At 36.6% G+C, this 144,179-nt stretch overlaps 9 protein-coding genes across 12 annotated transcripts in view; 8 read left to right on the plus strand and 1 right to left on the minus strand.

The window, feature by feature from the left end:
• The first annotated feature begins 267 nt into the window (after window positions 1-267).
• Window positions 268-59,090, plus strand: LOC306862419 (rab proteins geranylgeranyltransferase component A 2-like). The gene is made up of 15 exons (XM_079405217.1): window positions 268-346; window positions 12,332-12,398; window positions 12,533-12,605; window positions 12,772-12,902; window positions 13,834-14,188; window positions 15,007-15,123; window positions 15,698-15,818; window positions 17,055-17,277; window positions 27,837-27,914; window positions 39,313-39,417; window positions 42,273-42,336; window positions 44,452-44,548; window positions 49,603-49,713; window positions 57,133-57,290; window positions 57,395-59,090. Exons 1-15 carry the CDS (start codon window positions 295-297, stop codon window positions 57,662-57,664), a joined length of 2,022 nt encoding a protein of 673 aa, XP_079261343.1. The 5' UTR covers window positions 268-294; the 3' UTR covers window positions 57,665-59,090.
• A 4,140-nt stretch (window positions 59,091-63,230) lies between these two features.
• On the plus strand, window positions 63,231-85,202 carry LOC306862002 (cation channel sperm-associated auxiliary subunit gamma-like). Of its 3 annotated transcripts, XM_079404569.1 has the most exons (29): window positions 63,231-63,436; window positions 64,139-64,314; window positions 64,455-64,502; window positions 64,723-64,870; window positions 64,966-65,092; window positions 65,194-65,266; window positions 65,441-65,596; window positions 65,683-65,848; window positions 66,300-66,437; window positions 66,562-66,660; window positions 66,862-66,981; window positions 68,161-68,220; window positions 68,390-68,501; window positions 68,583-68,697; window positions 68,819-68,962; window positions 69,096-69,166; window positions 69,319-69,526; window positions 69,779-69,838; window positions 70,040-70,202; window positions 70,591-70,703; window positions 70,815-70,895; window positions 71,024-71,080; window positions 71,175-71,331; window positions 77,407-77,470; window positions 77,588-77,686; window positions 77,966-78,079; window positions 78,500-78,595; window positions 79,178-79,271; window positions 84,956-85,202. In XM_079404569.1, the coding sequence occupies exons 2-29, from the start codon at window positions 64,141-64,143 to the stop codon at window positions 85,007-85,009; spliced, it is 3,111 nt and encodes a 1,036-aa protein (XP_079260695.1). In that variant the 5' UTR covers window positions 63,231-63,436; window positions 64,139-64,140; the 3' UTR covers window positions 85,010-85,202. The 3 variants fall into 3 exon arrangements, with proteins under 3 accessions (XP_079260695.1, XP_079260696.1, XP_079260697.1); XM_079404570.1 differs by lacking the exon at window positions 77,966-78,079 and having other exon boundaries at window positions 63,367-63,436; XM_079404571.1 differs by lacking the exon at window positions 79,178-79,271 and having other exon boundaries at window positions 63,369-63,436; window positions 84,956-85,179.
• Window positions 85,203-90,677: 5,475 nt separating this feature from the next.
• Window positions 90,678-94,038, minus strand: mrm3b (mitochondrial rRNA methyltransferase 3b). The gene is made up of 4 exons (XM_079405187.1): window positions 93,642-94,038; window positions 93,187-93,431; window positions 92,941-93,108; window positions 90,678-91,976 (listed from the first exon to the last, which is right to left on the minus strand). Exons 1-4 carry the CDS (start codon window positions 94,013-94,015, stop codon window positions 91,438-91,440), a joined length of 1,326 nt encoding a protein of 441 aa, XP_079261313.1. The 5' UTR covers window positions 94,016-94,038; the 3' UTR covers window positions 90,678-91,437.
• Window positions 94,039-96,637: 2,599 nt separating this feature from the next.
• On the plus strand, window positions 96,638-105,887 carry rskrb (ribosomal protein S6 kinase related b). Its single transcript, XM_079405188.1, has 12 exons — window positions 96,638-96,871; window positions 97,940-98,218; window positions 98,338-98,421; window positions 98,963-99,031; window positions 99,319-99,388; window positions 101,535-101,642; window positions 102,839-102,879; window positions 102,983-103,010; window positions 103,351-103,440; window positions 103,637-103,725; window positions 103,858-103,968; window positions 104,630-105,887. The coding sequence occupies exons 1-12, from the start codon at window positions 96,842-96,844 to the stop codon at window positions 104,966-104,968; spliced, it is 1,338 nt and encodes a 445-aa protein (XP_079261314.1). The 5' UTR covers window positions 96,638-96,841; the 3' UTR covers window positions 104,969-105,887.
• A 477-nt stretch (window positions 105,888-106,364) lies between these two features.
• Window positions 106,365-118,229, plus strand: aldocb (aldolase C, fructose-bisphosphate, b). The gene is made up of 9 exons (XM_079405900.1): window positions 106,365-106,469; window positions 111,591-111,721; window positions 111,870-112,081; window positions 112,836-112,890; window positions 112,976-113,136; window positions 113,627-113,710; window positions 113,813-113,987; window positions 114,171-114,370; window positions 117,284-118,229. The coding sequence occupies exons 2-9, from the start codon at window positions 111,610-111,612 to the stop codon at window positions 117,374-117,376; spliced, it is 1,092 nt and encodes a 363-aa protein (XP_079262026.1). The 5' UTR covers window positions 106,365-106,469; window positions 111,591-111,609; the 3' UTR covers window positions 117,377-118,229.
• Window positions 118,230-119,657: 1,428 nt separating this feature from the next.
• On the plus strand, window positions 119,658-127,143 carry LOC306862424 (GPI transamidase component PIG-S-like). Its single transcript, XM_079405225.1, has 12 exons — window positions 119,658-119,729; window positions 120,015-120,154; window positions 120,242-120,353; window positions 120,469-120,558; window positions 121,197-121,288; window positions 121,364-121,601; window positions 121,684-121,826; window positions 123,063-123,177; window positions 123,267-123,412; window positions 125,814-125,914; window positions 126,002-126,212; window positions 126,328-127,143. The coding sequence occupies exons 1-12, from the start codon at window positions 119,711-119,713 to the stop codon at window positions 126,604-126,606; spliced, it is 1,686 nt and encodes a 561-aa protein (XP_079261351.1). The 5' UTR covers window positions 119,658-119,710; the 3' UTR covers window positions 126,607-127,143.
• Window positions 127,144-127,638: 495 nt separating this feature from the next.
• Window positions 127,639-131,725, plus strand: srsf1b (serine and arginine rich splicing factor 1b). 2 transcript variants are annotated; one of them, XR_013783609.1, is made up of 5 exons: window positions 127,641-128,040; window positions 128,489-128,673; window positions 129,543-129,715; window positions 130,032-130,846; window positions 131,506-131,725. XR_013783609.1 is itself a non-coding variant. In XM_079405872.1 (4 exons), exons 1-4 carry the CDS (start codon window positions 127,850-127,852, stop codon window positions 130,218-130,220), a joined length of 738 nt encoding a protein of 245 aa, XP_079261998.1. In that variant the 5' UTR covers window positions 127,639-127,849; the 3' UTR covers window positions 130,221-131,725. The 2 variants fall into 2 exon arrangements, 1 of the variants encoding a protein (XP_079261998.1); XM_079405872.1 differs by having other exon boundaries at window positions 127,639-128,040; window positions 130,032-131,725.
• A 908-nt stretch (window positions 131,726-132,633) lies between these two features.
• On the plus strand, window positions 132,634-136,778 carry dynll2b (dynein, light chain, LC8-type 2b). The gene is made up of 3 exons (XM_079405873.1): window positions 132,634-132,766; window positions 134,955-135,091; window positions 136,252-136,778. Exons 2-3 carry the CDS (start codon window positions 134,960-134,962, stop codon window positions 136,387-136,389), a joined length of 270 nt encoding a protein of 89 aa, XP_079261999.1. The 5' UTR covers window positions 132,634-132,766; window positions 134,955-134,959; the 3' UTR covers window positions 136,390-136,778.
• Window positions 136,779-139,632: 2,854 nt separating this feature from the next.
• LOC306862011 (HEAT repeat-containing protein 6-like) overlaps window positions 139,633-144,179 on the plus strand; it is a 16,352-nt gene continuing 11,805 nt past the window's right edge. Inside the window, exons 1-8 of the mRNA XM_079404586.1 lie at window positions 139,633-139,957; window positions 141,112-141,219; window positions 141,303-141,443; window positions 141,523-141,638; window positions 142,296-142,410; window positions 143,190-143,291; window positions 143,416-143,559; window positions 143,675-143,949. Coding sequence (XP_079260712.1) covers window positions 139,664-139,957; window positions 141,112-141,219; window positions 141,303-141,443; window positions 141,523-141,638; window positions 142,296-142,410; window positions 143,190-143,291; window positions 143,416-143,559; window positions 143,675-143,949 — 1,295 coding nt within the window. The 5' untranslated portion in view covers window positions 139,633-139,663. The remainder of the gene's footprint in view (window positions 139,958-141,111; window positions 141,220-141,302; window positions 141,444-141,522; window positions 141,639-142,295; window positions 142,411-143,189; window positions 143,292-143,415; window positions 143,560-143,674; window positions 143,950-144,179) is intronic.

A 144,179-nucleotide genomic window follows, 5' to 3' on the forward strand; every position in this document is an offset into this window, starting at 1 on the left:
CATCGTATTTCTAATAACTGTAAAAAAAAAAAAAAAAAAAAAACAGAGGGTTTTAGCCAATTTAGGAACACAGGAAATCAAAGAATAGCCTATGAGACGTGTGGAAAATGTCAACAAAAAGCCTGAATAATTTTTAATGATTTTTTCCCTTCTTTCTTTTCAAATATGCAGTATTCCAGTTCTGAAAAGATATTGTGTACATTTTTGCTACTGTGTGTTTAAATCTGCATGTTTTAGGTTATAAAAAGTGTACGTCACGCTATAGCGTGTCACGTGACAGTGTGTAGTTTCAAGATGGCTGCGGAGAATCTCCCGTCTCAATTTGATGTTGTCATTCTCGGAACAGGTATGAAATATCAACATAAACGTGATAATTTTGAATGGTTTGCGCTACAGAGGTGTTTTCTGTGCCCTGCATTACTGTGGGAAATGAGTGTAACATGACACTCTCTGTGTTTTGCCACAGACACAGCGACATATGAATGCTAAAGCTAATGGGGCTGTCTGTTTTTGACATGTATGATGAAGAATAGCATTTATATATTTGTTTTGATAGTCATTTGACTGCTGAATTGTGTAATAGGAGCGAATCTGTTAGAAAGTGCAAAATAAATCCGAGAATAACGTGTGACATAGGCTGGTCCTAGTGGAGGAGGAACACTGACTTTAATGTTCTTTCACTGTGTTTGTGTGTTGAACTAAATAATTTATTATTATAAAGACGAATTTACAGTAGCTATTAACATGAATAACACATTGTGTTTATTATTTTACTGTTTTATTAATTACTGTCTATTGTCTTACTGTATAAAAACATGAAATTCTTCAAATCTGATATATCTGGCAAATAATAATAATTATTAACACTTAATATGTCCAACAATTCATAATTATTATTTATTAACAACATCTTGTTTATTGTTTGTATTAAACAAATCTAAAGCATGTGGGTAATATAACAATAATAATAATACATTTTATTGTTAACACTTACTATTTACAAATTATATTACCAAAAATAATAATTGTAATAACTTAATAATTTTGTTATCTAATTTGTTAATTGTTTGTTGTCTGTATAAAGCAAAATCATATGGGTAATAACAACAATAATAATATAATTATAATAAATTATTGCTTTCATTATTATGAACCCATTATTTACAATAATTAACTATATTAATAACAGCTTTATTGTGTCTTGTTTATTGTCTTTGTTTAATGTATTTTATTATTATTATTATTATGAACACTTGCTATTAACAATTATTATTAAAATGTATTAATATTAATAAAAACAAAAATTCAACTTTGCATCTTTATTGTCTTTACTACTACTACTACTACTAATAATAATATTAATACAATGTTTTTGTATAATATTAGTTTTGTTAATAATAATAATTTGATAATTTAACAGAATATTGCTACAAGCTACAAAAACAGATCTAATCATTTCTGATAACTAAAGTCAAAGTCAGTTTTTATATTAAGTAATATTTCATATTAAGTAAGTTTTATCCAAAGCAACTTGCAGTACACTTATTATAGAAATATCTCCCTTGTGGTAATCTGGGGTTAGGATTCTAGGGCACAGCGGTGATGGCTTGGACTTCTGACTAAAATCCAAGAATGCAAAGTGAGTTTTACAGTGGACAGTTCTAGTTTAACAATCCCTGGCCTTGTCTAGAGTTTAGCCCTACTTTATTGAGTGCATCAGTGCTCTAAAGTAGTGCACATAAACCAGTTTGTCATTTAACAGAACTGGAGCTGACCCTGACTCTGTGACCTGCTTCAAACCCAGCAGTGAATTGTAGGTTTGTGCTGCAGACCCTCTGGAGGGTGGATACTTTACTGGACCTCGTGGTGCAGAGCGAGACTCTTGGAACCATACTGTCCTCGTTCTCTCTAGTGTCCTCATTCAAAGCGCAGAAGTGTGTTTATATGCAGGCCAGATCCTCAGGACAGTGCTGAAGCCAGCAGGAGATGAAGTTACTCCCTGGTGCAGGGCATTGTTCTTCACAACAGGGAGGAGAGGTAGATGGGTAAAAAAAGAAAAGAGGGGTTAGTGCGATGGCTAAGAGCAACGTTCTCGTGCTGTGATTGATGGTGTACAAATGAATATATCTGGCCCACTTCTGGTTCCACTCATGCAAAACCACCAGAGCCAGTTGGTCCCAAGGCAACCAGTGACACGGGGACACTCACAGCTTGGACTATTTCTGCTCAGACTCCGTTCCGTGTCAAGGTTGCTCAGACAAGCGTGCTTGTCCCAGACTCCCTAGTTACCCCCGTTTTTGCTGCTGGTTACGGACACAAATGAGGATATGGACAGGGAGCAGTTGTTAATGAATACTGCGGCCTCCATAATGATGCCTGCTAGACCCTGTGACTGTGTGAAGGACTGCGTTCCCGTCGGTCGCGGCCCGTCAGCTGGTGAACTCACACCTGACCCGACTGTCCCCAGAGAGCCCATGCTCAGGGTCTGCTGAGGTGGGAGCAGATGCCTGTGGACCTTTTCATTTTTTATATTGTTTGGCTCAGAGGCCTATAGTGAAATAGAATAATCAAGAACAAAACAGCAAACTGAAATTGCCTCGGGCTTCAGGTTATTTTCCTGCAGTTGGTGTTGTGCGGTGTATGGAGCTAATCGGGTTCAATGGATGACTTCCAGAATCAGCTCCTGTAGAAAGCTAGAGCATATCTCAAGATCTCATGAACGATATGAAACTTTCATATGTCTGATATCTACAGAATAAGTATCTTTCAAATATATGTTTTTCATATCTCTCCCCTAAAATAAACTCAAACAATGCAGCGATACGAAATTCTCAATATATTTTAAACAAAGCTAAAACAGAGTGAGAAGATAGGCCTACTTAAAAAAAAAAAAAAAACGCATATAATTAAAAGTTAACACAAAGTTCTGTTCTTTAAAGGAATCGTTCCCAAAAAAAACTTCCTCTCAGGCCAGCCAAGATGTAGATGAGTGTGTTTCTTCATTGAAACAGATTTGGAGAAATTCAGCATTGCATCACTTGCTCACCAGTGGAACATTTGCAGTGAATGGGTGCCGTCAGAATTAGAGTCCAGCTGATAAAAACATCACAGTAATTGACACGACTCCAGTCCATCAGTTCCTTTGTTATTCTTATAAATGTGATATTGCATCAGGTGTGGACTTGAATAGGTTTGAAATTGGTCCATGCAAAGGAAAATATTGACAACATAATAGAAATGCAGCGGCCATTTGCGCTAAGTGCAAAAGATGCTATTCACTCTAAGTGAACATAGCAGTATTTTCTTACTATTTAAGTGCATATAACAATAGATTCTATTTAGAGTATAGTGCAATATAATGTAAATTGTAGTTGAATGCTGTTTAGTGCAAATAGTGGCAGATATTTGCATCTCTGTATGGTAGAACGTTATAAAACAGTATGAAATGAAACACATTGAGTGTAAATTTTCATATGTATTAAAATTATTAAATAAATGCTGCCTTATAGGGATAATAAAGCCCTCCCCATGCTTACCCCTTAACCTATTTTATTTTTGGACCCCCCCCCCCCCCTTGTCAATACAATGGAAGTCAGTGGTAACCAAAGTTGTTTGGTTACCAACATTCCTCAAAATATCTTCTTTTGTGTTCAACAGAATAAAGAAAGTCATACAGGTTTGGAATGACATGAGGGTGAGTGAATGGTAACAGAATTTTCATTTTTGTGTGAATTATCCCTTTACTAGACTATAATGTCAGAATGACCTAGTGAATGTAACGGACAAATTTGGACAGTATAGTTCTGCTTTGTGATAATGTGATAATCAATACCCTGTTGCAGAAAATAGGAAGTAAAATGGATCAAATCTGTTTTAAATGTGAAAAATAATGCTAAAAAATCATTTGCATGTACAATATAAACTATTAAAATACCGTAATTAAGAAAAGGTTTAGATGTGTCCCAAGTTGTATGTAATGGTATATGTTATGTATGCTATAGTACAGGGATCCTCAAATCTGGACCACTCCTGCAGAGTTTAGCTCTAACCCTAATCAAACACACCTGAGCATGCTAATCAGAGTCTTCAGGATCATTTGAAAATCACAGGTAGGTGAGTTTGATCAGGGCTGGAGCTAAACTCTGCAGCAGATTTGACCTCCAGGGAAAGATTTAAGGAACTCTGCTATAGTATATTAAGTTATTTACCCTGATAGACTGCCTGCAAATCAACACTTACACTCATCACTGTAGAAAGAATGGAAGATGGTGCCATGAATGAAAAATCTGTGTATAATTGTAATTGTATAAAGAGCACAAATAAACCTTATATCATGTCCTGCTTCCTCTGAAATGGAAAACCAGTATTGCCAGGAATCAGGAATCATTTTCAGAAAAAAATGTACATGGTGGCCAATTTCAGGCTGAAATTGTTTGGCATGTTGGTAACCAGTTAAACTGGGCTTTGGCCTATAAATTATTTTCTTACAGTCTTTCTAAATGTTTGATTTTCTGACAAAATTTTGGAAAGCACATTTTGGGACATTCACCTTCTCAGCTATAATGTAAAAGACCTGCTGCAACCTGTTCATACAAAGCTTGAGGCCATAACTGTCCCATACTCTTGGGTCTAAAATCAACTTTTTCCACATGGCAATGACCAGAGATGAGAATTTGCCAATTGTAAATAATATTTCTTCCTGGCCATAAAACCATTTTGTTAAATCTCTTAAAACCAATGTAGAACTTCTCTCTGTCATATTTCACCACAGTCTCAAAAAATGAAATTATGATTTGCTCAAAGAAAATTAAGCCTGTTTTAAGACCATTAGGATTTGTTGCACTATGTGTGATGACATTTTTCATTTTACAAATAAGCCCATTTTCCCCCTTTAATTTTTATTATTGTAATGCAAAAATTATCTGTATTGTAATTTTTTTAACAATATGGTAACATATTGTAAAACATGTTTTAATTATAAAAATTAAGCTATTCACACTGAGATCTAAAGTTTTTGTTTCAGTGAGCATGTTAAAAAGGTTTTTCCTCATCCTGCAATTAAACACTTGCCAACAAATAAGAGATAAGCTCTTGTCTGGAATTGCTGCTACCCACGCTAATGCGCTGACAGCTATTCTGCCAACTGCTAAAAGTCCAAACAGTAACTGTATTTAGCAGTATTTCATGATGAATGTATACTGAAGCTCAGCAGGTGTAGAGGCTAAAGGATGCAGAGAATGTGAAGGTACAAGACTCTTTACTGAAGAGTATCGTTACAAGCTCAGCTATCATTGGCTGACAGGCCTGACTGAGATGCACGTTTAGTTCATCTCATATCAGAGCTGTTCCCTCACCTGCCGCTAATAGAGCAGCAATGAAGAAAACAAGCCAGCCATTTCACCGGCCCGCACTTTGAGCCTGGGTTAATGCAACTATTCATCTTGCTTGGACCCCATGTGCCTTTAGCTTGAATAGCCTCTATTAGCAGTCATGTGATTACAGAACACCTTCACAGATATCCCTGTGCTCTTTTCAAGTGATTGATTTCTCATGGCCCTTGAGCATTAGTGTGGAATTGATTGTTAGCAGGACCTCCAATGGGTGTCAAAAGCCCTATTCGCACGGGATTACTATTATCTGGGGACCATGTGTGATTTTGACACCCCCCCCCCCCCCCCCCCCCCACACACACACACACACACACACATCGGAATTTTGTGTGGTGCATTCGCACGGGATATGCGAAGCCTGTGATTTTACTCGAAATTACTGACTTATCTCCCGGATACCCGAATGTCAAGGCTTTGAAAGTCCCGTTTTATGGTCCAATTAGATGGATTTAAAAAAAAAAAGAAACTAATATAGTTTTGTGCCCCGTGTCATTTACATTTCACCAGGTTAAAATAATATCTCAAGCTTTATGCTTGATTTATTTGTAATACATTAAACCTTTTCAGCTTTCTCTTTCTGCAAATTGTATGGTGTAGCGATATGGCAGCACCCAAAATACTATCAAACACGCCATCGCAGCTCCATTCTTCGCGAAAGATGGATAAAAAGGCGCACAGGAAACAAAAACCTTGAAATATTATATACGACCCGCCAAATGCTGGCCAAATCACAGAGATGCCAATTCGCACCAGACTAAAATTATCACAGGACCTCGGTGGGAATTTTTACTTTACAAATTACAGACATGGCCGATTCGCACGGGATTAAGATCACAAACAACCTCTGAACCTCTATTACTCTGAAACTTAATGTTTTTCTGATAGACATCTGCATCTAGATTTCATTTAGGCCAACGCTGACACTAGGGGTGGGCGTTATGGCAAAAATATATCACAATTTTTTTTTAGAAATATCACGATTTTATCACGATTCTTTGTCATGTTGGTTTTACTATTTTGTCTGAGCAGTACAGCCAAACTAATTTCCCTATTATAAAGACAAAGCCTTTCAAGGTAACAAAATATAAAAAACAACGGTGGATATTTAGGCCAAAGTGGGCGAAGATGAAAATCTTTGTCATTATTTTATATTTGTTATTAAAAAAAAAGAACAAAGATACACATAATATACAAATAAAACAAACAGTGTTTAATTTTCAGGTACAATAGGCATATTTGGCAGGAGCATTCAAGAAATTGAATGAACAAATATAACAATAAAACACTATATAGATTGATTCCTATTAAAGCAACTGTATTTTTTTTTCAGTCAAGAGTAGAGTTTTTTTCTGTTTGTGTTTTGTTGTTTTAACATTTAAAGAATACAAATTCTGTTATCTGTCTGTCGATTCTGTCATAGTGTTTTATATTTATACCATCATTTACTCAAAATTAAGGTCTTAAACCTTAAGTTCCTTTCTTCTGCTGAACATACATGCTATTTTGAAGAGTGTGGAAAACCAAACAGTTGCTGGTCCACAGTGACTTCCATAGTATTTTTTTCCTACCATCAAATTCATTCTGTTTGGTTACACATGTTCTTCATAATATCTTCTTTTGTGTTCAGCACATGAAAGAAATAAATACAGGTTTGGGACAACGTGAGTGACTAAATAATGACGAATTACATTTTTGGGTGAACTATCCCTTTAATGACAGTCGGCAGCATGTTTAGTTCTGTCCCTTTAAGACCTGCAAGCATCTAATATACAGGCACGCATCTGTTTCTCTCAGCTGTTTACTTTCATTTTAGACATAACCAACTGAGTCTATATGTAAACCTTGTGTGTTCTGACAGTATTAGCTCAAAAGATAACTTAGTTGAGTAATCAGGCATTTTAGTTTGCGCGCTTCAGGTGTACGGGCTCAGAAAGAAGCGCACGTCAGACCAGCGCACGAATGAAAAGCTTAACCTGCAAGGCTTTAAATCACATGCAAATGATATACTTTTGTGATTGTGAATAAGTGCAGTGTTCTGTGAGTGTAACTACTGCAGAGTTAACACTAATGCGAATGCATGTTGCGCTGTACAGTATATTGATACAGCGGCGCCAGAAATGTAACTGATAGAATGTGCGCTGTAGCGCGATACTACGATATTTCTTCAAAAGCAGATCGGGGAGACATTTTTATCGTCCACCATCAAAAACCGTCATATTGCACACCCCTAGCTGACACTCGCTTCATTTGAAGGGTTATGAATTTATACAGATTTTTTTTCTTTGCAGCTTAAGTTTGCAGATTGGTTTGTGGGTCACTGACATGATATTAATTCATTAAAAATACACAAGTAATGCAATTCATACATACCTCTTCTATGATGAACATGGTTTTAATTTCTTTTTTTAAATGAGATCATAATGTTGGGGAAAAAAGCCTTATTAAAAGGATTCAATTGAAGTAGATTGTAAAGTTTTATACTCATACAACCTCCCAAAAACATAATGATATTTATGAATAAATCATTAATAATACCATTAAAAATACTTAATATTCTGTAGGGTTGTTCCAGTAGATGGTAGTGTTGTGTATCGACGATAGTCAGAGATATCGCCTATGGCTGATGTCTTTGACAATTATTATTATTATTATCAGGCTAGTAATACTACCTAATTAATAGGGACTAATTGATGTAATAAAATAATGAATATGTTTTGATTTAATGGTCAGAAGCAATAGCTTAAATGAAAAAAAATCACAAACATGACACTTGTAAATTAAATAATTTATTATATACTGATTTATTCATTAATGTGTAATGTTTTATTTTTTAAACAAATCATAAACTCATCTACAATAAACCATCTACAAATGTTAAATCTTAAAATAAAATGTTAGGGTTAACACTGCATCTTTCTGGGGAAAATGCAGCGATTGATATCGTTTATTTATACTTATTTTCAGAGTTTCAATGTACTGTCAAAAACCTTTATTATTTTTTATTTAATTCTAATAAGTGAAAAATATTTTGCTTATAAATTCTGCACAGGAGAGACTTGGTGTTGTTTCCAAACAAAAGGAAATATATCGGTATCGGCCAAAAGTAGATGAAAAATATCGGCATATCGGATATCGGCAAAAATCCAATATCGTGCATCCCTAAAAGCAACTGCATTGAACATACCTGTCTGAGGATTTCAAAGGAATTAAAAAGATTTTAAAAGAACCATAAAAGTAGTGCAAGTTGTGCACTTTTTTTCTAAATTTTCTAAAGCCATATAGCTAGGACTGGGAAATATGGCAAAAATAAAATCTTGATTTTTCCAGAACCTTTGACCGATGTCCATAGTCAACTTGAAAACATAACTCTAACGTGATTATTTAGGCATTCTGTTTATTAACCATCCAGTTGAAGAACATTCTGTTCTAAGTGCAGCACAGATGAAGTTGTCAACATAAAACAAATGACTTGTTAAATATCTTTTGAAGAAAAGATGCATGAAATACTATGCCACAAACTTGTCAACAGAAGCTGTTAATCAGGTATGCCGTTATATGATCAGCCAGTTATATGATCTTAACTGTTATAATTGACTTACTGTCAATGTATCTAATTGTAACGTTTACTAGTATTTTTATTCAAAATCAAGATTCCTCGATTTAAAAAAAATAATATTGTGGAAAAACATGACTTCCAATATAATGAATAAAATTTGAAAAATTGCACTGCCCTACATATAGTCGAGATGCATCAGTGATGCCACATAGTTTTGGTTTGTTGTGGGTCTTACAACCAGTCAAGTTGTAGCTAGTTTGAATATGCTGAAATACCAATGAGATTTGAGAGCTATGGGGAGCGATTAATCTTAAAATTAACTCTCTTCCTCACACAGAGCATCGTATGACTTTAGAAGACTTGGAATATAGAGCAAACGCTGTATGAACCACTTTTATGGTGCTTTTCCCTCATTTATTAAAAGGAATAGCAGCTCTGAGTTTCTTCCTTTGTGTTTTTCTGGCAGAAGAAAGTCATACAGGTTCAGAACGAGGAGGCTGAGTAAATGATGACAGAATTTTCATTTATGGTTGAACTCTTCCTTTACACTTTCCACAGATGTGAAGGAAAATATACAACAGCATGATGTATGTGTGTGTGTGTGTGAGAGAGAGAGAGAAATAGAGAGAGATAGATAGATAGAGGGGATGGGTGACATAAATGGGTGGAGTGTAAGAGAAGTGACCTGCCCTCTCTCTCTCTCTCTCTCTCTCTCTCTCTCTCTCTCTCTCTCTCTCTCTCTCTCTCACACAGTCCCTCCCTCGCTCCCTCAGCCTCGACTATAAATAACCGAAAAATGACTTTCAAGGTGCAGAGATAGAATCCATTTGGAATGTTCTCTAAAATGAAGAGTGATTTATGATTTCATACAACTCCTGCTGAAAGCATTTCGGGCTTTGCCCGGTCATCAAAGTCCTGCCAGCTCAAATCTATTATTTATCGCCTAGCATGTCTATGTGGCATCAGAACTTTATGGCAGGTAATGTTTGTCTTTAGCAAACATGATGTGGAAAAATCAATACCGGATAGGATAAATGGCATTAAAAGATGGCGGCCAGAGGTTATTTACACTTTTTAAAAACATCTTCAGTATTATCTGGACAGATATATTGAGGCTCCTCGCACCGTCGCTGCTGTGGTTGGGGTGTTATTGAGATGCATCTGTTTTAAACAGGCCAAGTGAATTAATGTAATACTTTTCCATAAATATAATTAGGTTTCTTCAGTTCAGGTGATTTTATAAAATGATGTCACTGTAATGCACATAAGGATGCATTATTATTTGTTATTTCATAGTAAATGTTTTAAGCTCTTTTTTTGACATTTGACACAGGATTGTGAGACTAGATCAGGAATTTATTGGATTGTAAAAAATGGGTGTTAAGTTTTTACATTTTTTACATTGAATCAACACAATACATTCATTGTTAAATTTATGAGGGTAAATTTTGACATCATGCCGTTGAATTTGGATGATATGCCATTAAATTTGGATGATTTCACAATCCAGTTACAAACATTGTGGGACCAGATTTTATCCATCAAAATTTACATTATACACAGGAATATAGAGAACAGGAGGGGTTGAAAGTTGTTTTTGGTTGTTTTCACACTGATTTTTTAAATAAAAGATTGCAAAGACAAACTGTTTATTTTACAATAATGTGCTATGATAAATCAGCACAATAAAATCAGGAATTATGAAAGTCAACAGGGTGAAATTCTGTGTCCTGCCGTTATTTTTGGACAAAGGTTTTTGGTCACAGGAGAGCATGTGGGTGTCTAGAATCCCAGGATTCTTCATCAGTGAAATAGCCAGTGCTAGGAAAGATACGACGGACCTGCTCGGAATAAATCACTTTTCCATTGTGTGTGTGAGATGGGGCTGTGCAAGGCCAGATGAAGAAGAAGAAAGATGGAGGGACAGGGACGCTTCAGCGGCTTAATGGAGTTGTTTTCAGCCTCGGTGCTGCTCAATCTTGCTCTCAGAGACCCCACACGTTCCGTCTGCGGCTTTGCAAAGTATGTAAACCTCAGCTCAAGCAGTATGTATGCTAGTAAATATTCCAAATGAATCCATTGATATTTTGGCTTGTGAGCTAGAGTTTGTACGAGTCAGTAGTCAGTGAGTTATCCAGGAAATGTTTACCTTATGTAAATGACTGTCCAAATGCTGTGCAGCATCAGCATTGCCAAATTCATTCTGCTTGCAGTTTCATAAACTGTGCAAAAACAGTCATATGCCACTTGCTTATACAGTTACTATATATTCTTCTGTTTCATGGCGTTTTTGTGGTTTGTATGATGTGAATGCTCCAGATGAATTGGGGTCCAGATGAGAAATTCATAAATCAATTAAGAAATGGCTAAATCAACTGAGAAAGTTATTGTAGTGTTTAGTTTAATTTTTAGTCATTTGTGCATTTGCCATTTTCATGATTTTTTTTTTTCATTTCAATTTTTGATTTCCATTAAGTACATTTAGTGCTTCAACTTTTTTCAACAAGGCAATGTTTTTAACTTTGTTTCTTTTTATTTATAATGTATTTATTTTATTTCAGGCTTATTTCAAGCAACATAAATGTTTTTAATAGTGTTAGTTTTAGTTAATAATACACCTGCTGAGAAATCAATCAATTAATTGAAAAATCGATAAAAACAATCACTGAATTTTGGAATGGAATTTGATCATCTTAAATAATCAAATATAAAGAAGATAAATAAACAAATTAAATGCAATCTATCATATATTAATATACAAATAATTATGAAAATTAACTTTTTTTTTATTGATATCATTATTTATAGCAATTGGTAAAGTTAATTTTAATTAAGTTTTTTAAGTGATCATTGTTGATCAACTCCCAATGAATTATTTAATTCATCCATTTTTCAATGCAGTTTCCAATTTATCAGTTAATTTCTTAATTGATTTTTTTTTTTTTTTTTTTGAAATAATTTTTGAGTGTCACGTTTGTGTCGCTATACAAATGACCACACACCATTTCAGTTGTCTGAAGCACCATTGTGGTTCACTGGCAACATATTTGTGGCAGAGCGAATGCTAAAATCTAGGGACTTACTTTATTAGAAATGGGAGATGAAAGATTGAATGAAACACAATATTGTTAGCTGTGTCATTGTCCTTATGCTGAGTTGCTGTTTCTAACTGGATGTCTCCGCAGCAGTTAAAGTGAATAAGCCTCCAGCGAGCCTTAATCCTTTTTGCGTCATTGTTATTGTAAAAGCAGTTGGACTGCTTTGCCATTTCAGCGATGTGTGCATGAAATGGTATGCATTTCGCAAATTGAGTGAAACTTTCAATTCAGAGAGAGATCGCAATGGTGGTCGGTGACAATACTTTCTGTCTGTGTTCATTCCCCAGGCCTCACCGAGTCTGTCATTGCGGCGGCCTGCTCCAGAGTCGGACAGAACGTTCTGCATTTGGACAGGTAGCCTATAATATGATATATACGTAAACATTTATGTTTATGCATTTAGCAGACGCTTTTATCCAAACTGACAAAAGAGGAACAAAAATCACTTGCATGATGCTGAATAAATTATTCCTTTTTTTGTTTTACAGGAGGAACTATTACGCTGGAAACTGGGCAAGCTTCACATTCAATGGCCTGCTGTCATGGATTGAGGAATATAAGGTCATTATTTTATCATTTTCACTCAGATGCAAGTTTATGTGAAGTTTATAGGTAACTGGATAACATTTTTTAAAACTGATACTACATTTTAGCGGTTTTTAAGCTGTAGGTCACCTTGTGGTTTTGTAGTCAACGGTTGATTTTGGTTTATATTGTGTGTTCTCAGAATCAGCAGGAGGCACAGATCACAGAGTCGGAGCAAGTATGGAGGAGCTTGATTGATGAGGGAGAGGATGTGGTGCCTCTCAGCTCTGTGGATTCCTCTATTTCCAACTTAGAAGTTTTCTGTTATGCCAGGTTGGCATTAATTTCACTAACACAGTCTTAAATTAGTCCTTAACAAATTTATGAAGACAGAGCTTATGTGTTTTGTCTCTTGAATGCACATTTGCTTTGCGTTTTACTACATTTTAAAATATGTTAGGGTAATTGTGCGATATGTCAGAATAATAAACATGCTGCATAACAAACTAACTGAATTGACTACTTGGATAATTTAAATGTTACTTATATTTTAAAGTAAAAAGCTCTAAAAAAGACAGATAATTAATAATACACAATAGAGTAATTCATTAATAAATAATAATAATAAACGTTACACAGTGTTGCACTTCTATGCAATTCCTCATAAAATCCAAACAATTTTGACAGGTCAAATTTTTTTATCTAACAATTGTGAATTATATTTTGATAACTAAAAAATTAAAAACCTTAACAAATGAAGAACTGATTTGTATACAAACATTTAAATTGCACATACTGTGGTTTTTATAAAAATAAAATTTTACTTATATAATTAGCATTCTACTCCAGCTATTTTTAGGAAATCTAACCATTTAAATTGTGGCTTTAATAAAAACATCATGATATTATTCAAACATACATTAAATACTGAAGAACATATTATTAAGAACACGTAATATAGTGCATTAATTTAGCATTGGATGCAAAGGACATTGAATGTCTTTCCTGAGGTAAATGTAACATGATTTTTCCAAGCTATTTTATTGACTTCTTTCTGCAGCTGAAACATTGATTGAGAGATTACATGAGACTCCGTTTCTTTCAACATGCCTTCTCATTTTCATTTATGCTTATTTGGTGCTGTAAATAGTAGTAAAGAGGAAGACATGATTGGTTCACGTGCTGCTTGAACTGATGTGGCTAAAGCGATCTGTCTCACAACATTAAAGAGCATCAAAAGGTATTTATTATTTGTCCTTTATAGTGAAGAAGAAGAGAAAGAAGAGGAAACGAAGGCCCCGTTAACAAGCTGTCAGCCAGTGAATGCTGAAGCTGTATCAGAAGAGACCAACGGTGACTCTACAGAGGCTCAAGACACGGTTACAGGTGATGACGCCACAGCATCCGATGCTAAGACACAGAAAGAGGAGCACAAAGCCTCTGAGCCTAAGGAGGAGCAGAATATATCTGACATTTCAGAACCCAGCCAATCACAGGAAGAGAAAGAGTCACAGCTGATCAGCAGCCCAGCAGTTCCACCTGTAGAGGTGGAAAAGAAGATAACATATCAAAAGTTGGTAAAAGAGGGACGCAGATTCAACATCGACCTTGTCTCCAAGGTTTGTATTGTTTAAATAAATATGATACTCAAAATATTAGATATAATATAATGTATAAAATCAACTTAATGGTTATGTAATCTCAACTTAAATATTTTTAGTAGTGGAAACTTATCTAGCTATAACTAGTTAATACGGTAAATGCTAACATGCTAATTGGTAACACAATTATTTGATTAGCATAGCAATTGCTAAATGAGTAAGGCAATATAGACCATTTAGAAAATATAGACCAAACTAAGCTCAAAATTAGCACTGCAAAACATCAAACTACTAAATCACTCACTTAGCATTAATCTTGCACAATATATTTATATATGTAACACTTGATTTTAATATATGTAACACTCTAAATTAGAGCTTCTCTAAATTAAAGAAACAATTTTCTTCAATTCAAAACAATAAAACACTTCAGAGTACTTGAAATGTATCAGTTTAATGAAGAAAAAGAACATTCTAAATACTCATAAAAGTTAATTAATGTAGGTTTGCCTTACTCAAACCAATTGATTATCGTGAGTTTTTTACAATGTACTGTTTTATTGTTGTGTTTTTAAGAATAATAATGAATCCACCTTTTTCAAGCATTCGTTTTGCTCAAAGGAAGGGAAAAATATCTTGTAAAATGTGTGGTGTAATCGGTAATTTTGATGTTTATTAATCAGTGGGAAAATTTCCTCACCATGGCATCCCTTGCTTCAAACAATTAAAATGACTTTCTGAAACCATGTAGTGATCACAGTCTGGCATCTAGCTTTAAATGAACTTAGACTGCAATGAAATGAAATTTATAGTGTTCTCTTTGACCCTCTTTAAAGTTGATGTATTCACGTGGTGCTCTGGTGGATCTGCTCATCAAATCTAATGTGAGCCGTTACGCAGAGTTCAAGAACATCGGCCGCATCCTCACCTGCAGAAATGGAAAAGTGGAACAAGTATGGAGCTGATCTTTTTCAATAAATCCTATTTACAGAATAAAATAAATGTAAAAATGATCAAAACGACAATTGATATTTAAAAATAAAGTAGTAATGCAACCATTTTTCCAAACTGCTTGTTTTATGTAGGGTTGCTATGATTATTATTTCATTTCATGTCTTTATTTTTCCTTCCCAATCCAAAATTCTGTGTACTGCTTGCTTTCCTCATGACTGCATTACATTTTAGATCTAATATGAAGCATCCTGATTCAAATTATTAGAGCAGTTCAGCTAAGATAAAATGATTAAATTGATTTGCTGCTTGATTTATCCATTTCTATTTACTAATGTATCTGATAAGAGCATTGACGCAAAAGGTGTTTCTCATTTCACTAAAAATATTAAATGCAGCATTGTAATGCAAAATCCATCTGTGTGAGTAATTCAGGGCTAAAGGTAAGCCGTTTTCTCATAATTATTACATCCTCCTCTTTACTGAGAGTGTGTAATATGTGTATTTGTGTATGCATATATACACATACATGTCACTACTTTAACCTGCTCCGTCCTGTTTCTTCCTCCCCTGAAGGTCCCGTGTTCACGGGCAGATGTGTTTGCCAGTAAGCAGCTGACTGTGGTGGAGAAACGCATGCTGATGAAGTTTCTTACCTTCTGTCTGGACTTTGAGCAGCACCCAGAGGAGTACCAGGGTATGACCCCTTGTGTGTTGTTTCCCTTCAGCTCTCTGATTCTCATCAGAGATCTACCACAGACGTTTACTGTAGATTTCAGGTCAGATTAGATATCTCTGTGAACTAAAAGTCAACATGAAATCAAAATTTTACTTTTTCGCTTTCTTAATGAATGTTGTTTTGTCTTAATATGCACAATTAATCAGTGCATGCTATTTAAAGAAAAAATATTTCAAATAATAATATAATATCAACCAATAATATCATAGCCTAACATTCACAATCCAATCAAATGGCAGTGCATTACATTAAGCCCCACCCTACATTATTTCCCTCTAAATATTAATCACAATGTCACACAAATTAAATGAATAATTATAGGTTATAGATAATATACAGTTTCAGAAAAGTGGTTTAGAAAACTACGAAAAAATAAAACATTGAAAATCCCCTTTGACCTAAACTTTTGTTAATTAAAAAAGATCATTTAAATGTTATGTAAATTGAAGGGGAAAAAATCAAGAAAACATATTTCAAGCAAAACTCAGGCTGTGATAAGAGTTTTCTTCAATTTATGCACTCTCTTTTACCCAATTTTATGTTTTGGATGGCCTACCATGCAATATCAAAGACCTTTTTGCAAATATATAATCAACAATAAATTTAAATGAGCCCAATCACAATAGCAACAGTACTCAAATGTATGCCCGTTGAAAAATGTTTAGTTTTTCAATCTGTGTCAATAGTATTTTTAGTATTAGAGCAAGTGTGGACATTTGTAACTTGAAAGTGTGAGGCTTCTGGTATCATTATTTTAACTGTCGGTGATATTGCAAACTGGTATTTCTAATCATATTATTTTCAATTATTATTGTAATCATGAATTCATTGCTAGCACAGGTAATTTTACTGACTACTGTGCATTGTTATTCTTCTAGTTATTTACCTAATCCAGTAAACGAATCAGAAGTTTCACACATTAACAGAAAATAGCTTACTTCCGAATTGCAAACTAAGGTGGATATTGCCCACTGAACTGATTGCCGTTTCAAGTTGTCTTTAAAACTATAGCTGTATTGATTCAAAGTCACACTGACATGAGCTAAATTGCAGCTTTTATGTTATAACAATGTTATTTAACATGCAATAATAACCAATTTGGAAATAAAAGAGCCTTTTTATTCATTAGTGACAGGCTTAGTGGGAGGTCATATTTTTTTACACTATAAACATTTGAAATTGTTCTTATTGTAGACTATACCGAGAAACCATTCAGAGAGTTCCTGAAGAACAAGAAGCTCACTGAGAACCTGCAAGACTTTGTTCTGCACTCCATCGCTATTGTGACGCAGCAGACCCTTACGGAGGAAGGACTAAAGGCCACGCAGCATTTCCTGCGATGCCTGGGACGCTACGGCAACACTCCCTTCCTGTTCCCTCTGTATGGCCTAGGAGAAATCCCACAGTGCTTTTGCAGGTAAACTATACAGAATACTGTTACAGAATAGAGCAGAAGACTGTCTGGTCATTTCACATTAGGTTTATTATACTTAACCAAAACGAAAACCATAAAAATATTTTGAAAATATATATATATATATTTTTTAATAGTCTGTAATAAAAAAAAAAAAAATTTTTTTTAAAACTTGAACAATTTTTTTTTTTTGATTAATTTCTCAATTTAATTTTACTTGGTTTACTAAAATAACAATTAATGAAAACTCTATAGACTTGACAAAAATGACAAAATCACACAACAAAATTATTTAAATTAAAATAAAAATTATATATATATATATATATATATATATATATATATATATATATATATATATATATATATATACAAAAAAAATATATATTTAAATGTTAGTCAAATCTAATGGTATCTCACTGATACTAAAATAACACCTTTCAAATGCAATCAGGTCATCTAAACACTTTCCCCAACATTGACGGAATTTTCCAGATTTCCATGTTTTCACTGTTATACAGCGCTATTATGCATCTTCTACAAGAGTACAGAATCTCTGGATCAAACATAGGCAAAGAAGTAGCAGAAACAAACAATAGCATATGTAAAATAATGAGATCATCCAACATTAAACAGCATATAAATTAAAACTGCTTTTAGGATGCTTTTGGGGGTGTTGATGGAAGTGATCTACTCCATCTATATTTCTGATCATCATTCTGAATCCGATCTGGACGTAGTCTTTGACAAAAACGTAATTTTCTCTTTTTTGTTGTTCAAAATGTTCCTTTTTAATGAAATTTACCCACATTCAAGTGTTTAATTTTTTATTTTTTTTAAAGCAGAAGTTATGTTCTTTCTTTTGACATATTGCATGTTCAGATATTCATACAACTAAATATTCTGGGGGCCATGAAAGTTTTGTGAAAATGGTCAAAAATGCTGGCAGTGACTGGCAACTTTTTTTTTTTTTTTTGCTTTTGCGTTTGGGAAGTTAATGGCACAGCAACAAAACATGGCTGTTTAAGTATTTAAGAAAAAATAATGACATTTTGGCAAAAGAAAAGTGGAACTCGGTCAGAAAACATGATATATCCCCCTTAATATTAAACTCTAGGGTCTTTACAACTCAGTTTTAGCTCACATCCTCTCAGCTCTGAGGGGGAAGGGAGGAAGCAGGCCGTTAGGAGGAGGGACAGAGCTCTGCAGGACCGTGAGTGTTTGCTTTTAGCACTTTGAGTCTGCTGGGAGCAGTGCTGTGAAACGGTGGCACTTAGAGACGAGCAGGCTTCAGCCGTGTGCCGCTGAGAGGAATCATCATCACAGAAACCATGAGCTGGCGTCAGGCCAGGTTACAGAGAACATCTCCCCAAAGACAAGCAGAGCAGTCGAGTGTTTATCTAAAATGCACATATGACTCCAATCTCTGCTTTGAGCTCTGCTCTTAGAAAAAGTTAATTTTACGTACACATTATATCAATAAGCTTGTATAGCTGATGCGCTAAAATGGATCACGCCAATAATATCAGAGCAATTGGCAAATATCGCTTACAATGTAAACACGTCAGGTGGACAGATGTTTGCGTTTGATTGTGTCGGCTGAAGTTTCTGAACGGTTTTTGCTGTTATGTAATCATGTTCTGTGATACAATTTGATCATAATTCCACATAAAGGCAACTTAACCCTCCACCTCACAATTTAAGCTTAACGTATCTCGTCTGAGAGACCTGCGAATTTTAATGCGCCTCCACGTCTGTGAGGCAGATTAATTAGCATTTTTGATTTCCATAGTTTTCCACTAATCACCCTTGCTGACATTCAGATAAGCACGCTAGCGCACTGAGGCATGAACCCACCTGCAAGCTGTCCATCAGAGGGAACGCAAGAAACAGTTGTCGCCGCTGACTTTATTTTTCTCCATGACTTCATTTTAAAATTGAGCGCTGAGTATTTATTTTTAATCATCAGTGACGGTTTACAAAATGGATGTTTTGCATCCCCAAAAAAGGAAGAAAGACCATGTTTGCTAAAGAAATAAAGAAATAGTTCACCTACAAATGCCAATGTAATCACCATCATGTCATTCCAAACCTTTTGGACTTTCTTGCATAGAACACAAAAGGAGATTCTTTGATGAATGTCCTGGCTGCTCTTTTCCATATAGAGAAAGGAATTCGGGTCACGACAAGAAATCATCATGAAAGTAGCCTAGAAATCTAAAGCTATTTGAGTGGCTCCAGGAGACAAAACAGTGTGCAATATTGACCCAGGTCCCTGTGGTTCTTGAATTCAGTCTTATCAAATTTAAGTGCATAAAAATTCAGAAATATCTTATATGTATATAACACAAGTCTTAATCATAATTTTAACCCTGTAAAACCAACGGGAGCGCCCACGCTCCGGTTTGCATGTCTCTGTTTAAAAGCCAATAGAAACTGAAACCAAAATGGTAGCGCAATAATTCTTTTTGCATACAAAATCAGAGAAGTTACACATTCAAATCAAGCCTACAACATGCTCCTGTTGCGTTGTTTTCACCCTCTAACGAGTCTGCGCAAATTGCATAAAATGCGTTTTCAACAAAAACATTGCACGTTTTTGCACACGTTATATAGATCTGAGGTTGCTAGTTACCTTTTCCTACGACTACTATGACGTAATCACGTTCTGTGCACTATGACCCCAAGGTTTGCCGCATGTGGTGACATCACAAGCCGCGACATTTGACTTTCATTTCTGTATATACTATTCTATGTGTTCTATTCGTCACTCTCTCTCCCCCTTATCATTGCAATCTGTTGCTTCATCTTTTCTTTTTCACGCATACACACAAATGCACCTTTACAAATGCAAGCACAATCACACACTCGCATGCATAATGTTTTGACTGCATGAAAAAATAAGTACATGGACGTAGAGGTTTTGGTGCTACTAACGTTACTCGCGTTCGACGATGAGGAACTCTCCCACTGCTCATCTGCTCCAGATTCTGTTTCTAGTGGGGTTTCATTTTTGTTTATATATGTTTTATGTATTTATTTATTTATTTTTTACACAAGATTAACTGAGATGGTCTATTTATTTTTCAATCAACATTACAACATTTTTATATATATCAATATATATATATATATATATATATAAAAAAACAGATATACTCTGGCGGAATTGTTCTATGCCAGGTCTTAAAGGGTTAATAGATCTTAAATATGGGCAGGGATAAACGGAAATCATGATGTTGTCTGTTGTCATTGTTAAACTGCATGTTCACGGTTAAAACACACCTTATAAATATAATACAGATACATATTGCTTTTTATTATTGGTGTCTTGGTAACACAATAAGATGTGTGGCATTTAATTCAATCGAGGAAAGGAAAGAACAATAGGACAATACTTTCTCTTCTGTGTCAGTCGTCGATGTGCGTTATCAAGAATACAGCGTCGTGAACGTGCATCAAAGACTGAAATGGAAGAGAAGAAATTGTTGAATAAATTAGTTATTTTTGTTTAAAATGTATGTTTGTTGACTATTTTATCTTACTACTTTGCCTTGAACGTGTGTCAGTTGTGTTGCTGTTTATGCAAAGGCAGAAAGCTATCATCAAAAATACCTTAATTTGTTTTCTGAAGATGAATGAAGGTCTTACGGGTTTGGAACAACATGAGGGGGATTAATTAATGACAGAATTTTAATTTTGGGTGAACTAACCCTGTAAGTCTTTTACATGTTCGGTCACCCTGTTTTGCTGCCTGTTTAATCTGAGATAAATTATTTCTTTTGAGACTATATAGGTTTGTTCTGTATGGACATACCCTGAGACCACTTTAAAAATATATCAAATAAAATAAAGTTTTGGAGCTCAGTAGTTAAGTTTCTTTAAATGGTAAAGAGCAGCTTGGACTTAATCAAAATATCTCCATTTGTGTTCCATTAAGAAAGTCAGTCAAACAGGTTTGGAACAACATGAGGTTGAATAAATGTTTACAAAATTATCATTTTTCCACGAACTGTTCCTTTATGTTGCAATGAAACTAAAGTAGGCTGAAAAAATTAGGTGTCCATTTGTCACAATTGTTTGTGTTACATCTGAAGTAAAAAGACTAAAGTACTTTCTTTTAAAACATACTCCAGTAATCTGTTTTATTTACGACTTTGTGAAATCATTTTTCACATTGTAGCGGCAGATTTTTTTCTTTCATATTGATAAGTAAATCCGAGTGTAATAGATTATCAAAAAAGAAAAAATGTAGGTCGGAGACACAGTTGCACTCAAAAATGGAGATCGATTAATGCTTGCACAAGCTTGCAGATTAAATGATTGGAAAAGTCTTGCATACGTCACCAGAAAGAAGGCTGTTGTCCATTTAAAACATTATGATTAAAAATCAAAGCATTAAAAAAAGTACAGATTGTTCATTTTATATATATATATATATATATATATATATATATATATATATATATATATATATATATATATTAGAGCAGACCTGTGAGTCTACTAGAGAATTAAAAGACTTAAAGCACTACAGATAGAGGTGACAGGAGGAAAAAGAGATCAAAGAGATGGACTTCAGAGGGGATAAAAGCGAGGGATGGAGAGACAAAAGTCAGAAGGAGAGAGCAAGCGAGGGAGGCGGGTTCATTCATCACGCTGATACCTGCTTGCAGGTGATAGATGGATAGATGGAGGTGCAAACTCAATAATGCTCACTCTCTCAGTTATTCACAGATCAGCGAGCAGCTCCGCTAATATAGTGATGAAATGCTTTACCGTCCTCACCCGCATTATCCCTCAAGTTTTGACAGCAGAGACTTTTTAATTTCTAAATAACCTTTGGCAGTCTGACTGCCATCTTTCGTCTTCTGCGCTCCGTTCCGGTTCCCCCGTCTCGGTCGCCGGGATGTTTTTGGAGCTGGCGTGATCCATTCAGCCCGGTAAACACATTTGGCCGTGACAGGTTATGATTTGCACCTGCGATCACGGCGCTCCAATCAGACAACAGTCAAACAGAAACAGATTGAGAGGACGGGGAAATGCATTAATTAGAGCCCATGATTGTCTTCGCAGCATTCCCTCATACATCGCATTTCCTCTCTGTCATTCGTTTTCCTCCCCCTTTACCGTGTGTTCTCAGGGAGCAATAAACATTTAATTTATTCAGATCCAAACAGGATTTAATTTTCGCAGAGAAAGGCCTGCCAGCCAGCATGGCGCTTTGTTTTCTTTTAATTATTGGCCAACCATTAGCCCCCCACTCGGCTTCCAGCACCCTAGATTACAAGCGAATTTGCAGGCAATGAACCTGACAGGTAAGTGGTCTTTGCTGCGTGTGGTAATTTTGTTTGTTTAGCATCTCCTGCACGGTAAGGGGATTTATTGTCGACGCTCACAGAACGCTAATAAAACCTTCTCTTTTTTGGGGGGGCCTCCCATGGGCGCTCCTTTTTTTTCTTTTTCTTTTTTTCCCTCCCAAACCTGGCTTGGCTTTTGAAGAGGAGCAGCATGTCCAAATGTGGCATCAGTGTTTTTGCTGTTGTTGTGTTGTGTTGCTTTAATCAAGTGAGTCAAGCTTTTCTTCCTTTTGTTTAATAGACTGAGATCTAACAGGTCACAAGGGATGCATTCAAGATTTTTTAGATTAATGGCTTCAATTCCGGCCCATTATTGACTATCTGCTGGGAAATTGTGCAGTATGTTTTGCTCTTTTGTTTAAAGAGGGTGAGCTGTAATTTTTGGGTTCTCATCAAACAAACATAAATAGTCAAAAGGCCCTTTTAATTATTGATTTTATTTTTTGTAACTTTATTTCAATTTATTTTTGTACAGTGGCATAAGTATGTGAACCCATTGAAATTGGTTGTTGTTGTTTTTTTTTGCATTAAATGGTCAAAAAATGTCATAGTTTATCATGTATAGACAAACACAGTGTGCTTAAGATAACAACACACAAAGTTATAATCGTTCATGTTTTTATCGAACACATCCCATTAAACATTTTCAGTGCTGTTGGAACAGTAAGTAAGCTTTACCTTGTTGCCATTACTTCGATGATGCACAATTTTTTTTTTTTTTTTTTTTTTGTGATAAGTTTCCCAAGTTGTTTGTGAGTTCCTTGTCTGTCCAGAGCAGTTAAACGGACCACTGTTCTTTAGAAAAATCCTCCAGGTCCTGCTCATGCTTTGGTTTTCCAGCATATTCTTCATATCTAAACCATTTACAACAATGACTGTGATTTTGAGATCAAATTTTTCACACTGCGAACAATTGAGGCACTCACACAGGGTGAAAACACAGAATTATCTAATTGTTTCTGCCTGTTTTAAGATTTAGACATATTAAGGGTTCATACAAGGTACTTGAAGTACTTGAATTTTGCTTTTTGAAATTTAATCCTGGAAAACTCTTAAAAACAGCCATATTTATGAAAAGGTACTTGAATTTTTAAAAGACAGTATAGTATATGAAATTAGTTTGAATAAGGAAATATAACTAAAATAAGCAATAACTTTGCCATAGTATCCTGTCAAATGTTAAAGTTGACACATTCAATGCATGCTTTGCATGTGCTGCACTTTTTGCACTATTTTGCTTTGTTTATTTATTGGAATTTGAAAGATATTAATGATATTGTTTGATAAGTGAGATCTCTGATTTTAGTCTTTGAAAACTAAAATAAAAAAAAAAAACAAGTCCTGATAGTCCTGGAATTTAATTTAGCTTTATCAGTACAAACCCTGATAGTGCTTATTTAAAGGCTTAGTCTAATTAACCTGAAGGAGTGAGTTGGTGTTTGCGCATTTGTGCATAAAATGGGGTTAAATCTAAATTTATCTTTAATTTAGTTTATCTTTAGTTAAATAGTTTAGTTAGTTTTGTTTAATTATCTTTAATTTCACTCAAAAAAAGGTGCTTCACGATGCCATAGAAGAACATTTTTGTCTGAATGGTTCCATAAAGAACCTTAAAAATCTGAAGAACCTTTCTGTTTCACAAAAGGTTCTTTGTGGCGAAGGAAGGTTCTTTAGATTATTAAAAGGTAAGAAAGAGGTGGTTCTTCTATGGCATTGCTGTGAAGAACATTTTAAGCACCTTTATTTTTAAGAGTGTTGTCTTTCAAAATTATTATTGTGGCGGGAGGAGCAAACGACAGACACAGTGGGTGTGGCGTCAAGCCTCGGAGAGGTTTTTATTAAACAATAAAAAGGGAAAATAAAGTGTCCAAAGGGGAAAAGTGTCCAAATAAACGGGGAATCTGGTGTCCTCGTTGTGCTGCGGGGCTTGTGCAGGAGGGTAGTGTTCAGAAGGGACGGGTCCAGGGAAGGGGCGGAGTCCGGTGGCCACACGCGCTCCCCTCTCGGGGCCGGGAGCGAGTGGCGGCGGCGTCTCTTGCGCGGCTTCGTCCATCTCCTGGGTTCCCGGCGCTTCTGGGGAATTCGACGGCCCGGCATCCTGGCCCGTCAGCCGCCTAACGGGTGCGGCAGTCCTCCTCGACGCTCCCTTCCTGGACCCACGAGGACACCAGCGTGCATGCACGGGGTTGAGACCGGTCTCTCGAGGAGAGGCGCGCTCGGCGTTTAAACAGCGGCGGTGATGAGGCTCTATTCACATCAGGTGCGCCTCATCACACGCCGCCAGCCCTGGGTGTTCAGCGCCCCTCCTCTCTCACACACCCACTCCCGTCGGGAGCCTGGTGAAGGGCGGCGAATACGGGACGGGGTGGTGATGATAGAGAGGGGGGAGGCAGCCGACTCGTCACATTATCTTATTTATTTGTTCTATGCTTAGTTATAATATATTTCAAATTTTTTTTGGAAAGAAACGATTTCTTCTATTCAGCAAGGTTGAGTTAAATTGATCAAAAAGTGAAAGTAAAGACCTTCACATTGTTACAAAAACATTCTGTTCTTTTGAACTTTCTATTCCTCTAAGATTCCTGGAAAAATTGTATCACGGTTTGCACAAAAATATTAAGCAATGACACTCTTGTTCACCAAATCAGCATGTTAGATTTCATTTCTGAATATTATCTGAATAAGAATATTTCGCAATCTTACTGTTTTTGCTGTATTTTTGACCAAATAATTGGTGAGCATAAGAGACTACTTGCAAAAACATTAAATTCTTATTGACTCTTGAACGGTAGTGAACTTTTAAACAGTAGTGTATGTTTAATATTTGCGCACAAACTGAAGCTTATAGTACCAAGTAGCTTTAAGAATGTCCTTTTTTTAAATTTACCTTAATATCCTTTTTATAGATCAATATCAGTAACACAAAGTAGAGCATCTTAACTCTCAAAGTGAAATTCGTTATGGATTGCAGCCTTCAGCTATCTCAACCTGTTATCTCTGAAAACGCTAGGATATCATACCATTGCGTTTCCTGCGGCATGAAAAAAGCCTCCGTCCTTACAAGACTCTGTTCAATTTATTTGAAGCTCTGCCGTGATGTTGCCATTAGAGCCCGAAGCTTGTTTGTGCTTCTTGTTACATTACTTTTTAATTACAGAAATAACTAGTTGGAGGCAGTTGTTTTGTGGGGATGTCGGCGGGGTGAAGGGGGGGTAGGGTGTTAGGTGACGAGAAAGAGGGAGTTGTCGAAGATTTATTTTGGATGTGACCTTCTCCACACTCGCTGCAGCTGTAATCAGTGGAATTAATAGCATAATCAAATTATACACAAACTCATAAATCATCGGTGAGCGCGCTGTCACGGCGTTGGGCTATTAATGGCCTCCATTGTTTTGCTACCGTATTAAAAAATCACGTCCCCTGATTCCCGTCTTGATAGGAACTGAAATGCCATTTAGAGGCTATAAAGAGCAGGGGCTTGTGGGGGTACTGGATTTTCACAACTGTTAATTTAGCCGTGATGGCGAGTGATGTCGCCAAGGCGAGTGCTGGGGTCTGGAGAGGGAAAGGCAGTGCCCACGCACTCCACCCGACTGCATCATTGCGGCCGACAGCGGGCAGTTAATTAGAGTAATATCATCTTAAACGTCTGTCAGTTAGGGTTAATGACATCAAAGGGTTTCCCCGCTGCCTCTATTGGGTTCTGTGGAGGACAGGAGATGGGCCCAGATGATTGCTGGCAGATTTAGCCTCTCTGTTTTTTTTTTTTTTTTTTTTATCTTTGCACTTTATTAAGATGCCATGTCTCAATATTAATCTGGGTAGACAAGGCCAGAAGTTTTTTCCCTCTCCCCTGTTTCTTCCTGATTGAACGGCAAAATCTCACCATCTGTGTCTTTTAGACATGTTTATGTGGCCTAATACCTAACCTCTGACCTTCTTGCCTGTTACATACAAGGTGGCGGCTGTGTACCCTCAGGATTTATTTTGGTGTATATTTATGCCCTATTAATGAAAAAATATGTTAATAGGGGTTATTTGAATATATGTGTGTATGCATATATTCTCTACCAGTCAAAATATTGATTTTTTAAATGCTTTTTTAAGGCTCACCAAGGCTGTATTTATTTAATCAGAAATACAGTAAAAACAATAATATTGTGAAATATTATTACAGCTTCAAAAATTGTTTTCTATCTGAATATTTTTAAAATCTAATTCTAGTAATTAATTCCTGTAATTTATTCCAATGTTGATGATAATAATAACATAATCACCATATTAGAATGATTTCTGAAGGATCTTGTGACACTAAAGACTGATGTAATGATGCTGAAATTTTAAATATATTCAAATAGAAAACATTTGTAATTGTAGTAATATTTCACAATTTCTATGTATATTTTTACTGTATTTTTGATTAAATAAATGTACCCTTGGTAAGCATATGAGAATCCTTTCAAAAACAATTAAAAAATATTACAGCTTGTTTCTTACAACATAAATCATGAAAAATAAATTTATCAGTAATAGTAATAAATCATCTTTACGTATGTATTAATTAATTTATTTATCCATTCATTCATTTATTTATTTTAAATATATTTTATTGAAATAACCCATGAGAGAGTGTGCAGTACACTAATTTTACTATGGTTAAGGGTGTAATCATGTTAAAGTCTCTAATGGCTTATGTTTCCTTTGTAAAACTGCAAAAATATATTAGACACCAAGTTACTTTTATTATTATGTTATTCTTATTATAAATAATTAATCTGTGTGCAATCACACAAAGTTGGCTATTATATCACAGTTTCTGTCGGGCTGTCCATTCATCTTTTTGTTGTGATCTTTTTGTTCTTGGTCTGTCCAAGTTTGTCTCCCAGCTTTTTAAGCATATTTTGAATCACTTCGTCCTTGTTTATAGTTGAATTAAGCTGCTATACTTTATCACCACAAGATCGCGAGACTACATGACAAAAAGCTTTACTTGTGAAGTTAACACATTTCAAGATCTTGGTGACATTGTTGCCTTGTCAAATGAATTGGATTTTGTCCTTTTCGTGTGGACAAGGTGTGATCAGCCCTTTTAATGTCATGCCATCAGCTGCTATTACAGCTGTTTAGCGGGTCCATACAGATTGGATGTCATATAAATAAATGCAAGTGTATCTAAGGTGTTACTTTTTTGTCTCCCTGCAGAATGTGTGCCGTATTTGGAGGAATTTATTGTCTGCGACACTCAGTGCAGTGCCTGGTTGTAGACAAGGCGTCTAACAAGTAAGTAGTTCACCACTCATTCAGTTCTTACACATTAACAACACATATTTCAACACAAATAAACAACAGCTCATAAGACATCGAAATTCAATTAGGTAAGTAGATCTACTTCCTCCTTTGGTTGATTCATGCCACTTCAGCATCCCAAGGCTGATCAGAGCTCATTTGTGTACAGGGTACTCAAAAACAAGGCCAAGAGATGGCGCACACGAGTGAATGGGGGGGATATTCGGAATATAGATATGAAATTAATTTTCAGGGAGACAGCGGTACCAGCCCCCCTTAAGCAGCCGAGCTCGGAAGACAAATCACAGACTCTGCCACTTGGGCCGGCGATGAGTGATGCCGCTTTTTCCTCGTGGCCTTACCTCCACTAATTGATTTTCATCTGAAGACAAAAAAGCCCTCTGTTGCTGCCTCTTAAAAAATGAGAGTTCATCTCCCGTCTCCCTTGATTAATCTGTGCTGATAATGTGCGTCAGGCCGCACCAGAAAGGCCTTTAATGAGTTTCAAAGGTGGATTGTTGTCATAAACTAGGTTAGATAGGGTTTTTTTTTCCCTCTCTTTATTCCTCTCTCATTCTTTGGCCTTCTCTTTGGCAATATATTGAGTTTCTTTCATCTTGCTGGTGAATGACCCGGGGGCTTGGATTCCACTGGATGTAGCGCACGGACACTTACACATGTGATAGCATTAGCTTACTAGTGTAAAGGCTATGGCATGTCATGCCAGCGTAGCGACGCTCAAATTAGATGTATTTTCTTGTCGTTTATCAAAAAAATCTTAAATTTCTCATAAACTTATAATCCTTCTCTGATTATTTGCGATCTCAGTTCTTAAAATTACAAAAACCTTCTTATACTCAGCAGCAGCACATCTGTTACTGAATCTACCAGTCCACGGCAAAATTCGTAATTTTCCCTGGGTCCAAATTGAATTTTAATGGCATATGTGGAAATCTATTGAGTTAATATACAGAGTAAACAGTGTAGTTTGATTCATGAACAAATGACTCTCATGAGCCAGTTCTTTTTAGTGAATCAAAAAATGTTCAACCAGTGTAGTCTGAACAAATGTCAATGTATAATAATTTTAACATTGTTATAATAACAGTTTTACATCAAATCTTTTTAATTAGGGGTCAACTGATGTATTGGTTTTGCCGATTAATCGGCACCGATATTTGATTGGTGGAACGATAGTTTTTCAGGCTTCGTCCATTGCAGGAGCTGCTGAGAAGGGTTGGCTGTTATTATACAGTGCTAGAACGGCCTCTAGAAGCAGAAATCACTGACACCTCATGTTGTTTGTTTTGCTGACAGTGCGGGGCACTTCAGATGCGGATTTAAATGCAGCCAACGGAAATTCCTGCCGCTCCACAATGCGCCATTCACATAGTTTTCCATTAAATTGTATTATATTTGTCCCAAATCCTTGTTATTGCACATAATGACCTCACCCTAGGATGTAAAATTGTGTATTGTGCATTTTTTCAGCAAAATGTTTGTTTTTCTATGGCTCTAATAAAGTATGCCTCCTTTATTGAGCTATAAGTTAGATTGCGCTTTCTCTTTCCACTTGGTCAGTTTTTTTAAAGCGATCATATGACTTCGCTAAACAGAACATTATTTTGTGTATTTGGTGTAATGCAATGTGTTTATGTGGTTTAAGGTTCAAAAACATTATTTTCCAAATACTGTACATTATGATTGGTCCTCTATGCTCTGCCTTTCTGAAATGCGACGATTTCAGCTCATTGTTCTGAGAAACGAGGTGTGCTCTGATTGGCCAGCTATCCATAGCGTTGTGATTGGCCAAATACCACAAGCATGTGACGGAAATGTTATGCCCCTTTCTGTATTGTGATGCCGGACGAGACTAAAATAATAAAACCCATTATAAACGAGGCATTTGTTGTATCCAGTTGGGACATAATTACTGATTACAATGCAACTTTGCAAACCTAAACCTTGTTGCCATGCTTTTTTAAATAGAAGCCTTCCAAACATGCCATACTTGTCCCATATTTTTGTAACTGTACTGTCATGAACTTTATATTTTAACATGTTAACTGAGGCCTGTAGAGTCTGCAGTGAAGTTCTAGGGTTGTCTACCATTTCTCTGAGCGTTACACGGTCTGATCTTGGGGTGAATTTCCTGGGATGTTCACTCCTGGGGAGGATTGGTGTCTGTTTTGAATGTCTTCCACTTGTGAATAATCTTCCTCACTGTAGAATTATGGACTTCAAATTATTTGGAAATGGCCGTATTACTCTTCCTAGATTGATGGCAGCAACAATTGCTTCTTTAAGATCATTGCTGATTCCTTACCTCCTTGGCATTGTGTTAACACACCCGAAGGCTCCAGACCAGCAAACTGCCAAAACGTCTGATTTTATAGAGGTGCTCACACTTGCTGATGATCAGTTAATCAAATGCTTTTGAATAGCAGTGCCGGACTGCTACTTACCTCTTAATTCTTATGTTAACAGTAAGGGTAATCCTAATTTTGTCACCCATGGCTTTTCCATTTTGGCTTTATTTTTGTTAAAGAAACAATGACACGGTGCAATATGTCATGTGTTGTTGGTCATCTGAGGTTTTATGGAAAAGTATGATAAGGACATGGAAAACCATCATAACTCCTGATAAGGAAAACCATGGAATTCAATAGGGTGTCCTAACTTTTTCACATGACTGTGTATATATGTGTGTGTGTGTGTGTGTGTGTGTGTGTGTGTGTATATATATACAGTGCCATGCGAAAGTATTCATACCCCTTAATTTTTTTCATGTTTTATGTTGCTGCTTTGTTAAACTGCTTTAAATAACCTTTTTCCCACATCAATCTACACTCCACACACTATAATGGTAAAGCAAAAAAAAAAGGTTTTTAACATCTTTGCAAATTTATGAAAAAATAAAAAACTTAAATGATTGCATTGCGTAAGTACTCATGCCCTTTTCTGGGACAGTTGGAATTTAGCTCAGGAGCATTCATATTGCTTGTAGGTGTTACTAGATTTTGAGTGAAGGTAACCTGTGGCAAATTCAATTGAATGGGTATGATTTGGAAAGGCACACACGTCTTAATAAAAGGTCCAACAGCTGATAAAGCATATCAAAGCAAAAAACAAGCCCTGGGGTCAAAAGAACTGTCTGTAGAGCTCAGAAACGAGTTTGTGTCAAGCCACACATCTGGGGAAGATTTCAGAAAAAAATTCTGCTTCATTGAAGGCTCACAGAAGCATGTAGTCTCTGTTACCCTTAATGGAAAAAGTTTGAAACAACCAGGATTCTTCTTAGAGCTGGCCTCTTGGCCAAACTGAGCAATTGATGGAGAAGGGCTTTGGTTAGAGTGGTGACGAAGAACCTGATGGTCACTCTAGTTGATCTCCATGATCATATGTGGAGATAGGAGAAACGTAAAGAAGGACAAACATCACTGCAGCGCTCCACTGATCTGGGCTTTATGGTGGTGTGGCCAAACTCAATCCTCTCCTCAGTGAAGACAAAAGAAAACACTTGGAATTTACAAAAAAGCACCTAAAGGAGCCTCAGACTCTGAGAAACAAGATTCTCTGGTCTGAATAACCTCAATTCTAAGCATCATGTTTGAAGGGAACCAGCTCTGCTCATCACCTGCAGAGTACCGTCCCAAAAGTAAAGTGTGCTGGTAGCAGCCTCAAGCTGTGGGGCTGTTTTTCAGCGACAGGAATTGAGGGACTCATCAGAATAGAAGAAAAGTTAAATTCACCAAAATATATCTCAATAATTGGATGGAAAAAGTTAAGAGACATCAACTCAAAAGTATATCAGATCAGTATAATCTTACACAAATGATCCTTGGCCCAACTAGGGTTACTCAATCAATACAAACTCAGATAGATTTAATTTTTAGTAATAAACCTGAAAGAATTACAAAATGTTATAATTTGGCAACTGGTATGTCAGACCACAATTTGACCTTAATTGTAAGAAAATTGACAAAACAACAATTTTTATATAAACTAGAGGGCAAAAGCTTTTTTAATATTATACCAAAATCACTAGTCGGTCAACTTGGAGAAATTAAAGCACCTGGACTGGAATGATGTTTTACAGTCTGGGGATATAGAGGAAGCATTTAATACTATGATGGATAGATTAATAAAACTAAAAATGAATTTTGTAAAAATGTTTTTTACTCAAAATATGTTTGCCATGGTTAAATGAACATCTCTGGAAGCTAATGAAGCAGAGAGACTTGGCATTAAAAGCTGCTCTTAAATCTAAATTACCACATGATAAGAGAAAATTCCAGGATCTGCGAAATAAAGTAGTAAAAGAATTAAGGCAGGCCAAAGCTGATTATTTTATTAAATTAAATAATGATTCTAAAGGAAATAGTAAATTAATATGGAAAAATATTGATAAAATTACAAAGAAGGAGAATAAAGCAGTTCAAAATTGGGCTATAAAGGACCAATCAAAATTAATAGAAGATAAAGAACAAATAGCTAAAAATGAATTCTGCACAGTGTCTGGCCAGGAAATTTGGTGTTAGATCAGGAGTACTAGAACCTATAAACAATGAAACTCCTGTCTTCACAATTGAAAATGTTTCAGAATCTACTGTAATGAAATTACATTATTATATATTATATATTATACGCCTATATTATATATTATATATTGTGTATTTCTTTTTTTTTTTTGCTGCTTGTACATTGGTCATTGGCTATTTCCTGTTATTTTGTTTCATTACCTGTGTCCTGTCCTGTTACTGTCCTTCTGTTGCACTGTGGAGCTTCTGTCACTACAACAAATTCCTTGTATGTGTAAACATACTTGGCCAATAAAGCTCATTCTGATTCTGATTCTGATTCTGATTCTGAAAATATTTGATAATTTAAAAGGCTCTAGGTCTAAAGATGCTTATGATATTGACGCACAATTTTTTAAAACTTATAAATCATCTCTCTGCAAACCTCTAACACATCTGATAAATCTGTCAATAACAAACTCCTATTTTCCATCCTGCTGGAAGGCGGCAATAGTGATACCTATCTTTAAAGCAGGTGATAGGACTTTTCCATCCAATTATAGACCCATAAGTATCCTTCCAATAGCATCGAAAATTGCAGAAAGGGTAGTTAGGGATCAATTAGTTTCTCATTTAAATGAAAGCGAAGTAAATTTACATCCAATGCAATTTGGGTTTCGAAAGAACCATTCTACAGAAACGGCTAATTGTTTTTTGTCAAACAAATTAGAAGTCAACTTGACAAAGGTGGTGTTGTTGGTGCTGTGTTTTTAGATCTTGCAAAGGCATTTGACACCGTTAATCATAACTGTTTAATTTCCAAACTTCAGAATTTTAATTTATCTGCTACTGCCTTGACCTGGATGAGATCATATTTGACTAAGAGGAAACAATGTACAAGAGTGGTTGATAAGTGTTCTTCTTTTGCTAGCTGTCCTATAGGGATGGGCGATATATCGCATCTGGTAAACTAGACAAGCTACGCAATATCGCTTTCATTTTTGCAGATATATCGCCTTCGACAATGAACGCAAATTGCGTAGCTTGTCAGTGAACTACGGCTCCGTGTATTAAATGCCGCTCCATTTGAAAACAGGTGATGGAGATTTAGCGCTAATCAAGGAACCGGCTTTACTGACGAGATGCGCATGCATATCGCATGCGATATATCGCCCATCCCTACTGTCCTATAGGGGTTCCTCAAGGGTCTATTTTAGGACCCATTTTATTTAGTATTTATATTAATGATCTCCCTCAAGTATGTCCAGGTGTTAACGTTCTAATGTATGCAGATGATACTGTGCTTTTTGTTCATGCAAGAACTAAAGAACTTGGTTAAATAAGTCTTGCTTGTCCCTAAATGTAAGCAAGACAGTTTGCATGTATTTTACTGCACGAAAAAATAACTCTGTGAATCCTGATATCGTACTCAATGGTGAAGCAATCAAATGTGTGACACATGTCAAATATTTAGGAATAATAATTGACCAACACCTGTCTTTTAAAAAACAAGAAGGGTTATAAATAATGTTAAATTCAATTTAAATAATTTTTAAAACATCAAAAGTAAACAGCACATACTTAGATTTTTCCTCATTTGTCATATTGTATAACAACCTGGTCACAGGCAGGTGCGACCACACTTAAGCCTGTGTACTCTCTTTATAAACAAATTTTGAAAGTGCTAGACAAAAAACCAAGGGATTACCGTTATTGTACTATTTTGAAAAAGTTTCATTTTTAAAATCTGGATAATTTTGTATTTTACAGTGATGTATGCCTGATGTACAAAATTATCCATAATCTTGCTCCCCCTCCTCTTAGGGGATGCCTGGCCCATAACGGCAGTGCCGGTAGGACAAGAGCATCTGCTAGGGAAGATTTAGTACCGCAGTATAGAAAAACTGCCTTTGGTCAAACAGCGTTCTCGGTTAGAGTAGTGAGGTTATGGAATTCTTTACCTACAAACATTCGAAGCATTGACAGATACACAGTTTTTAAAACTAATCTTAAGCACTGGATACTATCAGAACAAATTTGCAACCACCAATGACTGTGTTGTAAGTCTTGTTTTTTTTTTTTTATATATATTGTTTTTTTACTTTTGTGGATATATGTATTGTGATGTTCTATGTGGTGCATATGTAATATTGTATGTTATTTAATTTGTTTACCTGCCCAGGGACAGCAGATGTAAATTAGCTATTCGCTAACTCTGGTGCAATTACTTTTAATTGTGCATTGTCCCTGTAAAAATAAACAATAAAGTAAAGTAAAATGTGAAAAAAAATGAAGGGGAATGAATATATTCGCAAGGCACTGTGTGTGTGTATGTATGTATGTATATATATATATACTGTATATATATATATATATATATATATATACACACACACACACATAGTTATTATATTAACATATTAAATAGTAACCTTTATTCTTGAACCAACCGGATAACTTTAAGAATTTGTTCTCCCAACATACTTTTCAGATGTTTATTCACTCTTTTAGTAGGTCATTTGACGGAGGTCAGTTTTGATATGTGGCATCTGTCCCTGATGCCGTCCCTACTGTCAGTTCTACTTGAGCGGCCCAGCAAGAAGTGTTCCTCAAAACTTAACGTAGCATACGAAAAACAACCAAGATGACCTTAATTGTTAATTTACTGTACCTTCTTCCTGATCGCCACTGATGCCCTGAAATACAAGAACCCCAATATAACTGGAGCACTTAGAAGTTTCAAGGCAAATTCTTTCATCCATATTGGATTGGAGCCAGACTCAGTTCACCAGGGCTGGGGAGGGAGCTGGCAGAGCTCCAAACCAAGGTGTCCATCAGACCCTGAGCTCAGTCTATAAAGCATCGCCTAGAGTGTATCGCGGACCGTCCGTGCCCTCCACTAGTGGCGCCCCATGTGGAGTCAGCCCTGCGCTGGAGGTTAGCGTCATACATCATCGATGGAAAAAGTTTCATGAAGGTGAAGAAAAAAAGCTGGCAAGGTGTCTGGCAGGCTGAACAATGATTTTAATTTCCCTGGCATCATAAATTACCGCCCTATGTCTGCTCTTATTACAGACATAAAGCTGAAAAGGGTAGAGCCAGATTAATAATGCAGCAGAGGATTACAGACCCTCAAATCCCACCTGCCACTCCATGCGGAGGACGGTCCAGCACTGTCCGGGTTGTTACCGCCTCGACTGGCAACTTAATCACGTGTCCGAATTCATTTGTCCGAGTTAATTTCACACGTCAACAGAACTCAACTCTTTGAGTGGCCTGTGATGATTTCTTGTGTCACTCGTGGCGGCCCGTTGTTAAAATCCCTTTTTTAGGGTTATATTGATGAAAGCACCCAACCCATATGCTATGTTGACTATCCAAGTTGTAAATAAAAATTCCCTTTTGAACGTGGGTTAATGTGTACGCCGATTCTTTCGGTGATTTAAAACAATGGCATACTATTTTATGCAATATTTGCCAAGACAAATAAGCTTCTTGCTTGTAATATCCGTCATGGTGTCATTCAGCATATGATCTGTTTAGCCTACACACAACCACATTTGCAGAGAAGTATATAAAATTCAAATGAGTTTGAACGCATGCATCGTTGGGTGCAAGGTTATCACGCTGATTGGTTCAGAGGCCACTGACTTGGTTTATGAAGGCGATTTATGAATGCTTATGATGATCTACAAAGCCATCGCTGGCCTTGGTTGCAAGTGAAACGGAATCATTAGCACTATTTCAGTGTTTTATGCTCCCTGACAGAAGAAACTTATGCACTTGTATGTAAAACTCCTTACATGGAGTACTGAGAACACTGCAGATAATTGCAAAGCATATTGTTAAAAATTTTTTTTGAATAAAATTAAATCCAGGACACACACAAAGTTTTTTGCTTGCCCAAGTAATTCCATCTTTTTTTTATACTGTTATGATATTTGTATCAAAATCTTTTGTATGCATAAAAATTTGTTTATATTTTGTAAAAAAAAATAAAAAATTATTGGGTTCATATTCCATTAGGATTAAATTAATTTAATGGAAATTAAAAACCTGAATTATTCGAAGTTAGGATTTTTGTGAAGACAAAAAATTATATTTTTATTATTATATATAATTTTTCTTTACAAAAATAATTCTCACTACATGAACTGTATACATTGTATAATTTATGTAAATAATTCGTTAGGTTTTTAATTTGCTGTTAGACATTTAAAAGGGTTTTTACAGTAGCAAACTGTACTGTTTTACAGTCAATTACTGTAAAAATCCAATTCATTAGTATACTACCGTAATCCATTCATTTTTATATAGATTTCATAATCTTTATATAGAATTAATTTTATTTTTACTCTACTTTTTATGCTACTACTAGCATTCAATTAAAACAGACACAATAATTACAAAATATCAAATTCTTTATTAAAGACATTGCATGTATAACACCTGATTCCATCTGAACACCTCTGGTGTGACTTTAAATGCAGACCTTGAGCCAAAAACTCATCACCAAACACCAATGACTTGTATAGACACTATAAGGACAAAAGTGTTGGGACACCCCCTTCTTTAGAACAGAAAAAGGCACTAAGGAAACTGAGGCAACAAAGATGGAAACATAATTCATGTATTTAAAAATTGTATTTCCATCTCTGTTGCAACAGTTTTGGACGTGTCTAAAATGACAGTACCCTTATGTACAAGTCATAGGTGTTTGGTGATGAGTTTTTGGCTCAAGGTCTGCATATGAAGTCACACCAGAGGTGTTCAGCTGGGATCAAGACTTGGCTTTGCAGACCAGTCAAGTTCTTCCACACTGACTGAATCAATCATGTCTTTTTGAACCGTGCCTTATACACAGAGGCACTGTCATGTTAGAATAGAAAAGGGTCCTGTCCAAACTGTTGCTATAAAATTAGAAGCACACAATTCACTAGAATAGCGTTATATGCTTAAACATTAAGATTTGTACTCATAGAAATTACTAAAGTAGTCAAACATGTTCATTAGAAGGGGGTGACCCAATACTTTTGGCAATATAGTGTACGATTTCATTTTCTCAATAGTCTACTGGCCAACATTAACTACTAACACCTGAAAAAAAATTAACATTGGTTAACCTAATGTTAATATATGATAAGCATTGCTTGTTAAATATAATTTTAATGTAAAGTTTGTTACCGCCATGTTGACGAGAAAATGTTACATGGTCAATCTGGTGTGTAAAAAAATCTGATACAAACACACAGACAAACGTACATATATTTTTACCTTGCTTGCTGGTCCTATTCTCTCGTAAGGTGCATCGACACACAAGCGCAGATGTTCTCCGGAGCTCTTCCACTCTCGCGGGTTCATCCCCATGACTCGACTCGACAAAAGACAATATAGAACCCATTATATATGCTATCTACAGTGGAAGCGGACAGTAAAGTGATGTCCCAGTATATTTCTGATGTACAGATGTACTTCAAGTGCTCGGGCTGTGTCTGACATGAAGGAAACTGATTTTTCCAGTCATTACAAGCGATGTAACACATCCAGTGTAGTCAGTCCCAAGCTGTTGTGGTGTTGTAGGCAAATCGTGTCAATTCAAATGTAAGAAATTAGAACAACCTCAATAGAATGGTGCCAAAGAGGCCATTAAAGCAAATACAGTAGTATACAGCAATTTTAAAAACTACAGTAAGTCTCTGTATGTGGGGTCTGACGTCACAGAAAATTTCCATGATGCAAACGGTATTACAGAAATCTACTGTAGGAATTTGCAGTATTATACTGGGTGATATACAGTGAATAGCTGTAGAAATTACAGAAATATCTAACAGTGTACAATTGAAACTGAAATCACATAATTAACAATATCAACTTTCAATACTCATTGGAGTTAAAGGATAAATATTTGTACATCATAGAATGAAAGATTGACCTGAAACACTTTTAGACATGACGTATTGTTAAGCCCTGCAGTCATTTACGTAAATAAGTTGGTTCGCTTGAAGCAGCTTCCTGTGAGCAAAAGCGACCTGCTACGGATGCCCTCAGGTGTGTTAGGTTTGTGAAATGTGTCCTTTATTGCTTTCTTTCACCCCATTGGCTGACGATTGATTGGAAGCCCTCCACTTCCTCTGCTAGTTCCTCCGAGTAAATAAATCTTAATTTACATAAACAGATCTGTCCTGCAGTCAATCTGGGCATTGGGGGGAGGATTATTCCGATGCCTGACTTTTCGTCAGGGGAGGGAGACGCTCTCTTGCCCCTTTATTGTGTTGTGAAAGTCCATTTCAAGGATGTCACCCCCAGCCCATTAGTTTGGATAATGAGCCCTATAAAGCACATTTATAACTCTTGACATAACAAGCCAACAGATTCTCCTCTGTTCCTCCTTTTTCTCTCTCGCTCGCTCTTTTCCTTCTCGGTTGCAGAGCTTAAAGGAAGAAAGGTCAAACCTGTGCCCTAAGCCAGTGGATCATGTCTGGTTTTGTTTTGGGATCCAAATTTTACATTTTGATATTAAGTGGCAAGCTGACATGCAAGCAAAAATTGCTTAAAATCTGATTTATTCCAACAATGCTAAATTATGACATTTTGATTTATTGGAAAAAAATGCCAAAGCACCACTTATTCCTATAGTTATGCATATGCAATGGCAGGCCACTTCTCTTTATAAAAAGAGTTTTTAGAAGTAACCACCTGACCCATGAAGGATGAGACAGCTAATATATGATGCTCTAGTCTTTTAATATTTTATCTTCAAATCATAATCTGACCATCTCTTGACACTTTTGTGATTAAAGCTGTTTTTTGGGCAAAGAAAGGCTTGCAGTTTTTCCTTGTCCTGATGCATCTTCTGTATTCATACGTCATAGAGTTAAAGCTGTGATTGATACACGTGGTCAGAAGATCAGCTGCAGTCATTTTGTGGTTGAAGATTCGTACATTAGAGATGAACAAAGACAGAGCACATCTTACAGGTAAGTCCACTAAAGTGAAATTAGTGTTCATTACTGTAATTACTGACAAACTGTCATTTCTACCATGAACAACAGATATTGATCGTCCCATCCAGGTGTTATAATGAAGAGCAGGGCTCTACAGTGTTGACATTTCACTTGCACTTTCCTATGTATTTAATAGTATCAAAATAAAAACTCACCATAAAAGCACCATAAAATCTAGGAATGCACGATATTTATCGGACCGATAAATTATCGACCGATATGAGAGAAAATTACGTCATTTTTATTGCTCCGAAAAAATACATTAAATCCGATAAAGTATGCTTGCTGGTAAATCAATCAATCAGTCTGATTTATCTGAGATTCATCTTCTTTCCGAGTGCAAGTGATTGCAGCTTTAAACTGCAGTGACTCTCAGCATGTGTTGTGCTCATTACGTCATCATTTGCGAACATGTCTTCGCCGGTCTGGAAGTTTTTCTCGGTGGCAGAGGAGGACAATGCCATTGCTATTTCCAATGCATGTTCAGCAAGGATTCCGAAAGGAGGAATAAAGACAGTGAAGAAATTTTCCCACTGGTTAATCGACGTGTGTCAACACCTTACCGGTATCACCTCGGTGGATGGGGGGGTGGACGTCGTTTGAGTCTTCTCTCTTTTCCTCGTTTTCCTTTGGTTTTAAATAGCTTGTAAGCTCTGTGCGCGTTTTTTAAATTAGTGGCAATTCGAAGCAGTTTGTTTTTAGTTCGCTTGAGTTTTCTCACTTTCCTTTGCTTAAATAGCTTTTAAAAGCACCGTGCGTATTTTATTTTCACTTTTAAATTAACGGCAATTGGGCATCAATTGCTTGAATTCAATTCAAGCAACAACAAAATACAACATAGAACATATAGCTAACTTTTATTAACAAAATGAATAAAAATGCACCATGCTATATACCTAATATAAAATAACAGATAACTTACAAATTTTAAATATGCATGGTAGGCCTATACAAAACTGAAAATCAGTAAAGACTGAGGAACAAATAATTATAAAACGTAGAGCGTTTATTAGTGAGATGGAAAGTTTTGAGGCACGGACTGCATACACGATGTAAAATAATGGGAAAAATATCACAGTTTAAATGAAATAAAAATCAGCAAATACTGTGGAACCAAATAGGCTAAATGAGAAATGAATGTTTAAAAAATAAATAAATAAATAGACCTTCCAATATCACCTTAGATGAATGGCAGGTCAACAGGCTTTTCAAAATCCAAAAATATTTTTAAAACAGGCACTTTTACATTTCGTTTTGAAACTCTTCTGCCATCATTTTGTCTTTTTCACCTCACTCTTGTCAGTCAGCTCGACTCACTCTCCTCAGGTGATAAATTAAATCTGATCTGTGATGCGCGACTGTCGTTCGTTCACAAAAATGAACTGAAATGCATGCCTCACAGACATGATAAATATATCTAAAGAAAGCTTTAAATTGCTACTTAATGAAAAAAAAAAAAAAAAACTAAACTATTTAAACTAAAGAAAACAAACTATTTAATACAATCATTATCCGTGAAGATTCACTTCTCTCTAAAGGCACGTCTAAGGAGGAGATGACGAATCCTTACTATTTCCCCCAGACACATTCATGGTAATTACTTTTGCTGGGGCTTTTGCTTTATTGCGTGTATTTCAACGTAGAACTCTTCAGCTGCGCTGACGGCTCGCTGCTGCTGCGGGACACTAAACACCGTCAAGTCGCTCTTGACAGTCGCGGCAACACGGACTCATGTTGTTTCCACCAGCGCGGCCATTTTTTTTCTTCAATAATTGATGGATGTCTAAAATATAAAGATAAGGAGAAGCCTAAAACAGGCCCGAGGCCCGGCCCGCGTCTGAACGATGACGTGAATATTGGCCCTAGGGACATAAAAAAGTAGGAGCCCGACTTTAAATTAAATTTAAAATAATAATAATAATAATTGGGGGCTAAAAGTGTGTTGTAATAACGTTGAATAGATACATTTCTTTATGCATGAAATGTTTGAATATAAATTTGTTGTTAATGAGTTGTTAATTGCAGATAAACCATAGTTCTGTCATAATTCTGTTAAACCATTTCTGTTACAAAGTATTGTGGTGCCTTACACAAAAAATAAAAAACATTTGAAGAGTCAGGACTGATGTTTGCTATAGTTAGGCCAGAGCTACTAAAATATCAGTTTAATCAGTGAATCTTAGATTTTGTATTCTCCTGGGTGCACAAACTGCAGATTATATGAAAATTATAATATAAAAATATGAACTTATGAGAAGGACTTAATTATCGGTTATCGGTATCGGTTAAAATTTTTCATATCGTGCATCCCTAATTAAATCCATATAAAAGTGGTCCATATATATATATATTCTTAGTTGTCATTGTGTGACAGAACCTAAGTCACACTTGCCTTTTCAATTCTCGTTTTTCTAAACCCGTCTGACTTTTTCCTCTGTGGAACATAAAAGCAGATGTATGGACACATTGTGCCAAGTTTGAATATACTAAAGCCAAGATTTGAAAGCTCAACATCCACTGGTCAGTCTATAATTTCATTGTATTGAAAGAGCAACAACAACATTTTTTGAAACATCTTTTGTTCTTTCCAATGAAAGAAAGTCATATGCGTTCAGAAATGACAATAAAGCTGAGTAAATGATGACAGAATTTTCATTTTTGGGTGAACTATTCATTGCAATTAAAGTATATTGAAAAGGCAAAATGTGATTTAGGGTCATTTTGAATTTTCTATTTTCTGATAATCTCCTTCATAATATATGTTCTTTTCTTTTTCCTTGTCTTTTTAAAGTTTATTTTATTCTAATTTTCTTTCTCCATCTTTACAGGCAGATATCTCGAGCAGTGCTCATCACAGACAGATCTGTACTACCTTCAGAATCTGATCAGCAGGTATAAAGCTTTCTTTCGTTCATTTCTTTCATTTGTCTGTGCATTCTTTCAGTTTGTACTTTCATTTGCTCTTTTATTTCATTTTGTATGTTCTTTTGTTTGCTAATTCTTATGGTGGTTCATACTTTTATTTGTTTTTCTACTTTTTCTGTTGTATGTCCTTTAATTTTTTTTCGTTTCTTTTGTTTATACTTTTGTTTGATAATTCTTTCGTGCTTTTATTGGTTCTGTTTGTTTTTCCTCTTTTCATGGTTCGTACAAGGTGCTTGAAATACTTGAATTAGAATTTTTGAAATTTAAGTTCTGGAAAACCCTTCAAAACAGACATATTTTTGAAAAGGTACTTGAAAAGTACTTAAATTTTTAAAAGGCAGTATATATGAAATTAGTGTTATTTTGTTTCGATAAAACAGTCTCTTGACTTTTAGACTTAGGTCTATTTGTACTCAGTTGTCAAAATAATCAGTAGATTACTTGATTACCAAAATAATTAGTTACAGCTCTAGATTAGTTACAAAATACTACTGCGTTGTTTTTCTTAGTGTGATTAAAAGACAAATAAAAATAAAACCAATTCTTAAAAATAGTATTAAAATATTGTCTCGTTCTAGTCAACCAAGTATCTGTATTTTGTCTCATCTCGTGAGCTAAGTGTATTGTCACGCCCCTATTGTCGATAATCGGTGATATAGCTCATAATTTTCCAAGTGTATGATATAGCTTTCATTCTTCAGGTCAATCATATATTCATAAAAAAAAAACAGTTTGAAAAAGGAAGCGATAACTTTGCCATAGTATCCTTTCAAATGTAAAAGTTGCCACAGTCATTGCATGCATTTGTGCTGCACTTTATTTGTACCAATTTGTTTTATTAGTTTGTTAGAATCTGAAAGATAATAATGATATTGTTTGATAAGGGAGAGCTCCGATTTTAGTCCTTGAAAACCAAAATAGTAATGCTTAAAGTCTTTGAAAGTCCTGGAATTTCATTTTGCAGTTTCTGTTCGAAGCCTGTCTTTTCTTTCATTAGTTATTATTTGTTCTTTTGCTTCTTTCTTTTCTCCTTTTTTTTTTTTTTTGCATATTCACATGCACGTTTAAAGGGCATTGACCCATCTCTGCTGTGTGTGTGTTTTGGAAGCACGTTTCTTGCCTGCCTTGCACTTTTGCTTTTCAACTTGTATTGCATTACATCTTTTTTATGCTGCATATCACATTTGGATGGATTCTTGGGTCACATCCAAGATCCAGCAGGCATAGATGCAACAAAACATCAGAGCCGATTTGTGGGATCGTTACAATAGTTTTGACGTCCCGTTCTGGAGCATAGCATTCTAAAGTGAATTATGAGAGGAAAAAATAACCAGTTCAATGAAAGGACAGTAATTCTGTTTGCTGTTACTGGTTTAGAATTGGATAAATAAATCTTTCGGATGCGAGAGTGGATGGTGACATGCAAGCATCCTCTTAGGCTAATTTGAGTGCTGTCCACCAGAGTCCAGGAAAAGAAGCGGAGTGGTCGGCTTACCTTCTGAATCTCAGCCCAATTTGCTCTCCATCAGGAATTCATGCTTGAATATTCAAAGCAGATCAGGAGAGGAAGGAAAAGTGGGTGTAATTTATGCTCATTAGCCTCGGCGAACAGAAATTAATATCAGTGTCTTGACACAGTGTGGAAATGGAATATTACATGACTGTGTGTGACAAAACGTAATTAAATATTCAGGCTGGTTTTAATTAGCCGTTCATCCTTTGGAATGACAGTCGCCAAACGAGCATTCGGTCAACGCTTTCTCTTCCTCTTTCACACTTTTTTTTGGTGGTATAGTTGTCGTAGTTGGACTTGATTTTAGTTTTAACAGTTTAACCCAAGGACTGTATGAAAACATAACCGGATTATATAGATCCTGTTACACAGTCTAGCTCTCGGTTTAGCTCTGCCTTGTTTGCATTTTCATCTAACTCAAACTTACAACACGGGCAAAATAAAATTAGTTTGTGATTTCGCTGGAGATTCTGCACTATGTTTGTAGTGCCAGGGAGAATTGACATGTCAGTCAAATGTTTTATGTAAACTATAAGATGTAAGTAGTTTCTTTCCTGTTTTAATGGCAGATCTCATTGGTGACGATTCCTCCTCTGGAACCTTCTGCACCAGCTGTGAGTATGGTGGAGCTCTGTTCCTCCTCCATGACCTGCATGCCTGGCACCTGTGAGTTACACATCCACCACAATACATACATGCCATGATCACACATCAGTTACCGTAATCATATGGTAAATGCATGGTGCTTTGTCAAGCATAACAATGATTTCCAAACAATTAGCAATTCCTCCTTTTGCCAGAACAACCTAGATAATGGATAGTGTTCCAATTTTTAAAGTTGAAGTCTACTGGGCCAAAATATGTACTTGTGTATTTCTGCTCACCAAAGCTGCATTGATCAAAAATATGGTAAAAACAAACAAATTGTGAGATATTATTACTATTTAAAATCTTTAACTGTAAAACCAGTTTTCTATTTGAATATATTTTAAAATGTAATTTATTCCAGTGGTCAAAGCTGAATTTTCAGCATCATTACTCCAGTCTTCAGTGTCACGTGATCCTTCAGAAATCATTCTAATATGCTGCTGATTTGCTCGATTTCTTATTATTATCAATGTTAAAAACTGTTTTTGTCATGACAGACTACCATTTAAAAGGTAAATAAGAAATCAGTACTTTTATTCAGCAGGGGTGCATTAAAATTATAATTTAAAACAAAAGATTTCTATTTCAATTAAATGCTGTTCTTTTTTGCTGTTCATCAAAGAATCCTGGAGAAATTTACTACGGTTTACACAAAATTATTAAGCAGCAAAAACTGTTAATTTCTGTTAATTTTTAAACGAGTTAATTTCAAGTTTCAGCAAGTCATCATATTAGAATGATTTCTGAAGGATCACGTGACACTGAAGACTGGAGTGAATAGTTATTTTAAACTGTGGTAATATTTCATAATATTACTGTTCTTACTGTATTTTGATCAAGTAAATGCAGCCTTGGTAAGCGTGAGCGGAACTGTTTTCAAAACATTTATACACCTTTGACCGGTAGTGCATATACATGCTTCTGTTGCGTATTAATTTACAAAATGCAGAGTTCAAACTATCAGTGATCTTCCAAAAATGATAACTGTGATACACATTGATAGTCTGAGAGCACAGCCAAATGTCAAAACTGTCCTTCAAAACACTCAGTTCACCGCCCACCTCAGCGATGACTCCATCATTAACTCCATTGTTATTTATGAAAGTTATTTAGTTTGTTACACTGGCCCTATTTTGCTATCAATCATCGTGAAGGGGTAGATCAGGTGGAGATGGTGGAGCGGTCTTGGCGCGGGCCCCAGTGACTGACTCCGTCCTCATGGGGGAATGAAAAGCTTAATCAGCGGAACTCCTCTTCCTCTCTCTGGGAATTGAGTTCAGGGGAAATGATAGGAAGCTTTGCTTTGCTATAGCCCGGTCCCACAGGGAGATGGATCGTAGTCGTTCCTCTTTAAGTAATGCTCTTCTACCTGAGAGCATCCCTCGCAATCAGCGGATGATGATGACCGTGACAGACATGCGTTCACAGGAGAAGATGGTCTTTATTTATCATTAACCACTTATGACAAGACTGTTTTAGTTACGCTGCTGGGGATGTTAGATGTGCTCTCGAGGGCTCCAAGCAACACCACGACTATTGATTATAGACTTTGAGGGTGAAGTGTGTGATTTTGGGCCACTGGCAGCAGCAAACAGAATTGCAAAAATTATATCTGTTATTGGTCGAATAAGTTCAACTATGCATCTTAATAAATCACTTTTCAAATTGACAGTAGATATTTATAACTGTATATACAATTTAGTCTTAATGAAGTTAAATATTAATATAAAAATTGAGCAAGTACAATAATCATGAATGTGTAATTGGTGTTTTGAGAAGTGTATTATTTCAAAAGGTATGATTGTTTAATGATGAAAAGCTCATTTTAAATGCTTTATAAAAGTGCAATGTTCCATTTTTATGTTACTTTTCTACACTTTTAAGCATTAATTTAAAAGCAATTTTAAATATCTGTATTTATTTATTTACATTTTTGATTTCTGAGTGAATACATTAATTTATTTATATTAATTAATTAATGAATTACTTGATTTAATGATCTCATTTAATTTTTAAGTGACTCCTTGTCTTTTATATTTAAAGTGTTTGGTCTTATTGAATCATCTATATTGACTTCACTTTAAAATATATCACGCTACAGAAAATGTTATGCCCGTAACTGGATATACTATGAAGCCACCTGTACTGCAAAAGTGTTCACTTTGAACTATCCAGGACTTTTCAGCCCTGGAGTGTCTCTGGCTGTGGCGAGAATCTTTTTCAAAACTCTGCAGTGTCCCGTGTGTCTTTAGAGCCTTTAGCGAAGCTGCACCTCCTGTCCCACTGGAGATGCCTGCATATGTGCACCTCTCCACGGTGTGACATGGAGCCTGTGTGCCACCCTGAGCTGCCTGCACTGGAATTGTTCTCTTTGATCCTCACAGTGTTGTACCACAGACCACAGGAAGAAACAATGGAGAAGTAATGATAAGCCTGGAAGTGGTGTGTGAACTCTTGGGATTACCCAGGACATTTCCACAGATCCCACTAGTAGAACTTCTCAGACCTTTATGAGGATTGAGATTTGTTGTTTTGAGTTTTGGTGCCCGTTTCTTCTTTGCCCCTCTGTATCACTTTAAAGGCTACTTTTTCATGGAAAGTCAGAGCCTTACTGTAGTTCTTGTCAGATTGTTGGCCAAGTTTGTCATACTTATTTAAACAAATTTTTGTCAGTAAAGTAAGCATGCTTTGAAACGTTGCCTAGTGCAGCTTATATGCAGCAGCTTGAGATTTGATCTTATGGAAGATAGAAAAAAAAAGGTAATTGTGACTTCTAACAATTCAGATTTTTTTCCTACCTCACAAATCTGGCTTTTTTAAATTGAGCGAGTAAAACAGAGTTGTGAGATTCAAACATTTTTAACCTTTTTTCTCAGACTTACAAGTAATTTTAGTATGTTTTGGGTACACAGGATCATATGTAGGATATCAGAGACCGAATCAGACAAATTTAAGATGCGATCAGAACATTGAAACCTGAGGAGCCGAAATTCCAGAGAAGCCCAACAGGACGTCATAAATCTGTCCAGATCCTAGCACCAACTAGTCTGAAGAAAGCCTAACCAGCAAGCCTCTTTCACAAAACAGCTTGCAGCATTGAGACAAAAGAACACTTTGATAATTCCAATTCAGGAAAAAGACTGTAATCAAGATTGAAGTTCAAAGAGATGGCCAGCACATATAAATCTGTGATAGAAATCACGAGCTACAGACTCTCTTGGGTGGGTCTTCCCCCACCCAAGACAAAGAACCAGACTGAAATTTCTTCCAAACCCCTTTTGACCTTTTTGTTCTCCATAGAACTACACAGAAACTATCTTTTCCATATGGACCAAAAATCATCTTAAAAGGACTTATGAATTATTTCTATGCAGAGCTCCATATTATGTTTGTAACCAACACATTAGACTATCATGTTTTAAGCATTCTTTTTAATAACTATTGAATTAAGGGTTATTCGTGTTTGGTATGTATGAGTTTGACAATTCTAGCTTGAAACGTTTCTTCCAATTGATTCTTTGTCAAATGTATCATATTCTGGTTATAGAAATCACATCCAAAAGTATACTTTGCAAGAGTGTGTAAAATTCAGACCATGTGACTGATAACATGCTGATTTATGATGGAAGGAACACCCCTAGCTAAGATAATAGCCTATCTAATTGGTCAAGACACCAGATGGGATGTTTTGTGCTTACAAGTTAGCTTACAAGTTAATGTCTTAATCTGCCGATCTTGTTACTGTGCTATTAAATAGTGTTTTCACTATATTTTGGATTTTAATATCCAGTGCAGAGTTGATGTTACGGCTCGTCCACTGAATCGCTGCTGACTCAGTGATCAGCTGTAAAACAGTGATTTGTCAGAACCCTCTCGGGCACAAGGAGCGCGGAGACAAGGAGATTCCAATTAGTAATCTTTATTGAGATCCACATACAGATGAGGAGCTTGGGGAGAGACGAACATTGATGACGTTCAGACTGGACACAGAGGCAGGGAAACACAGGGCTTATGAACACAGGGAAATCAACGAGGAAGAACAGAAACAGGTGCGGGGCAATTAAACGCAGGGCTGGGAACAAATTAACTCATGATGACAGGGAACGAGGACAGGAACAGGAAGGCCAAATATGGACACGAGAGGAGGGGGAAACAAGACACAGGACTGACATGATTCTGTTCAAATTCCCTATAAAATCATAAATGATTCCCTTTGAGCTTAATTAAACGGTTTCCCTTTAAATTACATATTTCATTTACGTTACATATGGAGGCTTGTTTCTGGAGTAATGAATAAAAAAGATAACACAATTCAGAGCTATTTTTGTCAGAATTGTGAGGGATAGACTCAGAATTACAATTTTGATTATATATTAATTTTTTTTTTAAAAAGGACACAACTTTTTCTCACAATTCAGACCTTTACTTCCACAGTTCTGAGACTATATCTCACATCAGAATTGTGAGATATAGACTCAGAACTATGAGAAAAAAGGTCTGAATTGTTAGATAAAAAGCCTTTTTAAATGAATTTGCCTTTTTTTTTTTTTTTTCAATGCAGGAATCCAAAAACACATGCAATTCATACATACAGTGACTTGAATACATCCCTTTTATGATGAACATGAATGAAGATTCAGTTTGATATGGTTTATATAAAGTGTCCTGCATTGTAATGAAGAAAAAAAAATTGTCATGTGGCTAACACGAAGGAAAACAACAAAAAAACTGAAAATTATATTATACAGAGAAACCCTGCAAACTCCCAGGTTGTAAAATGTCATGTGGCGTGACTCTCAAATTTAATGACATTTTTGAATTAATATTTCATGGTATATCTAAAAAAAAAAAAAGATTTATTGTGTATGTATATTTTTTTTTATATATTTTTGCATTTATTTAATTAATAATGGTTACAGTGTTATTGCTTTTTACGACATAGCATTCGTATACATTTTAGAGTATTTAAACTTTTCTCAGAAATGGTATAAAAGTGAACCATATGAAATAAAAAATATGTACACTTGGTTGCCCTAAATGATCTTTTGTGATCTTTTTTTTTTTTTTATCAGATTTGGTGCACTTGACCTGTTCATCATCTGGTACGGCCCAGGAAGATCTTGCTCCAGTTGTATCTCAGTTGTTTCACGTTTCCACCATTCCTGGAGAGGAACCTTCAGAAGGTAAGACCTGACCCAGCTCCTTCACTTCCAGTTAAAACTCCCCATCATTTAAACCCATTAACATTTTCAGTCCTTCTGTGCATCGACCTCCAATTGCACATCCAGAACCGCTATACATCCTGCTAACAGTACTTAACTAACCTTGCCGCTCGTGTCAAAGAGAGATCATCTCTTCCTCTCTTTAAAGAAGAAAGATCTGGTATTGCTGTGACATTCAGCGAAGGGCTTACACAGAGACGTTATTGGCGATAACAGTGATTGATATTGATGGTGGTGTGGCAGGCAGGGGCCAGGCACTGCTCCCATTGATTCCCATTATGCTTTGTCAGGGTCTGCTTGGCTCCTCCAGAGTGAGTCTGAGCACGACCTGTCACATATGACCTCACATTACCTTCAGATCATAAGGGTGAATTCATATAGTGAGTTTGGATTTCAAAGATTGACATTAAAAAGAGATTAGTTGTACTTGGTGGTAAAATGTTAGTGTAGTAACAAAGTAGCAGTAGGTTTTCTAGAATTAATATTCTTGATTCCTGTCTGTCTGTGTGTGTATGTTTGTGTGTGTGTGTGTGTGTGTGTGTGTGTGTGTGTGTGTGTGTGTGTGTGTGTGTGTGTGTGATAAAAGCATAAATACCACAAGTACACATTAAATGAAATAATATAAACATAAAAAACTTGTTTCAATTAGTTGCCAACGTAATTTCTTATTTTCATTTAATTGATTGTCCTAAAGCAACTAAAACTGAAGTAAAATTACAAAAATGCACAAAAAAGAAATTAAAAGAAAAACATAAAATATAAAATTAGATTTAAAAATATTAATTAACAATAGTATCTCAGTTATACTAAAACAACACTGGTTTTCAAGAAAATACTTTTTTCAGATATGCAGTGGTGTAGCCTGTCAAACCACTGTAAAATTAAGTGCACAGCTTTACAGCTGAGTGAGCTATGATGATATTCATGCTTTTCCTAGAATGCCCTCTCACTCCGTTTATTGAAGTGATGTTAAGAAGTACCATTAAAAGTACCATTCATTCAGACATTTAATTTCAATAAATAGGTAAAAAAAAAAAAACACGTGTTCAAACGTAATTTGTACACATCCACCCTATGATGATAAAAATCCAGTGTTTTTTTTGTGTGTTTTCTTTATCCGTATAAATAATATCCTCTTGCTTAGATCAAGTCGTTCTCAGATTCTTGGCTGTGTGACATCACACAGACCCAGGCCCCTCCCACAATTGTTGATTGACACTGGTGTTTTACCTTGGACCCACCCTGAGTAAGCTGTAGACAGTCCGCCATTGTTTCGACGCCGGAGCAGAATGTCTCTGATTAAGCGATTGTGGTGTTTTGTTGTTGGATGTAATAATGAACAAAGCAGTCGTCATTTACTCCCGACATCTGAAGACGCAGTGGATTACATTTGATTTGAAGGGAATGCGCCCCCGATCTATGTTCGCGCTAATCATTAGTGATCCAGCTTCACCTACAGAAGAAGTGAGTATAAGGTTCTTTTATGAATCTTTGCAAATTGCCTTTCCTAATTATGTGGTAGTTAGCAAGTTCCGCAGCTAAATGCAGCTAAAGTAAACAGTCTCATGAGAACAGCTGGTCACCCTACGGAAGAGAGGGGCGGGGTCAGCAGAGCTCATTAGCATTTAAAGAGACATGCAACAAAACGGGTTGCTGTGAACAGAGCTGTTATTGTTATTGATTATTATTATTATTGCTAAAAATATTAAACAATTTAAGAAATATTGCTTTTGTAATATTTCAATGTAAAATAAAAAATGTGTATTTAGGAAAGATAATAATTATTGATGTTATGCAGAGATGAGTTTGTGAGGAGCAGCATTTACTGATAAAACTGTGGACATAAAACTGTCCATGCTTCACTCTGAAACATGCAGCGAATATATTTATTTAATTAAACTGCAGTCTTTGTTATTTGATAATCGTACTAGCCATATAATAATTTCATTTTGACTGGTTTAGCTACTTTAAATTGTGAATAGTTTGAAGCTTGACTTGATTTAATTTCCTGATACTGATCCTTTCCAACAGCTTCATGTCATAGTTGACAATTCCTAAAATGTACCACTTTATCATAATTTGAGTAATAACTGTGTCTTGACTCCAGATGAGTGTGATGTTGGGATGACTGTCTTGTTTGATTGCAGTAAGATCAAGGTCATCTAGGCCACGGCATCCTCGACTCTCCTCACTCCATCCAACAAACTCAATCTCCCTCTATCAGCTGGCATCTCAACACAACTTTATCACTCTTCCATCATGCACATACTCTCCTTTGAAGCATTACCTTTTTCTATTGATTCTTGTTGTGAATTTAAGTACTTCTGTAGTTCAAGAAAATAGAAATGTTATTGTGTGTGTGTGTGTGTGTGTGAGAGAGAGAGAGCTTGTGTGCTCAGGTGCGTGGCCGGCACAGCGGAGGGTGTGGGATGTGGGGCCCCGCTGGGCGACACACAGCCTTTTTATCACAGGAATGAGCTAGTACTATTTTAATTAAAATGTCAGAACAAATACTGGCAGAGGTCTTGAGGATGAATCGCTAGATAAGAAGAGCAGTGGGCCAGAACAGGTCAGAGAGACAAAGTCACCTGGGTAGATCTTCATTCATTCCCATGGTCAAAGCGCTGTGTGTGTGTGTGTGTAAGAGAGAGAGAGTGTCTGTTTGGATCATGATGGAGCCAAATGGAACAAATAAACAACTACTAGTGCAGATTTCCTAAGGGATTTTAAACCCTTCAGAAAGATCAAGGCTTATATATGACTGCATGTAGACTAGATGAAAGGAAACAGATTGCTTTGCTATTACATCTTGTATTCAGGGTTAGTGACTTGAACAACCCATAACACTCAGAACACATCTCAAAACCCCTTAGTGACCAACAGCATAAACCTCTGATACCTTAGCTACCGCATAGTCTGCTAAAAAAAAAAACTCTGAATACCTCAGCATCACATAGTAGCAGGCTAAAAGAACAACACTCAGCTGTGCTGATTAGTAAAGTGTTTTATCCATTCATTTTCTCATTGGGATTTTAAAAGTGTGTTTTCCAACTACGAGAACAGTCACATCCAGAGAGTACCTGAAAACCATATTTGAGTAAAAGTACAGATACCTTACAGTGAAAATTACTCCACTACAATTTACAAGTCACCAATTCCAAAACAACTTGAGTAAAAGTATTAGAGTATCTGATTTTAACAGTACTTAAGTATTTTACTTATACTAAATATAGGCTCAAAGATGCACAAATCAAAGAGACATGCCAGTCAAAAACTGTAACGTTGTGGAGAAGCTGGGGAAAACAGGCAGACAAGGATCTGTGTGCAGATATTTCATGTAAAAGCTTGAACAAATAATAAGCCAAAAACCAAAGGGAACAAAGAACAGAATGATGGGCAAACAGACAACCATTACATTCAACAACTAAGTACAGTAAGTACAGTAATTAGTTACATTTACTCAAGTACTTTACACCTCTGGTCACATCATTAACAATCTTTGGTTTGAAGAAAAAAGTGTGTGTGTGTGTGTGTGTGTGTACCTACTTAACCATATTTTAGGGACAAATTTGATCTCCAAAAACCTTCATTTGGGGATATAAAACTGGTATAAATATTTTTTTATGCAGAAAGTTTTCTGTGAGGGTTAGGGTGTGGGTTGGGATCGTCTTTTAAAGTCTATAACTATCTGTATATAAAACAATAGAAGTCTGTGTAATGTCCTCATTTAGATAGCGTGTGTGTGCCAGTGTGTGTTAGAGGGTGATTGTGGTTTGGGAGGTTTGCAGCTGCAGGCATGTGTTAGCCGCCATCAGGAGTGCTGCTGTATGCTAATCTGACATTTGTCACATCTGTGTGTGTGTGTGTGTGTTTATGTGGTTTATGAGGACACAAATTTATATAATGACATGGGTATGACAGAGGTATTACAATATGAAGGTGGTTTATGAGGACACTGCCTATGTCCCCGTAATTCAAAAGGCTTAAAAACATACTAAATGGTGTTTTTTTGAAAATCTAAAAATGCACAAAGTCTCCTGTGAGGGCTAAGTTTAGGTGTAGGGTTGGTGTAGGACAATAGCACACAGAGTTTGTTCAGTATAAAAACCATTACGCCTATGGAGAGTCCCCATAAACCACAAAAAACAACACGTGTGTGTGTGTGTGTGTGTGTGTGTGTTTCGATAGACTTTTTAAACTTAAGATATTAGATTAAACATAAATTTATACAAAGTAGTTAATTTTATACAAAAGTTAGTCTTTGAATTAAAAAAAAAATGAAAAATAGATAGTTATATATAATGTTTTATTGTTTTATATTATTCATGTGTAAAAATTTGTCTCTTCTGCTCACCAATGCAATTTTTTTTTGATGAAAAATACTATAAAAACAGTAAAGTTGTGAAATATTACAATTTAAAATAACGTTTTTTTCTGTTTTAACAACTTTTAAAAATGTAATTTATTTACATTAGTAAATAAGTTTTCATTATAATTACATTAGTTTTCAGCATCATTACTCAGTGTGTTCAGTGTCACATGATCCTTCAGGAATCATTTTAATGTGATCATCAAAATGTTTCTCATTATTATCATTGTTGAAAATAACTGTGCTGCTTAACATTTTTGTGGAAACAAAGATACATGCCCCCCCCCCCCCCCCCCCCCCAGGATTCTTTGATGAATTTATTTTGTAACATAAATGTCTTTACTGTCACTTTAGTTTAATTTAAATGTGCCTTTGATGAAAGAAAGTATTATTTTCTTTTAAAAACATCTTACTGATCCTCAATCCTTTGAGTGGTGGTGTATATGTTTTATTTTATAACATATAATTATGAATATACTAATAAAATCAAACCGATATCAATATATTATAAACAACTTTATATATCAAAACATACAGTATAAAATTGCTTCTCTTGTATGTTCATGGCTTTCTTCTTCTGATAGAAGAGACTCTTTGGCTGTGTGTGTTTAGTTAAAGGCTTGAGCGTTTTGTGAATCGGTGACCTGGCAGCATTCAGAGGGAAGGATGGGTGGTATATTTGAAACGGCGTTAAACATTGATGCCGCCACACCTCTCCCCCTCTCCAAATTAAGCAAATCACCGGCCACTCCGGGCAGGAAAAGGAACACGCGTCATAATTGTGTGACATTTGGGTAATGACCGTTCTGACATTTCAGACTGACACCTTCTCCCTCTCACTTTTACTAGCCTTTCTTTTCCCACCTTTTTGCGGCAGAGGCTCATGTATTTAAAGGGTAATGATACAGACTGACAGCTTTAAGCTTTAAACGAACCAGTGACACACACACGAGCACACACACTCTTGAGATTCTTCTCTTCTGTTTGACTATAGAGCCCGTCTCGCCTAAGATGTCATCAAAGGAGAGAAAAATATTAGGTGACCTACGTCATGCAGCCGCTAACAAAATAACAGTGACTTATATCATGATAAATCAACATAGATCTTTTGAAACTGCCATAGGTGGTGTTGCTAAGAACACACATTCACTAAGAGTTTTCCCTCAAAAAAAGTTATGTTTAGGTATTGGATGGGGTTAAGGGATCTGGAATATGGTCATGCAGAATAAGATATTAATTTGTGCTTTATAAATGCTAATGAACAGCCTGTATGCTAGTAATATACATGCTAATAATAAGCAACTAGTTAATAGTGAATAGTGTTCCCTAACCTAAAGTTTTACCAGAAGAAGAGTGGAGTTTCTATACTACTTCCATTTTTGTCTGAATGGCCTAACTAAAGCAGAAATAAACTGAGCATGTTGCTTTACATGTTGGTCTGTTGGTCTCTTCCTTGTTTAAGTGGGCGTTTCTTGCCCGGAATAATCTGCAAAGTGGTCAAGACTGTAATGCCGCAAGTCAAAAAGTCTGTCTGTGGTCTTCCCATCAACTCATGCTTTCTGCTGTCCTTGGTGCTGAAATTCTCTCTGGTTTACATCTAAAAAAATATCCAACACCAACATGTCATCTTACTACATTTACATTTAGTCATTTGGCAGACGCTTTTATCCAAAGCGACTTACAATTGGGGAATACAAAAAGCGATTAATCTTGAAGAGGCAATCAGACAGAGGAAGTGCTCGTAACACCAAGTCTCAGTCATTAGTTGTTGCTTACTGTCATTTGTTGCATCACAAACATACTCTTCTTTTATGGAAGCACCTCACGTTTATGCAAGGCTGTAAACTCCCTCAGTATCATACAATTTAGGTTCTAATGGTTCTGTGCACAATTTCAAAGACTTTCCACAGCCTTAAATTTATTTTATTGTATTTTTGTATTTGTTTTTTGATTGTATTGTTTACAGTTGTTGTTGTTTTTTTTAAACAAGTCTCTTCTGCTCACCCAGGCTGCGTTTATTAGATCAAAAATACTGTAAAAAAAAAACAGTAATATTGTGAAATATATTTAAAATTTAAAATAACAGTTTTCTTTTTTAGTATATTTTTTAAAATGCAATTTATTCCAGTGATGCAAAGCATCATTACTCCAGTTTTCAGTGGTACATGCTCCTTTAATAATCGTTATAATATATTGAATTGCTGGTCAGTCATTACTGTTATCATTTATTATTTGTGCTCAGTCATTATTGATGGTTCTTTATAGTGGTTTTTGCTGAATAGAAAGTTCAGTGTTTAATGTTGTATTTTAGTGTGAAATACATATCTTTTGTAGTATAATGTTTTAATATAGTGCGCCCTTGCTGAATGAGTATTCCTTTCCTTTTTTTAAATGCTAGTATTTTACAGTTTTACATAATTTTAGGCAGCAAAAACTTTTTCAGCATTGATGATAATCAGAAATGATTTTTTTTAGCAGCAAATCAGCATATATTAGATTTATTTCTGAAGTTTGTGTAACACTGAAGACTGGAGTAATGATGCTGATAATTCAACTTTGCATCACAGGAATAAATTACATTTTAAAATATATTCTGCTAGAAAACACATTTTTCAATTGTAATAATCTTTATAATGTTTTTTTTTTACTGTATTGTGATCAAATAAATGCAGCAGGTGAGCAGAAGAGACTTCTTTCAAAAACATTAAATAATCACCATCCATTAAAAAAGCATAATTATTAACAAACATTTGACTGGTTTATATTAATAATGAAATTATAATCCATTACCAACATAACTTTTTTCTTTTCTTTTTTTTTCTCAAAATCAGTGCAGAAAAGAGGAAAAAATTCTATCTAGGCCTGGTCATGACCTTTAATACAGACAACTGGCCCAGATTTGGCTTAATATTTTTCAGAATTGTCAAGAGTAAGACATCTGAAATGCAAAGCCGCCTTATGTCAAGACATTAAAGACAGAAAAGAAATAACTGTTTAAACATCACATGCAGGTGCAGAGGAGAGAAGCAAGCCGGCAGTGCTGTGGGTCATGTACTTCAGCATGAGGGACACATCAACCCTGGACAGCAGCAGCTACAGCCTGCCGAGCAACGTTCATGTGTGCACCGGTCCCGATGGCAGCCTGGGCTGCGACTACTCCATTAAACTGGTGAGTCCAGCAGAGGGAGGCAGACACTGCATTCATTGGATCAGATATTGTTTATAGGCTTGTTGGTTTACGCAGACTATGATTGTTTCTGTGTTCATTTCCAGGCTGAATCCGTGTTTCATCATATCCTCCCTGATGAAGAGTTCTGTCCTCCTGCGCCCAACCCAGAGGACATCATCTACGACGGTGACGGTCCCCAGGCCGAAGGGCCCGGCTTTGACGAGAGTGCTACCACAGAAGCAGATAAAAGCCAGGCAGAGGAAGAAGGTGCCGCCCATGAGAGGAGTCCATCGACTGAGAGCTCTGAACCTGCAGAGATGGACAGTGTTACCCAGCAGGCACCATCAGACACGACCCCATCCTCTGAAGAATAACCCCTTTAGAGAAGCTTGTTCATTTCACCACACTCACTGAGCATATGGAATCCAAAATACATCATGTTCATCTCAAAGTGGGCAAAACCGAAGTTCTCAATCCTGTTAGGTTCATCAACCCTTTTTATACATTTTATGTGCCTTTCTTTTGCATTTTCACAAGTGATGCCTGTTTTATTTTGACCGGTTACTGTAAGATGTTTGTTTAATTTTTAAAAACCAAAATGCTTTTTGTTTCAGAATGTATTCACAATTTTGCATGGTTCGAGCAAGGTGTCTATCATATTTTCTGAAGTTATTCAAATGACTGAGATTAAATGATTTTAATCACATGCTGGACAAATACTCTTAATTTTGGCAAGAGGCTTCTGCTTCAAACCCTGTATTTCTATTTGAATGCTGTCTGTCTTTTCATTTCGCCATATGTCTATTTTGTGTCTTCACATACAAATGTACGCTATAATGGTTGCTGGCATTAAATATTTAATTGAAGAGGTATTTTAGTTCATTATTCCTAGCCACACTGCAGTATTCAGCTTCACATTGCCTGTCACTGATACAAACTGATTTCAACTCCAATGTAAACTGTGACGCCGAGCATTAGTGATGCTCTACGAGTGCGGTTTACCTGCCATGAAGCTGCGAGGTGAGGAAGCGCGAGGGAAGGAGCACAGTTTGATGACATTTGGTTTGCACTGCCATGGCTGAACAGATGGCTCATTATGGCTGCGAGTGTGCAGTCGTCCCTCACAGCGCTTGCTGTCTTTGTTTCCCTGGAATTTGATATGAGCTCTGCCGAGGGTATTTACCCGTTCTGGAGGGGAAGAATTACTGTTGAACACATGGCCCAGGTTAGTCCCAGACCAGAGGAAGTGTGCTGATTCTTTCCGACGGCTGGGAGTAAGCACACCCCTGACAGCACTGACGAGTGTTTAGAGTCAAGTCAAGAGTGATGTGTGTCACATATAACCCAGTCTTCGGTTTTATTCACTCATTTTGTAGGATGTGTGGTTTTGCATGTTGTGTAGGCTTAGAATGCAGATTGTGACTGGTTTTAAAGTGATTATGGGGATTTTCTAAGAAAATTTCTCCCAAAACTTTCAGGATTATTTTATTCGAAAATGAACCAGGGCTGTAACCTCTATAGAACACTATCTAACACTTGACAGCTGCTCTATCAATTCTTCTTCATCAGTTAGGAACCCAGGTGTGCTGTTTGATAGCAATCTTTCATTTGAAAGCCATGTTTCTAGCATCTGGAAAACTGCGTTTTTCCATCTCAAAACTTCTAAATTGCGACCTATGCTCTCAACGTCAAATGCAGAAATGCTAATTCATGCGTTTATGACCTCAAGGTTAGACTGTTGTGATGCTTTATTGTATTGTTAAAAGCGCTATATAAATAAAGGTGACTACAGTGCCCTCCAAAAGTATTGGAACAGTAAATCATATTTGCTTTTAATCATATTTGCAAATATCTCGACTCCACAGCCAACAGAGCAATTTTGTCTTTACTGTTCCAGTACTTATGGAGGGGACTGTACATGTTTCAGTGATAAAGATGTCAGTGCAAAAATGTCTCACAATAGCCTCAGCTAACAAATATCATTGCACCATGCCATATTATTCACTGCTATGTTCGGGTGATAAAAAAAAAAAAAAAGGTGTTTATGAGATAATAGAGTTGAATAAGGGGCAACATTTTTTTTCTTCATTTCAAAATATTATGACCAGATGAATTCTACATTTCCTCCCATTTTTTTATAAAAAAAAACAAAACTGTCAGATCATGAAAGCATGATATTTAATAAAAGTTCAATCTATTTCCAATAAAGGAAATACCTTCCCACAAATGTATTATTTGCCTCTGCTGCAGTTAAATCTCTCAGATAATGCAAGTTCACTATATCCTGTTAATTTATGTGAGGACACACAAATGACATCATAATGTGTGAATGACCTATGATATTTTCCCTCAGCAGAGACATGAGAACTTGAGGTCTCAAACATGGCCTTATTTAGGTTTAAACCTATTGAGTGTCCATATATCTGCTTCATGCTCTGTGATCGATTTCCTCAATTTTCGTAATTTCATGACAATCCTTTATCTCCAGCATTTTGGTTTCATCTCATTGTTTTGGGGGACATGAGATTATTTTTCTTCTCTCTTGAGTGACCTGCCTGCTCAATAGCATCATTGGGAATCAATTTTCTGCATGGAGAGTCTTGACATTCAAACGCAAAAGGGTAAAATGTGCCACAGGCAAGACACCTAGCAGGGCCATGTTTCTCCGGCACCATGGGGTGCGTTCAGTGAGGAATCTTTAGGGAATTATTCCGAGGAGTTGTAAAATGTTTCTCAACAAATTAAGGATTGACAAATATTTTTACTTAGCAGATGCCTCTGGCTACATCTGATTTTATCTTTAAAAAGCCGCTTAACAAGGTGCTGTCTAAGTGATGTAATGTGAGTAAAAGCAGTTGATATTTCATTCTAAAATGACTCCATCACAGAATGCTATTAAATACAATTCATCAAGCAATCATTTAATAATTATTGATTTATTTAAAGATATAAACATGTAGAAATGGAAAAATGTTGTTTTCTAAGCCCATAGCGCCAAAAGTCCCCAAAACTGAAGATACGCACACACACTGTACATCTGCCACTTCTAGTTGCTTTAATGTGTTTTTACTGACATCTAGTGGCTACATTATGTCAATACATGAGCTGAATGCGCGTGCTTTTCGGAGTTTTAGTTCTGCTAATTGAATCGAATTTATTTATTTATTTTCTTGTCCATACAACAAAATGTATTATTTTTCACAATGAAAAAAAAATATATATATAATACTTAAATACTTTAACTATAAATAATGTCCTTTGTAATAACTAATAAATTAATAACTATTTAAAAAATAAATATTTTCATTTATTATCATGTATAGCTGCATTTCAAGGTTTGTCATGTACATTTTTTTTTTTTTGCCAGTGCAACAACAAACAAAGGTCATAATTAAGGAATTTTGTCCAATTACAGTTTACAGTTTATTTTTTTAAATAGTTTGGTACTATTTTCATAAGGTGTACATTTCCAAAACACTGTAAACTGATCACACTTGTAACACCACTAGTCATTCTTTCAAAAACCTGATCTCATGATTTCATCGTAGTTTCACATATTTTCATTCCACATAATCAATGATTCAGAACACAAGATCAATGTGATATGTATTGAAAACATTTGGCTTAATCACAGAAACACAACATTAAGATCTTCTTTCAACATTCAATTAATTCAAGAGCAAAGAATGCAAGATACATGTTTCAAATCACCTTTGTTGCTGAAATAATTACAATAATAGAGGCAATAACTGTCATGTTAGAAAATACACTTACATTACCTAGCTTGCATAACTCGCATAATGTTTGTAAAAGTATTTATACAGTGTGTTACTGGATCAAAATGTGTGATGAAGATATGACATGGCCATAAGGTTTGGTGCTAGACAGAGTTTACTGTCAGTGCAGTATGACATATGACTGAATCTACACTGTAACTTTTCAGATGAGTTATATTAATGTGCAGTTTCTACCATGGTAATGCCTCAGTATCACATGGCGTAATGTAATGTAAAATGCTGTATTTGATGCCATCCCTCTCCCTTCTTCTGATACATCTCTGATCATTTCCTCTCCCTTGTATCCTGCTGTATGTTCACAAATTGCAAACTTACAAATGAGGAGGTCCTCAAAGGGTGTGTGTGTGTGTGTGTGTGTGTGTGTGTGTGCGATTTTGTCAGGTTTTGCTCACTTCTGGGCCTATTACTACCAATTTGTCCCCAAAATATGGATAAGTAGGTACACACACACACACACACACACACACACACACACACACACACAGGTATTCCTATCATTATGATGACATTTCACAGGAGTAATGGGTTTTATAGCATACTGTACAAACTGTATATTCTACCCCCTTAAACTAACCCTACTCCTAAACCTACCCTTACAAAAAAAAAAAATTCATGGAAAAAAAGTCTCCCACAAGGAAAAGGATTTCAGATATTGCCATCTTCGAGGAACATTTTGTTCCCATAACATAGGGTTTACCCAAACCACACACACACATATACAAAACAGTGGTTATCATCTAAGATAAATCACTTATACTGCAAATAATAATAATAATAATAATAAATTCATTACATTTGATTGCCCCTAAATTGCAAACAAGTTCTTTAGAAACTATATCTATTGAATATAGCTGTACCAAATGATTCACTGATTAATAATTAAGATGAGTTAGATTAATTAATAGACAAATGTATATATATAACACACACACATATTTTCAGAAAAAAAATTTATATTTATATATTAAATGTTTATTTATAATATAAATTATATGAATATAAATATAGACATGTAAATATATGTAAACATTGTCAGAAAAACATACTGTATGTGTGTGTATTTATATATACATAATACATATATTATGCAAACAAAAACTTTGACAGCACTAATATATATATATATATATATATATATATATATATATATATATATGTGTGTGTGTGTGTGTGCGTGTACATATGTATGTGTGTGTGTGTACATATGTATGTGTATGTATGTGTGTGTGTGTGTGTGTGTGTATGTGTGTGTGTACATATGTATGTGTATGTGTGTGTGTGTGTGTGTGTGTGTGTACATATGTATGTGTGTGTGTGTGTGTGTGTGTGTGTGTGTGTGTGTGTGTGTGTGTGTGTGTGTGTGTGTGGAAATACATGTAAAAATGACTTTATAATATATATATATATATATATATATATGTGTGTAATAAATATATTTTTAATTATATTTTTTCTTTATATTTTTTACTATATTTTTATTTTTTATACTTTATAAAAAATGAACTTTCCAGGACTTACGATGCTGACGACTGTCATCACAGTCTGTGCAAGGGGACTATGGCAGAAAGTAAACATTTAATGTGTTGCATTCACCTGCAGAAAAATATACAGCAAGATGCAATGACATATTTTAGTGTAGGCTATTTTATTTATATAGGTATATTATCATTAATTACTAAATCATAACATTTCCGTAAAATACTAAATTATTTTTTACACCTATTGGTACACCCATTATCATTTAATTTTGCTCATATTTGCTTTTGTTATAAATTAGTTGTTAATAGCCATATGTCACGCTGCTCAGGGAGCAAGGAGCGAGGAGACACGGAGAATATTCTATGAACAAGGTTTATTGAGCCAACACTCGGAACGTGGAAATCGGGGAGTAGACAAACAATACAGGACATGGGAGACAAGGAGACACAGGAATTAAGAACACTGGGAAATCAACGAGAGAGAACAGAAACAGGTGAGGAGTAATTAAAGCACAGGGCTGGGGACTGATGAACTAGTAACTACAGAGAACGAGGACAGGAACGCCAAATATGGGCACGAGAGGAGGGGAAACACAAGACACATGCTGACACCATATTGATGTGATTTCTCTTAAAGTGTTTTTTTTTTTTTTCTAAAAATTAACATTATTTTGAAAAAATCGCATACCTATGTAAGAAATCACAAGTGTCGGTATAGATAAATTTTAACAAAAAGTATCGGTTTCCAATCGAATTTAAAAAATAAAAATAAAGTTTGGTAACGCCCATCATGCTTCAAGCCTGCGTGCGCGTGTGATGTCGTCAGACTGTAAGGATTCATCTCGTCTGGTCAGATTTTGACATTTCTGAGGTAATTCTTAAATTAGACTACATTTTTAAATTAGTGAAGTTCTTCAAAACTGTGGTGAATTAGCTAATTGTTAATAAATTGTTGTTCATTTCATCATCAGTGTTGCAATCGATAAGTTACCCTGTACAAAATGATAAACGGTTTTAACGGCCGACTAACGTTAGTCACCTCAAACCATACTACGAATAACGTTATAAAAATACCGTTGTAAAAAGTAAATGTCTTTATTTCAAAGGCTTTAAGTCTTAAATAGTAACGTAAACGAAGATGTATGTAGTTTAAAGAGCTAAGCTACATATTCATGACCCTGGGTGAGAAGCAGCCACATTTTTGCACTAAAACGTTAAACTTCAAACGCTTTCTCTGTAAAATTGGCGGTTATGAATTATGCCTGAAATAAGTATCAAATAATTATTTACGTTGATCAGCCATCGAAAACTTACATCGTGAACTGACATGCCGAAAACAGTGATCAGTGATTTGTCTTTTATTTTCATCCCTTTTGCTTGTATGTCAACTGCACTAGGATTACTAGGTTTTAGTTTTTTGACTGTCAGACACATTCACTGCATTTTAAGCTATGTGCCATGAAGCAAGATTAGCAATGTCTGAATATAGTTCTTCTAAAATGGTCAGTAAGGCAGGTGTTGATTTAGATTTCACGACTCAATTCACTCTTAAATCAATTCCTGTCTGTTTCAGAAATGGCTTTGATTGTGATTGTGCTGCTTGCACTATCAGTGCTTGGTTTTACACCATCTAGCACTGAACAGTGTGAGTGGGACCTGAGGCTGTGTAAAACCAAACCTGTTTCCACCGGAATGTGCAGGACTGGTGGCATGGAGCTGCAAGATCTGGAACCTATGGAAATGCAGAATGTAAGCTCACACTCTTGATATCATCTAAAACATACAGTATGTCCATTAACAAAAAATAAATCGTAATTTTAATACGTATTCATTGTGCAGTGAATGTTGTGTGTGCATTAGGTTTCATAATATTCTGTTGTGTCTCACAGATGGGATTTCCATATTACCTGAAGCTGGACCTGCTGTGTGGCTTTAAGGTAGTAAAATCCACTCCTATTTAGAGGTCAGATAGCATTTGTAGATCTTTTTCGGACTGTTAGGTATCTGTAGGAATGAAAGGCAAACGTTAGAAGCACACATCAAGCAAGAAAAATAAGTTCAAATGTGGAAAATACAAAAATTAGGACTTTTTTTTTTTCAATGATCCAAACCGCAGCAGTTTATATTACTATTGTTGCATTTATTGGGTGCCTCTAGGAGTCTTCAAGGAGAGTCGTGCTGGAGGACTCAGTGACCGGGTTGACTCCAAAAGCAGTTGTTACATTCCAAGAGCCCACACACCCCACTCACTTCAAACCACAGAGACTTGAGGTGGAGCTGTCAGTTGCTTCACTATCGGACAATGGTGTGTGTGTAACATTTCAGCACTTAGTAATGGTTGTGAATATAAAGACATTTATTTGTGTTGGTGGTTTTGCTGGTGTGTGTGTGTTTGTTTAGCTACCTGTGGAAGTGAGATGTGCAAGTTTAGCTGGTACGCCCCAATGCCCATCATCAATGGGTCAGTGGTGCAACGGGTGAAGGTAAAATCCATTGAAATGGGTTCTCAGCATCTACCTGAGAAAAGGTGGGTGTATATTTACATCTATATCTATTATTTACATATATATCTGTTTGTTTTCTTACATTATTGTCTCCATACAATGTGATGGTGAAACCTGTGGGCAGTTTTGCCCTAAATGTGAATGGCTACATAGTCACTACAGAGAAAGGAGAGACTGAAGCATCGTTTGGCGCTGAGGTGAGGTCAAAGAGCAGATGCAGTGCCAGATACTTTACATTCACTATGACCTGTTTAAGTGAATGTCATTTACAATATGAAGAGCAAGTGGTATAACAGAAAATATGATTTGAAGAGTTTAAAAAACAAAAAATTGCCATTGTTTATTTGTATGTGGCTTTTATTTGTGAATAGATACGGGCTATAGAAGACGTGCTGAGAGTTGGTAGTCCATCCCGTCCACTCTGGTCTGTAGTGGACCATGCTCCTGTTCTCTTGTTGCCAGGAATATCAGGCTTGAAAGCTGTGCTCATGACTGCTACTGAATTCCAGTATACATCCCTCATAGAGGTTGTCCATAAACTGGCACTGCATCCATGATATTTGCATATAGAGCCAGTGCCAATCTTTGAATTAATGTAAATGTGCATGTATAGGTGACTATAAAGAGCTCATCAGGATCTTCAGAGTGTCTACAGGTGGAGTCTTCTATGATTCGAGAAACTTTATCTACAGAGAGCTCACTATTTGTCATACACAATCAAGAGCTATACCGTTTCCTAGGAAACTATTCTCTTCTTCCCCTCAGAGTGCCACCATCAGGTACAACAGAATTTATGTGGGTGATCTACATCTTTTTAATCATTTTAGAGCACTGGTAATATATTTGTATGTATAAATCTGTATATACTCTTATGAGAGTTCAGCAAAGACCAGATTTTAAGTTTTTAATGGAGGTTGAATACATGCAATAATAGCATTTATGTTCTGTAACATGATGGATTTCAGAGCAAAAACTGAGTATTCAATTGCAAATAATGTGGAGTGGGAAATTGTATATTGTGAAGAGTAGGCTCTTGTTTTCTTTGTGATTTTTGTTGATTATTGTATAGTAGAATAATCTGGTTATTACATATTGAATGAAATAGTCTGAAAATATTTTTTATTCTTTTAGAATAATAGAGATGATGCACAATATCGTAAGGGATATTTATTAAAAGGTTAATTTTGTTTTCATGTCTTCAATGACTCTAAAATATCTCTCTTTCAATAGATGCATGGGAAAAGGTATTAAGTGCAGTCTGTGTGTCTGGTTTGGTGCCAGTGAGTATTCCTCATCATGGTAGAGAGTACTTCTATGTTCTGGGGGGAGGCTTGCAGAGTGGAAGCCTGTACCGTGCAGAGGTTTACGGTCAGATACTGAACTACTCCATTCACTCTGATACAACTCTTTCCCTCCAATATAATTTTGATTAGATATCAAATGATATGCCTCATCCTGCCTACATTCATAGGCATCTTTTTTTCTCCACTAGATGGTGATGTTACATTTACAGAGTTGGTGGATTCTTTTGGCTTTACCGCATGCGAGTTTGTGACATTTCACAAAAACCTGAAAAGAAGCATTGTGAACAGTGAGTGGATTGTAATGAAATACACTAACCTGAATCTCTACGTACATTACTTTTTCTTTTCTGGTTGATTGATTTTCATATAGATCAGATAAAATAGTTAATATATTAAATAGTTAACACATCAGGCCAATGATGTGTTCCTGATGTGTTAACTATTTAATTATAAAGATGTAATTATACTGATGTGGTCTTCTTCTCCAGACCCCAGTTGCCAGGTGCTCTCAGCGGCCCAGAATGCCCAGACCGATGTAACTGACATCATACTAGTAGAGCTGCTTTTCCATGAAGATCAAGAGCGTTCTTACACACTGCTCACTTTCGGTAACACACTGCTGTACATTACATACAAACGGGAATTGGTAGCCTAATGATTTTCCGTCTTTGGTGAGCGTTTAAAGAACATCACAGTAATATAATATATGCCGTTTTCTTAGCCTTAACCCTGCAATGACCCGAGGGATTTCGTCATTACCTTTAACATACTGTAAGATATGGTTTCTGCTTATACAATTATAATATTATACTTGTTTACTGTAAGCAGTTTGAAGAGAAATGATCGAACTTCCTACTCAAAGCAGAAGACTGTTAGAACAAGCGGAGGCTGCTTACATTTACATTTAGTCATTTGGCAGACGCTTTTATCCAAAAAGCGATTCATCTTGAAGAGGCAATCAGACAGAGGAAGTGCTTGTAACACCAAGTCTCAGTCATTGTTCAAATAAGTACAAGCTAGTCTGAGCTTGTCTGAGGAGGCCGTGTTTTAGCTACTGGAAATCATGTTTATCCATGCTCAGCTCTGGGAAGGGACATAATTCATTTTTTTGGAAGGCTCACAGATAATTTTGCTCAATTTCTGCTCATTTGCAGAATGCTCCTTGCTTGTATAGATATACATCCCAAAATGGCATTACTTAAGCACAGTATGGTAACAGTGAAAGATGGCCCCTGGGGCAAGATGGTCCACCTCAGGTTTTTCTTTCAATCCTAAATAGCACAAAATCTCATCTCAACACATTTGATGAATGGCTTCCCTCTGCGTAATTTAGTCGTTTCTTCTGAACATCAGCATTTGTAAGATTTAGTCAGTTGAAACTGTTTTGAAGTTAATTAATCAAAGTTTTTTTTGTCTATTTGTTAATGAGGGATTTGTTAATGACACTAGTCCATATTGCGACTTGATTTAACTGTACTGACCTAATTTAGATTTATTCATCCACAATTTGACAAATGTAACTTACATCATACTAGTAGAACTGCTTTCCCATCAAGATTGAGAGCGTTCTTACACACTGTCTGTGGCATTCCACATTATACAGTAAACTCCATTTTTATTAATGGATTCTGCCTGTATTTTCCACATCATGGAAACCATAGATAGAGCCATGAATTTATTCAAATAAAAGTAAATGCATGTTGTTTTTAAGGAAGGCATCTTCCCCTATTATTGAGAAATCACAAATCTGTCACAATCAGGAATTGATTTGTTTTGTTTCCTCACAGATGGTGATTTCCACATGGGTGAGATTTTACCTGGGTTCATTGTTTATAGTCAGACGCAATGTAAGCACATACACATTTTTATGTATCTGACCTAGTGTGCATGTGTAGATTCAGTGATGTGAATGTTTTGTGTGTGTGTGTTCAAATTAGACTGTTTGTATGTATTGCAGGTATTTTATCATAATAATAAAATGTGTTTACAGTATTCGTGTGTGTGTGTGTGTAACAGGGCACCAAGAGGGAAGTTCTTTGAATCTGAAATTCAATGGAATGACGCTTAACCCCAGCTCTGGAATTCTATACATATGGGGAAACTCACTCATCTTCTCGTATATTCTTACGTATGTGCACACATTGTGCATTAACACTGAAACATGCATTTACATGATTATGTTAACATGTTTTTGTGTGTGTTTGTTCAGTTGGGAGGATGGGCAGAGTTTTTGGCACGACAGCGGATTTCCTAGTGACCAGATGATAAAATATTTCACTCTTTCTTATGATGGATCATTTGTCTTTGTTACTGAACAGGAGGAGGTGTGTATATTATTATATTATATTTTGAAACAAGAATCTATCTATCTTTCTATATCAAGAAACAAAAGCAAAAAACAAGTTCTTAATGACAAATTTTCTTTTCTTGTATTTCTCGCTGAAGCTGTGGTGGGGTCAAGAAAGAACAGATTCTGTGTTTCGTTTGCGACCATCTCAGGGCTGGAATGAGTTGTCCCATCTGCAAGCTTTTTCTGGTGATCACAGCACACTCACAGTGTTTTATGATGGAGATAAAGAGTTACAAGAGGTGTGCGCAAGCACACTCACAAACAGGAAATATGCCCTGGAACTGGGCAACAACATGAAAAAGTTCATGAATAATAACACTATGACTATGCGTACATTTATATATGTGTGTGTTTGTCTGTATGTGTGTGCAGGTGCTGTACACAGTAGACTTGGGTGGGAAAGGTTCTGTTGTGAAGAGGAAAGTCCCAGTGGTCGAGATTTTGTATGACAGTCATTTTGTTCAACTTGTTTTTGAGTGAATGTGCATTTGTTTTTTAGTGTTTGTTCTTGTTGTTGTTTTGAATAATATTGTAATTTTTTATTTTGATTTTCTAACCAGTTCATCTGATGCATCTCTCTCTCTTTCCCACATAGGTCATTTAGTCATCTGCCATTCCTGTCCACATGTCCCTTTGACCTAGAGTACAGTGTCCCTCATATAGAGCGCTTTAACCGATTGCAGCGGTACTCTGTCAACCCCCAACTAGTGACATCCTCCTCTCAATTACATACCACACTTTCATTGGCTCTGTACCAGGGCCTCGTCTATCACCTGCTGCAGTTGCATGCACAATACCTCATGGTATTATACCATGTCCAGTCACTATAAATCGGGCATATATTTATACACTGTATTTACATAAATTGTCATTGTAGATACACTGCCTGTCAAGGCTGGTGCTCATTTCAAAATAATGACTTATATTTTAACATTCTCCTGTGGACATCACTTTCTGCTGCAGAGAAGATTTTAAAAGACAAATCTTCATATACATATGCTGACCTTATGTAGTTACATTTTAGTGGAGTTTTATATTACTCCTTCCTTTTTTAGGTCGTTGGAGATCCTAAAGAGAGCCCCATCTCACGCATGTGCAATGGTGTCCCCTATAAGGTGACAGATTTCACTTTTTAATTCTATTGTAAATAAACAGTTTTCCATTATACAGTTTAAAAATGTAAACAAAAATGCAAGTTAGAACAAAAATATATGTGAAGAGTTCAGATGTAAGTTATATCTTTCAGGCAATTGAGTATTTTTGGTGGCAAAGCTAATAGAAGTGTCATTTTACCATGTGTTCTTGTTGTGTTTCAGGACTTTTGTTTGTACCTGTCATATAATAATGTGTCGGGTGTTACCACAGACAGCCATGGACACATAACAGCCAGACTTCCAGATAGAGTTTACCTGGACAGAACAGCCTCATTCTCATTCTCTCTGTTCATAAGAGCCCATCAGCTCACTCTAGAGTCCATTGGTTAGGAATTCACGTATACACTTAATCTAATGCTGAATGATTTTTTTTGTACATTTGTAATTAAATTTAAAAAATTTTGTTTAGACAGTCACTCATTTTATGCATTCACAATTGTGCCAATATATAAGAAGCAGAATGCTGTGAACATCAGGTTGTCAACTTATGCAGGAACACTACTTTACTATCTTTGCTTTTGGTGATAACATTATAATACCTATACAATGTCACTGAAAGACTAAGTTTGCTGTTTGTATTTGCTAACATTAAACTGTATTTTATTTTTCAAAATTTGAAATCATAATAATAATCATTTTTTGAAGTACAAAAAAGGTGATTATTATTAGTTTTGTGTATTTACTGGCCTGCTAATAATATGTGTTTGTTCCAGGAGAGCGTGCTGTAAATGACATCAGAATGTTTGCAACGGTCCCTAATTCTAAATATCTAAGGGTGACTCTCCAGAGATACGTGAAATTGAACTATGGAGGAGTCCTTTATAAGGCACTTTACTCTACCCCACATAAACACCTAGCTACATCAGTTTATACTGTAATATATTTCCTGATTGTTTGTTCATCTGTGGTTACTCAAATCTTCTACTCCGTTATCTAGGTGACGGTGACTGACAAAGGAATGGTTGAAGGTCAGAAGTTTCCAGGAGAGAAACTTTTGCCTTTCAGCGTGTTGTTTAGGGTCAGTGTTAAAATATCACTGAAGAATATTTACTGATTTAAACATTGCAAAGATTAATGATTGGCAATCAGATTTGATAATGATATTGTAGATGTATTTGTATGATTTGTTTATTTGTTAATTTTCAGATTGGCATTTCACCAAGACAGTGTTTTCAGCAGACTGACCGTGGGATGGTTCTCAGTGTAATGCTCATACATCTTTACTCTTTTACTCTGTTGTTCTCCTCTCCCTTTCTCACACTTTGAGGCTCATTTTATCATATTCGCTCTCTCTTAGGGTCTGCAGAATTTGCCTGTCTATATTGGTTGCCCTCCTGGTAACCGATTGGTGTTTGATGCCAGTACCACTCTGCTGGAGGCTATACGGCTCAATAGAAGGAACTTCAGCTGTATGAATCCTGACCCAGTTACACCCTGTTTCTACTATAAAAACTGTAAGAACCCGCTGCCTGTCACACTTTCACTCCACATGTACCCCTTTTCCACCAAGGCAGTTCCATTGCTGGTTCGGAGCCAGAGCCTAGTTTCAAACCGGTTCTTTGTTTTTCAACACCCAAAGCTGCAAAGCACCAGCTCCGAACCAGGAAAAGCGGTTCGTAAGTAGCACCAAAACATTGCTGGGCTAGAAGGAAGAACCGCTTGCGTCAGGAGCTGGGGGAGGGGTTACCGTGACCAACAAGACTAACAGAAACTTGGACCGCCATATTTGAAATAGCAGCTAAATGCTAACACGTTTGATTCGCCGTGTTTGGATGCCGATGTAGGTTCGCAAAGCCATGAACATCAATAGCAACGCAACGTCCGCCATTGCTGATAGTTTGTTTAAGCTTGTTCGGGATGGATCGGCGCTGCACGGACTGGTCGGTGCAAGGCATCGGGGTGCTGCGGGAGTGACTGGAAAGCAGACTGCTCTTTATGCTTTTGGATCGCTCTCGCGGTGCTTTAGTGTGTTGTGTACCGATCGATCGATCTGCGTGGTGCTCATGCACCTCGAACAAGCCTGTTGTGCCGCGCTAGTGAACCAAAACATGAAACGTATTCAGTGACGTAAGACCTGGCTCTGTATTGGCTCTCTAGCCTGTGGAAAAGCAACCGGTTCTTAAAGGGCTCGCCAGTCGAACTAACTAAGAACCGACTATAGCACTGACTCTGAACTAGCACCTGGAACTGCTTTGGTGGAAAAGGGGTAATGGACTTTTCAGTCAGCACCGTTTCCCTTAGTTTGTTATTATAGACACTCATTAGATTCAGCTGTGCACTAGAACCTCATTTGTTCATGTATTTAAGTTCCAGTTTTAGTTCTTGTTTGTCGGGTCTCATGTCTACTATGTGTTGTGATGCTTGCTTCTCTGTTGGATTTTCTGTCTTTGATTTATTAAAGACTGCCTATTAGTTTGATTCTTCTTCTTCAAGTTTGTTTATTCCACCCGAGCATGACAGAAGACCCAACCTAGAATAGATAAGCAGCGTTTTTGTGGTAGTGTTTTGGTTGGTTTCTGCACAATGCACTTAGCAGCCGTTTTAAATTGTTATGCCTTGAGCAGAAGGACCACTACCTCCCACTTCTGATTACTTTGTATGTTTCCTGAGTGTTTGAATGAATGATGCATTTATATAGCGCTTTATTTTGTATTGTTGTATACCCAAAGCGCTTTACAATCATGTGGGGGGTCTCTCCTCAACCACCACCAGTGTGCAGCATCCACCTGGATGATGCAACTGCAGCCACAGTGTGCCGGTGCGCTCACCACACACCAGTTACAGGTGGAGAGGAGGGAGAGTGATAGAACCAATTCAGTGTATGGGGATTATTAGAAGCCATGATTGACAAGGGCCAGGGGCAGCAATTTGGCCAGGACACTGGGGTTACACCCCTATTCTTTACGAGAAGTGCCATGGGATTTTTAATGACCACAGTGTCAGGACCTCGGTTTAATGTCTCATCTGAAAGACGGTGCTTTTTGACAGCATAGTGTCCCCGTCAATATACTGGGGCATTAGGACCCACACATACCACAGAGTGAGCACCTCCTGCTGGCCTCAGTAACACCTCTTGCAACAGCGGCCTAGTTTTCCCAGGAGGTCTCCCATCCAGGTACTGACCAGGCTCAATCCTGCTTAGCTTCAGTGGGCAACCAGTCTTGGGCTGCAGGGTATGGCTGTGTTTTTCCCTGCAGTCTCTTGTCCAGTCCCCAGCCATTCCTGCCATCCAGTCATCATCACCTCCTATTATACCCTTAGTGCGTCTTCTCAGTGGTGTGACTCTGGACTACTGGGAGCCACCTCCTCTTGGGTGTGATGAGCCCTTGGCTTCCACGCCTGTTCTCCTTCCTCCCTCGACTCCAGCAGTTTCCAGGGTCATCGCTATGGCTCGATCATGGCCGCCAGGGTCTTCAGTGTCACTTCACTATTTTGGCTCTTTGTCTGCATGATGGGTTCTATCCATAGACTGTAAAAAACATGGACGTAGTGTCCGTGACATCACCCGTGGGATTCTGAGGAGCATTTTTAAAGCCTAAAGTGTGCGGAGCCGGTCAGCGCCATCTTAGCAGCGTGTCACTCCCAGATAATCGAAAATGGGCAAAAAGGCAGGACGTGGGTGAAGCTGAGCTGAAACCACGCCCGTCTATAGTGACAGCAGTGCTGCCATGCAAAGACAAAACACCATAACTTCGTTTTTGGTCGAAAATTAGTTAATGATCTTTTTGGGACATTAATGACTTCCTTTATCATGTGCTTAAGTATCATGGAGAAAAGCCCTGGAGAAACCAAGGCAGAACACAGTATAACATCAGTTACCGCTCTTTGACTTGCTCAATGCTCAAAGTAAGCTACGGTGCTTTGCATTCGTTTGTCAATACTGTGCCAGCCTGAAGTTATACGGTATTCTGCCTTTGTTTTACTGTGCATTAAAGTCTGCCACGTTTAAATTACGGTGTGACTTGTGTACTTTTATTCATCTGTCGGCACTTCATTAGACAAACAAATTAGATAGATCGCGATCTAACAAACTGCTCCATATAACAAAGCACTGTAAGCAAGCAATGACTAGATAACTTGGCAACAATAATTAATCTTTAAAGTGTTTTTTTATAATGCAATTATTCACTCAGTGCCAGCTGTCAGTCTGAGGCTGCACACTTCTGTACGTGAGGACTCAAATATCGTGACAGCGTATCACACATAAAATCAATAACTGTTCGCAATTAAATCCGTTTCCTTCCTTTTCTTGTAAGTCGATAAAATGCATTTCAATGAACGCCATTGGAGTTGTTTAATTCACAATCATTCGGAGCATTATTATTCCTGCTGGCGTTGACATCAGCCTATTGTTTTTCGATGTAAAAATAGGCTAAGTATGTCTTGCATCCTTTAATGTTAGCGAACATTGAAAATAAATTGGTTGCAAAACGGTATCCACTCACATTTAACTTTTTTCTGGTTGTTACGGTCAGAAAAAAAAAACTGAATCACATTACTAGATGTTATAGTCTAGCCAATGATCACTAGATATTATACAGGTGTTACTATAATGATTCTGTAAATGGTGATCAGCACCCTATATAATGTGGAAGTTACTGCCTTTTGCCTTGGGGTGACATCTCACTTTTTGCAGACAGTGCAAAAGCAGAGTACAATATCAGTATAGCGGTAAAAATCAAGTTTGAGATCATTTTCATTAAAACATCTAATTGCCAGATTTCCAGTGTCCTACCTATAATATTTTTTTCTGTACAAATAAAAATCTTTAAAGCCAGTTTTCAAAGTTTCACACTCAATCCACCTGTAAGGAAAGTGGCCACGCACTTAATTATGCAGAACTTTAAGGCTTAATATAATTTAAACGGATGAGTTATAAAAAAAAAATTCACCCCCCCTCACAGTTGTCACAAAGGGCAAAATTAGCTATATAGACCAAAATATTTTTTTGAACCAGGCTGTAAACATGTTTTTTTCTGCTGTAAAGTTGGGCATTTTAACATGGGGAGTCTATGGGATTGACTCCCTTTTTCAGCCAGCCTCTAGCGGCCAGTTGATGAATTGCAGTTTTAGTCACTTCCGTGTTGGCTTCATGAGAGAGAGCGGGAGGTTGCCGCTTAGTTCTATCTCCAACGTCGCTATCGCCTCCATTCATCCATGGGGCACAGTCTTGACTGTGGGCTGGATCAGCTGCCACCATCTTCTGCTCAAGGCTGTTCACTTCCATCATCACCACCCTGGATTTCTTGGTTCTGCCTCCTCCTGGTCATCCGTCCTCCTCCAGAGCCTCCTCCTGCATCTCTCCTGCTTCTATGTGCAATCCCTTTGCCAGCCTCTTTCACCATTCGCCTGCTTCTGTTCACAATCCTTGTGCCACTCTCATCCTCCTTGCTTCTTTTTCTTCACAGCACAAGGACACGTCTTCCAGGAGGGGACATTCTTTCACACTTTCACTCCTCATGGACCTTTGTTTTCAGTCAGCACCATTTCTCTCACTCTTTCAGCTCTCATCAATCATCTCATCAACTCATTTGTTCATAAACTGCCTTTGTTTTTTTATTTTGTACTGTTCTTTAAGGTCTGCTTATGATATTAATACCAAAAAAATGTTTGGTCTTAATAAAAAAAAGCTTTTTTCTGTCCTGTTTTTAATCACCTTCATTAGAACGCTCTGTTTGTATAGGCGTGATGGATTGTAGACTCCGAAGTAAACGCACACTGCTATAATTGACTAAAAGTTGTGTATGTTGACATCTTAAGTCCTTCACAGATGAACACAGCAATGATTTAGGTTAAAAACACATAGGCCAAATACTCATATCAAATGATCTGTTTACCAGACAAAGAAATAGTGATCACCATAATAAAAATAGTTACTCACACTTGTGTGTTTCGACATTACTGTCGGGTCCAATATAGTCGGTACAACATCGTCTTTCAGTTTCAATCTTTCTGAAAATGCAGCGTAGAATTGTGCCTTGTTTGTGTACAAATCCATGGTAAAATGAAGTGAACAAAAGACTAAGTTCTTACTGATGTGGTCCGGAACTTCATTCAAAATAAACTTCATCCACTCTTTCCTAACGTTGGGATCAGAAGGAAGGCAATGCAACTTCATACTGCACAGTGTCTTGCTGTCTTTGGAGCCATCTTTATCGTTTGGTTTCTGTGTAGACCTGCGTTCCTCTTTCTTATTATTCACACTACATGTGTGAATCGGTGGGCGGGGCTAAACAGGCAGCGATGTAGAAGCAGACATTGCTCTTCTGCAGAGGCTGTGTTTAGCCACAGTATTAGCCAGGTAGAGTGGCACATTCCACAAGCTGTCATTTTAGCAGACTGGCTTCAATATAATATATTTTTGACTCCTGAGAAAGTTTTGAATTCAGAAAATTACAGGATGTTTTTATAGTACAACGATCTCTTATATGTCACAAGATCAAGGGAATTTTGGTTTCTCAGTTCATGACCCCTTTAGGTTCCACAGTTTCAGCTGGTTTGTTGGGTCTCGCATCTACTACATGTTGTGGTGCTTACTTCTCTGTTGGATTTACCCTGTTTGGATTATTAAAGACTGCCTATTAGTTTGATTCTTCTTCTTTGTGTTTGTATATTCCTCCCAAGTGACACTGCCAATAATGATTCAAGACAAATAACTTAATCCGGATCTTTACATGACTCTTCATGGGATGTGATTTTTTTACATACTTTTTCCAAAAAGTTTAATGTAATGTCATTTTCACTTAAGTGGGAAACTGCAAGTTACAAAATGCTGTAAAGCCTAAACATTCTGGATTTCTGTATTGTCTATATGATATCCATTAAAGCAACATTGTAGCCTGTATGTGGCCCTGGACCACAAAACCAGTCATAAGGGTCAGAGATTTACATCATCTGAAAGCTGAATAAATAAGATTTCCATTGATGTATGGTTTGTTAGGATAGGACAATATTTGGATGAGATACAACTATTTGACAATCTGGAATCTGAGGGTGCAAAAAAATCTAAATATTGAGAAAATCGCCTTTAAAGTTGTCCAAATGAAGTTCTTTCCTATTACTAATCAAAAATTAAGTTTTGATATATTTACGGTAGGAAATTTATAAAATATCTTCATGGAACAGGATCTTTACTTCATATCCTAATGATTTTTGGCGTAAAAGAAAAATAAATAATTTTGACCCATACAATGTATTGTTGGCTTTTGCTACAGATATACCCGTGCTACTTATGACTGGTTTTGTGGTCCTGGGTCATATATATAGACTGAAATTTAGACAGCATTCTACAGTTTTTATACATATAAATTATTGCTGAGCTGAAGGGATGCCAGTTGTTAATTTCATATTTATTTCATATTCATATTTAATTAATCATATTTGACATCAACATAAGACAGCTTTACACAAAGTATGAACCTATTTGATTAAACATTGTTTAGGTGTGTTAAATATTTATTTCAAGGTATTATTTTTATATAGTAATTCTGAATGGTTTAAAGAGTCTCTCTATCTCTCTCTCTCGGTAGTGTTCTTTCCCTTCCTCCTCATTCAGGATGTGGTCCTAGGAGAGTCTAGGAAGTTTCTTGGCAGGTAAAGCTCCTTGTGATTTATATGAACAGTCTCAGAAAGCATATTTCATGGTGAATTTTCTTTTCCCCAGATATCATGAAGTGTTTAGGTATTACAAGTCTGTGTGTATGTTTTTAGCTTCACTTTTAAGGTAGTTGGTGGTGGTCCTCACTCAAGGAAGAACATTCGTCTGTACAGCCCTGAGGAGGTTATGAGGTATAACAGCCTCAATTACAGGTACAAACAGCAGCATGACAAATTTCAGTCATTTTATTTAGTACAGCATCACTTTCCCACAACTCCAGCAATATATTAAACATGTATGGTATCACAAATTATATGTTCTGCAAGAAGCAGACACTCTGCTTCTTTCTTGCATAGTTTTAGAGCAAGTCATCTTCCTTGAGTGCGTGTATACCCATTTCAGTTTTTTGGTTAATTTTCCAAAAATGCACAAGTAACCGTAAAACAAATGGATTGTCCTCATTTAGATTAACACGTTTGTCTGTGTATCAGTTCAGAAAAAGCACGTATATGGGATATAAAGGACTGTGAGAAGGACAGAACCTCTTGCAACGTCACCAAGGAAGGGTTTTTTATCTTTAATGGCGCCAGAAACTATGGAATCAGGTGACACCCGCTTTATATTTTAGGGTCTTGAGCAGTCAGTTATTATTAGATCTCAAACCATTTTTATGTCATTGTCTCTCTCACAATAAAAAATGTCAAATGAAAACATATGCCCTTGTACATTAGTAATGCTTATTCTAATAGATTTGCAATGTCAGTACCCTTTGAGCTACCTGAACACTTATGATAAGGGTGTCCCTGCTCTATTTATCCACTGACTAAGGGCTGCTAAATCAATTATAAAAGGATTTGTCTAATTTGAATCCAGAAAGTAAGACTGATTACCCCTTGACTAACTGCTAGTTGGACAGACTAGTTATTAAGACACAGTTTTAGCATAGTGGAAATGTTCACACAACCAGCCCCTGCTGTTCTGTGGCATCATTTAAGTCAAGCTTACTGTTGAAACTGTATGTGTAGGTGGCTTTGCCAGCCTAACGCTCCCTGTGGTGATGTGCTATCCAAGAACCCTGCAGTATTTCCACGTTTCTTCTTCATCATTGAGGTCTCAAACAGGTGAATGAAGTTTCTCTATACCTTTTCATATTTCTGATTTAAAGGTGCTGTATGTAGGATTGACACCTAGCGGTTGAATTAGGTATGCAGTCCAAATTAAAAATATTTGAGAGGGGTTTTTTTTACTGGGCCCCTCCTCCTCAGAATTGACACACATGCAAATTGCCAGATTAATGACACCAACAGGAACGAGTGCACATGACGATGAATGACATGAAATACGCTGTGTTTTCCACCAACTGGCAACCCGGGGTGCTGAAATACAATTGAGTAAACTAGCAGTGGGCGGGTTTCACAAACCAAAACAGAGACCGACATTACGGCCTGGAATGCACATTTTCAAACCAGAATATCTGACTGTAGCATTTTTTTTTCTTTCAAATAAACAAGTATGTTAACTTAAATATTAAATATCTGCAAACATGTTATGGTATTTGTATGCTTTAGTAGTCAAAAACGTACATATAGCACCTTTAATGTATGTCTGGTGTAATTTCTCAGTATCAAAAACAGTTTCCACCTTAACACTAAATGTTGAAAATATTTTGCATCTTGAGAATTTATACCAGATTATGTGTGTAGGGATATGGAGACATACTGCAGTCACACTGTCCGTTTTGATATACTTGTCCATGACTTCCCCATGAGCTCAAGTAGGAAGTGCTACATCGTCCTGGTGAGCTTCTAACATATATACCCTCATCTGAGTGTAGCATAATCTGTTTAAACATTTTTGGTATCATGTCAGTTACCACAGAAAATTATTTACATGTCTTTTTTATTAGAATACTAATAAACAATAATATTGAATGTGTTAAATATATTTTGGGAATAAGACTTGAGTGAAAAAATTTATTACTGGCCAAGTGTAAGATAGATAGATAAATTAATAAATAGATATATATATTATGTTATTAATTATTATGTAATTGTTTTAAAAAAAATGCCAGCCCTAGAATGAAGTAATCTGCTTTCTAATGAGAACTCATCTACAGTATGCTGAGTGGAAACTCCTGAGCTGTACTAAGTAGAACACAGAAGTAGTTGTGCAAGTAGTTAATTACATCATTAATAGAAGTTCATTACAGAAGTTCACTAATGATTTTTGGCATAAAAGAAAAATCGATGGTCACACTTTAGAATGGGGAACACTTATTCACTATTAACTATGACTTTTCCCTCAATAAATTCCTAATTTGCTGCTTATTAATAGTTAGTAAAGTAGTTGTTAAATGTAGGTATTGTGTAGGATTAGGGATGTAGAATAAGGCATTAATATGTGCTTAATTAGTACTGATAAATGGCTAACATTCTAGTTATATGCATGCTAATAAGCAGCTAGTTAAGAGACCCTAAATTAAAGTGTTACCAAATCGATAGTTTTGACCCATACAATGTATTTTTGGCTATTGCTACGAATATACCTGATTGTATATAAACAAATATAAATGATACCGCATTTTGCGACCATTTTTTCTGCCAGTGCAACTAATTTTTATGAGTGGTCGCACTAGCGCACTAGCGCGACCACCGCGTTGTTCAACTCATAAGCGCTGACATTTCGGTAGCATATGAGAAACATCAAACGGCAAACGAAACGAAAGTGAAACTAAACCACGCTACGTTTCAGCTGCTCAGCGCAGACCGTTTATCAGCTCGGACCGTGATGCAAACAAACTTGTCTGAGCTCAGAACAGCTTTATTCCGGAGCCAAAATTGATTTTCGCAACAGTATTGCAAGATCCAGTAAGAAGCGTTTGAATTCGCCGCACAATGACTATGGTTGCTGCGAGATATAGTGAGAATCATTCAAACTCTGCACAGAATTCTCTGTTATAAACAGCACTGACGTACATCAGAAAACCAGAAGTATTAATGCAAACTATAACCATGGTGTTGTGGTAGAAATAGATAAATGCATTACATAATTCATTTCAGGGTTTGTACAGCCTTTTGAGAGAGAAATTGAAGCACTTTTCAATAACTTTCAAGCATTTCACACAACTATTTCCAGCACTTTAAAGCTCTAAAATGATACAATTTGAATGTTATTGGTAATGGGAAGACCAAAATATACTTTGTGGTAAACAAATACTTATGTAAAATAAAATAAAAAATACATCAAATCACAATTATAACCAGTAGACGGCAGCAGAGGATCACTTATTGGCTTATTAGTCATTAATTTCCACTTTTTCTCTATATTTTGAAAATCACTATTATAAAATATAATCATGAAATCATCAATAAATCAGATTTTGTCAGAATTTTACACTTTTTTGTGTATAAAGTAAGAAAAGTCAAAAAACTTTTTTTCCATTGGCAACTAAATCACACATAATCACTGAAGTTGATCAGTTCCATATAATACTATAAAAAATAATAACGGCACGTGGAATATATAAATTTTCTATAAAAAAAAAATTCGATTTTGCATGTTACTGTTGTCAATAAAAGTAAATTTTGTATGCATCCCAACTCTTTACTGTCAAATCTGTATAAACAAGAAATGAGCATGTAATATTATTAGTAACTGCACTTAAGTTCACCCTCAATACCACGACTGAGATGCCCTTGAGCAAGGCACCGAACCCCCAACTGCTCCCCGGGCGCCGCAGCAAATATGGCTGCCCACTGCTCCGGGTGTGTGTTCACGGTGTGTGTGTGTTCACTGCTGTGTGTGTGCACTTTGGATGGGTAAATGCAGAGCATGAATTCCAAGTATCGGTCACCATACTTGGCCGTTTATCACTTCACTTTCACTTATTAATGCAAAACAATAGTCATTTTATGATTAAATAATCTATATTTTAATACTCCCACACACCACGCCTAGTGCTACCAAATCTGCTCCTGGCTCCACCATCTGTAGAACTTAGTGGCGCTCGTGCCACTGCTCTCAAATGTTAGTCTGGAGCCCTGCTCGTGCTACTTATGGCTGGTTTTGTGGTACAGGGTCACATTTGTGAATACATTTTTTCCCCACCCCTAATATATAATGTTTCTATCAAACTTCATGCATATTTGAGATTCAAAAACTACAGGAATGGGGTCTTCCGGTAATGTACAAACATTGATGGCTGTGTGAGAGAACTGCTCTCCTGACAAATACTCCTAAAAGCCCCTAATCATTTGAATATTGAACCAATTTTGACATAGAACATTGCAATTGAATGCAGGGCAGGGATGGAAACTAGGGCAAGACAAAAAAAATCTCAGGTCGCCAAGATAGCTCTGCGTTCACTCTAGCAGTGACTTTGTCGCTGCATGTTGCCAGGGGCTGGCGGTGAGGTTGCTAGTGGGCGTTCTTACTACTGGTTGCCTTTACAGCGAATTAGGTTTCTTGCTGCTACATACAAACATTTTTGAGGCAAAATACTAAATATAATATAAATATGAATTAAGTCTGTACATATAAACAAAAAATGAATGAGAAACAGAGCCTACTTTTTTTCCTTTGGGTATGTTTATCTACGGCTGAGAGGAGAATGATCACATGAGCTCAACCGTCTTCTTTCCTATTGGCTCTCGCTCCTGAAAGTGGCTCTTCATTTGCATGAAGTTGAAGGATTCTGAACTTTGTGGCGTCGCTGGACACGCCCCATCCGGTCACCAACGGCCTGCTGTCACGCTTGTTGCCAGAAATCGCCAGCTCTCCATTGAAATGAATGGGATCGTGTCGCTTGTAGTGTGAACGGGACTTAAGACAGAAGATGGAGAAGAAATGGGTGAAACGCAGCCAAACTAGACGACATGTTAATTCTGAGGGGAAATTAATTTGGAGAAGATACTCAAAGAGCTGAGAACACAAAGGAAGTAAAACAAAACTAGCAGATATCAAGGAAGATTTGAACAGCACAAATTAAAATTTGGGATGCAGAGGAACAAATACAACAGATGGGAGAAGCACTAATTGAACTGCTAAATTTCAGACCCAGATAGAGGTTAAAATGACCGATCAAGAGAGCAGGTCTAGACAGGATAACATTTGAATATAAGGAGTACCAGAGGGTGTTGAAAATGGCTAATCAAGTTCATTGAAGAATTGCTGAAGATGAGCTGGATCTCAATCCATCGATGAACACTGCAGAAGAGGCAACAAAATATATTAAATCATGGGGTCTACATGGGGATGTCATCCGGTCATAGCAGACACTGCTCAAACACCTTCAGCGCCGAACTCAGACAATGAAAAGAGGACAAGGCAGCCCAGTGGAAACTACCTGAACACCAGACTTTGTGGAGTGACTGAAACTCCAGTATACACAGGTTTGAGGTTTTTCCCTCAGAGCCAAATCACCATGCAGGCTTGAGAACGATCCATAGATTGGGGATCTCGTTTGTGTTTGTCTTGGTGTTAAAAAAGCTTTTATTCATTTTGTTGTTGAATGTTCTTGTACATAGTTTGATGTTTGGGTGTTCTGGTTTATATAAGTGTTGATATACATTGCATAGTACATGGTTGGCTGAGACTATACCTTTAGTTACAGTCCACAATCCCATTAAGAGAACTAAGATTGTGTCAATTTATTTATTTTTTGTTCATTGCATGTACCTGGCAGGAGGGGAATAGCTATTTTAATATAAAACAACCTTAGGCACAGAGTTGGGTAGATTACTTAGAAATCGTAATCCCTTACTGATTCCAAATTATATGACATAAATTGCAGTCAGTAACGTAGTCCATTACATTAGACATTTTAGGCAATGTAATCAGACTACTTTTTGATTACTTTTGTCCTAACTAGTTTGATATAAATAGGATCATCTTGTACCATAATGATGTAAAAATACAAAGAGTAAGAAAATATATTCCATTCATTGCAATTAACAACATGAAGTGTATTAAACATTATATTACATCAATTTTTCCCAAACTGGGGTTCGTAACTGAACTGCAGGGGGTTTGTGAATTTAATGAAAAGCTAACAATTAAATCATAAATCATGTACAATTACAATAATCTCCAAATAACAAATCAAATTAAAACACTTGCTAAAAAACTGACTAATTTGTGTTTACTTGCATCCCATATGATCATTAACCAATTTCAGAGAACTGTGAATATGCAAATGTGACACTTAATTAAAATATTTATTTTAAAATCTCAGGGGTACTCAAAGGGGTCCTTGATGATGATTTCACTTTTTTAACTTTAGTTAATGTGTACTGTTCCTGTTTGAGCATCAACAACATCTGCAAAGGGAGATATTCTCTTTTACAGAATTTGCTTTCTAAGGCCTAAATGGCTAGTAGGGACTACAACGAGCTGCTTCTTTGATTTGTGATTTCAAAAACCCTAAAGTTTACATATACCTTGCCCCCGGGAGGACACAATCACAACACACTGGGCCAGCTAACCAATCTGAACCCATTGCGTATTTCTGTGGAAGGGGCTTCATAGAACCAGGAAGTCAATAGACCGTTTTTAGGAGAACGGAAACAGTGGTAAAATATATGAAAAATAATGCAATTTTCGGTCACACTTTATATTAGGTGGCCTTAACTACTATGTACTTACATCAAAAAAGAAGTACAATATACTTATTGTGGTCATATTGTATTTCAAAACACTTTTGCTGCTATTGAGGTGGGATACAGGTAAGGTTAACTCAACACTAAATAGTTTAACAACACTAATACATATGAATGATAAGTCACATGTAATTCAAACATGCATAACCTCAAGAGTTTACATTATATAAAACAATGCCAAATAAATAAACTTACAAAGTCAGGAACACACCAACTCTACAAAAAGCTCTCTTTGAGGAGAAGGAAAAGGAACTTCAGCTGCATAATCTAAATAATCAGTGCACCTGTGGTCGCTTGGCTCCCCCCATGGCTCGTCGTGGGGAAGTCGTGGCCTAATGGTTAGAGATTCGGACTCGTAATCCAAAAGTTGCGGGTTCGAGTCTCGGGCCAGCAGGGATTGTAGGTGGTGGGAGTGAATGTCCAGCGCTCTCTTCACCCTCAATACCACGACTGAGGTGCCCTTGAGCAAGACACCAAACCCCCAACTGCTCCCCGGGCGCCGCAGCATAAATGGCTGCCCACTGCTCCGGGTGTGTGTTCACGGTGTGTGTGTGTTCACTGCTGTGTGTGTGCACGTTGGATGGGTTAAATGCAGAGCACAAATTCCGAGTATGGGTCACCATACTTGGCAGTATGTCACTTCACTTCACTTATGGCTGGCTACATCATGTGACCACATCAGAATTCTCAACACTTACCTTTTCATTAAAATAAAAAAAAAACTTACCCTGCTGGTTTGTTCATCTTCCTTTTTCCTTTTTTATTTTCTCTCTATGGTAATTCATTCTTCCTGAAATGTTTTTCTATTTCATGTTTCTATTTCAGGTGACTGTGGCATGCTTTGTTGGTGTGATGGTATCATCTCGTTCTTTTCTTTAGCTATTTCATTTGTTTTAGTATGTCATGGTTCATTTTTGTTTTTGTTTAAATGTCTGTATAAAGTTTAATTTGTACAGCTATGTTTTGCTGTCCAGTGTTCCCACATTTTTTTGTATTTCAAGAAGTAGTTGCAGTAATGCTACTGATTAAAAATAATAAAATGGTAAATCAAAAATATACATAATGCTCATCTGAACTGTCCCTTTTCATTCTTTTTGGATCAAGATTTGAGATATGGGTCAGGACATGCTGTGCAGCTGAGAAACATGGTTTAAGAGAAAAGTATGGGCAAGGCCCATCTGAGCTGGGGATGACCTAGTCAGTGCAAGACAGCTCTGAAATAACCCAGGCTAAAAATGTACTGGATGGCCTGTTGTGACTCAAGAAACAGCTGTACGTCGACTGGCATAATCAGAGTTGTATATCTCATCATGTTCATGGAAAGGAGGAGCCTCTTGTAAGGTGATTAATTAATAAGGTTTAGTTAGTTTAGTTTAGTTTTATTGATTTATATAGCACGTTTAATAATGGCAGTGTTGACCAAAGTGCTGTACAAAATTAAAAGAATACATACACAAAACAACTAACCATATAAAACAAATCACAAATAATGACAAAGATAACATCACGCATTATCAAATATTTAACAGCATTTACTCCAGACAAAAATCTGAGTCTTTAGTGAAGACTTAAAAACTTGAAAAGAGGAGGCTGATCTTATATACAATGGTAAATTGCTCCACAGCTTAGGTGCTGCCACAGGAAAAGCACGTCATGGGTACCGATAACAAAAAAGAATGACCTTAAAGGCCTGTTAGTCACTTGGTACAAGAGGAGATCAGATAGGTAAGATGGTGACAAACCTGTCATAGATTTATACACAAACAGCAGTACCTTAAACTGAATTGAAAACTCGATAGGAAGCCAATGCAAACTAATCAAAACTGGAGTACTTTCTCTCTTTTTGGTCCCTGTTAAAAGTCTGGCCGCAGCATTTTGGACCATCTGAAGACGAGATAAACAAGACTGAGTAATTCCTAAATACAATGAATTACAATAATCCAATCTTGGTGAAATAAATGCATGAATAACAGTCTCCAGATCCTTAAAAGAAAGAAAAGATTTAATTTTAACAATCATCCTAAGATGAAAAAATGCTGATTTCACAACTGAATTGATCTGTTTATCAAATTTGAGTGCAGGGTCAAAAATAACACCCAAATTCAGTTTTAGTTATAGGACTCCAAGTTTTAGAAAGGATGGAAGCTCAGGGCATCCAAAGACCAACACTTCTGTCTTAGAATCATTTAGCTGTAAACATTTCCGCCATCCAAGTTTTAACTTCACTCACACAATCAATCAGAGACTGGAGAGATATATTGTCATCTGGTTTCATTGGAAGATAAAGCTGTATATCATCTGCATAAAGATGAGATCTGATACTTAACGAAAAATCATATAGCTAAAGGAAGAAGATAAAGGGAGAACAAAACAGGACCTAAAACGGAACCCTGTGGTACCCCACATGTACATGCAGCATAAACAGAGGTAAAATTTTCAATAGCTACAGAAAAAGATCTCCCCCTAAGATAGGATGTGAACCAGCTTAAGGCTGTTCCCCTAATTCCAACATACTCCTCCAGTCGTCTCAATAAAATAGAATGGTCGATAGTGTCAAAAGCCGAGCTTAGATCCAGAAGGACCAAAACCCCACATTTCCCAGAGTCGACAGCTAATAGTAAATCGTTTAACACTTTTAAAAGAGCAGATTCTGTACTATACTGAGCTCTGAACCCAGACTGAAACTTATCTAATATATCACTATTCTTTAAGAAGGAGGAAAGCTGATGGAAAACAACTTTCTCCAATACCTTTGAAAGGAAAGGAAGTTTTGATATAGGCCGGTAATTGGCTAGAACCTGTGGATCAAGGGTAGGCTTTTTAAGTAAAGGGTGTATCACTGCATGTTTAAAACAAGATGGAGCATGACCATTATTAAGACTACTATTAATAATAAACTATTTTGGATAGGAATTTTGGGTTTTCATGAGCTGTATGCCAAAATCATCAATATTAAAACAATAAAAGGCTTGAACTACTTCAGTTGTGTTGTAATGAATCTAAAATATATGAAAGTCTAATGTTTATCAGTACATTACAGAAAATAATGAACTTTATCACAATATGCTAATTTTTTTGAGAAGGACCTATATGTCAGATGCTTTTAGAGGGATCTATAATTTTTTGTCTAGAGGACAACTGAATGTAACATCTGGTTGACTTTACTTTCCCCTACTAAGAAAACATTACAATCTGTGTGCTCAATATACATAGTTAGTTTTCAAAAGTTTCACAACAGATGGGAGACAGTAAACTTGAATATGTGATGGTAGTGGGGCAGTCGTGGACTAATGGATAGAGAGTCGGACTTGTAGCCTGAAGGTTGTGGGTTTGAGGCTCAGGTCTGGCAGGAATTGTTGGTGGGGGGGGGAGTAAATAAGCAGCGCTCTCAATACCACGACTGAGGTGAGACCCTTGAGCAAGGCATACATAACACTGATAGTAATCACAAACAAAAAAGTATTTATTTGTTTAAATCTGGAAGCCATGCATAGAAAGAATACCTTTTTATTTTATTAAAATATTTTTTTGCCTTTATTCATTAAAATGTTATATCATCATACGCAGCAGTCACAAGTCATTACATTTAAAGTCTATTGACTGAAATTTTAAAGGTGTAGAAAGAACATTTTATTTTCATTTAACACACAATATAATACAATAATTTAAATAATTCATGTACATTATTCAATAAAATGCATTATTTTGACATGTTGTCGCATAATATTCAAAACCAAAGAAAGAAAACATCAATATTTTTAAACAATATTAAAAAAAAAAATAGCGATGCGACATATTTGCTGGTAATAATGCCGTAAACAGGCTTGGGAGGTTTACTTTAAAAATGTATTCTGTTACAGTTACAAATTACTTGATGAAAAAAGTATTCAGTAACAATTCAAGTACCACAATATGAAAGTAATGTAATCTGATTACTTCAAGGCACATATGTAAATATAGTAAAGTAAAAGCAATGTTATCAAAATATATTATGGATATGATGCACAATATACAATATTTTTAAAAAATGTAATGTAATTGTAACTACACTGACCAAAATTATAAACGCAACTTGTAGGTTTGGTCCTTCTGTCACATAAACAGAAGATGAGGCAACATGCACAATGAAGTTTTTTTTATTATCAGAGATGTTAGAGGAGCGGATGGCACAAACAGGTGAGTAAAAGTGTTCAGCAAAGGAAGCACTTAGCTGAAGTAGCACAAAACTGTCGAAGACTGGAGGATAACAGGTAAGTAATCCAAGGTGAGTAGTGTAGACTAATACTGGGCGTCCAGGAGAGCAAGTAGAAGAATTAGTCCTTTTATAACAACAAGAGCAGACAAACTATGTGAATGAAGTGCAGGTCAATATAGAGCTGATGATGAAGGTGATGGTTGACAGGTGTGTATTAATAAGGGTGTGCAGGTGATGGCCAGAGAGGGTTATGGGAAATGTAGTGCTGTTGAGGTGATGGGATTGTGACTATTTAAATACCTGTAAAATTGGGTCTATATTTTTTTTCCGTTTTATTTTGATAAATGTGACAAGGTTGCTGTTAGCTAGCCCCCCAGCCATCTAAGACAGTTATAGAATGTACACTGATAATGAATAATGTTAGCCCAAGAACCCAACATTATTAGTTTTAACTCTTAAAAAATCTTAAACCAGGGGTCTGCAACCTTTAATGTCAAAAGAGCCATTTTGGCCCCTTTACTACTGAATAAAATTATGATGGTCCACAATTTGATGCCCAAATAAAGAGAACACGGCATATAGCTAAAGTTTTATATTCAGTTATGTTACAGGGCAGAGGAGTTGCAATCATTTCAGAAGTGAGGAGGACAGAAATGTCAAATGTAGTAATAATAATAATTCTTATTATAATATTTATGTATGTATAATTGACAAAAAAAATATCTTACTTTTAATTGGCTAAGAAATAAAATACACTGCTGGACAATAACCAATAATTTGTCTTTTATAATATTTTTGATAAAATATTTTACTAATGACAATTTTATGGTTATGATTGTACAATCAGTATATATACTACAAACAATTTTTTCCCATTTTTATCACAGAATAAGGCAGAAAATATATGTGACCCTGGAGCACAAAACCAGTCTTAAGTCGCTGTGGTATATTTGTAGCAATAGCCAACAATACACTGTATGGGTCAAAATGATTGATTTTTCTTTTATGCCAAAAATCATTAGGATATTAAGTAAAGATCATGTTCCATAAAGATATTTTGTACCGTAAATATATAAAAAATTCATTTTTGATTAGTAATATGCATTGCCAAGAACTTTATTTGGACAACTTTAAAGGCGATTTTCTCATTATTTAGATTTTTTTTTTTTTTTTTTCAAATTTTCAAATAGTTGTATCTCAGCCAAATATTGTCCTATCCTAACAAACCATACATCAATGGAAAGCTTATTTATTCAGCTTTTCGAAAAATTGACACTTAAGACTGGTTTTGTGGTCCAGGGTCACATATTTTATAGCTTCTGTACCGTAATAAATGCTTTTAATTGCCACAGTATCATTCATATTTATTACCTGGAGAAGACTTGAAAAACACACAAACCATATCGTCTTCATGTTTCATCAGTTAAGTTTTATGCTTGTTATTCATCTTAGCTACAGCGATAGCGGGATGCCTGTCAAAAATTTTATCTAAATTTATTCACATTGGCCCTTGAAAACCTCTACTTTAACACACTTGACCGAGAAAAAGTGCAGGGGATGAGTTTAGGTTGTATTAAAAGTCGGGGGGGGGGGGGACCTCTCCTGCATATTGCACACAGGGAGCCACCGCAGAGGGATGAAAGAGTAAAGGTAAAACAGAAGTACAGATACATTGCTTTAAAAAGCACTTCTGGTAATCAATTCTGCTGTGATAATGGCCTATTGTTCCTTTTTCCTCTTTTTTGAGTTGCAATGACATGTTTGGTTTTTAATGCAGCAGCACATGCAATAAGTGCAGCTTTCTGTGCAATGGATACACTCCTACTGCTGCGTGAACTTTGTTTACTACATTTGGAGGCAGCATGAGACACATGAGATTTTCTGATCTTTTGCTGCAGATAACCATCCATTCACACGTTCATTGAACTCATTATTGGGTATTATCTTTGTTTTAAACCATTTTTCATGTTTTTCATTAACAGGTAACAAAATGAACAAGGACCCATGGGCTTCCTTAGCCTCTGAACGTACCTTTTTAAAGTTTTCAAAGGCTGTACATGCCTCCATTTTTTGTGTGGTTCCCCTGGTGAAATTCGCATAGCAGGGGCTAAATATCACGTTATTGGGGTCGCTTCAACCCGCGGACATGAAAAACAACCCGTGGCAACAGTATTAAAGTAGCCCAATTCCACAGGAAAACCGCAGACTTGGCAACACTGGTGTTAGGACTCTCAATGGAAGTGGATCACACAACAATTTTACTAGATGAAGGGATTCTTCATCTATTTCTGGTAATGCATTTTAATGATGTTTAAGTATGGTGTGGGCACGTAAATACCATTGGCTCAGAGTGCATTTTGCTACATTTTTATTTTAATAAAAATGCAACCCCAAATGTTCTATCCATTAGAGTAAATGCATTTAAGAAAAATAACATTTAAATGAAAATTTTGCTACAGTCTGTGCTTGGACATGAAAAAAATATCCCATCAGATTAGGGAATAGATTTTACTTTTAATTTTGTAATTTATGAAGCATTAAAACATTTAATTTACATTAAATCTAGTGTAGGAAACGGAAAATGTACATTATTTAATTTAATTTTTATTACAGACCAAACGTTACACATATGTAATGGAAAATGTACATTTAAATACAGAAATACATTGCCATTTTGTATTTTGCAGTTCAAACTGAATATTGCTACATATATGCTTCCATAGAACATCTGATGTAATTGCAAACTAAATCGTGCTTCACATAATGTCTCTTTATAGTGTCCTTGCATATATCATACACTTGGCCAGCAATCCAAGTGCATTTCATTTTTTTTCCCCTCTCACTCAAGTCATAATCCCAAAACATATTGCGGCCATAATTTTGAAACTGTTTATTTCAATACTGAGGACATGGCAAAAAAAAATTTAAACTCATAAATCAATAGTATTTTTCTATTTTGAATGAATGAATTCCAGTCAGATCAAAAGGCCTTATTTACATCCAAATATTTAAATATCACACACTGAAAAACATACTGGATGTGTTTATATTACATAACAATTATGTAAATGATTGCATGGCTTTATCTTTTTTCACGAAGCTGTGGTCTCTGTCAACTTCGTATCTTCTCAGCCAGTGACAGCAGCTGCTTCCTTCCTTCAAAAAGCAAAATACTTGCGGCCATGGCAGAGTTCAGGCTGTCTACACCATGTACCATGGGGATCAGTAACCTCCGTCCTCCAGTCCTCTCAGCCAATCGCAAAGCCTCCCGACTCAGACCGTGTGATTCTCCACCAATTACAAGACCTGTGTGCTTAGCAACCCATTCAATGTAATAATACTGCTTCTCGAGGGATTTGCCACTATCATAATCCTCAAAACCACAGAAATCATCATCCTCATATTCCACCTTCCTTGGGTACTTATGTCCTCTGACCCAACCGTGATCAGAAGGCTTTTTCTGTTGTTGAGGGATTACGGTATTGTTATCTTCAGTCATGGTGGTGCTGCAGTTGTCGGCTACATGAATGGTTGCTGTTTTGGGCAGGTGACTTGGAATATCACTCCATGTTAGGTTTGGGATTACAGGGAGACGGAAGTGAGCCCCCATGGCTGCCCTAAGGACTTTGGGCTCCCAAACATCTACGCATCCTGAGGGGAGATTTCCGGAATTTAATTATAAACAAAACTAAAAATCAATAGATAATCAATAATAAAAATCACTATCAAGTTCCAACTGTAAAACCGTCAAATAAATATGTAATCACTGCATAATACATGGTAGTAGCTATATATCTAAATAAAAAACATCAGATCATTTGAAACGTAAAATTATTTTAATAACTTCTGATATTTAAAAAGAATGCTTTTTATGAAAATCTTTAAGAAAGTTTACAGTGTTGTTAAAATATAACAGATAATATCTCATCAGGTTAGATATTGATTATTAATCACTCAATCCCCTTCCTCTACATAACCGCCTGTCATAGTTTAAGACTTTTTATTTGCGTTCGTAGTTCAAATCAAATCCTCATCCAATGTGCAATGGGTTATACGAGTAATATTAGCTATTAGAGCAGCATCTCATTTCGGAGGCTGCATCCTCCCAATGTCGCATTTGAAGTGGGAAGTCGTGGCCTAATGGTTAGAGATTCGGACTCGTAATCCAAAAGTTGCGGGTTCGAGTCTCGGGCCGGCAGGGATTGTAGGTGGGGGGAGTGAATCTCCAGCGCTCTCTCCACCCTCAATACCACGACTGAGGTGCCCTTGAGCAAGGCACTGAACCCCCAACTGCTCCCCGGACGCCGCAGCATAAATGGCTGCCCACTGCTCCGGGTGTGTGTTCACTACTGTGTGTGTGTGTGTGTTCACTGCTCTGTGTGTGTGTTCACTGCTGTGTGTGTGTGTGTTCACTGCTGTGTGTTTGCACGTTGGATGGGTTAAATGCAGAGCACGAATTCCGAGTATGGGTCACCATACTTGGCCGTATGTCACTTCACTTATCATCGGGCAGTCTCATTTATAGTTATCTGTCTTGGACTGAATGGGCCGTAGTTGATTTTTTTTTTTTAAGATAAAAGTTTCTTAAAGTGAGAACGTCTTAGTTTGCTGGTACCTTTAGTGAGCAGCACACTGTGACACCCTGCAGCAGCAGCAGAGCGTAACACTGCGGCCAGGTTTCCAGGGTCTCTCACATTGTCACAAATCAGTGTCAGAGGCAAAGGCTTGCCACACTTTTCATCTGAGAATGTTAAATGGGATGCTTCGGGCCGTTTGAATATGGCTGCAATTAGAGAATATCAAATTAAGGTGCTGCTGTAGCAGGACAATTTGTTTGGTATTATTAATGCAGGTCTCTTACCTATTATGTTTTTTGAGATGTCAAGATCAGACCAGATTTTAGGATCTTCCATTCTGACTTTCACAATACTGGTACGCCTGAGTTTTTCCAGGGGAAGCTCCCGCAGTGCATCCACTGAACTGAAATACACAGTTTGCGCTACAGCCCCTGCATCCAGAGCGCTGCGTATAAGATGCTTTCCCTCCAGAACAACTTTACCTTGCTGCTCCCGAAGCTTCTTAGATCGAGCGATGCTGACCAACCTCCTGCATATACAATGGAGATGAAATGCAACATCATTTGTAGCAAATATTTCAAAACAAGATTCACAAGATGCAAAATACACTATTCATTTTTCACATTAAGTGATTACATTAAGGGGGGGGGGGGTCAACGCTTTTGTCTTCATACTCAATTCTTGCATTGAAAAAGAATAGAAAAGAAAGAAGAAGAAGAAACAGAACAGTTGTTCTCACGTCAAACTCTTGTCCCCAGGCTGTGCTTTCTCATACAACAAACCATCAACTTCTCCAAAAAGGGACAATTTGGTGGGCTGATGATTTTCACAGTGGTCTGCGTCTATCACCTTTTCCCGAGGTAATTGTGAGAACTGTACTGAATCCGAGATGCTGTCGGGTCGTTTAATGCCGTCTTTTGTAGGGTTGTCTAAATGTTCGTTTTTACTGACGACTCGTTTCGAATTTTCTATCGACTGGTTCACTGAAATTAAACCAGACACACATCTGCGTCTACGCACATATCTTTTGATATTCACACCGTGACATCGCAATGTCAATACTGGTTGAAATATCGTGCTCAAAAACCTCGTGCTTACAACGCGCGCCGCCATCTTTTAAAGTGAATTTCCGGGATGCGCGAGATAACAAATGCTACTATGGCGAAGGCAAGACTCATAAGTCACGCTTTTGTATTACCTAGGAGGCGAAATTTCCTTAAATAATAAAATATTCAGAAATAACTTTTCTATCTTGTTTGATAGAAATGCATTGCTCACTACCTACATAAAAATTGCAATGGTTTTGTTTGATTTTCATTGGCCTAATTGTGTTTCTCAGTGATATATAAGTGGTTTAAATATACAACATTAGAGTGAAGTAGAGAAGGATTTTTTTAAAATATGTTCCTTGAGGTTTACTTATAATGTTAATAAAGTTTTTGGCACAAATAAATAAATATGTGGAAAATTGATCAACTCTCATTCTGACCCGCTCTCCTGTTTTAAGGGGCGTGTCCTTTAGTAATCAGCCACTGTTATGATTGGCTAATGTCATCGCATAGGAAACGGTATCAACGCCCCCTCGCTATTGTGAGTGTTTTGACAACATAATCAAAATAAAACAGTCATTTCCATCCAGACAAAGCATTATGAAATCATTTACTTTGTGATGCAGCTGCAGTCAGATCTAGTACCGTTTCATCTTTCATGACATTGTGCCTAATTTACAAAAGAAAAATTTTCTGGACATTCCTCTGACACAATCCGGGATGCCATGAAAAATAAACTATCCACTTTTTCATTACGCTGGGAACCTTCTGATATCTGTACAAGGATGCAGATGAGCTGTTTAACCCAAACGCGTAAAAGCCAACGTTCTTTCACTCCATTTGCATTATTGACAGACTCAAGCGCGCGGACTGTGTCAGAAAGCGAAAACGTATCTGTATGTATCCAGTGTAGACAAGACAGTGGCAATGATTATCATTTCTATTTGCATTTGATGTGACGTGACATTCGCATTCAGCGTGATCAAGTGTCAGTAGGTGGGGCCTATGGTAAGAAGAAGACTATTCATCAGTGTGCTGCTCTGGAGGCAGTGTTTATGCACGACTGTGCCCAGCTGATGTCACCTTGTACCTCGGATCCAAAACGAGCCGTTTTTGACGGTTATTACATAAATGCTTTTTTTATTGATGACGAGGACGTTTTAAACTTGCAGGATGTATTAAGCATACAAAGACCTCTTTTGTGTAAATAAGATCATGACTCCTTATATCCTATGGGATGAAAAAAGTTTCTTAATGAAATATTGAAATTAAAGGTCCAGTAGGAGATCTGGGAAAATGCTAACTTTAGCCTGAAAGCACTGAGAGCGTACTTCCCACCCTCCCTGCAAATCTCCGTCCAAAGCCACATCTCCTGAATGCATATACACTCACAGATCAGACGACCAGATGCATAGCGTATGTTAACCGCTGACGACGTATACTGTTTGCTCGACCCGGGTGCACAGTGGTATGCAAATACATATGTTGACAGGCAGGTAGCAAACCCTTTCATAATGTTCGGACCGAACATTTTGATTGGACGAACATTTCTTGGTCCTACGCCTTCCACAGAATATATACATACATTTAGACCACATAACTTAATGATTGCTATCGGGAAGTAAAGAAGGTTCATTTGTTTGAAGGTTCATTTATTCATTTGTCATAAATTCAGTCATACCAGCTGTGCATTCTGCAACAACACTGTTCATGAGATAATCCAATCCCTTGTTTTATGTAACCTACTGATGCTGAAAAGATCAGCTGGCACATGACGTGTGATACACTCTGTGTGTGTATGTTTTTGTCAGTATAATCTGACAAAAATGAGAAATAATCCAGAACTAGCGTTAATAGCATTAGTTAAGTAAAACTAAAGCCACTAAAGTTTGTTGTTAATGTATAGGTTATCATTATGTGTATTTTTTCATTTATATGAATGAGTGTTGTATTATTGCTGGCTGTTTTTATGTTACCTGCCTAGGGACTGCAGATGAAAAGTAGCTATTGTTACTAATTTTGGGATATTTTCATGGTGTATTTTTATACAACAATGTTCATGAATATGCATGGTCCCTATTAAATAAACTAATAAATAAATAAATAAATGCTATATAAAATAAAATATACATTATAAAAATATTAAGTTTTAGATGTTTCATAGTTTTAACTTCAATAACTATAAAATATGTAGTCTTAAAAAACAATATAAATGATAAAAATCAACTAAGATTAAAATAAAACATAAAAAAGAATATTAATAAAACTATAGTAATGCCTCAGTGATAGCACAAATAAATTCTATTTTTCATTTTGTTTGTTTTGTTCCAATTTACATCATTGTAAGCAACAAAAGATCTACTGTATTTATTTATTTATTTTATTTTGAGTTTTTACTGTTTTACTGTACTTTTCAATTTCTGCACATTTTGTTTGTAAGCTGATTAGGAGATAACTAAACTCAGTCAAATAAACGTCAAAAAAATAAAATAAAAAATCAGTGCTGTGAGTCCCCAAAACTGTATGTAAAATCTTAAAAATAAAGGAGGAACTAGTAAGGTTCCCCAGTGGGCGCTGGAGTGGGCGTGGTCTAACAACTCGCCAAGAAATCCGATTGGGTGACAGAAACGTGGGAGGCTGCGCAGTATCCGTCGATGCTGTCGGAGATTATCTTGTTTTTGTCGCCATATCTGTCAGACTGATAACGCGTCGGTAGAAGATGAATTCAATGTGAGACATAATGTAAAAGCTCTTGTCCTGTCCATATTCGAGCGATTATAACAGTAATGCACGTTAGTGGTAGTGCTCTGTCAATCACTGCCACTGACCCTACAAGCGATAGCATGGATGAACAGTAAATAAGATTCAACTAATATTTCACACAGACGACATGGGTGCCGATGCTAGCAAAAACAGCAAGGTTAGTAATTTTGGTAAAAGTTGGAAACATCGTGTACAGCCTGTGCTCTGGATGGCTCTGACTGTGGAATGTGTTACTTTCATGTTTGATCTGTACTTGTTTAGAGGTAAGCAATGCATGTTTATTTTTAGAAGCTAAATCTTAATAGGGCATTTAAGTCATATTTAATTGGAAAAAAACATAAGTATGTTATATCAAATTGTGTATTATTTTTATTTTCTATGCAACTAGAGGGAGGCTAATGAGAGTGTTTTTTATAAGTAGGTTGTTACATTTAATTTAAATACATATTTATAGTTAATAAATACATAGTTATGTTTTCATAGTTATGTCATTTTACACTTGTGTGTATTTGACTAAAAACAAAAGCCAGTGTAATCTAGTTTATTTAATATAAATATGATGGTGATTCCTTGACTATGGGCGGTTTTGACTTGATATTTCTTATTTAAACACATTTTAAATGTGCATTGGAATTTATGGGATATTCAGTGTATCTCAAACTGACTGGACATGTCTGTTTTTCATAAATTCCTCATTACCACTGCACGCTGTTAATTTCACCACAGCCCATTATGTTGCGGTAATGCCACTATTGAACTCCTATAGGGACTAAAAATACTTCCAGTTACTATGGACTGCATTATGGCGTCTTTTTACATTTTTGGGCCCAAAATTCCATGAGCATGAGTTTGAAATCAATTTTCTGTGATATTTTATAGAAGGATATTTTATTCACTCACTGTCTCTCACACACTCACTCACATTAATTGAAAATGTAATATTTGTGCATATTTATTCTTCCATAATTCTCTCTGGTGTAGGGACACGACAGAATAACAGTTCATTTTAAATGACCAAATTTTATCTTTTTAAAATTATCCTTAATGCGTGTTGTTTACAACCCATTATTTTCCTCTTTTATATTTATTCAGTTTCTTATTATTATTTAAAATGAAAGAATAGTATCCACAGTTACAGAGACACCCATAAGCATGTTAACAAAAATAGGTCATTGCTGGAATATGAGTAACTATGTAATTATTATTTAATGACGTTCATTCACAGCCGTACACAGGGTCGAAGGAGCAGTCACAAATATCCAGATGGCAGGGATTTCTCTCTGCTGTGGGTATTTCTCTCCCAGCTGGTCTCTGCCGAATCAACCCATTACGAATCGGATCACATAGAATGATTTGTGACAAGGAGCCGTCCATTCCTGAGCACCTGGTCTCCTCATTACCGGGCCCTGAGAAACTCCGTATGGAATGGAGTCTGCCAAGTTTTATCAACATGTTTCTGCCTGAATTCCCCCATCGCAATGTCCCAGGACATGAACATTTTCAGGTGAGAGACACTTAAGACAAAAGATGAAAAAAAGCTTACTCATTAGTCAACATTTTCTTATTTATTTAATATTTTATATATTGTTTTTCTCATTATTTATCATATTGTCCAACCTCTAGGTTCTGGGTTACATAGCAAAAGGATCTTTTGGTCCCATTTTAAAGGTTAAGGATAAGTCGAAGCGTAAGATCTATGCAGTTAAGGTAACACTTGGATACACCCACTCATTCACAATTCTTTGTAATTTCATAATTTTACACATTTAAAAATATATTTCTATATGTATATATATATATGTATACTTATTGTTTACCATCTTTCAAAGGTTTGGGGTCTGTAAAAGTTCTCTTATGCTCACCGAGGCTGCATTTATTTGATCAAAAATACAGTAAAGCAGTAATAATGTGTCATAATATTACATTTTAAAATAACTGTTTTCTATTTTTCTATTATTTTAAAATGTAATTTAATCTTGTTATGCAAAGCTGAATTTTCAGCATCATTACTTCAGTCTTCAGTGTCACATGATCTGATTTGATGCTCAAGAAACATAATGTTTTTGTGGAAACCATGATGTCCTTAATGTCACTTTTCAACACATTTATGCATTTCTTACAAAAAACTAAATCTCACCGACCCTAAACTTTGAACTGGTCCTCTTTGTGAGGAAGAATAAACTGCCTGTCATTGTGACACAGTAATGCTTATTTGCCTTTTGTGTGTTTTTTTTTTTGTCTAATGTAGGTTATTCCAAAATCTGAGATTTTGCGCTTGGGAGTTTTGGAGCAGTCCAAGGAGGAAGTAATAGTCCAGGTGAGCCTCAATGTTATATGATGTCCTCATTTTTATCAGGTCTAATGGTCAATGTCATCTTTTACAGCCACTGACTCCTAGCTTATGTCGTAAATACTATGGAAATTGAGATGGTTTGTGTTTTAGTAGCAACAGGAAGGAAGTAAATGCAAATTCACTGGAAGAGAGCTAGGATGAATATAAGCAGGTGTCTTTATCACCCTGGTACATGAAGAGGTCGAGTTCAAAACCTCAGAGGTTTATGACCCACTGTACCTGTGCTCTTGTTGTCAACTGTTGCTTTGCAGCGTCAGGTCCACCACCCTTTTGTCCACGACCTGCAGGACTGCTGGCAGACCCAGCGGCACATCTACATTAGTGAGTGATTCAGAACGCACCCCTGCCCCAACTCTCCTCCTGCCTCTCCCACCACTAAATCAGTCTGCCATGTGGCCCTTACACAAAACCTCCCTGGAGCTCCTACCTGAACACTTTTTTTATTCTGTGAGAAGCTGTGAGGAGGACATATAATCCAAAATGATACATTGAAGTTTATTCATGTCTCTTTTGCTCACCAAGGCTGCGTTTATTTGATCAAAAATACAGTAAAACAGCCATGTTGGGAAATATTATTGCAATTTTGTTTATTTTTGAGCTTTTTATTCTTTTATCATTCAGACAGGACATTGGAGAGATGACAAGAAAGTATTGGGTAGAGAGAGGGGGGCGGGATCGGCATAGGACCTCGAGAGGGGAATTGAACTCGGGTCGCTGTGAGCACAGTTGAGCTGTATATGTCGGCGTATTAAGCACGATGCTATCGGCAACAACATATTATTGCAATTTAAAATAATTAAAATATTTTTCTGAATTTTCAGCAGCCATTATTCCAGTCTACAGTGTCACATGATCTTTCATTAATCATTTGAATATGCTGATTTGGTGCTCAAGAAACATTTTTTATTTATTTATTTGAAATAGAAATCTTTTGTAAGTCTTTAATATTACTTTTGATCAATTTAATGTGTCTTTGCTGAATTAAAGCATTCATTTCTTTAAAGGGATAGTTCACCCCAAAATTACATTTCTGTCATTAATTACTCACCCTCATGTTGTTCCAAACCCGTAAGACCTTCGTTCATCTTGGGAACACAAATTAAGATATTTTTGATGGAATCGTTCTTCTAACTATTTTTACCAAACACTCCTCTCACCTGCCATCGTTTGGCCAAACAGATAATCCCACTTCATATTCATAGCCATTGGTCAAGCAAATGCTGCTGTGTCGCAATGCTCAACAAATGCTGGGAAAAGAGAAAGTGTAAAACACTCCACCTTTAATTACATTTTTTTATTCTGTGTGGCACACAGTGTATCAGAGAGAGTTCCCAAATTCCAAAGAATGAAAGCAAATCAGTGGTTCTCAACAGCAGGAAACCCACTGCTCTGCACATTGAGATCATCAGATTTTTAGCAGAGAACTTTATGAACTGAACTGAGTGTGTCAGATAAGAGAAACGTACAAAATGTCCCTGCAGGACCAGTTGTGAAGCACAGTTGTATAGAATATGGCTGCTATCCATGGTGCTGATTTCATGACGGCCTATTTTTTGCTTAACAACCATCTACAGTTGAAAATCAAATTAGTCCTAGTAAGTTGTTATATATCAATAGCATGTAAAGTGACCCAATGTCTTTTGAACTAGATGGGTTCATCTAGGCTTGTGTAGTTCAAAAATAACTTGAGAAAGCCTGACCAGAAAGCTTGAGTATTTAAAGCTTGAATGTTTAAAGACATGCAGCCTCACATAGATAGATAGATATTTGTTACAAAAACTGCAATTAATTCTCATTAGTAAGCACATATGGGGTCTGTGTGCTCAGATTTACGCAGAAATAATTTGCCAAATATAATTATGTTATCAGTTACCAATAAAATAATCCATTTAATAGATCGTTCCCCCAAAGTCAGTGTAGAAAATGCTAAAAAGTCCACATATTCAATCTGGGCCCTCTTATTAGGACTCCACAATCTAAACCTCAAGTCCTTTTTCCCCCCCAGTGTTTGATTTCCCAGTGATCCTGACTGCATTTCTGAAAGTCAGTTTACTTCTTCCACTGATGTTCACCCCTTGAATGCTTTCTCCTAAAGTTACGTTGATTGTGTCACTTCCTTTGATTACCACCCGATTCCTTCATTCACAGCCTGCACTGTTTTACTCCTATTTTTACGCTAAATTCAGTCTCTAGATCACTATTGGGATCAAGCTTAAGATCTTATTTTATAACACAGAGTGTTCTGTACTTCATCTGATCATGATGTTTTACCAGTCAGTGGTCTGGATGAGGCCATAACTGTTAGAAACAGATGGTCTTGACTGATGCATTATGAATCTGGTCAAGTGACAGATGTTTTCTCTGCTCTTAACCTTTGTTTGAGTTGGATTTTTGTGTTTGTCTATATTCGGGATTTGCACATTCAGGCACTGTTTATATGGTTTGTTTCTGTTTATTCCCACTCTAGTGTGTGATTACTGCAGCACAGGGGACTTGTACACATACTGGGTGATGATTGGTCAGTTTGGAGAGGATGTGGTAAAAGTGTTTGCTGCTGAATTAGGTTCTGCTATAGGTAAGCAAATCTATATGACAAGAAATACCTGCAAGATTTTTTTAATGCTTTTGAAACAAGTCTTTTATGTTCATCTAGGCTCCACTTATTTGATCAAAAACGCAATAAAAACTGTAATGCTGTGAAATATTGTTACTATTTAAAATAATATGTTTAAAAATGCAATTTATTCCTGTGATACCAAGCTGAATTTTTAGCAACCAGTCTTAATATGTTTTATTATGTTGATTTGGTGATCAAGACACAAATATTATTATCACTGTTGCTTAAAGGGTTAGTTCACCCCAAAATGAAAATTATGTCATTACTCACGCTCATGTCGTTCCAAACCCGTAAGACCTTCGTTCATCTTCGGAACACAAATTAAGATATTTTTGATGGAATCAGAGAGCTTTCTGACACTCCATAGACAGCAACACAACTGAAATGTTCCCAGGTCCAGAAAGGCAGGAAATACATCGGTAAAACAGTCCATGTGACATCAGTGGCTCAATTCAGTTTTGCGACGCTACGAGAATACTTTTTTTTTGGGGCAAAGAAAACAAAAATTAGCAATTTACTCAACCATTCTTCTCCCCCGAGTTATTTCTTCTGCCATTTTGGAGAGTACCCAAAAACGTATTTGATGTAATCAATTTACCGATGTATTTACTACGTTTCTGGACCTGGGAACATTTCAGTTGTGTTGCTGTCTATGGATGGTCAGATAGCTCTCCGATTTCATCAAAATTTGTGTTCCGAAGATGAACAAAGGTCTTACGGGTTTGGAACGACATGAGGGTGAGTAATTAATGACATCATTTTCATTTTGGGGTGAACTATCCCTTTAATATTTTTGTTGAAACCGTGATAACCGCTGAAACTGTTTTTTAAGGATCCTTTTAAACTGAAATCTTTTGTAATATTCCAAATGTCTTTACTGACACTTTTGATTAATTTAATGCATCCTTGCTGAATTAAAGTATTAATATCTTTTCAAAAAATCTTACTGACCCCAAACATTTGAACAGTGGTGTATACTATATAAATTTTATATAATATAATATAATATAATATTTATTTTATATATAATATAATATAATTATTTCATCCTAAAATCACTTTAATTAAAAAAAAACCTCCATGGACATTTTATGCTAAGCGATTTTTGTTCAAGTCATGTATCAAAATAATACTTTAAATATCATGTTTTATAGGATTCCTTCATGATTGCGCAATCATCCATCGTGATGTGAAGGTATTCTGTGTTTTGAATGTAATGATGTTTTAATTTAATGACCTTAGGTAATGAATATGAACTCTAAAATGCCTTAAAACATTCTCTATTCTATTTTTAACAGATGGAGAATGTCCTTCTAACAGATCAGGGTAAGGCAGTCCTGCCAGTAGAGGGCAGTAGGTGTCTGCTTTTTTTCTTGTAAACATGGAATGTTCCAGAACATCCAAGCCTCAGGCTTCCATAACTAGAGTATTTACACAAACATGATATCATAATAACAATTAAACAAATAATCCAACCCCCTAATTTCATATTATGATATTTCAATTATTTAAATATTTGTTTGTTTAAATATGAAAATGAAAAAATGACATCAAACAACCATCTAATAATAAATTGAATGTTTATCATATAAAAATATGAATGGTTAATATGTAAATCTTCTAGTTTTATGATGTAAATGTGAGGGGTTTTTATATTTTATTAAAGGCCATCTACGACTGGCTGACTTCGGTTTGTCCCGGCGTCTTGAGCGTGGAGGAAGGGCTTTCACTATTTGTGGGACAATCCAATACATGGGTAAATCTATAATAAAACAAGATATTAAAACAAATAAATGATTACTTTGACTTATGTGGAATAATATACATAAATAGTCTCTTTAAAATACAAAATGAGCCATTAATGATATTTATGGCTGAGTTAATGAAGGATGTTTATATGTCTAGCTATATGTGGAATGTAAACAGGATTCTTAAGAAATCTGTCTCTTCAGCTCCTGAAGTCCTTAGCGGTGGTCCCTACAACCACGCGGCTGATTGGTGGTCTCTCGGCATCCTTCTTTTTGCATTGGCCACTGGAAAGGTAAGGACAAATGCACATACATGTATATTTACACCAACACATTGTGTTTTTGGCCTATTGTTGGAAAACTATAGATGTGTCTTTTCTGCCAAGTCATTCTGAACTCCCCCTCCCTCTCCATGTTTGTCTCAGTTTCCTGTGTCTCCAGAGCCTGATCACTGTAGCATGCTGAGGAGAGTACGCAGCTTTCCTTATGAGATGCCAAAAAACTTCTCTCCTCCTTTTGCTCTCCTGCTTACAGAGGTGAGACCTGGACATGGTTTACTTGCCAAATTGTATCAATCAAAAGTATCGCAGTTGTTTCTCTGCAAACCCTAAAAATTAAAGACTTAAATGAGATCATTGTTTACATTTAGTAAAAGTATAGAGTTAAAAAAACAAATTAAGTTATAGTAAATTATTTTCTCATAATTTATTCAAACTTTGCTAAGAACTGCTAACTGAAAATCAGCTTTCAGTTTTAAGTCTAATCAAATTCTCTGAATAAAAAGGAGCCAAATTATCTCAGATATCCAGGGATAGTTCACTTAAAAAATCTGTGGTCATTTATTCACCCTTGTGTTCCTCCAAACCTTTCTTCTGTGAAACACTAGTTTGAAGGGAACCAAACAACACTAAAGCCCACTGACTTCAATTGTATGGACAATATGTCTGAAAATATCTTCATTTATGTTCCACAGACAGTTTTGGAACAACATGAGAGTGAGTAAATAATGAAACGTAACAATTATGGGGGAATTGTCCCTTTAAAATGTATAACTTCTGATGAGAGTTCATTCTAAAAGCTGTGATTTTTGATTGCTGGGATCTTGGCCATTCTGAGCACAGTTTGAAACACTGAGATTCCTTCTCAATACTAATAACCTTTTATTTAATCATTTGAACCAATCTTTCCTCTCCTCAGCTTCTTTGTAAGACTCCAGCACATCGCCTTCGGACACTGGAACGCTTCAAGCGGCAAACCTTTTTCCACGGCACACCGTTTGATTCACACCTGCTCCAAAAGTCCCCTATGGAGCTGATCCTGGAGCTGAAGAACCGGCCTGACCGCGCTGCCAAAGCCCGTCGAGGCCTGGCCCTGGAGCCCTTCCCAAACTTTGACTGTGACTTTCTCTTAACCTCACCTTGCACACCCACCGCTCCAGACCTTTCCCCGACTCTGGCCAACATGGAGAGGGTAGAAGCACTCATGCAAAGCCATGTACCTCAGGACGATGCTTCCCAACGAGAAGTGTTTGTATAACTTTTTAAAACAATTTTGTCAGGAGTTTCAAAAAAATCAGACACTTCAGAAGCACGTGGGGCAAGATGGAAACCTTAAAGGGATGGTCCAATCAAAAATGACAATTTTGTCATCATTGAAAACCTGTGTGTTTAACTTCTGTGGAGCACAAAACATGATATTTTGAAGAATGTTGGTTACCACACAGCTGACTTCCATTGGATGTACAAAAAAATACCATTTAAATCAGCAAAAACAGAAACTGTTTGGTTGCCAGCTTTCTTAAAATGATCTTCTCTAGTGTTCTGCAGAAGAAAGAAACTCATACAGGCTTGGAATGACATGAGGGTGAGCAAATGAGGACAGACATTTCATTTTTAGGTGTACCTTTTAATAGGACGTTATTCTTCTGTGAAGGAATTTGGTTAAGTGTATTTCTTATTGAGACACTCTATTCCTTGAGTTGAATTCCTTACCTTTTGTTGAGACTAGTTCATCATATCCTTTGCCGTTATTTGACTATTTTGTCCTCATTAATATGCCATCACTGCATTTTCATTAAACAAACATACCATAAATTCAGTTCTTTCTAGTTTATAATGTTTTAAAAGCTTCACAAACCCTCAGGGATATACTTTAATGCTAAAAGGATCAGATTTTCAAGTGGATACCTATACTTTTATATGACATTATATGCTCAGCACTGTGCATTTTTATCCATAATGCACTGTGGACTGATACTGTGGCAAAGGGACTGTGGTTATGTGTTATACAAATTTTCCTATTGGCTTTATTGTTCATACTGTTATTTTAACCACTGCTGAGGGCTTGGTTGGATGCCCATGCATGCATGAATAACCATGTCTGCCTGAGATGACAGTTCTTGTTTTATGCCCAGATTGCCTGACACCAGTGATCCTTTATTAAATACTGAGCAAGGAAAAAAGGAAATAATGTAGTAATATATTTTCTTTTTGTGCAATATTGTAATCAATGCTATATGTGGTTATTTCTGAAGCCCCGCCCACCAACATCACAGTATTGCAGTGTCAGATTCAGCTATTACTGAGCTATTGATCTCCCTCTACATCTCTAATATTAGAAGAGATATTTTAAACACTTTTCCATACTAAGTAAATAGAGCATTTTGTGTTTAAATAGAACCATTTATTGATTTTTATATGTAGTAAACACTGTATATGTAATTAAAAGACAAATGTTTTGTAAGAAACACATTTTTTAACTTTCTTTTGTTTTCATATCGAATATATAAAAAGTATAATTTATCACATTTTGATTTCAGAAAAGCCTACGTGCTCGTACAACACACCTCAAGCATGAGACGGTGACGCGCGAGGTCACTTTAAAGACTCATGAATATTCATTAGTATTACAAGAAGGTCGTGACCAAAGCCACGCCCCTAGATGGGTTGATTTTTCTAAGCGATCACGTTGCGTTGCGGCATTGAAACAGGAGGCTGTCGACAGCAAGTCATCTTTTGCATCACTCTCTTATAAACGGGTAAGTGAATGAATTCTTTATTTAAAAATATATATATATATATATTCTAAATTTATAGGGACACTGTCGCTTTCTTGAGTGACATGTCATTAACTCGTTTTGTAAACAAGACCATTTTTGATGTTGAATGTAATTTTGTTAATTTCTAATCTCATTTTAAAAAACAAATCTGCTAACGTTATATTAATAGTGCTTAGTGTCATAAGTAAATATTATCCAACAGGTGGTTGTCTCATTTACTAATAGAAGGCCTTCTCCATCATGGGACAGTGATGAATACGTTTTTAGCAGTGTTTATAGCAAATACGTCAAACATATAAAAAAAAATGTTTGTGAAATGTTAGTTTTTGAGAGTTCAAACACCCAAAAAAAATCAACTATATAAAGAGATAACATTATTAAATCGACATTCAATGTCACCCTGAGCACGAGTGAACACACCACCATCATCATCTCCATCTCTCTTCCGTATATTTAGAGTAACGTTAGAGCTGACAGAAACCCCAATCTATTTTAACAGCGTTTATTTGACAGAATATGCTAATTAAAGCATGCACGCGTAGGTCTATGCAGCATCATGCTGTCTGCGGAAGGGAGTGTGGCCGATCTGCACGTAGGCATTTCCTACATCACTGTAGCTTAGCCTAGCTCTCGTGGGTTTCCTCGGAGATTTTAAACGCATCCTTACAACATCACACGCTCTCTCGAGCGATATGTGCATCAAATTTAGGTTTTGTCAAAGATGTCCTTCACCCTAAATGTCGCCCTCGGACGCTTTAACATCCCACCTACACCGCTAGCGACGCAACTAGAAGGCGCGTTTGCATCTCGTTGCGTCACACGATGAATCACGTGAGCTGTGTTCTCATCCTCTCGCGTGTCGTGCATACGTGCTGAGGATGGTGTCTCTCCTCCCTGAGGACACCGAAGGTGATGATGGAGACTAAGCTCAGGATGCACGGTGGCATTTCATGTACTATTTCTTCTATTTTTGAATCTTTTGCATAACCTTTGCATTTCTCCATGCATAATATAATATGCATATATGAAGATAATGCATGTGATATGTTTCTAGGCCTGTTGAAATAATGCGTTTAATTAATAATTTAAACATAATTCGTATTCATAGAAGTAGCCAACAAATCAGTGCAATTTCTGTGTGAAGAACCATGCTTCTCATAATCCTGAAGCAAGATCCGCTAATCAGAAAAGCTCAGCAGATGCTCTCAACCTGCTGTTTGTGAATTTTTGCACTGAACATAAAATAGGTTTTATACTGAAAAATACTCAATATTTGTATATTGTAGTGTTGTGCTTCATTAGTTTCAGTCTTCCACCTATCAAACATTCATTTTTGCTTTAGTTCAAATTTGCAATGCCATCATTTGTTCCGGAGCTGGCTGGTTTGTCATTGAAATGCCCGTGGAGAAAATGAATAGGGAAGATACTTCCAGGATCAAAACCATTGGAGAAATGGACCGGTCAGTGACTCACTGTTGCGCATGATGCGGTGCAGAGCAACAGATGCAGACTGAATCTGTCAGCTGTCACTTATGCCTCGCACGCTTTCTTTGAGATCTTTTTCAAGGCCATTCCCACTCCCTATAAAGATCTGTTTGAATAAAAGAACAGGTTTTCAGCAGGATGGCATTATCAACCTAGGGATAAGCATTTTAAATTATTTTCAGTGCATTTCTTTTGTTTTGGAATTAGATGTAAAGCACCAAATCTGTTCAGCTTTGTATGTGCAATGTTATAAGGGGTCTGCAACGATTGGAAGGGGTTGTTCTTCGCGCCCATAACTGATACTAGACTGGTTAGCTTCTCTATCCTGCTATTTTGAGCTTGCATATCCAAGCATCTAGCAGATTGATGCCTTATAGGTGATCTATCTGCAAATCACTGGGTGATTTGTTTAAAACCAGTTAAGAATTAAGGCTTTAACTAAATGACTTAAAAGCTCAGTGTCTAAACAGTGTCATCATGACTCATCAAAATGTATTCACTTCTGTTAGAAACACTGATGGCGTTTTATAAATGGAAAGCCAGTGTGGTTCTCTCTAATTTAAACAGAGCTTGCAGTTGTCTATGATATAATATCTGATAAACTATTGGCTGGCAGTCTAAATAATATCTAGGTCTATCGCCAACCTATTCCCATTAGTGTCTCATAATATTTCAAATAAATTGATAAAATAGCTAAAAATACATTTGAATAAAATATTTTAATTATCAAATATATAAATCTTATTTAATTATAAAATTAATTTATTTACTTAAATTGAATTATTTGTTAACACAATTAATTTATATGTTGACCTAGGTTAGCAGAAGTCTAGTTTGGGACTTTTGAGGTATATAAAAGCGATGACCCATATTTAACATAATGATATGTTTGTATTGCAAGCAAAGGGCAGGGGAGGTCACTTTGAATTACGACCAGTTAACACCTCTTCATCATGGATCATACATCAAAATGACCTCTGTATGCCCTTTGCGATATCATTGAAGCCAATACTTCGTAAACGAAGCTAATACTTGTGGCCTTTAGCCTTAAACATTTTTTAACCAAAAATCTCATCATCATTTACTCCCCCTTCCAGTTGTTTTAAACCTGTATGTTTCTTTCTTCTGTTGAGTACAAGAGAAGATGTTTTGAAAAATGTTGGTAACCAAACAGTTGACGGTAGCCATTGACTTCCATAGTATTTTTTTTCCATTCTACCAACTGTTTGGTTACCAACATTCTTCAGAATGTCTTTGTTGACGGTGACCCCTGACTTCCATATTATGGGGGAAAAAAATACTATGGAATTACCGTCAACTGTTTGGTTACCAATATTCTTCAAAATATCCTCTTTTGTGCTCAACAAATGAAAAACTCATACAGGTTGAGTAAATGGGGTGAGTAAATGATGACAGAATTTTCATTTACGGGTGAACTATCCCTTTAAAATTGCTCAAAATAATGCCAGTCAGTGAGAACTCCTACGATATGTCAGATGCCTGTTTTCTTCTAAATGGAATGGTAAGAGCGTGTCGTGACACCTCCCTTGCAAATATGCGCTGAATGAGGTGAGCGGCAGCCATAGGCTTGTTCCATTCAGCACAGAGATGGGGGAGCATCAATATACAGGCATAGAAGGGATTTAGACAAGCAATAAACTCCAGTGTCAATATGAATGTTATTTATGCTGAAATGTGACATGTGAGTCATATTGAGCGGAAAAAATTAATCTTTGTGTCTGAGTATATTTTTAAAATATAAATGCAGATAATATAATATCGATGAAATTAAGTCCATTTTCATTACTGTTTCTTAAAACATTGAGGTGGACTTTACAAAGAGCACTTAATAATTTCTAATTAAACCTTTTAATTTAACATCGATTTTAAATAATTATTTTAATCTATAATTAATCGTTTTGTGCTTGAAGAAGTACACTTATTTTAGTGTGTTGACAAACATTACAGAACATGCACTTGATTATAGTTTTAAATGTAGGTATTCAGTATTACATTTAAAGCACTCATGTTCAGCTAATTGCATTAAATATCAATTTAAACTATAATGCATTTTGATTAAATTGCAAATAGCATAAGTAAAAGTAAAACATTACATTCAGTTCAAAATTATTTATCTTTTAAAATATATTGTTTCCATAGTAATTACTGTTTAAAAGTATTCTAAATCGCACTTCTTTTTCACAAGTAACCAAACCCTTTTTGAAATGCTGTGCCGATCCAATACCATGTAGTAACAGACAGTGGGGCTTGTCTAATGAGGATTGACAGCAGAGGTTAGAGGAGTGTGATTGCATAACAGCAATAGAAAATGCTCTGCTGGCTTTAGTCCATGTTATTATGCAATTCAGCCTCGCTGAAGAGCTTGTGAGAAAGAGTGGGCTAGAATATTAACCAGACCCTTTTTGATACCTTGAATAATGAGGCACAGTTTTGTTTATCCATAGCCAGCAGTCAGACATTTCCAGGAGACAAATTATTGTTCCTTGTGTGACTTGCACTATATTGCCAAAAGTATTGGGTCACCCCCTTCTAATGAACAGGTTTGACTACTTTAGTCATTTCTATGAGTACAAATCTTAATGTTTAAGCATATAATGATAGTCTAGGGAATTATGTGCTTCTAATTTTATAGCAACAGTTTGGACAGGACCCTTTTCTAGTCTAACATGACAGTGCCTCTGTGTATAAGGCACGGTTCAAAAAGACATGATTGATTGAGTCAGTGTGGAAGAACTTGACTGGTCTGCAAAGCCAAGTCCTGATCCCAGCTGAACTCCTCTGGTGTGACTTTAAATACAGACCTTGAGCCAAAAACTCATTACCAAACACCAATGACTTGTATAGACACTATAAGGACAAAAGTGTTGGGACACCCCCTTCTTTAGAACAGAAAAAGGCACTAAGAAAACGGTGGCAACAAAGATGGAAACATAATTCATGTATTTAAAAATTGTATTTCCATCTCTGTTGCAACAGTTTTGGACGTGTCTAAAATGACAGTACCCTTATGTACAAGTCATAGGTGTTTGGTGATGAGTTTTTGGCTCAAGGTCTGCATATGAAGTCACACCAGAGGTGTTCAGCTGGGATCAGGACTTGGTTTTATGCAGACCAGTCAAGTTCTTCCACACTGACTCAATCAATCATGTCTTTTTGAACCGTGCCTTCTACACAGAGACACTGTCATGTTAGAATAGAAAAGGGTCCTGTCCAAACTGTTGCTATAAAATTAGAAGCACACAATTCCCTAGAATATCATTATATGTTTAAATTCTACAAGACTCTGAAGGACTGAACTAGGAAGGACGCACCCTTGGTAGGATCCAGCCTTCCGTTTGAGAAGCACCCAATATGCTACATGTGCAGCAGCAGTATTTCTTACATGCTCACAGCAGCATGTTGTGGATGTATTGGAAGTAGCAAGTGTCGGTACTTACTCTGAAGCAGTGTAGCAGAACTATTCCACCAAGACCAAACACATTAACATTATCATGTACATTACCATGCCAAACCCTCCGAGAGTTGTCATGATGATAGAATTACACGTAAGATGGATGAAATGACAGTTGTGTCTCTGCCATTCCTCTATTGCAGGTTGCTTTGAGCCGCAGACATGACACACCAGTACCCCGCACTCACAACTGAGCAGAAGAAGGAGCTCCAGGACATCGCGCAGCGTATCGTAGCTCCTGGGAAGGGCATCCTCGCTGCAGATGAGTCAACAGGTCAGTGAGGGTTTCGTCTTATATGGACATAACACTTTCAGAATGATCATTTACTCCCCCCTCATGTTGTTCCAAACATGAAATATGCAGCAAACAGCTTTCTGTCAGTCCCTCTAACACAATGATATGTATGTCTGCATGTATACAGGTAGCATGGCAAAGCGTCTGAACCCCATCGGCGTCGAGAACACAGAGGAAAACCGCCGTCTGTACCGCCAGATCCTTTTCTCTGCTGACGAGCGCATAGACAAGTGCATTGGTGGCGTCATCTTCTTCCACGAGACCCTTTACCAGAAAGCTGATGATGGCACACCCTTTGCCAAAATGATCAAGGACAGGGGCATTGTTGTGGGAATCAAGGTACAGGATTTGATTTAAATAAAAAATGTTGTTCAACTGGGATGCATTACATTGATCAAAATTGACAGTCAAGTCATTTTAAATGTTTCTAAAGATTTCAATTTCAAATAAATGCTGAAGAGATGTCGTGGTTTCCACAAAAATATTAAGCAGCACAAATGTTTTTAACACTGATAATGATAAGAAATGTTTCTTGAGCAGTAAACCAGCATGTTAGATTGATTTCTGTGACACTGAAGACAAGAGGAATGATGCTGAAAATTCAGCTTTGCATCACAGGAATAAATTACATTTTTAATATATAATAAAATAGTACAAATATTTTTTAATTGTAATATTTCAATTTTTACTGTATTTTTGATCAATTAAATGCAGCCTTGAGTATAATAGACTTCTTTCAAGAGCAGAACCAACCAACTCCTAAATTGAGTAGCGTATATAATACAATTATAAATAAAACCCGCAGTGCACCCATAAATACTGAGTGCTGAGTTATAAATAAGTAGGCATGTAGGTGAAGGATTAGGATAAGATTATTAGGTTAAATCAGGTTGTTCATGTTTGCCACAACAAGTGTTCTCTAAATAGACCTTTTTAACTGCTTGAAGATGTTTGTAGATATTTGAAATATTATATTTGTATAATTTTCTTTTGTATTGGTGAATAGTTGTTAGGAAATACAATCAGGACTGCTGGACTATTAGCAATGCTGCCATGACAGTTTGATCCTAAAGCAGGTTGTCCTCTTTTACAGGTTGACAAAGGTGTTGTCCCTCTGGCAGGAACTAATGGAGAGACCACGACACAGGGTAAGCTTACAGTTACTGATAAAATATTTGCTAAAATTGATGGCAATAATGATGTATTGTTAATGTGATACCTGTTTTTCTTAAGGGCTTGATGGCCTGTCAGAACGCTGTGCTCAGTATAAGAAAGACGGTGCAGACTTTGCCAAGTGGAGGTCTGTGCTGAAGATCAGCGAGACCACTCCTTCAGAGTTAGCCATCATGGAGAACGCTAACGTCCTGGCTCGCTACGCCAGCATCTGCCAGCAGGTGAGCTCATTAAGTCTTGGCTGTCTGTACGTTAATCTTAAAGGCAAGCAGTGTTGTTATTGCTAATTAAAAATAAAACTACTATTTGAATTGTTAATTGAAAAAAAAAAAGCATATATTAAATCTAAATATTAGATGGAAAAACCTGAACAAAAAAAGGTTGCAGTGAAATCTAGCTGAATTAAAATATGCTGTACTAAACTGACAAACTAAAACTCAAATAAAAATAAAGCAAAATAGAAACATTTTCAAAAACTGTGGTAAAAGCACACATTATGACTCAAATTTAAACTGAAAATTCAAAATATGAAAAGATACTATAATAGTAAATAAATAATACAAAATAACACTGACAGCAAGAAATCCAGATCACAACGGTCTTGATGTATATTTAGGTATTTTAGAGAATTGTTGGATGGAGTTGAAGCTAATGCATAGATATCAGAGGTAAGATGTTTTTTGACCTAATATTGTCCGTTTGGGTTTTCAGAATGGGATTGTGCCCATTGTTGAGCCAGAGATTCTACCTGATGGTGACCACGACTTGAAACGCTGCCAGTATGTTACAGAGAAGGTACATAAAAAGTGGCATTAATTTATAGCATTCAAACAAGACTTGAAACATCTTATATGATTAAATTTACTAAACCTTTCTTTATTTCCCGTGTATCTCCAGGTCCTTGCTGCCTGCTACAAGGCCCTGTCTGACCATCACGTCTATCTGGAGGGAACTCTTCTGAAACCCAACATGGTGACAGCTGGACACTCCTGCCCCACCAAATTCTCCAATGAAGAAATTGCCATGGCTACAGTGACAGCCTTGCGCCGCACCGTTCCCCCCGCAGTAACAGGTGAGTCACGAGGCTAATGGAGAAACCTCAGTTGTGTTTGATTTACTGTTTGAAGCTTTAAGAATGTGGAGTGCCATGATGTAGATAACAAGAGGAAATGGCATGTTTAAAAAAAAGTGTGAACAGTATGTGGTGAGGTCATAGTGTTATTTCAGAAAATGTATTTTGACATTCCTGTGGCAGGTGTGACATTCCTCTCTGGAGGTCAGAGTGAGGAGGATGCGTCTATCAACTTGAACGCCATCAACAACTGCCCTCTGACAAAACCCTGGGCCCTCACCTTCTCCTATGGACGTGCCCTGCAGGCCTCTGCCCTCACCGCCTGGCGCGGAGTCAAGGACAATGAGAAGGCCGCCACAGAGGAGTTCATCAAGCGTGCTGAGGTCAGTTGATCAAATCATTTTCCCATTAAGGTGCAGTCACTTTAAAATTTCACATTAGCAAAAGGTCAATTGTCAATAGAGTAGGAATGTATAAAGTATAGCTCACACAGGAGTCACTTCCAAACTGAGCAGCTTTCTGTTGGCCAACGCGGTTATTCTGTGTGACCAACTTGAATCAGTTGCGAAATTTTTGTATTGCACAAAATTCCTGAACACTTTGATTCCCCTTGAAATTAAAATTTAAATTTTGCCCACGAAAATTCGGCGAACACCGGCAAATTTGAATACCCCTAAAGCAAATTTTATTTTTACCTAAATGCAATGCATTTCTGGAAATTGTGGAAATTGCCATAGTTAATACAATTGAAATAATGCTCAATAAATATGCTTATCAATATGTAAATATGCTAATTTCTGTTAAATAATATTTACAATTTGTATTTATTATACAGATAATAATGCTAATATCTATAAAATGTGTATCTGCATCTTTTCAGAAATCATGAATCGCTAAATGTCATATAAATGTATAGGTCAAACAGGAACTTTGTGTGTAATATCTTTAAATTATAATTTTTAAGTATAACTTTTCTCAGTAAATACTTGTGTATGTGTGCCTTTTTTTTTTTTTTTTTTTTTTTTTTATAATTATTTAGCATATAATATTAGTGATGTACTGAAATTTCAGCAACCAAATATATTCAGCCATAACTGCAACAAAAAAGAAACTAATTTTCATATTACCAATTTGAGGACAATTTTTCTAGTAAATACATGCACTGAGTATGATGAGAATCTAATCTAAAGTACTGAGAATCTAATGTATACTTTAATATAAAAGGTATATAGAATTATGTAAATATGTATATTTATATATAAAATAGTATAACTTTTAAATAAGATTAAATAATACAGGGTGGGCCATTTATATGGATACACCGTAATAACATGGGAATGGTTGGTGATATTAAAGTCCTGTTTGTGGCACATTAGTATATGTGAGGGGGCAAACTCCTCAAGATGGGTGGTGACCATGGTGGCCATTTAGAAGTCGGCCATCTTGGATACAACTTTAGTTTTTTCAATAGGAAGAGGGCCATGTGACACATCAAACTTATTGGTAATGTCACAAGAAAAACAATGGTGTGCTTGGTTTCAACGTAACTTTATTCGTTCATGAGTTATTTACAAGTTTCTGACCACTTATAAAATGTGTTCAATGTGCTTCCCATTGTGTTGGATTGTCAATGCAACCCTCTTCTCCCACTCTTCTAAGGGGGTCAGATCGGGAGACCTTGGGGGCCATTCAACTGGCCCACGACGACCAATCCACTTTCCAGGAAACTGTTCATCTAGGAATGCTTGGACCTGGCACCCATAATGTGGTGGTGCACCATCAATGGAAACCTCAAGGCCACTGGATATTTGAAATTGCTACATGATGATGTGTTTCCCTCTTTATGCACTGAAGCTGGCACGTTCCCTGAGTTTTTCCAGCAAGATGGTGCACCACCACATTATGGGTGCCAGGTCCGAGCATTCCTAGATGAACAGTTTCCTGGAAAGTGGATTGGTCGTCGTGGGCCAGTTGAATGGCCCCCAAGGTCTCCCGATCTGACCCCCTTAGACTTTTATCTTTGGGGTCATCTGAAGGCAATTGTCTATGGTGTGAAGATACGAGATGTGCAGCACCTGAAACTACGGATACTGGATGCCTGTGCTGGCATTTCTCCTGCGGTGTTGCTATCAGTGTGTGAAGAGTGGGAGAAGAGGGTTGCATTGACAATCCAACACAATGGTTGGATACAAATAACACAATTATTGACTCAGTGCATCTCAGTGTGGTATGGAAACAGCTCCAATCAGGACTGCAAAGCACTACAGAGAGTTGTGCGCTTAGCTGAGCGCATCTCAGGGTCTGCTCTCCCCTCTCTGCAGGACATCTACCTCAAACGCTGCAAAAATAGAGCTGTCAAAATAATCAAGGACTCAAATCACCCTGGTAACCAGCTATTCACTTTGCTTCCTTCTGGTAAGCGCTTCCGTAGCCTGATGGCAAAAACTGAGAGACTTAGGAGGAGCTTCTTCCCCCAGGCCATCAGGCTCCTAAACTCTAACTCTGTGTCATAACATCACTTGACTCCATGTAAATATCACCATATCAATAAGCTATTCATAATTTTTCTCTACCTCATATTGCTGCTATTATATACCCTGTACAACTTTTTTGCACATTATTTTGCACATTCCTCTTATTACTATTTAAGTCAACAACATACTGACCTGCACATTTATATTTATATTTTTTATCTATCTTTTTATTTTATTCTTTTTATTTTATTTTATTTTTTTCTACTTTTCTTCTCTTAATATTTGTATACTTTATAATTGCACTGTCCTTGGAGCGGACCTGACCTACATTTCACTGCTGGTTATACTCTGTATAATTGTGTATGTGACGAATAAAACTCTTGAATAAATGGGCAGCACATTGAACACATTTTATAAGTGGTCAGAAACTTGTAAATAACTCATGAACGAATAAAGTTCCGTTGAAACCAAGCACACCATTGTTTTTCTTGTGACATTACCAATAAGTTTGATGTGTCACATGGCCCTCTTCCTATTGAAAAAACAAAAGTTGTATCCAAGATGGCCGACTTCTAAATGGCCACCATGGTCACCACCCATCTTGAGGAGTTTGCCCCCTCACATATACTAATGTGCCACAAACAGGACTTTAATATCACCAACCATTCCCATGTTATTACGGTGTATCCATATAAATGGCCCACCCTGTAGAATAAAACAAAATAATATAAAATTGGATAACAATAGAGGTAGGAGGTGAATCTGTTTAGAATTCTGTTTAGATTCAGGCCACATACACTAACCGTTGTGAACTTTCCTCAGGCTAATGGATTGGCTGCTCAAGGCAAGTACATCTCCCCTGGAACCGGTGGATCAGCGGGACAGTCCCTGTACGTGGCCAACCATGCCTACTGAACATCCTGCATCCCGTCGTTCCAGCTTCCGCCAGCCAATAGTATAGTGCACAGCTGCTACCCTTCCTGTCACCAACCAATCACAGGCCTGCGCTGTCTTCTGTACTTTAGGGTTGTCATTGCAGTGTCTCATAATGTATCTATTTAAAATGTATTAAACTTTAAGAATGGAGAGGAGAAATGGAAAGGTACGCAGGAAATTATTTTTTATTTTTGAAATATTCAAGGCGTGGTTTCATGCTACAAACAAGAAAACAGTATTTTTGTGGACCGTTTTAAATGGATGTATATGTATATCAGCCGTTTTGTTTTCATTATTCCAACATAAGTCATTCCAATTCAGGCACCAGCCACTCGAGGTGATTTGTCACATTCCTTGCCGTGCGGTATGACCTCATCGGTCCTCATGATGATGCGTGGATGATGTGAATACTGAGTTCAGATCGGGGCAGTTTATTATAATAGGGAATGAAACAGAGTAATATATTATTGCTAGTTATGATTAACTCCACCAGACTCCGATGAATAATATTTTGTTTTGTGTTTGCATATAATATTAATGATTACTGTCCAACAAATTTAATATAAAATACTAACAATATTATTAGTATTTTGAAGTTGTGCTCCGTTGTGTTGTGTGCTTGAGTGTATCATGCTCTCCCTCTCCTCCCCATATTTGTGAGACAGTGCTACATGAATAATAACTTCTATTGGTTGTAAACGGTGGCGTGGAGCTTCTGGGGAGGGGAGCACTCGCTGCTCTGTTGACAAAATGTGATCTTGTGATTTGATGTTGTTCTCTAAGCACTTTGTGTGTCAGATAGTAAAAACTGAAATAAAATACTGTAAAACAGATTGTGTTTGTCATTATGCGGGTGCATTTCATACACCTATTGCACACATTTTTAGCCATAACTTACATTCTGGTTGAGCTTTCCTCAACAGACCCTCAGCAATTCGCTGAATTAAGCATGTTTACATAAATCTAAGTAAATGGGAAATTATTAATTGCAGAGAGTTATATAATAGAATAGAAAGCGTTTTGCATTACAAATAGGAGGTAAAATATCTGTTCAGTTTCTAAAATTAATGGAGGCATGTTTACAAATATGGTACACCCTGGATTTCCACAATTGTTTTCAAGCATTAAAGGCACAAATCCAATTTTTGTGTGTTGTGAGACATTACAGATGTGTTTGATAAAATATTATGTAACACAATATTATTTATATTTATTTAATTGTAGTAAATTTATTTACTTTAACAAAAAATACGATATGTACTAATATTAACATTTACCCCACAATTTATGAATATAAAATATATGAAAACCAGACTCTTTTTTTAATTTAAAGGGATAATTCACCCAAAACTGAAAATTCGGTCACAATTTACCCTCTTGACGTGCCAAACCTGCATGACTTTTACTTTTTTCTTCTTTAAAACACAAAAGATTATTATTTAATTTTTTTATGGTAACCAAAATATATTTTTAATTTTTTTTACATTATTCAAAATATTTTATTTTGTGATCTGCAGAAGAAATAAACGCATATAGTTTTAATACGACATGAGAATAAATAAAGACTTAATTTTTTGGGAGCACTAATCCTTTAAAAGTGGCATTATTTTTAACTGCAAAATGATAATGATATAAAATGAAATGGCTTTTTAAGGATTTATTTTGTATTAATGCCAAAACACTTAATAACAATCATATAACCACAACAACCCCAAAAACAATAGAGGACAAAATACAAAACAATAATACAACATAGAAAGTTTATAAATAAAAAAATAAACTAAAAACAAACAAATAAATAGCATAGACCAGAGGGGGGAAATTATACAAGGTTAAATATTGAAAGCAATTTTTGACTTTTGAATTATTTTTGTTGTTGTTTCTTATGCCAATCAAACGTAAGAATTGTAGTCAACCAGAAAAATTGACATACTGGGTTCTTATCCAAAAATTTACACTTATGAATAAAAAATTTGCCACGAATAAATAAAAAGACTAACAATATATTGAATCGAAAAGTTAGAGATATAATAAACATTTTTTTAAAACATTTGTTTTATCTGAGAGATAGGTACATAACTCATTCACAAAAAATATGTACATGGTCTCTTCTAAATCACAGAAAGTACTTTTTTTTCAATATTATGCATATACTTGTTAAGTACACTATTACAAGAATTCGGCTTTTTAAGGAAGTGCGAGTGACACTAAACCCGCCCCCTTTAACTCCAATTGGATGCTGCTGTGCCCTCTGTCTTCTGATTGGATAGAATCCTCCAATAGCAGGTTATGCGGTAGTCATGTCACACAGCAATGGCAGCCCCGCAGTTTGGTGAGTCCTGTGCATTCATTCAAAACGATTTCCTAATTTTGCCTTCGAAATTATTTCAGTGTTCACGTATTTTTTTTTGCTACAAATGTTCATTTAAAAGTACATAACCCTAAAGCCAAATGTCAGCGTATCGCTAGCTTAGTTATGTTAAGCATGTCATGGTTGGGTCACTCCTCACTATGGTTTTGTGAATGAATAATGGATATTTTATGTTTTCCTCAATTTCAATGAATATTTAGTTCCTATTTAGTCTTATTACCTACTATTTCATTTTGGTCATAACAGAAAAGCAGCGAGGGCGATATGCTGCCCTTGCCATCGCTGCAGTGGTCATTGTGGTGGGCATCCCTCTCTGGTGGAAGACCACAGAGACCTACCGCGCCTGGCTGCCTTTCTCTGAGATCAGCCAACTCGACTCCCTCCAGGTAACACGCACTTCGTCCTTCCTCATGTCAGAATCATGCTTGTGAATCTATAAGTTCAGAAATGATACATTATTGTGTTTTTGACAGCTTCAGCTAAGTGTTGATATCGAGGTGGTCTTCTCTCGAGGAACACTGACCCCAGAACAGCAGAAAAAGTTTCCACTTAGTCATGTCAATGAAAAGGAGCACCAAGTTGATGGTAAGTGATCAATTTCTGAAACTATTTGGAAGCTTCATCATAAAACACATTTTTAAACACAAAGAACAGAGATTTTGATCCAGAACCGAACACATTGCTCTCTTTTCCTCTTCAGCCAAAACAGGTTTGCGGTACAAATATGAAACCAGATATCGCACTGCCACTATAATGGAGGAAGACGCCTTGAATCAGCCCACTGCTGCAGGTTGAGTGGCTTTATTGTTACTAATAAATGACGAAATAATCAGTTATTTAATCATTTATTAATACCAATTCAATTACCGGTATGTCTAATTTTAATGTGGATATACTGACAGATTATATAATATTTTAATTGTAGTAATTCCCACTGACGGAAGAACAATTGCAATCACTTATACATTAAATATTCTTCTTCTTATCCTTCTAGCTTATCCAGACTCCCAACAGAACTAAATAGTTCAAACTAATTTGTTAAAAACATTGAAAATGGTTGTTGTTGTGAAATTGTGAACATTTATATGGATTTTAGTGTAAGCATTGGAATATTTTTACTTTTTCCAACTACCTGCCCAGACACTGCAAGTGGAAATTGGCCATTGTGGCTAAATTTGGCACATTTTACATTGATTCTGTGTGCAATTAATGTGTATTGTCCCTGAAATATAGATTAAAAATAGTAATATTATATTAAATATTAATAGCATTTATTAAGTTATTCTAAACAAAAGCTATTTTAAAATGAGCTGTTTTGGGTTTCTTCGGTTTTCTTTTTGCCCCGTCACTCATTTTTAAATGTGAATTCATTTCTCTGTTGGTACGATGTAGTTTCTATCCCTGAGCTGTTTACTTCTCCCTCCACAGAGGCAGATCTATCCCTACACATGCTCTCTGAGAGTTCTTGTGGGTCTGTGGTTGTATATGTGATCCCGGAGTCCTCCACCCTCCTGCCAGAGGTAAGATTCAGAGCATTTGTGTATTTTTACATGCTGAAATCACTTCTGAAGCGCATTCTGTCTGTTTACTTTCAGGATGTGAAAGTGTACGTGGGGAAACGGCGCACTGCGCTGCTACATTCTCCTCCTTTTAAAAGTTCTTGGAGTCTGAAGGAAGTCCTATCAAATCTGGACGTGGAGGTGGAGCAGGTGGTAAGCACCATGTCCTTTAGTCACCAGGATATAGTAGCTGCTCTGAGTGACCGTGTCCGCATGACCAAAGTGACTAAGGAGAGTATGTCAGACAGCATGAGGGCCATCAAATCCAGTCCTGGTGAGTATTATCCCTCATTTTGGCTTGTTTTCTCAATAGCATACTCATTTAATTATCTTTATCTAATTTTGACTTCTCTTAGGCTACGAAATCACATTCAGTCTGCTCAACCCAGACCCAAAGTCACACAGTCTTCACTGGGATATCGAAGGTGCCGTTCAAAGCTACATTCAGCCTTTACTGAACAAACTGGCCCCTATAGCCAACTTTTCAGTGGACTCTCAGGTGCCTAAGAACAATTACATTGTAGTTTGTATGGTATCTAACAAATGTGACTTTTCACAGGGCTGACGGAATATTCTGTACCTTGCAACAGTTACAAATGTGTTAACCTGTAGGGAATTTGCTATACTGTTTATTCAACAACAGATAAATTTGCACAGCTATTAGAGATGCTTTGTGTTTTTATTTATTTTATTAATTTATTTAGTCATTTAGCAGACGCTTTTATCCAAAGCGACTTACAAATGAGGACATAAGAAGCAATCAAAACCAACAAAAGAGCAACAACGTGCAAGTGCTATTACAAGTCTTGGTTAGCCTAACGCAGTACAGATAATTATTATTATTATTGTTATTTTTTAATAAAAAGACATAGATAAAATACAATTAGAATAGATAGTGCTAGAGTTAAAGGGTCAAGTAAAGATGGAACAGATGAGTTTTTAGCCGTTTCTTGAAGATGGGTAAGGATTCGGCTGCTCGGATCGAGTTGGGCAGGTCATTCCACCAGATGGGAACAGTTAATGAAAAAGTCCTTGAAAGTGTTTTTCTGTGTCTTTGGGATGGTACAATAATTCGTTGTTCACTTGAAGAACGCAAGCTTCTAGAGGGCATATAAGTCTGAAGTAAAGAATTTAGGTAAAGGGGAGCAGAGCCAGTGGTGGTTCTGTAGGCAAACATTAATGCCTTGAATTTAATGCGAGCAGCTATTGGTAGCCAGTGCAGATTGATGAACCGAGGCGTAACATTTTTACACATGAGAGAAATGAAGAAACATGGAGTGGTGCATGAGGATATTTTTACAGCTTCATGACTCATTCAGTCAGCATTTAGAGTCAGAATTTTCATATTTTATAATAGTAGTTGTATTTTTTATATTTATATTTTTCACATATTTCACATTAAATATGAAGTAGCTCGCTAATGCCACATTTATTATTCATTTGGCTTCTTTTGTTTTTTGGTTTACGTTCATCAAATTTCAAACAAAATGGTACAATAAAATAAATTATCTAAATTTAATGTAATAAATTGGTATTACTGTGTGGTTATTTAATATATCAGCAGCTTTCCACTGAGTTCCATTGAGCAAACATTGAACAATATATAACTATCGTTATGTATATTTCTATATTGTATATAATAATTTCTAATTCTCATTCTTGATATAATATTTTGTAAATACTGCCCAAAGTTCTCCTCTTCTGTTTGTCACTTCGTTGTGTTCGTTCTTTTCAGATTCTGTATTATGCTGTTCTGGGTGTGAACCCTCGATATGACAACAGTGTGTCAGCCTATACACTCAGTGCAGACAGCCTGTCACATGTTATCAACCCTGTTGAGGCCAGACTAGGTGAGATTTGATGTGATCTGCTTTTAATGAACGTTTTTTTTTTTTTTGCACATGTAGATTAACACACGCTGGTATTCTCTTTCACACAGGTTCCAATGCAGCTTCCTCTAACCCTGTCTTGAACTTCCTGCTGTATGTGCCAGATGCCCACCACTCTCCTCTTTTCATCAGAGACCACAGCAAAGAGGAGGTGCCCTCTAACGCCTTCCACAGCCCTCGTTGGGGCGGCATTATGGTACTGTCCAGATATATTCACTTAAACATAGATTATGATGTTCTTTTTGCATTTCTCTGAAGTTTCTAATAAGTTTCCATGCACCCAAAAAAAATCAGTTTATAATCAAATTGATGGCTCGGATTGTTTTGTTTTTTTTATACCTTTTTTTTCATGTTTCGGTTCAGGGTTTCCATACTTATATTAAAGGAGACCTATTGTGTTCCTTTTTACAGAATGTAATATAAGTCTCCAGTGTCTCCAGAATGTGTCTTTGATGTTTCAGCTCCAAATACCCCACAGATCATTTATTATATCATTTTGAAGATGCCCATTTTGAGTGGAAGCAGAAATATGCTGTTTTTGTGCATGTGTCTTTAAATGCAAATAAGCTGCTGCTCCCCACTCCCTTTTCCAGAACAGGGCTGTGCCTTTACAGCTTGTTCCTCAGATACTCTGTTAAAAATATCTGTTTGGTTTTGATTATCATGTCTATCATGCTGAAATCATGTGTTTTAAGGCCATATCGGTTTAGACCTCTGATATACAGTGTTCTGAGTGCATGCATCCGATGCACGCGCACAGAAAGCATCTATCACACAGCATGTGAGCGTAAATTATTACATTATTTTTCACATAATTTACATTATTACAATACCTTTCTCCCCAGCCTTGCACAAACGGCTCGATTAGTTCCAGGTTTGATGAAGGGCCGCCTTCCGAAAAACGAAATGTCTTGTGATTGGTTAGTTGTCCCAGTGCGTTGTGATTGGCGAACAGCTTAGACGGCGTTTCAGTACTGTCCCGCCCCTCGCCAAAACGTCAAGTTCCGTCTGTTCCGGTATAGTTAAGGATGGTGTCAATATTGCCATATCAATTTGAGCTGGATTCTGAACCCAAGAATATTGATCAAGAAGATCGCGCAGAACCTTTGCATGCATGGATATTGCAAGACATATTAAAGTGGTAATGTTATTGTTAACATTAACGTAAAACACAAGAGCTTCAAAGGGGAGCTGTAACATAGCCACATATTTATAGCCTAAAATATATTGGGGTCATTCTATGGAAATGTACATTTTTCTGTCCCTAGCCTTTACAGAAATAGTACACTTGGTTACAATTTTTTTATATTTTAAAATGAAACAATGTTTTATTTGAACAATTACACCTTCTTGAGCCATCAATGTGGCAATATTTGTTTTTAATTAATTATAAAGTATTGCAAGCACCACAAAACTGCTCATCCCCACAGCCATGTACAGAGGGAAAGTGCTTTATTTTGAGGTCAAAAAACAGTTTTTTCTACCATTTAAAATAAAATAATGTATACATAACTATCAAATAAATGACATAAAAAAACAAAATGCCAAATAAATATTATAGAAAAAAATTATATTAAATAATATATATATTATATTAAAAAATAAAATGGTATATTATTTAAAAATGTGATAAAGATTAAAAAATCATTAAGCTGTCATTTATGTGTATTCATGAAGTCAAAAGTTAATCTAAAAATGAAGTTTAAGTTTAAATGTTAAAAAAATGCATTTTAAGACATCTTGCCATACCAGGCTATTCGAACCAAATGTATTTACTCTTAGTATTAGGATATGACTACTTATTTATTACAGTCCGTGATAATTAATACATTACAAAAACATTGTAAAAATTAAGCTAAAAGAAAGTCATCCCACTCCCATACGTCTACTTCTATCATCGCTTGGATAACAGCGTAATGCACCTTCTTTTTGAATGTGATTTTTCTCCAATGAGGGGGCAGAACATTTGGCAAATTACGCTACGGCACTTATATTATTGCACTGGTTGGCTATTGACTGCGAGCAGACAGAGTGTCAATCAATGCATTGGAGAATACGGTGAACATAATAAAGAAACGAAGTTGCTTGTCAGATTTCCCTAACAAGCAACCATTTTTTTTTTTTTAAATAAGCCCAAAAAACCGCAACCTGTGACCAGGGGATTTTTCACAAAACTTTACAAAAAAAAGAAGCCAAAGTCGCGTATAATATGCATACTTGGCAAATGTGGTTCTAACCAGGACCTCGCCCACCCCCCCACAACCATTCGAAACTCCATAGGCGGGATTTATTTGAATGATATTCTAATGGGGCTTTGTGATATCACAAAACCTGGAAAACAACGCTGTAGTCCAAACGGGCCGTTCGTTGTAGTTCTTGAAAAGGGATTTAAAAAATGAAATCTCACTTTGGAGTGGACTTTGAGATTTGTAACTTTGTAGATTTTTTTTAATGCCCAAACATACACACTACACACTGGCTAAAATTCAAAAAGTGAAAAAGCATAATAGGACCCCTTTAAATACTGTGAATTATATGAAATAACATGAATGTGTTTGGATGTTGCAAACAGGCATGTCTTTCATCTGTGTCCCCAGGTGTACAATGTGAATGAAATGTATGGACCTGAAGCTGAACGTCCTGTAGATATCAAAATTAATATGTCTAAAGTGATGGGCGTGTTTTTGGCACAGTTACGGTTAGTACTTTCACAAATGTAAGTAAAATTCCTGTTTTTCCCAGATGAAAGTGTTTCATTTCACTTTCTTTATCATTTTGTTTCTAGGCTCATGCTAGGAGTGCAACATACTCATCCTCCCACAGGCTTTGTGCTGCAGAGTCCAGGCAGCGCTGGACTGGCTGATTGGGAGCTGGACCGACTCCTGTGGAGCCGCAGTGTGGAGAACATCGCCACCGCCAGCACCACCATCACCTCGCTGGCTCAGCTCCTGGACCAGATTGGAAACATAGTCATCAATGACAACATCGCACAGCAGGTGGGAAGTCCAGATGTTCATATTTCATCTCACAATGAAATAGCTCCACTGTAACATTTTGTCCTAAACAATAGGAATTGTAAAATGCACATTTTTGCTATTATTTCTTGCACAGGTTTCCAGTGCAGTGTCGTCGCTCCAGTCTGCTGTCGCCGAGTTGGAGGCTGGCAACCTAGCCTTTGCGCTTCAGTACAGCAGACAGGCCATTTTGGCTTCAGAGAGGGCCTTTTTCGACCCCTCTCTTTTGCATCTTCTTTATTTTCCAGACGATCAGAAATTCGCCATCTACATTCCTCTTTTCCTACCCATGTGTGTACCTATTGTGCTCTCGCTACTGAAAATTGTGAGTGAAGCTAAGAAAAGGCGAGCAGATAAACAAGCCAAAAGTGACTGAGAAAACACGGCTTGTTTGCATACACACTAATGGCTGCATTTGTGTAGCATGTTCAAAAAAACACACTGATTCATTAAAAGATGATGTGTGTGGTGTACTTTTACATTTTATTTATTAGACCAATAGTCTAACTATCATCAGATGAAAAATAACTGATATGGATTATATGCTTAAATTTTCAAAGGCAGCTGTACTGAACAATGAATGAGTTAAATGATTGATTCTGCAGTGTGAAATTTGGTTTCTCGTCCACATTAAGCGGTTGCACTGCATGTCTTGTTTTAACAATGTAACACTGGGTCATGATCTCAGTTTCATTTAGATTTGTGAGGAATTAGTAGGCATATTGTGATTTGTTTTTCAAGGGGTTCAAAGTCGCAACAAAAATAAAATGCAAGATGCAAAAATGTATATAAAAACATTGTTTATTGACATATTACAATAATTTATCTGTATGTTTGGGTTGATGGGTGTTAACTTTAAAATGGGTTTGTATAGCGATCCAGCAGTGATGCCATGTGATAATTATTTTTAGTTGTTTTAATTTTTAATAAAAAAATAAATAAAAATCAGCCTGGAACCAAATGTGCCAGGGATTAAGTGAAAGTATTTTTCATACTGTATTTCCACTGAATTTATGAAAAGTAGATAATGCAAAATAATACTAGCTCACTATACTATTGGCCTAGATAGGTAGTAGATACTGGATTGATGCATTACAATTTTATCAAATGACTAATGGCATTTTTAAAAGGGAAATGTTACACGGTATCATAATTTTATCGTTGTTTTAAATTAGTGTGACAGAAAAAAAAAAGATGTTAGGCACTATGTGAGTCTCAATGACCCTTTCAGAGTGAAAGTATAACTGAGGCTGCAAGTCCCTCACATTCTGCCTAACATACGAAGAAAAAGTCATACGGGTTTTAAACAACATTACCAGCTACATAAAATAACACCGTTTCAGTTTAATTCATGAAAGCTGCAGCAGTACTGCCAAGCACGTATCCTTCCGCGTAGCCCCGCCCCTCCGCGCAGTCACGAGCGTGTGTTGAGGGAGGAAGGGACGGCGCCATATTGGGAGGGATCGTATTGTTTTTCTTTAGAGATAAACGTTTTGAAAATAACCAGTAGCATTGGTTGGCGAACTTATATAGATACAACCGTGCTAACGGATTTCTTTTCTGTCACCTGACGAATCGTTTCAAATTCTCAACGTCGTTTGCGTAACTTCTGGTTGAAAATGTCTGGCGGTGTAATTCGAGGGCCTGCAGGGAACAACGACTGTCGGATTTACGTTGGTAATTTACCCCCAGATATTCGCACCAAGGACGTAGAAGATGTGTTTTATAAATACGGAGCCATTCGGGATATCGACCTTAAAAACAGAAGAGGAGGTCCGCCGTTTGCATTCGTGGAGTTCGAGGACCCGAGGTAACGTTAAACACGCAAACTAACAAAACTAGCCTAGCCTGAAGCTACATGTAACTTATATTTGTTGCTAACGAATACACAACAAGACGACGTTCTCTTAACTTATTATATGACATAAATACGTGTTTTATACGCAAATACTAAGTTAGTCTTTTAGATTAAGTGCTCTTATGAGGCGCGCAAATCCGTCAGCTAGGTCAAAATAACACTGAAGTAGGAAAGTTTTAAGTAACGTATCTATATCAGCTAAGCTAACATTATGAGAAGTATACAAAACTCCTAAGTGTGCAGTATATTTTAATGAAATGCTGTAATTTTGTTAGCACCATTGTCGATTGTATCATGTTTGGATTGAGAGTATACAATTCTGCGCATGCGCAAACGGTCTTGCCAGTGAACCATGAGGATTATATTATCGTGCACCCCTGATTATTTTCTATGTCTGCAGAGATGCTGAGGATGCTGTGTATGGACGAGATGGCTATGACTATGATGGCTATCGTCTTCGAGTGGAGTTCCCAAGGAGTGGAAGGGGAGGTGGAAGAGGTGGAGGTGGAGGTGGTGGAGTTGGAGCTCCCAGAGGCAGATATGGCCCTCCATCCAGGCGTTCAGAGTACAGGGTCATAGTGTCAGGTGAGTGGACAGCCATAGTGTCTCGCATCTTTGTCATACAACATAGGGTCCTTTCACACATGACAGTGTATGGATGTGCACAGACTCTAACTTTTTTCTTTAGCTTCAGACTATGATTCCATCAAGTTGGAAGTCAAAATGTTTTATAATTTAAGCCAATTTTAGTACTTATTTTCATGTCGTGTCTCCTAGCAGTGAGGTTACATTTCTGCATGAGTTAGTTTTTTTCTGTGATCCTCAGTTATTTAGTTTGTCAGTTTCTTTCACTAGAATCATTTAAAAAGATGCCTGGTATTTTAAAATTTGTTCTGATATTGGAAGTTGTGTAGTGTAGTCCAGCCTTTAGTGTTCTTTAATGTTTAGAGTTTTTTTTCTTTTTCTGTTTGGCAGCTTTCATATACATGTCATATTCACCGTGCACTTATGTGATATTAGCGTTACTTGGTCCTTGCTTGAGGGGAAAAAAGCGCACTGACTAACCAAATTACAGTATTTACTTTGTTTTTCATTACTTTTTTTATTTGCAGAATTGCAATTTTCAGAATCAGGAAAACATAAATCTGTTTATTTTACAAATTTATTAAGGTCAAATATCTAATTATTTTAGTAAATATGATATAAAATATAAATTTAATTGCAGAAACTATTATGCGTGCATTTACTATCTTTAAATGGTGCAATATCATTAGGAGCTTTTGCACCACAGGAAAGCTCCCGTAGCTATTGGCAAAAGTACCCACAAATTAACCTGGGTATGCAAAACCAGGATTTCTGTCTTACTGGTTTCTTGAAATTGGCGTAATGATTTTTGTGCTGTTCATTAAGAGAAGGCTCTACTTATCTAATAGTTACGATTTTTTTCTGTCCAGGACTTCCTCCTAGTGGCAGCTGGCAGGACCTTAAGGATCACATGCGTGAAGCAGGTGATGTATGTTATGCTGACGTTTTCCGAGACGGCACCGGCGTTGTGGAGTTTGTGCGCAAAGAAGACATGACCTACGCCGTTCGAAAGCTGGATAACACTAAGTTCCGGTCACATGAGGTAGGTGTGAGTTTGTAAACGTAGACCGCCATTGGACAGGACAGGGCATAGCTTAAGGATTTGGGAATATCAAGGTAAGCTTGATGTCAGAGACCCATGATGGAGCCACATGGACTAGGAGGATCCATGGAATGGCTCTTTTGAATGTAAGTGATTTTGTCAGTGGGCCACATCTAGAAGGATGTTTAATTTGGTGTAGTGCTAAATCAAAAAAAAAAATTTGACCTCTTTTAGATTCGCCAAGTGAGTCATGAATTAGGAGTAACCTGAGACCTGGTAATTCTTTGTTAGAAAGTGTCCCGTTTATGTTCCTCAGGGAGAGACGGCTTACATTCGCGTAAAGGTGGATGGCCCGCGTAGCCCCAGTTATGGGCGCTCGCGCTCTCGCAGCCGCAGCAGGAGTCGCAGCCGGAGCAACAGCCGCAGTCGCAGCTACTCTCCACGCCGCAGCCGAGGATCGCCGCGTTACTCGCCCCGCCACAGCCGCTCCCGTTCCCGCACCTAAACATCCACATCCCAGCTAGCTGGCTGGCCACAATCATATACACCCTGTGTCGCCCTCTATTGGACCCACTGTTGTACTTCATTGCTCTTTTGACTTGTTTTGTCTCTCCACTTTCCCCAGTTTGCTTTCTCTCATCTTTGGTTTGTTAGTTGTTTTGTTTTTTTATTATTTGACTGTCATTCTTCTAATGACAGCTATATGTAGCTAACTAGATGTTCTTCTTTCTCTCCTTTCTTTCCTGTCAATCTTTTTTTTTTTTTTTTTTTTTTTGTCTCCTATCCCATGACCCTTTTGTGTCTTTGTCTTGCATTCCCATTTTAACTGGATCTTCATACTCATCCCTTGTACTATATTTGACACAAGGGACATGTTGAAATGCTTTAAATAGTTGTATGTGTAATTAATTTGCTACTGTTATTTTGTTAATGATGCTTCATTACTGGCTTTTTCTGGGGTGGGATTATTTTTTCGTTGGAAAACTGTTCTACTTTTACCTTTTCATGTCTTTCTATAGACAACAGAAGAGCAGGATTAAAGAAAGCTTTGGAATAAAGGATTTTGAAGCACAGTTCATTCATATTAGGATATTTGGAGGAGGAGGAGCAGGCATTTCATTTGAGGCAATGGTATGACGGCAAGCGGCTTTAGTCACCTTCAAAAAGGCAGTTGTTTTTCTACAGACTTCCAGTACTCTGGATTTTCTTAGTTCAGTAACACATTGGTTTTGCTTTGCCATTCTTCCTCCCTTCACAACACTCCCCTTCCCCGTTTAATTTACCTTTTCTCACTGGTCATTGCTGCTAAGCATGCATGTGTACTGTCTGGATGTTGCGATGCTTGTGCGTACATTAAGACAGCATTGTTTTTTTGGGTGTTTCGTTTTTTAAATACAAAAACATTTTTGCCTGTTGTCCAAAATATGCTGGGATTAGGCCACTATTGAACTCATGTAGATTTATCATTAGACAAGATAAAGGCTTGCCATGTGAAGTTGTTCTCATGTAAATTGTGTATTTGTCAAGAGGAAGTGTCTTTCTTTTTTCTAGGTTAGATTTGCTTGTTTTTCCAATGAATAAGCACAATTTAATGTGTTTAGGTGGTGCTCTAAACCTCTTCGAGAGTATATCATAGTCTGGTATCCTTTTTGTCATTTACACAGAAAAAAAAAAGAAAAAAATACCGCTCCTATGATCAATTTATAGAAGCTTTCAATAATAGAAGCTCTTCATTTAGCTGTGATTCTAACTTGTTACCTCCCTCTTTTTGATTTTGCTGGTATTCAAAGGTTTGGATTGGAGGAGGGGCTCACTGTATCCCGATCCTTGGAGCCGGATCATTGGATCAGTTCAGGATCAGGAGCAGGATTAGGATTAGGATAAGGATGGATACATACATGGAGCGGGATCAATTTACCGGGAACGGGAACCATAGGAGAGGATCCCAACCCCAGCCCCGCATCCCCCCCACCAAACCACAATTAAAGGATACTTGATGTCGTAATTGGCTTCTCTAGATCCAAATTCATTTTTTTCTTTTTCCGTGGAGCCCCATTGATGCGCGCAGAAGGGATCCAGGTGCCTCATTTATTTTTGCGAGATTTACTTTTTGGTATTAAAGGAAGCAGAGCAAGGAACCAGAAGGCTGGATCAGTTGCTTTGGATGGAATCGGCATGAGGAGTGTGGTAAATAGGGGGGAATTCGAGGGAGGGTGGGATAATAGGCACATTTTCAGGGGGATGTTGTAGTTCATTTAGGGTTTCAAAAATTACATTTCAAATAACATTTGTTGGCATTTGCTGTGTTGGCAGTGGTGTTTCTTTCCCCCCACAATTGACTACTTTATTATTCTAGATTGTAGTGTTTTTTCTCTCTCTTTCACCCTTCTTTAAATAAATAAAGATTGAATGTTTCAATTAAAATATTGTTTTCTTTGCTTCATTTTTCTAGAAATATTTAACTTGCATTCTGACTGATACAGTAAACATTCAAATATGTGTCTATGCGAGGTTTTGAGGTAATTGCATAGTAAATTAAACAAGCAGTTTGACACACAAAGCAACACATTGTCTTTACATATAGCTGTAGATTAGTATGTTGAAATATGAACTTATTTACAATGTTTAAGGTAGTGAAGGTAATGTTAAGTAACCAATAAATTACATATAAACTTGACCTCTCATATAATGCGGTGAACAAATCGGATAATATCTCACATGAATCAATACCTTTGGCCAGAGGATGCTGGATTCTGTGTACAGACGGGCCCTGGTGCATTGTGGGATGAAATAAAATGCGGGCAGTGAGAAGCTAGTGGAAAACGCTCGTAACACGCGGGGAGAGCTTCTACGTGAGCCAATCAGAGAGCCGGTGCAGTGCGGTGGGCGGGTCTCCACGGGTTTCGTGACGCGAAGTTGGATATGAGTTACGAGCGCAGCCGCATGTGTAGAGTTACGACTGAAATAGTGGTTAGTGAAGTCAAGCGTGAACACAGCGGCTCAAAAAAGCCTGCGTTAAACAGTAGTCCAGAGTAAAAACATCAAAAGAGGGTGAGCTATGTGCAATTTATTTACTACGCATGCATCCGAAGTGTTGACCATGTAGCTCGTGAGAAAAATAATGCATATTTGGGAAGTTTCGTAATTAGTGCTGTATTCAAATGAAGCATCATGGACGCAGCACTCGCCGCTGCCTGTACTTTGCAGCAATTCTATTTTAAATTATTGCTATTGTTGGATTCGAGGCGTTTTTGAGAAGAAATATGCTGCGTAAATTGTTTTTGTACAGAATAATTAGGGCTTTGGCGTGAAATGAAAGTTAGGTCTGCTCGGCGTCTGGAGGAAAATGTTACGTAATTCTGCCGATCATGAGAGAGCAGATGCTGAGGACATCAGCGCCGTGTGGCTTTAATGGACTCCTCTGTAGACACCAGTCCAGCCAAACGCTGTATTTTGTTGACATGGCAGCACTTGGGTGAAAGTTACATGTAAAAATAGCCACGGCTTGCAACAAATAGTTATATCAGCTTCGTGTGATTCCCTCTCGTGACCTTATCAAAGGCAGACACCTGTGCTGTGAATTATTAATTGTGCTTTGCAGCATAATTTACTCACTTTCATTCTGCCCAGAGAAATTTAATTCTTAACTCTTGCATCTTGTTACTTCTACAAATGCTCTTGTACATTATCATTTAATTAGTCCGATAATCGGCTCGGCCAGTATTATTGCAGATAATCACACTGTTCTACTTCAGTTATCAGATCTGCTATGTTGCTAAATCTGTTTGCAAATGTTTGTTTAAAAACATTTGTAGTTGTCAAAATTATTCGCTTGTCAATAATAGTAACAATAATGACTATTATACAAATATTCATTTCAATCATTTTTTATTAAATTATACATTTAATTAAAAAGTATTTATGTAATATAGTTGACATTTAAAGGGACCAATTTTTAAAACACACCTCCATGTGCCATTGGCTGGTCAAACAAATAGTCCCGCCCTAAACTTATGTGAATGGTTGAGTCCATTTTGTTGATGTTTTGATCGTGCCACCTTAAAGATTTCAGGGAAATTAACTTACAAATGGCTTTTAGTTTTATTTGCATACTAAGCAGGGGCAGGAGCAAACAAAAAAACACTTCAGCTTCAAAAATAACTGGTGTGATAATACATATTTAATTGTTTTTTCAATAAGCAGAAATCTAATTAAATCGGTTACTTGACCAATTTTTTCACCTGTGTGCGATTGGCCAGTCAAGCAAATCATCCCGCCCCAAACTTATGCAATTGGTTGGGCCTATTTTGCTGTGCTGGCATGTTTTGATAGATCAAAACATGCAAGTGGTAATTAAATCACAAGTGGTTTTAGTGTTGTCTGCATACTAAGTGAGGATAGGAGAAAATAACACATTTCAGCTTCAGAATAACCTAGAGTTATTCTGAAGTCATCCCAAACGATATCGGTCAATCTCTTAATTCTAGGCTAAATGTCAGTTTACTGAATGCAAATGATTTGAAATGTCTCTGATGTCCATGACCTCTCTGTTGCATATGCGGTTGGCCTTGGTTTAGTTTCATGCCAGTAAATCGAGCTGGATAAAGATCTGATTTCCGCGCTTTCTCATACATCCTCCTCACTCAATGGATTTCATCAACCTTCTCCCTCTCCTGGGCCCAACACTGGGAGTCTTTTGCAGAGGGAGCTGATTGAGGTGGCCTCCTTTTTGTCAAATCATGACTGCACGTTTCCTTTTTAGTAGATGCACTAGTTCCTTAATAAGCTAATCGGAAAGGTAGATGACTCTGTAAACTCAGACAGGTCCCAGAGCAGACCATTTGCATCCGAATTAGCCATTAAAAGAACCGACAAGCGATTATAGTGAGCCGGGCCGTATTTTTTAAAATTTGTAGGTGATGGCTGTGTGTGAATATTTCAGACTTTTCAAATGTAGTTAAGTTTTTGAGATTTTGTTTTTGTCATCTTAACAAAAATTTACCTTTTCATGATTTTTAAAATGAAAAAAAAAATGCAATCCTTGTTTTTTTGTTTTTTTTTTTGTTTAAATGCCTGTTCCAATCACAACTTGTTTTGTCTGATGATAGTGGCACTGTTACACAAGAAAGCTTTATGTAGCTAATTCAGCTTCATGATCAGGGTTCTTCATTGTCCTTATGACTGTATACCAGACGGTTGGTGAATCCCCTTTGCCTTTTCTCTTTCTTCATATTCACAGCCATCATGACTGACAGGAAGGCAGTAATAAAGAACGCTGATATGTCTGAGGACATGCAGCAGGATGCAGTGGATTGTGCCACACAGGCCATGGAGAAGTACAACATTGAGAAGGACATTGCTGCATATATCAAAAAGGTCACCCATCCACAGAATATTTACGATTGATGCCTCTATAGACTTCAACAGTTTTTTTTTTTTTAAACATCAGTTCCTACTTTATCTTCATTCTTAGAAAGATTCAGTAGTTCACCCGAAAATGAAAATTTGCTTAAAATGTATTCACCCTCAGGCTATCCAAGATATGAATATGAGTTTTTCTCATCAGAACAGATTTGAAGAAATTTAGCATTACATTACTTGCTCACCAATGGATCCTCTGCGGTGAATGGGTGCCGTCAGAATGAGATTCCAAACAGCTGATAAAAACATTACAAGAATCTATATACGACTCCAGTCCATCAATTAATGACTTGTGAAACATTAAATTACGTGCTTGTAATAAACCTATCATTAACTTCAAATATTTGCTTCTGGCTAAATATGAGTCCTTTATCCATAATATTGCTTTCTCCAGTGAAAAGTCATCTCATCTGATTTAGGAGAGAAATATACACGGCACTGTTAACAAGTAAAGACCGTTCTAAAACACGTAGGTGGATTTTCACATGAGAGGACAATAGGGTGGTATTATTGATTATAGACTTGTATTTTGGACAGAAGTGATGGTTTAAAGTTAAACACCTTGATGCATTTATTTCTTAGAAATATGCAGCTTTTCACTTGAAATGATGTTGATCATTTCAATCATGAGGATTACTTTGTGAATTGTGGTTATTTTTTTATTTTATTTTTTTTAAATCAGCTGTTTGGACTCATTCTGACGGCACCCATTCACTGCATAGGATCCAAATCTGTTCCAATGAGGAAAAAAAAACTTGGATGTCCTGAGAGTGAGAGTATTTTCAGCAAATTTAAATTTTTAGGTGAACTATTCCTTTAATTGTTTGATTTCAAATAGTTTTTTGTGAAACAAAAATACCTTTTGATTTTGTACATGACAATACTTTGAAACTAATGCTCAGCTAAATGTTTCATTGCCCCCACCCCCCCAAATGTATTATGTAACATTACTTTTTAATGAAGAGTGTACATTATTTTAATGCATTTGCAATATGCACATCATAAAGTATGTAAATGCATTAATATGGTAATATACACTGTTGTTGTAGCCCAGGCCTTGTAGAATACTGTTGCTCCTAGTAACGGTATGAATTACTGTTCTTGCTTTTCAACAGGAGTTCGATAAGAAGTATAATCCGACATGGCATTGTATTGTGGGACGGAACTTTGGCAGTTATGTGACGCACGAAACTAAGCATTTCATCTACTTTTACTTGGGTCAAGTGGCCATTCTGCTCTTCAAATCGGGCTGAGGGAACCCCTGTCGTTCATGAAAGTTGGACATCAACTCCAAACCTGGACTGTGACGCACTGATGGCTTGAGCCACACTCTACACACACACACACACACACACACACACACACACACACACACACACACGCTTACATTCTCTCCCATACACACATTCATGAATTTAGCTATAGAGGCTGTGCATAAATGCATGGACCGTGTATATTTAATTTGTATATGTTGCAATACAGTAACTTTTTTTTTTTTTGCTTTTTGTAGTTGCACGAGTTGACGCAACAAGACGATTTTTGTTAGTTTTTTCCAAGTCCAAATTTGTTTTGCACTGAAGTTGTACAAAATGCTTTGACCGCTGCCTTTAAATTATATATTAAAGAATGTTATGTCATACATATTTTGGGTATAAAGTTTTTAATTATTATTGTAGACCCAAACAGTATTGTCTGCATTCCATTTCTAGTTCCTAACCCCAGTTATATGTCAAATTACAGTGCCTCTTTTTGCATTATAATGTAACGATCAATTGTCTTAATTTGCCTCTTAATGAAGTGTAGCTCAAGAATTTAACAAACTTCACTATCACAGGAGACAAGGGCTCTTGCTGTGTGCATTTTTTGCTGAGGTAGGGAGAATACAGGCTGGGTTCAGTTACTGAGCAGGCCTGTCTGGAAACAAGGGGCCATTAATGGGATACAGTACCTCTTGAATTTCAAGGATGTGCATTTACTGAAGGCTTTGGTGCTTTTATGCCCATTTTTGCCCTTTTTATGAAAGTGTGTGTATATTTAAACATGTCAGTCGCCCTTGCAAACTCCTTTGTCATGACACAAAGCCCTCCTAGGTGAGTGGCAGTCCTACTCTAAATATTTAATACAGTGATGAGTTCAGTCTTTTCTGTAGCTCTGCCTGCTGAAGACGATGCTGCGTGTATATGTGGCCAGGCTGCTATCTGCTGTCTGTGATGTAGCCAGTCAGGAGAGACATTCTTTTCTACAACATAAATTACACGCACCACACTCCTCACTCCTCAACCTTCATTCCAAAAACCTGCAGGAAAATAATCTAAATATATCAAAGTAATATAAAATGTAACTATTAAGGACTCTGTGACAGATTTTCTTTCCTATGTTGATGTATTTCCAGTGGAAACAGCCAGTTGGGGTGGTGGCAAGTGGTATAGAGTGCAAGTATTTGAAGTATTTTTGACACTCATTGCTTTCACAGTCTTCTTAAAGAGTTACAAACCATGAACCGAACTAACCAGCTTCAAGGTGAATTACAAATTTTGAATTTGAAGCAAAATCGGAACAAAAAGATGCCGGTACAAGAGTACTTACTGGCTTAAGTGAGGGAAAGGACTTCACACCAAGCCTTGTGAATGACAACTTACCCAATAAAACAATCAAAAACAAGAAGAAATAGGATGTTGAAATATATACAGTGTTGGGAAGGTTACTTTGGAAACATAAAAGGTTATAGATTACAAGTCACCCTATTTAAAATGTAATAAGTAGTTTTTCAATTACTTTATTAAAGCAATGTGATTCCTTTTCTAATGTTGTCAACATTCTAATGTTAATTATTTTCAAATCCTGCATCACTTGAATTAAAAGAATAATAATTGTATTGAAAGCACAGCCACGACAAAATCCGACTTTAGCACCTCTTTTTACTTTGAGATTGTTTTGAGGTTAAATACAGATTTAAAATCATAGCAAGAAATTATTTAAAAGCTATGATTCAAATCTTTGGATAGCTATTATAGGAAATACTGGCATCTAACGATGCCTTGGGAGGGGGGAGGGGGGGGGGAAATAGATTAATCTTTAAAAATACTTCTAAGATACTTATTTTTAGGCAGTGTAATGTGATTTAGTTTAGTTTACTTTTTTATCAAACTTGTTTTAAAAGAAACTTAACATTAAAATGTACCATATCGATATAAAACGCAAAGAGAAAGAAAATATATTCAATTTTTTTTTATATCAACAAAATGCAATAAACATTCCATTACACCAGGATTTCCCAATAATTCATTAAATCATAAAAATGTAAAATAAAACTATTTTTACCACTTGAACATTTAAATATTTTGTTTACCTAATGTAACCATTAACGTCAGAGAACTGTAAACAGGTGAATGTAGTGTTCAATTATTATTGAAATATTACCTTCCTCTGAGATATTTCAAGTAAATATTTTATTTGAAGGGGTTTGGCAGACAAAAACGTTTCCCTGCATTATATGAAAAATGAATAAACATGAAAACTAAATATTTTTGTCCAGACTTCCAGAATCATCAGTTACTAAAGGTCACTGGATATGATGAATGCATTGTGATTCACAGCTATCACCAGTGTTTAGTAACTTAGGCTACTTGTTTCATACATGCTCTAATTGCTTGAGAGGTGCTATTCACACAAATTCAGAAGTATGGTTTGCAAATATATTTACACAACATTTGTGAATATAGTCCAAACTAAATTGTATATGATACGCCAAAAAAGGAGAATCAATAAATTATGTATTTATGAATCGAGTGAGCCAGTGTGGTACGGCCCATTCAGATATGTCTGCAATTGACTACATTTTCTACATTGGGCTAAGTTTTCGTTGCATTAACACAGTGCTTCCCAAACCTGGCCTGGGGGACCCCCTGCCCTGCACATTTGTTTGTATGTCTCTGTAATCAGACACACTTTAGTTCTTGCAGTCTCTACTGACGAGCTGATGAGTGGAATCAGGTGTGTTGGATACAAAAGGTGCAGGGCAGGGTGGCCTCCAGGGCAGGTTTGGGAAGCACTGCATTAACACAACCAGCAGGAGCCGCTTCAGTTTCGAAATGCTTCGTTTCTCCCATCACTAGCCGACAGAGTCCTGCAAAATATAGGCATGTGCGAAATCATTTTTAATTTTAATTTAATATATTGAAAAATAAGTTATGTTATAATAAGTTGTATCTAAGAACAGTAACTGCAACGGAGCAAATACAATTTAATATATTATTGGTCGTGTGATTTATCCAGTCCATGTCATCAAAATCTCACTCTCCAGCTAGAACTTTATTACCATGAGAAAAACAGCCACACGATTTAAAGTAGTTACAGTATTATTAACCCACTCAAAAATGCGGTTGATGATTACGAATTCCTTAATACCATAACTGACCAAAAAATGACTGATATAAAATACTTTTAATTTAAAAACGGCCATTTCCGGTTGACCTCGGACGTGGTTCTTGGTTACCATAGTAAAGCCGCTATTTTGATCCTGGAAAGATGGCCGGTAAGGAAACGTTTTTTGAAACGAGCTTAAGTTTTTCTTCTAATCGCAACACACACGGATTTGAGTCCGCCTCACCCGATATAGCAAGGTTTGTCCCTCTATCAAAGGCACAGCATGAGCTCGACGCTTCCGCGCAGGCGCAGGATCAGATCAGTCGCTGCTTTAATAAACTCGCATCACTGAGACCGTCTGACAGCGCGACTCTGAAAACTGAGCTCAATTTACTGTTCGACCAGCTCATCTCAGAAAACTACAACAGCGGCGACCATGACAGCATTCAAGCAGAGGTATGAACAGATTTATGCTGTTTTCTTTAAAGCTGTCAGTCTCTCAAAACCTAGCGTTAGACCGCATGTTTGGGCGTTGTATCTAACACTCGAATGAAACGCTTCATATCTGCCTGGATGTAGTTATCGAACACGTCCCACACATATTCTTAGCTAGACATGCTTTGAGGCACAGCCGTTATTATTATCTTTCCAAAATGTATTACTATACAACAAATAAGCCAAAACAAGATCCAACGTGCACGTTAGAAATGAGCAGAACTTCTACAACAACAGAAATCAATTTCGATACAAATAAATGAAATGTTAAGACTGAGCTATGAAATCTTAAATGCGTATATGTTCACTGCCTTGCAGTTTTTAAATGTTTTTGAAAGAGTTGTTTTATGCTCACCGATGCCGCATTGATATATTTTAATATATTTTAAAATTAAATTTATTTCTGCATTGGCAAAGCTGAATTTTCAGCATAATTTTATTTAGAAATCATTCTATGATGATGATTGGTGCTCAGTGATTAATAATGGTTCTTATTATTATCATTGTCGAAATTGTCTTATTATCATTATTAATTGTTATTTTTTTCTGCTTAATATATGTATTTTTTTGGATTCATTTTCTTTCAGGGTTCTTTGATGGATAGAAAGTTACATGAACAGCATTTATTCATAATAGAAATCTTTTGGAACATTATATACATATCTACTGTCATTTTGATCCATTTAATGTGTCTTTGCTAATTAAAAGAAGGTTTTTTTTAATCTTACTTACAAGTTTTGAATGGTATTGTACCATGTTCACACACACACACACACAATTTTCAATCTTGATATTATTAATACATGTTTTGTTTTTACCGTATTACTGAATTTTTGATCAAATAATATATTGAAGCCTTGGTGAAAGTAAGAGACTTCTTTTAAAATCATAAAAAAATCTTAATTACTGTATACATTCATGTAATTTTTTACATATTCTTATATATGCCCAAATTAATTACAATATAAATTAATAGTAAATTAATTAATTAACATGTACAAAAAAAAATAGCCATTTGTACAATTTCCAGTAATCTAAAAAAAAGGCAGAACAGTCTGTGTGAGGGCGTTATTCAGCGGTACTGGTCTAATATGGCTACCTGTCAAATTTTATAGGTTGTGTGTGAGATGCTTATGCATGCAAGCCGTCTGGTCCCTCTCAATCAAGAACATCTTATCATCAAACTGTGCCAACTGATTCATCAACTTCTAAACCAGCTACAGGTACATATAATATGGCCTTATATTGAATATGCATATAGCTTTTTATCAAGAGGCATCATTTTTGTTTTTTATATTTTTTGCAGGTAATCGTGGATGAGCATACACTTGATGTTCTGGTATCATACTGCTCACGAGCTCTGCGCACATGCAGCTCATGGACTCACCCGGAAGTGTTGCTTGCCCTCTCGTCACTAGTGTATGGCAATGGATCCAGATGTCACAGGGTAAGAATTTCAGATCTGGCAACCCTCACACTTTTATAATGTTTAGAGGCTAATCCTCATCATTTTGAATCCTCTCCAGCATCTTCCAGAGCTCCTTGGTCCGAGTGGTATTCTGGTACGCTACGGTGACCCCAGCCAGCCTGACATAGAGTTACGTCGTTCTGCTGTGCATTGCATAGCTAATCTATGTCTCAGGTGAGCCATGTCCAGTGTCCAATCATGGCATAAATCAAGTCTTTGTAATCTAAAATGTTGAAGTTGTTTTAGAAGAAATTAACTAAAGGCTGGAATACACTATTTAACGTTTGCCCCAATTTGCAGTCCAGAGGGCTGAAAGGCCAGAGTCAGTCTGTAGATTTTGGACAGTCGGGTTTAACAGATTTCACAGAAAATTTCACAATGTATGATGGGCATAGTTTTCATACATGTCTGAGGAAATCAAAATATTTTTGATATTTTGAGGCGATTTCAGAACACTGATTCTTTTCATTTGTTGTGTATCTTATAGCACACACACATTTCCAGCATCCATACATTTTAATTGTTTTCAACTAGCTATAAGATTTGACTATTAATACAATTTCTAAAAGCAAAGAAACTATTTAGCAGCGTTATGGCCCATTCGTATCAAAAAAGATAACCATATAACTGTACCACGGAGCTATAATGTTCTGTTTATTATAAGCACACACGGGGAAAAAAGTGACTCCACTGATATTTTTCTTCTGTGTCATGTCTCTGTCTTGGTGTGTACTTATAATAGATCATTAAAATGTTATAGTTGTCATTAAAGTTATTGTCCTTGGTGAGAATGACCCTTTAGAGTTAAATGCCAATTTTTTTGTGTACTAGTGTTCCTGGTCAGCCATATTTAGAGGAGCCATATAAAGGTGTATGCTATGGAATCCTCCTGCGGACACTACAGTCCCCCAAACCACCTGATGTGGAGGACATTGTCTTCTGTACGGTCAGTACTGCATGTTTATCTGATGCTACTAAAAGTCAAGGTGAGGTCACATTAGCGAAAGTTAGATGATGTTCAATTTCTGTTTTCATGAGTGTGGCAACGTATAAAGCCCAGTTCAAACCGTCACTTTCAAACCAATCACCTTTCTGTTGGTCAATGTGAATTTGCATGACCAACTCAAACTTGAGCAGAATTTGCGTGGGGAACTTTTTTGCATTCACGTGAAACTCCCAGTTGCACAGATTGCTATTGAAATGGCCTATGAGTTTTCTCATAGCAATGGTGAATGTGACCTTAATGTAATAGGTCGCCTAAAAATGAATGTGCAGATGAGCTTGTTTCTTCATTAAATTAAAGGAATAGTTCTGTATTTGCTGAAACTTTTCTCACACTCAAGCCATCCAAGACGTAGATGAATTTGTTTCTTCGCATTGCATCACTTGCTCACTCGTGGATCCTCTGTAGTGAATGGGTGCCGTCTGAGTAAGAGTCCAAACAGCTGATAAAAGCATCACAAGTAATCCACACGACTTTATCCATCAGTTAACATCTTGTAAAGTATATGGGGTCATATGGATTACTTGTGGATTATTGCAATGTTTTTATCAGCTGTTTGGACTCTCATGTCACGGCACCCATTCACTGCATTTTTAGCAAATGTTTATTTTTGGGTGAACTGTTCCTTTTAATTAAGGTTACTGAAGTGCTGTCAAACTGTTGGTTATTCACATTTTCTTTTGTTTATGTACTGTAAAAGCTTCCCATCGCTTGTGTTTCAGTTATTACAGAGTGCTCTGAAGGGAACGCAGTATTTTCTCAATGGTGGAAAATGGAAAGCTGTTCCAAACCAGGATTTGGGCACCTTATTGGCCGTGATCAAAGTATTCATACTGTTCTATTCTTGTTTTTATAGCTGTAGATATACAGATTGGTTATAAAGTTAGAAAATGATAAGTGGTGGGGAGCAAATTGTATTATGATAATTGATAATTGTGTCCTTGGCAGAGATTCATGTTCTATGGCTTGCCGGGAATAAGTGTGGAAATGCCACAGGTGTTGTACCCCGCTCCTCTCCCTCAGTATGAGACCATTCCTGCTGCAAAACCTGAACCTTCACAAGACTCAACTGCACAGAAAAAAACAGCTGGGGTAGGTGGCCATATATGCGCCCATATGTTAGAAATACAAGATTAAAGGGTGTTGTCAAATCAAGGCTATAACTGTATCATTTGCAGAGGAAGAAAACCTCGTAATTCTGCTTAAGTCCCAACAGAACAAGAAGCGCAAGTCTCGGGGGAAAGGGAAGAAAGCTGGAGCTGAGGGAAAGAAGGATGGAGAGGAGGGAGAGGGTGACCACATCTCTGGGCCTCTTAAAACTGGAGGAGGTGGAGTGGATCAGGGTGGTTGGTCACTTGGCTCACAGTCCGCCAGTATGATGTCCCCGTCAGGAGCGACTCCACAACTCTACCCTTCCTGGAAGAAAGGGAGCTCTGACTCTGAATTCTCTGACCCTGAGGGAGGAATGCAATCTAAACTCAGGTTTGACCCTCGGACTATTTATGGCAGGAAAGCTTTCTTAAATTATTAGGTCAAATAAAACATTGACAGGTGGTAAATGACCTAGAAAGAAACACATATATGCATATGTATTTTTACATAATTTATGTAGAGATCAAGTTTTTTATGACTAATATGTATTATTTTTATGTTTGTGTCCGATAACAGATATGCTGATCTTGTTTGTTTAATTTCTTCTTTTTGATATGATT

This window comes from Barbus barbus, assembly GCF_936440315.1.
Source record: "Barbus barbus genome assembly, chromosome: 43".
NCBI classification, from domain to species: Eukaryota; Metazoa; Chordata; class Actinopteri; order Cypriniformes; family Cyprinidae; genus Barbus; species Barbus barbus.

Coding starts and splice junctions, on each gene's coding strand:
- mrm3b (XM_079405187.1), bottom strand. CDS start 94,015: ATGGCGGCGCGCGTTGTAAGCACGAGGTTTTTGAGCACGATATTTCAA. Junction 93,432..93,641: donor CCTGGGGACAAGAGTTTGAC/GTGAGAACAACT, acceptor TTGTATATGCAG/GAGGTTGGTCAGCATCGCTC. Junction 91,977..92,940: donor CAGTGTGCTGCTCACTAAAG/GTACCAGCAAAC, acceptor ATCTCCCCTCAG/GATGCGTAGATGTTTGGGAG.
- LOC306862424 (XM_079405225.1), top strand. Junction 120,155..120,241: donor GCCAACTCGACTCCCTCCAG/GTAACACGCACT, acceptor TGTTTTTGACAG/CTTCAGCTAAGTGTTGATAT. Junction 121,827..123,062: donor ACTTTTCAGTGGACTCTCAG/GTGCCTAAGAAC, acceptor CGTTCTTTTCAG/ATTCTGTATTATGCTGTTCT.
- LOC306862002 (XM_079404569.1), top strand. CDS start 64,141: ATGGCTTTGATTGTGATTGTGCTGCTTGCACTATCAGTGCTTGGTTTT. Junction 65,093..65,193: donor CAGCATCTACCTGAGAAAAG/GTGGGTGTATAT, acceptor ACCTGTGGGCAG/TTTTGCCCTAAATGTGAATG. Junction 70,203..70,590: donor GCTCACTCTAGAGTCCATTG/GTTAGGAATTCA, acceptor TGTTTGTTCCAG/GAGAGCGTGCTGTAAATGAC.
- rskrb (XM_079405188.1), top strand. CDS start 96,842: ATGGGTGCCGATGCTAGCAAAAACAGCAAG. Junction 99,389..101,534: donor CCAGCGGCACATCTACATTA/GTGAGTGATTCA, acceptor TTCCCACTCTAG/TGTGTGATTACTGCAGCACA. Junction 103,726..103,857: donor TTGCATTGGCCACTGGAAAG/GTAAGGACAAAT, acceptor TGTTTGTCTCAG/TTTCCTGTGTCTCCAGAGCC.
- aldocb (XM_079405900.1), top strand. CDS start 111,610: ATGACACACCAGTACCCCGCACTCACAACTGAGCAGAAGAAGGAGCTC. Junction 113,137..113,626: donor ACGCCAGCATCTGCCAGCAG/GTGAGCTCATTA, acceptor TTGGGTTTTCAG/AATGGGATTGTGCCCATTGT. Junction 113,988..114,170: donor CGTTCCCCCCGCAGTAACAG/GTGAGTCACGAG, acceptor TTCCTGTGGCAG/GTGTGACATTCCTCTCTGGA.
- LOC306862419 (XM_079405217.1), top strand. CDS start 295: ATGGCTGCGGAGAATCTCCCGTCTCAATTTGATGTTGTCATTCTCGGA. Junction 14,189..15,006: donor ACATCGACCTTGTCTCCAAG/GTTTGTATTGTT, acceptor CCCTCTTTAAAG/TTGATGTATTCACGTGGTGC. Junction 39,418..42,272: donor AGACAGAGCACATCTTACAG/GTAAGTCCACTA, acceptor CCATCTTTACAG/GCAGATATCTCGAGCAGTGC.
- srsf1b (XM_079405872.1), top strand. CDS start 127,850: ATGTCTGGCGGTGTAATTCGAGGGCCTGCAGGGAACAACGACTGTCGG. Junction 128,041..128,488: donor GTGGAGTTCGAGGACCCGAG/GTAACGTTAAAC, acceptor CTATGTCTGCAG/AGATGCTGAGGATGCTGTGT. Junction 128,674..129,542: donor GTACAGGGTCATAGTGTCAG/GTGAGTGGACAG, acceptor TTTTCTGTCCAG/GACTTCCTCCTAGTGGCAGC.
- dynll2b (XM_079405873.1), top strand. CDS start 134,960: ATGACTGACAGGAAGGCAGTAATAAAGAACGCTGATATGTCTGAGGAC. Junction 135,092..136,251: donor TTGCTGCATATATCAAAAAG/GTCACCCATCCA, acceptor GCTTTTCAACAG/GAGTTCGATAAGAAGTATAA.